Source organism: Drosophila miranda, chromosome XR, assembly GCF_003369915.1.
Source record: "Drosophila miranda strain MSH22 chromosome XR, D.miranda_PacBio2.1, whole genome shotgun sequence".
NCBI lineage: Eukaryota > Metazoa > Arthropoda > Insecta > Diptera > Drosophilidae > Drosophila > Drosophila miranda.
Window position 1 is genome coordinate 26608836 of NC_046674.1, and position 119602 is coordinate 26728437.

At 48.9% G+C, this 119602-nt stretch overlaps 14 protein-coding genes across 39 annotated transcripts; all 14 read left to right on the forward strand.

The window, feature by feature from the left end:
- Positions 1 to 7068: 7068 nt before the first annotated feature.
- LOC117186521 lies at positions 7069 to 8230 on the forward strand. 3 transcript variants are annotated; one of them, XM_033387431.1, is made up of 2 exons: positions 7069 to 7145; positions 7197 to 8230. In XM_033387431.1, the coding sequence occupies exon 2, from the start codon at positions 7223 to 7225 to the stop codon at positions 8039 to 8041; it is 819 nt and encodes a 272-aa protein (XP_033243322.1). In that variant the 5' UTR covers positions 7069 to 7145; positions 7197 to 7222; the 3' UTR covers positions 8042 to 8230. The 3 variants fall into 3 exon arrangements, with proteins under 3 accessions (XP_033243322.1, XP_033243323.1, XP_033243324.1); XM_033387432.1 differs by having other exon boundaries at positions 7084 to 7137; XM_033387433.1 differs by having other exon boundaries at positions 7085 to 7396; positions 7433 to 8230.
- A 4921-nt stretch (positions 8231 to 13151) lies between these two features.
- On the forward strand, positions 13152 to 13907 carry LOC117186527. The gene is made up of 2 exons (XM_033387451.1): positions 13152 to 13361; positions 13398 to 13907. Exons 1-2 carry the CDS (start codon positions 13188 to 13190, stop codon positions 13815 to 13817), a joined length of 594 nt encoding a protein of 197 aa, XP_033243342.1. The 5' UTR covers positions 13152 to 13187; the 3' UTR covers positions 13818 to 13907.
- A 4475-nt stretch (positions 13908 to 18382) lies between these two features.
- On the forward strand, positions 18383 to 19576 carry LOC117186518. Of its 3 annotated transcripts, none has more exons than XM_033387421.1 (2): positions 18383 to 18491; positions 18543 to 19576. In XM_033387421.1, exon 2 carries the CDS (start codon positions 18569 to 18571, stop codon positions 19385 to 19387), a length of 819 nt encoding a protein of 272 aa, XP_033243312.1. In that variant the 5' UTR covers positions 18383 to 18491; positions 18543 to 18568; the 3' UTR covers positions 19388 to 19576. The 3 variants fall into 3 exon arrangements, with proteins under 3 accessions (XP_033243312.1, XP_033243313.1, XP_033243314.1); XM_033387422.1 differs by having other exon boundaries at positions 18388 to 18483; XM_033387423.1 differs by having other exon boundaries at positions 18416 to 18742; positions 18779 to 19576.
- Positions 19577 to 21484: 1908 nt separating this feature from the next.
- LOC117186536 (protein TIS11-like) lies at positions 21485 to 23236 on the forward strand. Its single transcript, XM_033387462.1, has 3 exons — positions 21485 to 21703; positions 22199 to 22539; positions 22639 to 23236. The coding sequence occupies exons 2-3, from the start codon at positions 22289 to 22291 to the stop codon at positions 22919 to 22921; spliced, it is 534 nt and encodes a 177-aa protein (XP_033243353.1). The 5' UTR covers positions 21485 to 21703; positions 22199 to 22288; the 3' UTR covers positions 22922 to 23236.
- A 5125-nt stretch (positions 23237 to 28361) lies between these two features.
- LOC117186516 lies at positions 28362 to 46358 on the forward strand. Of its 11 annotated transcripts, none has more exons than XM_033387408.1 (3): positions 28526 to 28636; positions 28688 to 28923; positions 45525 to 46358. In XM_033387408.1, the coding sequence occupies exons 2-3, from the start codon at positions 28714 to 28716 to the stop codon at positions 46167 to 46169; spliced, it is 855 nt and encodes a 284-aa protein (XP_033243299.1). In that variant the 5' UTR covers positions 28526 to 28636; positions 28688 to 28713; the 3' UTR covers positions 46170 to 46358. The 11 variants fall into 11 exon arrangements, with proteins under 11 accessions (XP_033243307.1, XP_033243299.1, XP_033243300.1 ...); XM_033387409.1 differs by having other exon boundaries at positions 28527 to 28628; XM_033387410.1 differs by having other exon boundaries at positions 28584 to 28598.
- Positions 34391 to 35526, forward strand: LOC117186519. 3 transcript variants are annotated; one of them, XM_033387425.1, is made up of 2 exons: positions 34391 to 34498; positions 34550 to 35525. In XM_033387425.1, the coding sequence occupies exon 2, from the start codon at positions 34576 to 34578 to the stop codon at positions 35392 to 35394; it is 819 nt and encodes a 272-aa protein (XP_033243316.1). In that variant the 5' UTR covers positions 34391 to 34498; positions 34550 to 34575; the 3' UTR covers positions 35395 to 35525. The 3 variants fall into 3 exon arrangements, with proteins under 3 accessions (XP_033243316.1, XP_033243317.1, XP_033243318.1); XM_033387426.1 differs by having other exon boundaries at positions 34399 to 34490; positions 34550 to 35526; XM_033387427.1 differs by having other exon boundaries at positions 34429 to 34749; positions 34786 to 35526.
- A 2000-nt stretch (positions 46359 to 48358) lies between the features above and the next one.
- LOC117186528 (protein TIS11-like) lies at positions 48359 to 50048 on the forward strand. The gene is made up of 3 exons (XM_033387452.1): positions 48359 to 48485; positions 48982 to 49337; positions 49437 to 50048. The coding sequence occupies exons 2-3, from the start codon at positions 49072 to 49074 to the stop codon at positions 49717 to 49719; spliced, it is 549 nt and encodes a 182-aa protein (XP_033243343.1). The 5' UTR covers positions 48359 to 48485; positions 48982 to 49071; the 3' UTR covers positions 49720 to 50048.
- A 2971-nt stretch (positions 50049 to 53019) lies between these two features.
- On the forward strand, positions 53020 to 55133 carry LOC117186535 (protein TIS11-like). The gene is made up of 3 exons (XM_033387461.1): positions 53020 to 53152; positions 53648 to 53988; positions 54085 to 55133. The coding sequence occupies exons 2-3, from the start codon at positions 53738 to 53740 to the stop codon at positions 54365 to 54367; spliced, it is 534 nt and encodes a 177-aa protein (XP_033243352.1). The 5' UTR covers positions 53020 to 53152; positions 53648 to 53737; the 3' UTR covers positions 54368 to 55133.
- A 2549-nt stretch (positions 55134 to 57682) lies between these two features.
- LOC117186540 (protein TIS11-like) lies at positions 57683 to 59841 on the forward strand. Its single transcript, XM_033387467.1, has 3 exons — positions 57683 to 57809; positions 58305 to 58645; positions 58753 to 59841. The coding sequence occupies exons 2-3, from the start codon at positions 58395 to 58397 to the stop codon at positions 59021 to 59023; spliced, it is 522 nt and encodes a 173-aa protein (XP_033243358.1). The 5' UTR covers positions 57683 to 57809; positions 58305 to 58394; the 3' UTR covers positions 59024 to 59841.
- Positions 59842 to 65162: 5321 nt separating this feature from the next.
- LOC117186517 lies at positions 65163 to 66321 on the forward strand. 3 transcript variants are annotated; one of them, XM_033387418.1, is made up of 2 exons: positions 65163 to 65236; positions 65288 to 66321. In XM_033387418.1, exon 2 carries the CDS (start codon positions 65314 to 65316, stop codon positions 66130 to 66132), a length of 819 nt encoding a protein of 272 aa, XP_033243309.1. In that variant the 5' UTR covers positions 65163 to 65236; positions 65288 to 65313; the 3' UTR covers positions 66133 to 66321. The 3 variants fall into 3 exon arrangements, with proteins under 3 accessions (XP_033243309.1, XP_033243310.1, XP_033243311.1); XM_033387419.1 differs by having other exon boundaries at positions 65184 to 65198; XM_033387420.1 differs by lacking the exon at positions 65163 to 65236 and having other exon boundaries at positions 65294 to 65487; positions 65524 to 66321.
- Positions 65219 to 84648, forward strand: LOC117186523. 7 transcript variants are annotated; one of them, XM_033387442.1, is made up of 4 exons: positions 77809 to 77882; positions 77927 to 78120; positions 78157 to 78482; positions 84490 to 84648. In XM_033387442.1, the coding sequence occupies exons 2-4, from the start codon at positions 77953 to 77955 to the stop codon at positions 84623 to 84625; spliced, it is 630 nt and encodes a 209-aa protein (XP_033243333.1). In that variant the 5' UTR covers positions 77809 to 77882; positions 77927 to 77952; the 3' UTR covers positions 84626 to 84648. The 7 variants fall into 7 exon arrangements, with proteins under 7 accessions (XP_033243331.1, XP_033243329.1, XP_033243327.1 ...); XM_033387440.1 differs by lacking the exon at positions 77809 to 77882 and adding an exon at positions 65219 to 65313 and having other exon boundaries at positions 77953 to 78482; positions 84490 to 84640; XM_033387438.1 differs by lacking the exons at positions 77809 to 77882; positions 77927 to 78120; positions 84490 to 84648 and adding exons at positions 71840 to 71951; positions 72003 to 72238 and having other exon boundaries at positions 78157 to 78633.
- On the forward strand, positions 83258 to 84435 carry LOC117186522. 2 transcript variants are annotated; one of them, XM_033387434.1, is made up of 2 exons: positions 83258 to 83342; positions 83402 to 84435. In XM_033387434.1, exon 2 carries the CDS (start codon positions 83428 to 83430, stop codon positions 84244 to 84246), a length of 819 nt encoding a protein of 272 aa, XP_033243325.1. In that variant the 5' UTR covers positions 83258 to 83342; positions 83402 to 83427; the 3' UTR covers positions 84247 to 84435. The 2 variants fall into 2 exon arrangements, with proteins under 2 accessions (XP_033243325.1, XP_033243326.1); XM_033387435.1 differs by lacking the exon at positions 83258 to 83342 and having other exon boundaries at positions 83357 to 83601; positions 83638 to 84435.
- A 1888-nt stretch (positions 84649 to 86536) lies between the features above and the next one.
- On the forward strand, positions 86537 to 88560 carry LOC117186531 (protein TIS11-like). Its single transcript, XM_033387455.1, has 3 exons — positions 86537 to 86559; positions 87052 to 87398; positions 87496 to 88560. The coding sequence occupies exons 2-3, from the start codon at positions 87142 to 87144 to the stop codon at positions 87776 to 87778; spliced, it is 540 nt and encodes a 179-aa protein (XP_033243346.1). The 5' UTR covers positions 86537 to 86559; positions 87052 to 87141; the 3' UTR covers positions 87779 to 88560.
- A 2493-nt stretch (positions 88561 to 91053) lies between these two features.
- LOC117186542 (protein TIS11-like) lies at positions 91054 to 92625 on the forward strand. The gene is made up of 3 exons (XM_033387470.1): positions 91054 to 91156; positions 91679 to 92019; positions 92118 to 92625. Exons 2-3 carry the CDS (start codon positions 91769 to 91771, stop codon positions 92389 to 92391), a joined length of 525 nt encoding a protein of 174 aa, XP_033243361.1. The 5' UTR covers positions 91054 to 91156; positions 91679 to 91768; the 3' UTR covers positions 92392 to 92625.
- The last annotated feature ends 26977 nt before the right edge of the window (positions 92626 to 119602 follow it).

The following is a 119602-nucleotide window of genomic DNA, read 5'->3' on the forward strand; positions in this document are numbered from 1 at the left end:
TGAAGGGGACGGACAGACGGACAGACAGACAGACGGACAGACGGACGGACGGACAGACAGACAGGGCTCAATCGACTCGGCTACTGATGCTGATCAAGAATATATATACCTTATGGGGTCGGAAACGATTCCTTCTGGACTTTACACACATCCACTTTTACCACAAATCTAATATACCCCAATACTCATTTTGAGTATCGGGTATAAGGTTAGGTTAGGTTAACCCGGACGGCCCTCAGCGGGGCCACGCATAGGCCAATATGGCCCTTAGTTATCCGGATGGGGGTGTGTATGAACCGTCGCGGGAGTGTTAATGTGGTTTTAAAAAGTCCCCGAGAATCGAGGTGTTTTTAGCATAGGCCAGCAGTTCCTGTGGCGTCCTTTTGGAGGCATCTTCCAGTGATGCCAACACTGGGGCGCCCAGGTATCTCCTCCTTGCCCTTGAGAGAGCCGGACAGTTGCAGATGAGATGTTCCAGGGTTTCGATAGCCCCAGGTTCCTCACATTTCCTACAACTGTCTCTGTTGGTGATGCCTAGCTTTGCTGCATGTGCAGCAGCCAGACAGTGACCTGTTAGTATCCCCACTAGCAATCTACAGTCCTTTCGTGGTAGGTGCAGTAGGTAGTGGCTAAGTTTCTCGTTGCGCTCCTTGCACATTATCCTCGAGGTTCTGCAGGTGGTGGTACTCCTCCACCTGCTATCAGTCTGTGCTCTAGCCTGCTTCTCTAGATCGCCTTGCAGCGTTCTGAGGGAGACAGGCACGTTCTCGGTTCTCCTATTCTCCAGCCCGACGCCTTCCTTAGCTAGTACGTCCGCCGCTTCGTTTCCTTCGATGCCCTGGTGGCTGGGAACCCAATAGATCCGCACTGTCTTTGTCGTGCTTAGGATGTCTAATGCCTCCCTGCTCGCCAAGACACTTCTGGAACTGACCGCGGACGACTGCATGGATCTTATCGCCGCTTGGCTGTCGACGAATAGGTTGACCGCATCGTGTGCTCGTTCTGTTAGGAGAGCGACCTCCGCTGCCTTCCCGATGGCAAAAACTTCTGCCTGGAATATGCTGCATTGGTCCGGTAGCTTATACGACAGCCTTATCTCAGGGTCTGTACAGTATAGGCCCGCTCCTACTCCTCCTTCCATCTTGGAGCCGTCTGTGTATATATTGAGGTGCTCAGTTTGGTCCCTTCCAATTTTCCAGTCTTCAGGTCCCAAAGATGTGGTTGTTTTGACGTCAAGGCAAGTTTGGGGGGTCATGTAATCAGTTGATCTGGTCATGTCCCTGCCAATTGAACTGTGCCCGTATCCTTGTATGGATAGGTTTCCTGATGTTATAAGGCGTTGTGCTGCCTTTCCCGCAATCAGGCGAGCGTGAATGTCCAGGGGGTCGATTCCGAGTATGGTTTCGAGTGCTTTTGTTGGGGTTGACCTCAGCGCCCCTGTAATACAGAGCAGAGCCTGTCGCTGAGTCTTTTCCTTAAGCTTATGGTATGTCTTCTTTTCAATAGCCTGCCACCACACTAAGGCTCCATACAGCAGAGTTGGTCGCACCACCGAGATGTAGATCCAGTGCATTAGAGCAGGTGACAGGCCCCATGTGCTGCTGAGCATCTTCTTGGATGCATAAAGCGCAATGGTAGCCTTCTTCACCCTTTCCACTACATTGGGCCTCCATGCCAGCTTGCTGTCCAGTACTGTGCCTAGGTATTTCACCTGTGATTTTGGAGTCAGCCTAGTTTGGTCAATTTTCGGGGGGGTCCATATCGGTACCTTGTACCTCTTGGTAAAGAGGATGAGGTCCGTCTTGTCCGCGTTGATACTGAGTCCTAACTCTTCCGCCCACTCACGTATCTCCCTGAGTGTACGTTCCATTATGGAGCTGAGGGTCGATGGACATACACCCGTAATAAGTATGCTTATGTCATCTGCATAGGCTGTTATTTTTGGGGCCTTCCTTTCAAATCTCTTAATGAGGTCGTCGACCACCAAATTCCACAGTAGTGGCGATAGGACTCCACCTTGAGGTGTGCCTCTGTGTGCCCCCTTTACCATGGAAGCGGTGCCCCACTCCGATTGCACCCGTCTACAACTTAGGAGGTTTTTGATCCAGACGTTGATTGCAGGGTGTATGTTATTCGCTTCTAGGCGACTTGTTATTGCGGTTGTTGCCACGTTGTTAAATGCTCCTGAGATGTCCACAAATGCTCCCAAAGCATACTTTTTGTTGTGAAGGGCGCTCTCGATGGTGGCTACTAGCGAGTGTAGTGCCGTCTCCACCGATTTCCCCTTGGTGTAGGCGTGTTGGTTTATTGACATCAGTCCCCCTACCTCATTCCTGATGTGTAAATCCAACAGCTTTTCTAGTGTTTTTAGTAGAAAGGAGGTAAGGCTTATCGGTCTGTAATCCTTGGGACTCACGTGGCTGCACTTTCCTGCCTTAGGGAGGAAGACAACCCTCGAGGTTCTCCATTGGATGGGGATATAGCCTGTACTTAGGCATGCTGAGTATATTGAGAAGAGCCATGGGGTAATAACCTCTTTGGTCAACTGCATCATGGCTGGGAATATCCCGTCCAGTCCTGGTGCTTTTATGGCCGCGAAGGAGTCTATGGCCCAGTGGATTCTCTTAGTGGTTAACAGACCTATTAGGAGGTGCTGTTCCTCAGTTGCTAGGTCCTGATGCTCCTTGGCGTCAGTGACCTCGGTGCATCCAGGGAAGTGCGCCTCCATTAGTGCTGTTAGGGCTTCTTTACTGCCCTCTGTCCACTGTCCGTTGTCTAGTTTTAGTTGGCTCTGTACTGTGGGCTGCTTTGAGAGCAGCTTCCGGAGCCTAGCGGTTTCGGGCACTTTCTCAATGTTGGAGCAGAAGTTTCTCCACGAGTTCCTTTGTGCCTTACGTATTTCCTTCTTGTAGATCCTAAGTAGGATTTTATATTCCTCATTGACAATCTCTTCGTTCGCTTGTTTGGCGATCTTGAAGAATTCCTTGAGGTTGTTCCTCTGGAGAGAGAGATCTCGGTTCCACCAGAGTGGCTTGGACCTCCTCTTCGTTCTCGAGGGTTTGCACGATGCATGGTAGGCGTTCAGTAACTCGTTGGATAGGGTCTTTAGGGAGGAGGTCTTTTGGGGAGAGTGAAACTTGCTCCAAAACTTTTGAAGGCAAAGAAAGTGAATTTCAACCGTAAATCGGGGTCGCATCTCCCCACCCCCTCACCCCCTCGCCACACCCCTTTTAGCCGCTGCCTCGTTGCTGTAACAAATTGATAGGCGCTTAGAGCCGCCTGCCGCTTGCCGGTTGCTGGAAAGTGAAATTATTTCTATTTACGCTTCAATTATTGAATGATTTTCGTTCATTTATTGGCCGGCCATTTACTGCGATGGTGGATGGGGGACATCGCAAGCATCGCAGGAAGTCCAAAGGATCTTTATTAAATAAAGTTCGTTAATATTGTTCGGAGCAGAACCCAGCCGATTAGCTGCTTGCCAAATAGCACCTAATTCTTGGCCCTCAGCCGCTTATTTTGTTTGTTACTTATGTCTATGTCACTCATTTGTTTGTTAAAGCTCTGCGCTTGCTTGCCCTGCTAAACGCTCTCTGCCAGCTCGCTCTTCGCTATCTCCGCTTTGCGTCTGCCTACCGACGTCGGCCGAGCGAAGCTGCGCTTAGCGATCGGAGCGGCAATGTAAAGGGCAGGCAAGCCACACTTGCAATTTGGATGTCACGCATTAAAGAACATATCGTAATTTTATTTCTGCGCCGAGTTTTATTTAATTCGAAATAATTAGTCGTCCGATTGGGGATAAAAAACATTATCTCCACATAAAATTTGGTGACCCCGACGTGATCTCTGAGTTGCAGTGTCAATTAATAATCATTCGCGATCGACAATCGTTAGCCCTAGCAAATTTTCGGCGGTTAAGCACAATTCGGTGCTAAAACACACTTACATACACCTACATACACGCATTGCTGGCTATTAATTTCTCTGTCGCGACAATTCGGTCAGTGCAGTGCGGTAGGCAGTGCAGCGAACTCACTAATACACACAAGCGGAGTACAAAGCGGAATCGGACAGCTCGCACAGCCGCACAGCTAAAGGCATTAGCTGTAATCCCTTTGCTTTCGGTCCCACGTTTATACGTATACAGGGTGTCTTTTTCGGTCGTGCTGAGTGACTCTTTTAAAACCTCAACATGGCAGCACCTGAGCCTACCAATGTCGCGAACGCAGCAATGCCGAGTGATGTAGATTTCTACAAGCACAAGGCCGAGTCATGGCCACAAGGCCCATGACGCCCGACTGGACTTTTCGAATGTTTATGTGAAGGTTAGGTCCAGGCTGTCGCGGGAGTTGATGGCTGCTCGCACGGTAAATGTTGCCAATTCAACGGCTCGGCATACTCTCGAGGGGAATTCGTCGTTGTTCGCCTATAATAGTATAGGCCGTTCTCGAATGCCCGAGTTGCAGCTTCCGCGATTCGGGGGGAACTACATGGATTGGCCAGAATTCCACTCGATGTTCTCGACAATGGTGCACAAAGACCATCGTATACCAATCATCGAAAAATTCCAATATCTTCGTGGATGTCTAGATGGTGCTGCGCTGGATACGATTCGTTCCTTGGAACTTTCTAAGGAGAATTACGACAAGGCGTTGAATTTGCTAATGTTGCGATTCGATAATAAACTGTTACATTTTCAGGCACACGTCAAGGCTATTTTCGGGCTGCAAGGGGTGGAGAAGGGCTCAGCTATCGGCTTGCGCGCGCACAGCGACAAAATCAATTCGCACTTGCGTGCGCTTCAGACCTTGGCGACCCCGCAGGAAATTTCGGATGGGTTGCTGATTTTCATCATAGGCACGAAACTGGACCACAAAACAAAGGAGAAATGGGAAGAGAACTTGCCGACGTCAGGATTGCCTCGGTGGTCAAGCATGGCCTCATTTTTGGAAGCGAGATGTCGGATGCTGGAGAATTTGGGATCAGCCATGGCAACAAGTCCTAGTCAACAGGTGGGAGAAGACAAACCTGTCACCCTTATCACCTCCAGTAACGACCATCCTAACCCCATATGTAACCATTGCAATTCCTCCGAGCATTACATATCTAGATGTCAGGCATTCCTGAATCTCTCTGCGTTTGAACGATACAAAGAAGCAAAGAAGAGCCGCTTGTGTTTGAACTGCCTCAACAAAGGCCATGAATTGCAGAGGTGCAGGTCAGGACTTTGCAGGCATTGCCAGGCCAAACATCACACGCTACTCCACATTCCATCGGGAACTGGTGCTTCATCTTCCTCTTCACCGGCCGAGGAATCGATCCTCCCCCCTCGATCCAGAAATCTCAGCCTAGCCAGAACGTGTTGCTACCTACTGCCCTCGTCCATGTAACAGATCGTTATGGAGCACTTATCCCATGTCGTGCCATTTTGGATTCTGCATCACAGGCAAACTTTGTAACATCTAGACTTGCTGATCAGTTGCAGTTGGATCATCGCTCGTCTTATGTTCACATCTCTGGAATCGGAGATTCCATTCTACCTTCGAGCAAGTCTGTACATATAGTTGTACAATCCCAGGACGCAAGCTATCGAGCTTCCTTCGCTGCAATTGTCACCAACTCAATTACGGAAATGCAGCCTAACTTCGGCGTAGACGCAAAGGATTGGCCAATGCCGAATAATCTAAAACTAGCTGATCCTAATTTCTCCAAGCCCCAACGTATCGATCTGTTGATAGGTTCTGGTTTGTTCTTCGATTTAATGTGCGTCGGACAGATTCGACTATCAGCCCAATTGCCAACATTGCAGGAGACAAAACTTGGTTGGATAGTATCAGGAAGCATTGATAGCTCGGAGAATAAGCGTGCAGCTTTAACCGCTTTTGAAAATTCCTCGTGCATCTCTATTGACGATTTTCGACCCACAACGCTGGAGTACCAAAACTTAGAGCAGCAATGCAGGAAGCAGCTGCTCGAGTGCCAGGTGCAAGTGGAAAAACTGCGATCGGAGAATCAGGAACTGCAGCGCGAACTTTTCCATATATTAAAAACCTACATATCCACGCCAAATGAAATTCAACTTTCAACAGTTTCTACATTGCCAAATTTCCTGCCATTCTATGCAATTACAGAGGTTCCCGATGATCAAGACGTAGTCACGACAAGCCGCCTTCGTAAAGAAGCGCCGATTGCTGCGTTCGACGATCATCCCAGCGTAGCCGCCAGCTGCGCCCAAGCAAGCATCTTCAAGAGGGCCGTTGGAAAAATAGCGGTTCTGCCCCTTCAGGATGGATCTGTTGAAAGCCTTTGCCTTCCAACGGGGGGTGAATGTTCGGAGCAGAACCCAGCCGATTAGCTGCTTGCCAAATAGCACCTAATTCTTGGCCCTCAGCCGCTTATTTTGTTTGTTACTTATGTCTATGTCACTCATTTGTTTGTTAAAGCTCTGCGCTTGCTTGCCCTGCTAAACGCTCTCTGCCAGCTCGCTCTTCGCTATCTCCGCTTTGCGTCTGCCTACCGACGTCGGCCGAGCGAAGCTGCGCTTAGCGATCGGAGCGGCAATGTAAAGGGCAGGCAAGCCACACTTGCAATTTGGATGTCACGCATTAAAGAACATATCGTAATTTTATTTCTGCGCCGAGTTTTATTTAATTCGAAATAATTAGTCGGCCGATTGGGGATAAAAAACATTATCTCCACAAATATGAATAATAATATTTAATAATAAAATATAATAAATCAAATATTTATATATTTAAGTAAAATATTTTTATATTTCAAATAATTATAATAAATAATAAATATGTATGTATATATTACATTTATTTTTGTTTCAATACTGAAGAGATTGTGCCACACATTGCAACAACAGAGCACGGGTCGCAGGAACAGCCCCGGATCGGTCGGCCCTCAGGCCCATTGTATCGTCCATCGCAATCCCATCGGGTCCATCCTGGCGCAGGGACCTCCACAAAGTGAATGGAATCGTATTCGTATTCGTATTCGTAGTAGGCGTGCCCTCCTCGACAGAGTACTCAGATTTGTGCCCACAAATTGTCAGGAATCGTGCCAGTAAGTCCAGTCGGAGTTTAATTCAGAATCGAAAAGGTTTTCGTCGGCTTGAGAGCTTTGTGAATTGTGAAATTGTTGTTTGGAGTTTTGTTTGTGTTTCTCGATTTTCATTTTTCATTTTTCAGTTTTCGATTTTTGTTATTTGTTCGAAATGGACCTGGACCTCCTTTCCAGTAAGGAGTCGTTGGACAAGTGCGTGGAGTTTGACCTGCCCCCGGTCGCGGTGGGCGACAGCACCCGCGGATGCATCATCCGTAACCTGCGCGTTGCCATTTCGGGCACGTTCCAGAGCAAACCGAAGGCTGCTGCTTCGGCCAAGAAGAACGCGACTCCTGGGCGTGGCACCACACGCGGCGGCAAGGCGACTCCTGGGCGTGGCACCACACGCGGCGGCAACGCGACGCCCGCAGCGGAGACCGGGGGACGTCCGAGTCGCAACAGCAGCAAGCAGAGCGCTCCTCCTGGTCGTCGCGCGATTTCCCAAGGCCTGGACAACCCACCCGTCCGGGGGCGCTCTGTGGGAGGGTACTCGCTGCGCAGTCGCAGCGCTGTGTCGATGGCCAGGGCCAGAGTGCTGATCACATCCTTGCCAGGCGAACGGCGGGAGGAGGACGCACCCCAAGGCCGCTGCTACGGACCGCAGAGACGCCGCTCGTACCTGGATCTGGACCAGGATCTGGCCCAGCTGAACTGGACCGGCCATCAGGAGGATGCTGGCCCACGCCACCCATTCAGCGGCTCGGCTCGTCGCCAGGGCGGGCGGGTGGCGCCTCTCCACCCGGGCACCCGCATGGAGCCCGCCGGGCAGAGCCACTCACAGGTGTCCGTGCCCCCCATGGCAAACTTCCGTCGGCTATGCCGCGCTCTGGATCGTCACTACAGTCCCCTGTCGCACTTCCTCGTGTTCCTGGCTGGGATGCTGGCCACTCTGCTGTGCGTGGCCCTGACGCCCGCCAACCAATATCTCTAAAAAGACTTGCACTCGAACACTGAAAGGGGCAGCGGTTTCCACAACAGGCTGCAGATACACCATACACTACGCAAGATACACGACACACGATACCGATACGTGCTTGAGTTCCATCGCCGATCGAAGACTGTTCTGCCCCACAAATATTTGCATTGAATAAACGAGGAGGAATCTCCTCAAAGAATTCCACACCAGACTACAGATACAGATACAGATACAGATACAGATACAGGATACTGGTGGAGCTCCTCTTGGATCGTCCTGTGGGGCAGGTCGCCTGGGCGACTGACTTTTGTCGGAATTAATCCGATTGAGGCATTTCTGAGGATGTTGTGTGGCAAGTGCTGCATGCCTGATAAATCGGACCCGGATCGGCCTCAATTCACGCATAAAATCCGCAATCAAATGTAAATGGAACGAGGGGGAACGTTGTGAGTTGCTGCGGACACCGCAACTCTACGGTTATACCCGATACTAAGTCAGTATGGCTCTCCTCCGGCAGACGCCGCTAATATTAAACGACACGACAAAGAGTGCGTGCGAGAGAGACAGAAAATCAGTCTGAGCGTGACGTCGGGCGCTGCGAAGCCAGTGCAAATTGATTTGTTCCTATTGGCTATAAAAATGATCTGATCTGATCCAGATTCAGCAATCTGATAGATATGGTCATTATCTATGATTCTGCGTTTTTAGTTTTCTCGAATATGCAATATTGTGGATGCAACAGATTTTCGTCTTTTGTGTGGGCGGAAGGGGGTGGGGCGAAATTTTGAAACAAACTCGTCTCGGTCCGATATATTAGGAGTGTGGATACCAAATTTGGTTGCTCTAGCTTTTGTAGTCTCTGAGATCTAGGCGCTAATGTTTTACTCTAAGCAAAGCCGCCTATGCTACGTGTGTGTTAGAGAGAGACAGGGCGAGAAAAAATGAAATTGTTTTCTTGATGCTGGCTATAATAATGATTCCGCAGTCTTAAAGATATGGTCATTCTCTACAATTCTACGTTTTTGGTTTTCTCATATCTTTAAAATTGTGGATGCCACAGATTTTCGTCCTTTGTGGGGGCGGAAGTGGGCGGGGCGAAGTTTTGAAATATTTTTGTAGCAGTGACATATCACAGAAGTCTGGATCCAAAACATCGTTGCTCTAGCTCTTATAGTCTTTGAGCACTAGGCGCTGAAGGGGACGGACAGACGGACAGACGGACAGACGGACGGACGGACGGACGGACAGACAGACAGGGCTCAATCGACTCGGCTATTGATGCTGATCAAGAATATATATACCTTATGGGGTCGGAAACGATTCCTTCTGGACGTTACACACATCCACTTTTACCACAAATCTAATATACCCCAATACTCATTTTGAGTATCGGGTATAAGGTTAGGTTAGGTTAACCCGGACGGCCCTCAGCGGGGCCACGCATAGGCCAATATGGCCCTTAGTTATCCGGATGGGGGTGTGTATGAACCGTCGCGGGAGTGTTAATGTGGTTTTAAAAAGTCCCCGAGAATCGAGGTGTTTTTAGCATAGGCCAGCAGTTCCTGTGCCGTCCTTTTGGAGGCATCTTCCAGTGATGCCAACACTGGGGCGCCCAGGTATCTCCTCCTTGCCCTTGAGAGAGCCGGACAGTTGCAGATGAGATGTTCCAGGGTTTCGATAGCCCCAGGTTCCTCACATTTCCTACAACTGTCTCTGTTGGTGATGCCTAGCTTTGCTGCATGTGCAGCAGCCAGACAGTGACCTGTTAGTATCCCCACTAGCAATCTACAGTCCTTTCGTGGTAGGTGCAGTAGGTAGTGGCTAAGTTTCTCGTTGCGCTCCTTGCACATTATCTTCGAGGTTCTGCAGGTGGTGGTACTCCTCCACCTGCTATCAGTCTGTGCTCTAGCCTGCTTCTCTAGATCGCCTTGCAGCGTTCTGAGGGAGACAGGCACGTTCTCGGTTCTCCTATTCTCCAGCCCGACGCCTTCCTTAGCTAGTACGTCCGCCGCTTCGTTTCCTTCGATGCCCTGGTGGCTGGCAACCCAATAGATCCGCACTGTCTTTGTCGTGCTTAGGATGTCTAATGCCTTCCTGCTCGCCAAGACACTTCTGGAACTGACCGCGGACGACTGCATGGATCTTATCGCCGCTTGGCTGTCGACGAATAGGTTGACCGCATCGTGTGCTCGTTCTGTTAGGAGAGCGACCTCCGCTGCCTTCCCGATGGCAAAAACTTCTGCTTGGAATATGCTGCATTGGTCCGGTAGCTTATACGACAGCCTTATCTCAGGGTCTGTACAGTATAGGCCCGCTCCTACTCCTCCTTCCATCTTGGAGCCGTCTGTGTATATATTGAGGTGCTCAGTTTGGTCCCTTCCAATTTTCCAGTCTTCAGGTCCCAAAGATGTGGTTGTTTTGACGTCAAGGCAAGTTTGGGGGGTCATGTAATCAGTTGATCTGGTCATGTCCCTGCCAATTGAACTGTGCCCGTATTCTTGTATGGATAGGTTTCCTGATGCTATAAGGCGTTGTGCTGCCTTTCCCGCAATCAGGCGAGCGTGAATGTCCAGGGGGTCGATTCCGAGTATAGTTTCGAGTGCTTTTGTTGGGGTTGACCTCAGCGCCCCTGTAATACAGAGCAGAGCCTGTCGCTGAGTCTTTTCCTTAAGCTTATGGTATGTCTTCTTTTCAATAGCCTGCCACCACACTAAGGCTCCATACAGCAGAGTTGGTCGCACCACCGAGATGTAGATCCAGTGCATTAGAGCAGGTGACAGGCCCCATGTGCTGCTGAGCATCTTCTTGGATGCATAAAGCGCAATGGTAGCCTTCTTCACCCTTTCCACTACATTGGGCCTCCATGCCAGCTTGCTGTCCAGTACTGTGCCTAGGTATTTCACCTGTGATTTTGGAGTCAGCCTAGTTTGATCAATTTTCGGGGGGGTCCATATCGGTACCTTGTACCTCTTGGTAAAGAGGATGAGGTCCGTCTTGTCCGCGTTGATACTGAGTCCTACCTCTTCCGCCCACTCACGTATCTCCCTGAGTGTACGTTCCATTATGGAGCTGAGGGTCGATGGACATACACCCGTAATAAGTATGCTTATGTCATCTGCATAGGCTGTTATTTTTGGGGCCTTCCTTTCAAATCTCTTAATGAGGTCGTCGACCACCAAATTCCACAGTAGTGGCGATAGGACTCCACCTTGAGGTGTGCCTCTGTGTGCCCCCTTTACCATGGAAGCGGTGCCCCACTCCGATTGCACCCGTCTACAACTTAGGAGGTTTTTGATCCAGACGTTGATTGCAGGGTGTATGTTATTCGCTTCTAGGCGACTTGTCATTGCGGTTGTTGCCACGTTGTTGAATGCTCCTGAGATGTCCACAAATGCTCCCAAAGCATACTTTTTGTTGTGAAGGGCGCTCTCGATGGTGGCTACTAGCGAGTGTAGTGCCGTCTCCACCGATTTCCCCTTGGTGTAGGCGTGTTGGTTTATTGACATCAGTCCCCCTACCTCATTCCTGATGTGTAAATCCAACAGCTTTTCTAGTGTTTTTAGTAGAAAGGAGGTAAGGCTTATCGGTCTGTAATCCTTGGGACTCACGTGGCTGCACTTTCCTGCCTTAGGGAGGAAGACAACACTCGAGGTTCTCCATTGGATGGGGATATAGCCTGTACTTAGGCATGCTGAGTATATTGAGAAGAGCCATGGGGTAATAACCTCTTTGGTCAACTGCATCATGGCTGGGAATATCCCGTCCAGTCCTGGTGCTTTTATGGCCGCGAAGGAGTCTATGGCCCAGTGGATTCTCTTAGTGGTTAACAGACCTATTGGGGGGTGCTGTTCCTCAGTTGCTAGGTCCTGATGCTCCTTGGCGTCAGTGACCTCGGTGCATCCAGGGAAGTGCGCCTCCATTAGTGCTGTTAGGGCTTCTTTACTGCCCTCTGTCCACTGTCCGTTGTCTAGTTTTAGTTGGCTCTGTACTGTGGGCTGCTTTGAGAGCAGCTTCCGGAACCTAGCGGTTTCGGGCACTTTCTCAATGTTGGAGCAGAAGTTTCTCCACGAGTTCCTTTGTGCCTTACGTATTTCCTTCTTGTAGCTCCTAAGTAGGATTTTATATTCCTCATTGACAATCTCTTCGTTCGCTTGTTTGGCGATCTTGAAGAATTCCTTGAGGTTGTTCCTCTGGAGAGAGAGATCTCGGTTCCACCAGAGTGGCTTGGACCTCCTCTTCGTTCTCGAGGGTTTGCACGATGCATGGTAGGCGTTCAGTAACTCGTTGGATAGGGTCTTTAGGGAGGAGGTCTTTTGGGGAGAGTGAAACTTGCTCCAAAACTTTTGAAGGCAAAGAAAGTGAATTTCAACCGTAAATCGGGGTCGCATCTCCCCACCCCCTCACCCCCTCGCCCCACCCCTTTTAGCCGCTGCCTCGTTGCTGTAACAAATTGATAGGCGCTTAGAGCCGCCTGCCGCTTGCCGGTTGCTGGAAAGTGAAATTATTTCTATTTACGCTTCAATTATTGAATGATTTTCGTTCATTTATTGGCCGGCCATTTACTGCGATGGTGGATGGGGGACATCGCAAGCATCGCAGGAAGTCCAAAGGATCTTTATTAAATAAAGTTCGTTAATATGAATAATAATATTTAATAATAAAATATAATAAATCAAATATTTATATATTTAAGTAAAATATTTTTATATTTCAAATAATTATAATAAATAATAAATATGTATGTATATATTAAATTTATTTTTGTTTCAATACTGAAGAGATTGTGCCACACATTGCAACAACAGAGCACGGGTCGCAGGAACAGCCCCGGATCGGTCGGCCCTCAGGCCCATTGTATCGTCCATCGCAATCCCATCGGGTCCATCCTAGCGCAGGGACCTCCACAAAGTGAATGGAATCGTATTCGTATTCGTATTCGTATTCGTAGTAGGCGTGCCCTCCTCGACAGAGTACTCAGATTTGTGCCCACAAATTGTCAGGAATCGTGCCAGTCAGTCCAGTCGGAGTTTAATTCAGAATCGAAAAGGTTTTCGTCGGCTTGAGAGCTTTGTGAATTGTGAAATTGTTGTTTTGAGTTTTGTTTGTGTTTCTCGATTTTCATTTTTCATTTTTCAGTTTTCGTTTTTGTTATTTGTTCGAAATGGACCTGGACCTCCTTTCCAGTAAGGAGTCGTTGGACAAGTGCGTGGAGTTTGACCTGCCCCCGGTCGCGGTGGGCGACAGCACCCGCGGATGCATCATCCGTAACCAGCGCGTTGCCATTTCGGGCACGTTCCAGAGCAAACCGAAGGCTGCTGCTTCGGCCAAGAAGAACGCGACTCCTGGGCGTGGCACCACACGCGGCGGCAAGGCGACTCCTGGGCGTGGCACCACACGCGGCGGCAACGCGACGCCCGCAGCGGAGACCGGGGGACGTCCGAGTCGCAACAGCAGCAAGCAGAGCGCTCCTCCTGGTCGTCGCGCGATTTCCCAAGGCCTGGACAACCCACCCGTCCGGGGGCGCTCTGTGGGAGGGTACGAGGAGGAATCTCCTCAAAGAATTCCACACCAGACTACAGATACAGATACAGATACAGATACAGATACAGATGCAGGATACTGGTGGAGCTCCTCTTGGATCGTCCTGTGGGGCAGGTCGCCTAGGTCGGTGGAGTATTTTTGTGTGACTTTTGTCGGAATTAATCCGATTGAGGCATTTCTGAGGATGTTGTGTGGCAAGTGCTGCATGCCTGATAAATCGTGGGCTTTTGGGCCATTGGTTGAGCAATAACTCGCATTTTCCCGGACCCGGACCCAGACCCGGACCCGGACCCGGACCCGGATCGGCCTCAATTCACGCATAAAATCCGCAATCAAATGTAAATGGAACGAGGGGGAACGTTGTGAGTTGCTGCGGACACCGCAACTCTACGGTTATACCCGATACTAAGTCAGTATGGCTCTCCTCCGGCAGACGCCGCTAATATTAAACGACACGACAAAGAGTGCGTGCGAGAGAGACAGAAAATCAGTCTGAGCGTGACGTCGGGCGCTGCGAAGCCAGTGCAAATTGATTTGTTCCTATTGGCTATAAAAATGATCTGATCTGATCCAGATTCAGATTCAGCAATCTGATAGATATGGTCATTATCTATGATTCTGCGTTTTTAGTTTTCTCGAATGTGCAATATTGTGGATGCAACAGATTTTCGTCCTTTGTGTGGGCGGAAGGGGGTGGGGCGAAATTTTGAAACAAACTCGTCTCGGTCCGATATATTAGGAGTGTGGATACCAAATTTGGTTGCTCTAGCTTTTGTAGTCTCTGAGATCTAGGCGCTAATGTTTTACTCTAAGCAAAGCCGCCTATGCTACGTGTGTGTTAGAGAGAGAAAGGGCGAGAAAAAATGAAATTGCTTTTTCTTGATGCTGGCTATAATAATGATTCCGCAGTCTTAAAGATATGGTCATTCTCTACAATTCTACGTTTTTGGTTTTCTCATATCTTTAAAATTGTGGATGCCACAGATTTTCGTCCTTTGTGGGGGCGGAAGTGGGCGGGGCGAAGTTTTGAAATATTTTTGTAGCAGTGACATATCACAGAAGTCTGGATCCAAAACATCGTTGCTCTAGCTCTTATAGTCTTTGAGCACTAGGCGCTGAAGGGGACGGACAGACGGACAGACGGACGGACGGACGGACGGACAGACAGACAGGGCTCAATCGACTCGGCTATTGATGCTGATCAAGAATATATATACCTTATGGGGTCGGAAACGATTCCTTCTGGACGTTACACACATCCACTTTTACCACAAATCTAATATACCCCAATACTCATTTTGAGTATCGGGTATAAGGTTAGGTTAGGTTAACCCGGACGGCCCTCAGCGGGGCCACGCATAGGCCAATATGGCCCTTAGTTATCCGGATGGGGGTGTGTATGAACCGTCGCGGGAGTGTTAATGTGGTTTTAAAAAGTCCCCGAGAATCGAGGTGTTTTTAGCATAGGCCAGCAGTTCCTGTGGCGTCCTTTTGGAGGCATCTTCCAGTGATGCCAACACTGGGGCGCCCAGGTATCTCCTCCTTGCCCTTGAGAGAGCCGGACAGTTGCAGATGAGATGTTCCAGGGTTTCGATAGCCCCAGGTTCCTCACATTTCCTACAACTGTCTCTGTTGGTGATGCCTAGCTTTGCTGCATGTGCAGCAGCCAGACAGTGACCTGTTAGTATCCCCACTAGCAATCTACAGTCCTTTCGTGGTAGGTGCAGTAGGTAGTGGCTAAGTTTCTCGTTGCGCTCCTTGCACATTATCTTCGAGGTTCTGCAGGTGGTGGTACTCCTCCACCTGCTATCAGTCTGTGCTCTAGCCTGCTTCTCTAGATCGCCTTGCAGCGTTCTGAGGGAGACAGGCACGTTCTCGGTTCTCCTATTCTCCAGCCCGACGCCTTCCTTAGCTAGTACGTCCGCCGCTTCGTTTCCTTCGATGCCCTGGTGGCTGGCAACCCAATAGATCCGCACTGTCTTTGTCGTGCTTAGGATGTCTAATGCCTCCCTGCTCGCCAAGACACTTCTGGAACTGACCGCGGACGACTGCATGGATCTTATCGCCGCTTGGCTGTCGACGAATAGGTTGACCGCATCGTGTGCTCGTTCTGTTAGGAGAGCGACCTCCGCTGCCTTCCCGATGGCAAAAACTTCTGCCTGGAATATGCTGCATTGGTCCGGTAGCTTATACGACAGCCTTATCTCAGGGTCTGTACAGTATAGGCCCGCTCCTACTCCTCCTTCCATCTTGGAGCCGTCTGTGTATATATTGAGGTGCTCAGTTTGGTCCCTTCCAATTTTCCAGTCTTCAGGTCCCAAAGATGTGGTTGTTTTGACGTCAAGGCAAGGTCATGTCCCTGCCAATTGAACTGTGCCCGTATCCTTGTATGGATAGGTTTCCTGATGCTATAAGGCGTTGTGCTGCCTTTCCCGCAATCAGGCGAGCGTGAATGTCCAGGGGGTCGATTCCGAGTATGGTTTCGAGTGCTTTTGTTGGGGTTTTCCTTAAGCTTATGGTATGTCTTCTTTTCAATAGCCTGCCACCACACTAAGGCTCCATACAGCAGAGTTGGTCGCACCACCGAGATGTAGATCCAGTGCATTAGAGCAGGTGACAGGCCCCATGTGCTGCTGAGCATCTTCTTGGATGCATAAAGCGCAATGGTAGCCTTCTTCACCCTTTCCACTACATTGGGCCTCCATGCCAGCTTGCTGTCCAGTACTGTGCCTAGGTATTTCACCTGTGATTTTGGAGTCAGCCTAGTTTGGTCAATTTTCGGGGGGGTCCATATCGGTACCTTGTACCTCTTGGTAAAGAGGATGAGGTCCGTCTTGTCCGCGTTGATACTGAGTCCTACCTCTTCCGCCCACTCACGTATCTCCCTGAGTGTACGTTCCATTATGGAGCTGAGGGTCGATGGACATACACCCGTAATAAGTATGCTTATGTCATCTGCATAGGCTGTTATTTTTGGGGCCTTCCTTTCAAATCTCTTAATGAGGTCGTCGACCACCAAATTCCACAGTAGTGGCGATAGGACTCCACCTTGAGGTGTGCCTCTGTGTGCCCCCTTTACCATGGAAGCGGTGCCCCACTCCGATTGCACCCGTCTACAACTTAGGAGGTTTTTGATCCAGACGTTGATTGCAGGGTGTATGTTATTCGCTTCTAGGCGACTTGTCATTGCGGTTGTTGCCACGTTGTTGAATGCTCCTGAGATGTCCACAAATGCTCCCAAAGCATACTTTTTGTTGTGAAGGGCGCTCTCGATGGTGGCTACTAGCGAGTGTAGTGCCGTCTCCACCGATTTCCCCTTGGTGTAGGCGTGTTGGTTTATTGACATCAGTCCCCCTACCTCATTCCTGATGTGTAAATCCAACAGCTTTTCTAGTGTTTTTAGTAGAAAAGAGGTAAGGCTTATCGGTCTGTAATCCTTGGGACTCACGTGGCTGCACTTTCCTGCCTTAGGGAGGAAGACAACCCTCGAGGTTCTCCATTGGATGGGGATATAGCCTGTACTTAGGCATGCTGAGTATATTGAGAAGAGCCATGGGGTAATAACCTCTTTGGTCAACTGCATCATGGCTGGGAATATCCCGTCCAGTCCTGGTGCTTTTATGGCCGCGAAGGAGTCTATGGCCCAGTGGATTCTCTTAGTGGTTAACAGACCTATTGGGGGTGCTGTTCCTCAGTTGCTAGGTCCTGATGCTCCTTGGCGTCAGTGACCTCGGTGCATCCAGGGAAGTGCGCCTCCATTAGTGCTGTTAGGGCTTCTTTACTGCCCTCTGTCCACTGTCCGTTGTCTAGTTTTAGTTGGCTCTGTACTGTGGGCTGCTTTGAGAGCAGCTTCCGGAACCTAGCGGTTTCGGGCACTTTCTCAATGTTGGAGCAGAAGTTTCTCCACGAGTTCCTTTGTGCCTTACGTATTTCCTTCTTGTAGCTCCTAAGTAGGATTTTATATTCCTCATTGACAATCTCTTCGTTCGCTTGTTTGGCGATCTTGAAGAATTCCTTGAGGTTGTTCCTCTGGAGAGAGAGATCTCGGTTCCACCAGAGTGGCTTGGACCTCCTCTTCGTTCTCGAGGGTTTGCACGATGCATGGTAGGCGTTCAGTAACTCGTTGGATAGGGTCTTTAGGGAGGAGGTCTTTTGGGGAGAGTGAAACTTGCTCCAAAACTTTTGAAGGCAAAGAAAGTGAATTTCAACCGTAAATCGGGGTCGCTTCTCCCCACCCCCTCACCCCCTCGCCCCACCCCTTTTTGCCGCTGCCTCGTTGCTGTAACAAATTGATAGGCGCTTAGAGCCGCCTGCCGCTTGCCGGTTGCTGGAAAGTGAAATTATTTCTATTTACGCTTCAATTATTGAATGATTTTCGTTCATTTATTGGCCGGCCATTTACTGCGATGGTGGATGGGGGACATCGCAGGCATCGCAGGAAGTCCAAAGGATCTTTATTAAATAAAGTTCGTTAATATGAATAATAATATTTAATAATAAAATATAATAAATCAAATATTTATATATTTAAGTAAAATATTTTTATATTTCAAATAATTATAATAAATAATAAATATGTATGTATATATTAAATTTATTTTTGTTTCAATACTGAAGAGATTGTGCCACACATTGCAACAACAGAGCACGGGTCGCAGGAACAGCCCCGGATCGGTCGGCCCTCAGGCCCATTGTATCGTCCATCGCAATCCCATCGGGTCCATCCTGGCGCAGGGACCTCCACAAAGTGAATGGAATCGTATTCGTATTCGTATTCGTATTCGTAGTAGGCGTGCCCTCCTCGACAGAGTACTCAGATTTGTGCCCACAAATTGTCAGGAATCGTGCCAGTCAGTCCAGTCGGAGTTTAATTCAGAATCGAAAAGGTTTTCGTCGGCTTGAGAGCTTTGTGAATTGTGAAATTGTTGTTTGGAGTTTTGTTTGTGTTTCTCGATTTTCATTTTTCATTTTTCAGTTTTCGATTTTTGTTATTTGTTCGAAATGGACCTGGACCTCCTTTCCAGTAAGGAGTCGTTGGACAAGTGCGTGGAGTTTGACCTGCCCCCGGTCGCGGTGGGCGACAGCACCCGCGGATGCATCATCCGTAACCTGCGCGTTGCCATTTCGGGCACGTTCCAGAGCAAACCGAAGGCTGCTGCTTCGGCCAAGAAGAACGCGACTCCTGGGCGTGGCACCACACGCGGCGGCAAGGCGACTCCTGGGCGTGGCACCACACGCGGCGGCAACGCGACGCCCGCAGCGGAGACCGGGGGACGTCCGAGTCGCAACAGCAGCAAGCAGAGCGCTCCTCCTGGTCGTCGCGCGATTTCCCAAGGCCTGGACAACCCACCCGTCCGGGGGCGCTCTGTGGGAGGGTACTCGCTGCGCAGTCGCAGCGCTGTGTCGATGGCCAGGGCCAGAGTGCTGATCACATCCTTGCCAGGCGAACGGCGGGAGGAGGACGCACCCCAAGGCCGCTGCTACGGACCGCAGAGACGCCGCTCGTACCTGGATCTGGACCAGGATCTGGCCCAGCTGAACTGGACCGGCCATCAGGAGGATGCTGGCCCACGCCACCCATTCAGCGGCTCGGCTCGTCGCCAGGGCGGGCGGGTGGCGCCTCTCCACCCGGGCACCCGCATGGAGCCCGCCGGGCAGAGCCACTCACAGGTGTCCGTGCCCCCCATGGCACACTTCCGTCGGCTATGCCGCGCTCTGGATCGTCACTACAGTCCGCTGTCGCACTTCCTCGTGTTCCTGGCTGGGATGCTGGCCACTCTGCTGTGCGTGGCCCTGACGCCCGCCAACCAATATCTCTAAAAAGACTTGCACTCGAACACTGAAAGGGGCAGCGGTTTCCACAACGGGCTGCAGATACACCATACACTACGCAAGATACACGACACACGATACAGATACGTGCTTGAGTTCCATCGCCGATCGAAGACTGTTCTGCCCCACAAATATTTGCATTGAATAAACGAGGAGGAATCTCCTTAAAGAATTCCACACCAGACTACAGATACAGATACAGATACAGGATACAGGTGGAGCTCCTCTTGGATCGTCCTGTGGGGCAGGTCGCCTAGGTCGGTGGAGTATTTTTGTGTGACTTTTGTCGGAATTAATCCGATTGAGGCATTTCTGAGGATGTTGTGTGGCAAGTGCTGCATGCCTGATAAATCGTGGGCTTTTGGGCCATTGGTTGAGCAATAACTCGCATTTTCCCGGACCCGGACCCAGACCCGGACCCGGACCCGGACCCGGATCGGCCTCAATTCACGCATAAAATCCGCAATCAAATGTAAATGGAACGAGGGGGAACGTTGTGAGTTGCTGCGTACACCGCAACTCTACGGTTATACCCGATACTAAGTCAGTATGGCTCTCCTCCGGCAGACGCCTCTAATATTAAACGACACGACAAAGAGTGCGTGCGAGAGAGACAGAAAATCAGTCTGAGCGTGACGTCGGGCGCAGCGAAGCCAGTGCAAATTGATTTGTTCCTATTGGCTATAAAAATAATCTGATCTGATCCAAATTTAGCAATCTGATATATATGGTCATTATCTATGATTCTGCGTTTTTAGTTTTCTCGAATGTGAAATATTGTGGATGCAACAGATTTTCGTTCTTTGTGTGGGCGGAAGGGGGTGGGGCGAAATTTTGAGATACACGTTTTGTAGTAAGATCTAACAGGAGTGCGGATACCAAATTTGGTTACTCTAGCTTTAATAGTCTCTGAGATTTTTGAATATCCCCAGATTTTCGTCCTTTGCGTGGGCGGAAGGGGGTGTGGCAAAATTTTGAAACAAACTCGTCTCGGTCCGATATATTAGGAGTGTGGATACCAAATTTGGTTGCTCTAGCTTTTGTAGTCTCTGAGATCTAGGCGCTAATGTTTTACTCTAAGCAAAGCCGCCTATGCTACGTGTGTGTTAGAGAGAGACAGGGCGAGAAAAAATGAAATTGTTTTCTTGATGCTGGCTATAATAATGATTCCGCAGTCTTAAAGATATGGTCATTCTCTACAATTCTACGTTTTTGGTTTTCTCATATCTTTAAAATTGTGGATGCCACAGATTTTCGTCCTTTGTGGGCGCGGAAGTGGGCGGGGCGAAGTTTTGAAATATTTTTGTAGCAGTGACATATCACAGAAGTCTGGATCCAAAACATCGTTGCTCTAGCTCTTATAGTCTTTGAGCACTAGGCGCTGAAGGGGACGGACAGACGGACAGACGGACGGACGGACAGACAGACAGGGCTCAATCGACTCGGCTATTGATGCTGATCAAGAATATATATACTTTATGGGGTCGGAAACGATTCCTTCTGGACGTTACACACATCCACTTTTACCACAAATCTAATATACCCCAATACTCATTTTGAGTATCGGGTATAAAAAGTACATTAAAGTTTTCGCTGGCGCATCAACGAATTTTGGTGCCAATTTGCAGCCGATGCAAAAAAAATGTATAATTTATACAAAAAAATTGAAACTGTTGAAATTAATTGCTTTTTCAGAGTTACATAAATGAAAAATGTTGTGTTTTTTTTAAAGGTTTTTCTCCGACATAATAATTTTGAAGATAACCTTGAATATTTGTTATGTTTACGGTTTTAGCATTCTTCCGTGGAGCTTACCAAAAAATTCTGGACCTGTCTAGTTGGTAACTTGGTTCGTCCTGATTATAAAACAGTAAATATCATTGTTCTTTGATTGCGTCTATTTTTTTTTTAGTAGTTTCATTGTTTGCCGACCAGAATATGACTAGTGTTTCAGTGTGAAGTCTGACCAGGCGTTGTAGACAATTGGATGCGTGTAGATGTATAACAGCACCCACCCACATTAGGAACATGCAGAACATTAGGATCGGGTCTGCACTGGAAAACACCAGTCTAAAATATTCGATTTGATGTCGGAATCAAAGGGTCCTGCTCCACGTACAAATTCACATACTATATTGTATCTATATTTATCTATCACAGTGACCTGTGACATTCAGTGATCACAACTCTAAAATATGTAGATATTCCACATTCAAATTCGATTCCGCTAACAAAAATAAAGTCAAGTCCAACAGAAAATAGTTCAGGATAAAGGATAAGCAAAACGGAACAACAAAGGAACAAGTAGGTAACCCCCACCCTCCCATTGGTGGCCAATGGTGGCCCCCCACAGCCCTTTGTCCAGCAGCGGTATGGGAGTGTATTCGTGTGTTCCTGTGTCCGTGTGTCGTTGGTTAATGTGTGGAAAATTATAAGCATTGGTGACTCTTGCAATATCCCCACGCTGCAAGTGGTGCGCTGTCGCTGCCTCTGCCTCAGTCGCTGCTTACCGAAATAGCGCTGTTGCTGCAGTCGCTGCCGCTAGACCAATGTGTCTCTGTGTGTGTGTGTGTGTGGGGGGTTTTTTTTTGCTTATAGGTCAAGTTAAAAGTAAAAGTATCCAACACCATTTGAGCCGTGTCTTTGCTACTCGTCGCCCTCTTTCGCCCTTGTTCGTTCGCCCTCTCTCTCTTTATCATCCGATCCCTTTTGAGTCTTTTGAGTTTTTGCGAAACATTCGCGTTACGTGTCCCCAAGCAGCAATGGAAATTGATTTCAACGTATCTCTCCCATTCGCAGGTGGCCAGCGATCATCACCAGCCGCAGCAGCAACAGCAGCACCAGCACCATCAGCAGCAGACAGCGGATCAACTCGTCCTGGATATCAGCATGGAGCAGTCACAGTCGCAGCAGCACCGCCTCTATGGCGCCCTCACACGCACCATCTCACAGCCGGCTCAACAGCGCCACCCTCTGCACCAGCAGCAGATCCAACAACAGCAGCAACAGCAACAGCAGCAGCAGCAGGGTGTTGCCTCCTTGGTGACCATCATTGAGAATCTGGGGAATATGAATCTGCACCGTAAGCTCGAGCGCACACAGTTGGAGCCGCTGCTCCAACAGCCCATGAACATATCTCGGTGAGTGCCCCCCCCCCCCCCAGATCTGTCAGATCTTTCATTATGCGCCAGACGTGCCTTACATGTGACTTACTCTTTCCCTTCGTTTGTGTGTTGCAGCTACAAGACGGAGCTGTGCCGCCCGTTCGAGGAGGCCGGCGAGTGCAAGTACGGAGAGAAGTGCCAGTTCGCGCACGGCTTCCACGAGCTGCGCAACCTGCAGCGCCATCCCAAGTACAAGACAGAGTACTGCCGCACCTTCCATAGCGTCGGCTTCTGCCCCTACGGGCCGCGCTGCCATTTTGTGCACAACGCGGACGAGGCCCGCGCTCAGCAGCAGGCCGCAGCCCAGGCGGAAGCGGATTGGGAGGACAGGCCAAGCAGATGCTGCAGAAGAGCATGAGCACGCCGATGCAGCAGGAGAAGATGCCGCGCTTGCCCGTCTTCAACCGCCTGAGCTCTGCCGTGGAGGACTACCAGCAGAAGCTTCAGTCCAGCCTACTGCCCTAAGCAGCTCCAGCATCAGGATCGAACACAACTGTACATGAATTTTGTTACATGCTGAAACATGCCTATTTATGCTTCCATTGCAACACAACTGTGTATTTTTATATAGTAAATTACATTTTTATGAAGTGAAAACCATTTAGTTTACGGCGAATTTTAGGTTATTTAGCCATTAAATGAAAGCGTTACAAAATAAATGAAACAAAAAAAACCAAAGTCGATTCCATTTACCCAACAGCAACGGGGCCGCTGACTATGGCGGGGGTTATCGCCAATCTCTCTTCCAGGGCGTCTGTCGACGGGGTGACGGTGACGGCGACGGTACGCTATCGGTCCGGCGGAGACACCGTCCGGCACACCGATTGCAAAATCTGCAAACCTTTTTTTTTATGTTATTTCCAAACCATTCGGTTCCCGCCACAAGGCATTTGCACCTGAACGATCAGAGAGGATCTTGAGGTATCAAAACGCCACAATTGACCGACTGGGAAAGTAGCATAGCATAGCATCAGAGCCAAGGTCCAAGTAGCAGCAGGTTCAAGAAGCTTCAGTTGCGTCATTGCAGCCATTTTCATAGTTTCATAGGCGCCGGCTTCCAGAGTTTCATAGCACCCAAAGAGCATAGTTGCATAGCCAGCACCTTAAATAGTTTCGTAGCAGGCAAATTTCATGGTTTCGTAGCAGCCACTTCAAGAGTGGAATTATTTATAAATTATGGCATATTTTCAGGCTGTTTTGCAAATACAAATTCTGGTTCCAATCGGTTGGCACAACTGTCCCTATCACGAAAGATATAGCCAAGGAAAAACAAAAAGTTGAAGCAGACTTAAAATTGGTACAAAACGAGAAAAACTAAAAAAAAAGTCAAACGGCCAACCTAGCTTACAAAAGCACAATTTTCGACATACGAAAAAATCTATTTTTTTTTTATCTATTCGAATTATAATGCATCATGAACCTTATCAATACTTTTTCTATATTTTTAACATCGATATTAATAGAAACGAGGGGGAACGTTGTGAGTTGCTGCGGACACCGCAACTCTACAGTTATACCCGATACTAAGTCAGTATGGCTCTCCTCCGGCAGACGCCGCTAATATTAAACGACACGACAAAGAGTGCGTGCGAGAGAGACAGAAAATCAGTCTGAGCGTGACGTCGGGTGCTGCGTAGCCAGTGCAAATTGATTTGTTCCTATTGGCTATAAAAATGATCTGATCTGATCCAGCTTCAGCAATCTGATAGATATGGTCATTATGTATGATTCTGCGTTTTTAGTTTTCTCGAATGTGCAATATTGTGGATGCAACAGATTTTCGTCCTTTGTGTGGGCGGAAGGGGGTGTGGCGAAATTTGGAAACAAACTCGTCTCGGTCCGATATATTAGGAGTGTGGGTACTAAATTTGGTTGCTCTAGCTTTTGTAGTCTCTGAGATCTAGGCGCTAATGTTTTACTCTAAGCAAAGCCGCCTATGCTACGTGTGTGTTAGAGAGAGACAGGGCGAGGAAAAATGAAATTGTTTTCTTGATGCTGGCTATAATAATGATTCCGCAGTCTTAAAGATATGGTCATTCTCTACAATTCTACGTTTTTGGGTTTCTCATATCTTTAAAATTGTGGATGCCACAGATTTTCGTCCTTTGTGGGGGCGGAAGTGGGCGGGGCGAAGTTTTGAAATATTTTTGTAGCAGTGACATATCACAGAAGTCTGAGCACTAGGCGCTGAAGGGGACGGACAGACGGACAGACGGACGGACGGACGGACGGACAGACAGACAGGGCTCAATCGACTCGGCTATTGATGCTGATCAAGAATATATATACCTTATGGGGTCGGAAACGATTCCTTCTGGACGTTACACACATCCACTTTTACCACAAATCTAATATACCCCAATACTCATTTTGAGTATCGGGTATAAGGTTAGGTTAGGTTAACCCGGACGGCCCTCAGCGGGGCCACGCATAGGCCAATATGGCCCTTAGTTATCCGGATGGGGGTGTGTATGAACCGTCGCGGGAGTGTTAATGTGGTTTTAAAAAGTCCCCGAGAATCGAGGTGTTTTTAGCATAGGCCAGCAGTTCCTGTGGCGTCCTTTTGGAGGCATCTTCCAGTGATGCCAACACTGGGGCGCCCAGGTATCTCCTCCTTGCCCTTGAGAGAGCCGGATAGTTGCAGATGAGATGTTCCAGGGTTTCGATAGCCCCAGGTTCCTCACATTTCCTACAACTGTCTCTGTTGGTGATGCCTAGCTTTGCTGCATGTGCAGCAGCCAGACAGTGACCTGTTAGTATCCCCACTAGCAATCTACAGTCCTTTCGTGATAGGTGCAGTAGGTAGTGGCTAAGTTTCTCGTTGCGCTCCTTGCACATTATCTTCGAGGTTCTGCAGGTGGTGGTACTCCTCCACCTGCTATCAGTCTGTGCTCTAGCCTGCTTCTCTAGATCGCCTTGCAGCGTTCTGAGGGAGACAGGCACGTTCTCGGTTCTCCTATTCTCCAGCCCGACGCCTTCCTTAGCTAGTACGTCCGCCGCTTCGTTTCCTTCGATGCCCTGGTGGCTGGGAACCCAATAGATCCGCACTGTCTTTGTCGTGCTTAGGATGTCTAATGCCTCCCTGCTCGCCAAGACACTTCTGGAACTGACCGAGGACGACTGCATGGATCTTATCGCCGCTTGGCTGTCGACGAATAGGTTGACCGCATCGTGTGCTCGTTCTGTTAGGAGAGCGACCTCCGCTGCCTTCCCGATGGCAAAAACTTCTGCCTGGAATATGCTGCATTGGTCCGGTAGCTTATACGACAGCCTTATCTCAGGGTCTGTACAGTATAGGCCCGCTCCTACTCCTCCTTCCATCTTGGAGCCGTCTGTGTATATATTGAGGTGCTCAGTTTGGTCCCTTCCAATTTTCCAGTCTTCAGGTCCCAAAGATGTGGTTGTTTTGACGTCAAGGCAAGTTTGGGGGGTCATGTAATCAGTTGATCTGGTCATGTCCCTGCCAATTGAACTGTGCCCGTATCCTTGTATGGATAGGTTTCCTGATGCTATAAGGCGTTGTGCTGCCTTTCCCGCAATCAGGCGAGCGTGAATGTCCAGGGGGTCGATTCCGAGTATGGTTTCGAGTGCTTTTGTTGGGGTTGACCTCAGCGCCCCTGTAATACAGAGCAGAGCCTGTCGCTGAGTCTTTTCTTTAAGCTTATGGTATGTCTTCTTTTCAATAGCCTGCCACCACACTAAGGCTCCATACAGCAGAGTTGGTCGCACCACCGAGATGTAGATCCAGTGCATTAGAGCAGGTGACAGGCCCCATGTGCTGCTGAGCATCTTCTTGGATGCATAAAGCGCAATGGTAGCCTTCTTCACCCTTTCCACTACATTGGGCCTCCATGCCAGCTTGCTGTCCAGTACTGTGCCTAGGTATTTCACCTGTGATTTTGGAGTCAGCCTAGTTTGTTCCATTTTCGGGGGGGTCCATATCGGTACCTTGTACCTCTTGGTAAAGAGGATGAGGTCCGTCTTGTCCGCGTTGATACTGAGTCCTACCTCTTCCGCCCACTCACGTATCTCCCTGAGTGTACGTTCCATTATGGAGCTGAGGGTCGATGGACATACACCCGTAATAAGTATGCTTATGTCATCTGCATAGGCTGTTATTTTTGGGGCCTTCCTTTCAAATCTCTTAATGAGGTCGTCGACCACCAAATTCCACAGTAGTGGCGATAGGACTCCACCTTGAGGTGTGCCTCTGTGTGCCCCCTTTACCATGGAAGCGGTGCCCCACTCCGATTGCACCCGTCTACAACTTAGGAGGTTTTTGATCCAGACGTTGATTGCAGGGTGTATGTTATTCGCTTCTAGGCGACTTGTTATTGCGGTTGTTGCCACGTTGTTGAATGCTCCTGAGATGTCCACAAATGCTCCCAAAGCATACTTTTTGTTGTGAAGGGCGCTCTCGATGGTGGCTACTAGCGAGTGTAGTGCCGTCTCCACCGATTTCCCCTTGGTGTAGGCGTGTTGGTTTATTGACATCAGTCCCCCTACCTCATTCCTGATGTGTAAATCCAACAGCTTTTCTAGTGTTTTTAGTAGAAAGGAGGTAAGGCTTATCGGTCTGTAATCCTTGGGACTCACGTGGCTGCACTTTCCTGCCTTAGGGAGGAAGACAACCCTCGAGGTTCTCCATTGGATGGGGATATAGCCTGTACTTAGGCATGCTGAGTATATTGAGAAGAGCCATGGGGTAATAACCTCTTTGGTCAACTGCATCATGGCTGGGAATATCCCGTCCAGTCCTGGTGCTTTTATGGCCGCGAAGGAGTCTATGGCCCAGTGAATCCACTCTCTTAGTGGTTAACAGACCTATTGGGGGGTGCTGTTCCTCAGTTGCTAGGTCCTGATGCTCCTTGGCGTCAGTGACCTCGGTGCATCCAGGGAAGTGCGCCTCCATTAGTGCTGTTAGGGCTTCTTTACTGCCCTCTGTCCACTGTCCGTTGTCTAGTTTTAGTTGGCTCTGTACTGTGGGCTGCTTTGAGAGCAGCTTCCGAAGCCTAGCGGTTTCGGGCACTTTCTCAATGTTGGAGCAGAAGTTTCTCCACGAGTTCCTTTGTGCCTTACGTATTTCCTTCTTGTAGCTCCTAAGTGGGATTTTATATTCCTCATTGACAATCTCTTCGTTCGCTTGTTTGGCGATCTTGAAGAATTTCTTGAGGTTGTTCCTCTGGAGAGAGAGATCTCGGTTCCACCAGAGTGGCTTGGACCTCCTCTTCGTTCTCGAGGGTTTGCACGATGCATGGCGTTCAGTAACTCGTTGGATAGGGTCTTTAGGGAGGAGGTCTTTTGGGGAGAGTGAAACTTGCTCCAAAACTTTTGAAGGCAAAGAAAGTGAATTTCAACCGTAACTCGGGGTCGCATCTCCCCACCCCCTCACCCCCTCGCCCCACCCCTTTTAGCCGCTGCCTCGTTGCTGTAACAAATTGATAGGCGCTTAGAGCCGCCTGCCGCTTGCCGGTTGCTGGAAAGTGAAATTATTTCTATTTACGCTTCAATTATTGAATGATTTTCGTTCATTTATTGGCCGGCCATTTACTGCGATGGTGGATGGGGGACATCGCAGGCATCGCAGGAAGTCCAAAGGATCTTTATTAAATAAAGTTCGTTAATATGAATAATAATATTTAATAATAAAATATAATAAATCAAATATTTATATATTTAAGTAAAATATTTTTATATTTCAAATAATTATAATAAATAATAAATATGTATGTATATATTAAATTTATTTTTGTTTCAATACTGAAGAGATTGTGCCACACATTGCAACAACAGAGCACGGGTCGCAGGAACAGCCCCGGATCGGTCGGCCCTCAGGCCCATTGTATCGTCCATCGCAATCCCATCGGGTCCATCCTGGCGCAGGGACCTCCACAAAGTGAATGGAATCGTATTCGTATTCGTATTCGTATTCGTAGTAGGCGTGCCCTCCTCGACAGAGTACTCAGATTTGTGCCCACAAATTGTCAGGAATCGTGCCAGTCAGTCCAGTCGGAGTTTAATTCAGAATCGAAAAGGTTTTCGTCGGCTTGAGAGCTTTGTGAATTGTGAAATTGTTGTTTGGAGTTTTGTTTGTGTTTCTCGATTTTCATTTTTCATTTTTCAGTTTTCGATTTTTGTTATTTGTTCGAAATGGACCTGGACCTCCTTTCCAGTAAGGAGTCGTTGGACAAGTGCGTGGAGTTTGACCTGCCCCCGGTCGCGGTGGGCGACAGCACCCGCGGATGCATCATCCGTAACCTGCGCGTTGCCATTTCGGGCACGTTCCAGAGCAAACCGAAGGCTGCTGCTTCGGCCAAGAAGAACGCGACTCCTGGGCGTGGCACCACACGCGGCGGCAAGGCGACGCCCGCAGCGGAGACCGGGGGACGTCCGAGTCGCAACAGCAGCAAGCAGAGCGCTCCTCCTGGTCGTCGCGCGATTTCCCAAGGCCTGGACAACCCACCCGTCCGGGGGCGCTCTGTGGGAGGGTACTCGCTGCGCAGTCGCAGCGCTGTGTCGATGGCCAGGGCCAGAGTGCTGATCACATCCTTGCCAGGCGAACGGCGGGAGGAGGACGCACCCCAAGGCCGCTGCTACGGACCGCAGAGACGCCGCTCGTACCTGGATCTGGACCAGGATCTGGCCCAGCTGAACTGGACCGGCCATCAGGAGGATGCTGTCCCACGCCACCCATTCAGCGGCTCGGCTCGTCGCCAGGGCGGGCGGGTGGCGCCTCTCCACCCGGGCACCCGCATGGAGCCCGCCGGGCAGAGCCACTCACAGGTGTCCGTGCCCCCCATGGCACACTTCCGTCGGCTATGCCGCGCTCTGGATCGTCATTACAGTCCCCTGTCGCACTTCCTCGTGTTCCTGGCTGGGATGCTGGCCACTCTGCTGTGCGTGGCCCTGACGCCCGCCAACCAATATCTCTAAAAAGACTTGCACTCGAACACTGAAAGGGGCAGCGGTTTCCACAACGGGCTGCAGATACACCATACACTACGCAAGATACACGACACACGATACCGATACGTGCTTGAGTTCCATCGCCGATCGAAGACTGTTCTGCCCCACAAATATTTGCATTGAATAAACGAGGAGGAATCTCCTCAAAGAATTCCACACCAGACTACAGATACAGATACAGATACAGATACAGGATACTGGTGGAGCTCCTCTTGGATCGTCCTGTGGGGCAGGTCGCCTAGGTCGGTGGAGTATTTTTGTGTGACTTTTGTCGGAATTAATCCGATTGAGGCATTTCTGAGGATGTTGTGTGGCAAGTGCTGCATGCCTGATAAATCGTGGGCTTTTGGGCCATTGGTTGAGCAATAACTCGCATTTTCCCGGACCCGGACCCAGACCCGGACCCGGACCCGGACCCGGATCGGCCTCAATTCACGCATAAAATCCGCAATCAAATGTAAATGGAACGAGGGGGAACGTTGTGAGTTGCTGCGGACACCGCAACTCTACGGTTATACCCGATACTAAGTCAGTATGGCTCTCCTCCGGCGCTAATATTAAACGACACGACAAAGAGTGCGTGCGAGAGAGATAGAAAATCAGTCTGAGCGTGACGTCGGGCGCTGCGAAGCCAGTGCAAATTGATTTGTTCCTATTGGCTATAAAAATGATCTGATCTGATCCAGATTCAGCAATCTGATAGATATGGTCATTATCTATGATTCTGCGTTTTTAGTTTTCTCGAATGTGCAATATTGTGGATGCAACAGATTTTCGTTCTTTGTGTGAGCGGAAGGGGGTGGGGCGAAATTTTGAAACAAACTCGTCTCGGTCCGATATATTAGGAGTGTGGATACCAAATTTGGTTGCTCTAGCTTTTGTAGTCTCTGAGATCTAGGCGCTAATGTTTTACTCTAAGCAAAGCCGCCTATGCTACGTGTGTGTTAGAGAGAGACAGGGCGAGAAAAAATGAAATTGTTTTCTTGATGCTGGCTATAATAATGATTCCGCAGTCTTAAAGATATGGTCATTCTCTACAATTCTACGTTTTTGGTTTTCTCATATCTTTAAAATTGTGGATGCCACAGATTTTCGTCCTTTGTGGGGGCGGAAGTGGGCGGGGCGAAGTTTTGAAATATTTTTGTAGCAGTGACATATCACAGAAGTCTGGATCCAAAACATCGTTGCTCTAGCTCTTATAGTCTTTGAGCACTAGGCGCTGAAGGGGACGGACAGACGGACAGACGGACAGACGGACGGACGGACAGACAGACAGGGCTCTATCGACTCGGCTATTGATGCTGATCAAGAATATATATACCTTATGGGGTCGGAAACGATTCCTTCTGGACGTTACACACATCCACTTTTACCACAAATCTAATATACCCCAATACTCATTTTGAGTATCGGGTATAAGGTTAGGTTAGGTTAACCCGGACGGCCCTCAGCGGGGCCACGCATAGGCCAATATGGCCCTTAGTTATCCGGATGGGGGTGTGTATGAACCGTCGCGGGAGTGTTAATGTGGTTTTAAAAAGTCCCCGAGAATCGAGGTGTTTTTAGCATAGGCCAGCAGTTCCTGTGGCGTCCTTTTGGAGGCATCTTCCAGTGATGCCAACACTGGGGCGCCCAGGTATCTCCTCCTTGCCCTTGAGAGAGCCGGACAGTTGCAGATGAGATGTTCCAGGGTTTCGATAGCCCCAGGTTCCTCACATTTCCTACAACTGTCTCTGTTGGTGATGCCTAGCTTTGCTGCATGTGCAGCAGCCAGACAGTGACCTGTTAGTATCCCCACTAGCAATCTACAGTCCTTTCGTGGTAGGTGCAGTAGGTAGTGGCTAAGTTTCTCGTTGCGCTCCTTGCACATTATCTTCGAGGTTCTGCAGGTGGTGGTACTCCTCCACCTGCTATCAGTCTGTGCTCTAGCCTGCTTCTCTAGATCGCCTTGTCTGTCTGCTTAGGATGTCTAATGCCTCCCTGCTCGCCAAGACACTTCTGGAACTGACCGCGGACGACTGCATGGATCTTATCGCCGCTTGGCTGTCGACGAATAGGTTGACCGCATCGTGTGCTCGTTCTGTTAGGAGAGCGACCTCCGCTGCCTTCCCGATGGCAAAAACTTCTGCCTGGAATATGCTGCATTGGTCCGGTAGCTTATACGACAGCCTTATCTCAGGGTCTGTACAGTATAGGCCCGCTCCTACTCCTCCTTCCATCTTGGAGCCGTCTGTGTATATATTGAGGTGCTCAGTTTGGTCCCTTCCAATTTTCCAGTCTTCAGGTCCCAAAGATGTGGTTGTTTTGACGTCAAGGCAAGTTTGGGGGGTCATGTAATCAGTTGATCTGGTCATGTCCCTGCCAATTGAACTGTGCCCGTATCCTTGTATGGATAGGTTTCCTGATGCTATAAGGCGTTGTGCTGCCTTTCCCGCAATCAGGCGAGCGTGAATGTCCAGGGGGTCGATTCCGAGTATGGTTTCGAGTGCTTTTGTTGGGGTTGACCTCAGCGCCCCTGTAATACAGAGCAGAGCCTGTCGCTGAGTCTTTTCCTTAAGCTTATGGTATGTCTTCTTTTCAATAGCCTGCCACCACACTAAGGCTCCATACAGCAGAGTTGGTCGCACCACCGAGATGTAGATCCAGTGCATTAGAGCAGGTGACAGGCCCCATGTGCTGCTGAGCATCTTCTTGGATGCATAAAGCGCAATGGTAGCCTTCTTCACCCTTTCCACTACATTGGGCCTCCATGCCAGCTTGCTGTCCAGTACTGTGCCTAGGTATTTCACCTGTGATTTTGGAGTCAGCCTAGTTTGGTCAATTTTCGGGGGGGTCCATATCGGTACCTTGTACCTCTTGGTAAAGAGGATGAGGTCCGTCTTGTCCGCGTTGATACTGAGTCCTACCTCTTCCGCCCACTCACGTATCTCCCTGAGTGTACGTTCCATTATGGAGCTGAGGGTCGATGGACATACACCCGTAATAAGTATGCTTATGTCATCTGCATAGGCTGTTATTTTTGGGGCCTTCCTTTCAAATCTCTTAATGAGGTCGTCGACCACCAAATTCCACAGTAGTGGCGATAGGACTCCACCTTGATGTGTGCCTCTGTGTGCCCCTTTACCATGGAAGCGGTGCCCCACTCCGATTGCACCCGTCTACAACTTAGGAGGTTTTTGATCCAGACGTTGATTGCAGGGTGTATGTTATTCGCTTCTAGGCGACTTGTTATTGCGGTTGTTGCCACGTTGTTGAATGCTCCTGAGATGTCCACAAATGCTCCCAAAGCATACTTTTTGTTGTGAAGGGCGCTCTCGATGGTGGCTACTAGCGAGTGTAGTGCCGTCTCCACCGATTTCCCCTTGGTGTAGGTGTGTTGGTTTATTGACATCAGTCCCCCTACCTCATTCCTGATGTGTAAATCCAACAGCTTTTCTAGTGTTTTTAGTAGAAAGGAGGTAAGGCTTATCGGTCTGTAATCCTTGGGACTCACGTGGCTGCACTTTCCTGCCTTAGGGAGGAAGACAACCCTCGAGGTTCTCCATTGGATGGGGATATAGCCTGTACTTAGGCATGCTGAGTATATTGAGAAGAGCCATGGGGTAATAACCTCTTTGGTCAACTGCATCATGGCTGGGAATATCCCGTCCAGTCCTGGTGCTTTTATGGCCGCGAAGGAGTCTATGGCCCAGTGGATTCTCTTAGTGGTTAACAGACCTATTGGGGGGTGCTGTTCCTCAGTTGCTAGGTCCTGATGCTCCTTGGCGTCAGTGACCTCGGTGCATCCAGGGAAGTGCGCCTCCATTAGTGCTGTTAGGGCTTCTTTACTGCCCTCTGTCCACTGTCCGTTGTCTAGTTTTAGTTGGCTCTGTACTGTGGGCTGCTTTGAGAGCAGCTTCCGGAGCCTAGCGGTTTCGGGCACTTTCTCAATGTTGGAGCAGAAGTTTCTCCACGAGTTCCTTTGTGCCTTACGTATTTCCTTCTTGTAGCTCCTAAGTAGGATTTTATATTCCTCATTGACAATCTCTTCGTTCGCTTGTTTGGCGATCTTGAAGAATTCCTTGAGGTTGTTCCTCTGGAGAGAGAGATCTCGGTTCCACCAGAGTGGCTTGGACCTCCTCTTCGTTCTCGAGGGTTTGCACGATGCATGGTAGGCGTTCAGTAACTCGTTGGATAGGGTCTTTAGGGAGGAGGTCTTTTGGGGAGAGTGAAACTTGCTCCAAAACTTTTGAAGGCAAAGAAAGTGAATTTCAACCGTAAATCGGGGTCGCATCTCCCCACCCCTCACCCCCTCGCCCCACCCCTTTTAGCCGCTGCCTCGTTGCTGTAACAAATTGATAGGCGCTTAGAGCCGCCTGCCGCTTGCCGGTTGCTGGAAAGTGAAATTATTTCTATTTACGCTTCAATTATTGAATGATTTTCGTTCATTTATTGGCCGGCCATTTACTGCGATGGTGGATGGGGGACATCGCAGGCATCGCAGGAAGTCCAAAGGATCTTTATTAAATAAAGTTCGTTAATATGAATAATAATATTTAATAATAAAATATAATAAATCAAATATTTATATATTTAAGTAAAATATTTTTATATTTCAAATAATTATAATAAATAATAAATATGTATGTATATATTAAATTTATTTTTGTTTCAATACTGAAGAGATTGTGCCACACATTGCAACAACAGAGCACGGGTCGCAGGAACAGCCCCGGATCGGTCGGCCCACAGGCCCATTGCATCGTCCATCGCAATCCCATCGGGTCCATCCTGGCGCAGGGACCTCCACAAAGTGAATGGAATCGTATTCGTATTCGTATTCGTATTCGTAGTAGGCGTGCCCTCCTCGACAGAGTACTCAGATTTGTGCCCACAAATTGTCAGGAATCGTGCCAGTCAGTCCAGTCGGAGTTTAATTCAGAATCGAAAAGGTTTTCGTCGGCTTGAGAGCTTTGTGAATTGTGAAATTGTTGTTTGGAGTTTTGTTTGTGTTTCTCGATTTTCATTTTTCATTTTTCAGTTTTCGATTTTTGTTATTTGTTCGAAATGGACCTGGACCTCCTTTCCAGTAAGGAGTCGTTGGACAAGTGCGTGGAGTTTGACCTGCCCCCGGTCGCGGTGGGCGACAGCACCCGCGGATGCATCATCCGTAACCTGCGCGTTGCCATTTCGGGCACGTTCCAGAGCAAACCGAAGGCTGCTGCTTCGGCCAAGAAGAACGCGACTCCTGGGCGTGGCACCACACGCGGCGGCAAGGCGACTCCTGGGCGTGGCACCACACGCGGCGGCAAGGCGACGCCCGCAGCGGAGACCGGGGGACGTCCGAGTCGCAACAGCAGCAAGCAGAGCGCTCCTCCTGGTCGTCGCGCGATTTCCCAAGGCCTGGACAACCCACCCGTCCGGGGGCGCTCTGTGGGAGGGTACTCGCTGCGCAGTCGCAGCGCTGTGTCGATGGCCAGGGCCAGAGTGCTGATCACATCCTTGCCAGGCGAACGGCGGGAGGAGGACGCACCCCAAGGCCGCTGCTACGGACCGCAGAGACGCCGCTCGTACCTGGATCTGGACCAGGATCTGGCCCAGCTGAACTGGACCGGCCATCAGGAGGATGCTGGCCCACGCCACCCATTCAGCGGCTCGGCTCGTCGCCAGGGCGGGCGGGTGGCGCCTCTCCACCCGGGCACCCGCATGGAGCCCGCCGGGCAGAGCCACTCACAGGTGTCCGTGCCCCCCATGGCACACTTCCGTCGGCTATGCCGCGCTCTGGATCGTCACTACAGTCCCCTGTCGCACTTCCTCGTGTTCCTGGCTGGGATGCTGGCCACTCTGCTGTGCGTGGCCCTGACGCCCGCCAACCAATATCTCTAAAAAGACTTGCACTCGAACACTGAAAGGGGCAGCGGTTTCCACAACGGGCTGCAGATACACCATACACTACGCAAGATACACGACACACGATACCGATACGTGCTTGAGTTCCATCGCCGATTGAAGACTGTTCTGCCCCACAAATATTTGCATTGAATAAACGAGGAGGAATCTCCTCAAAGAATTCCACACCAGACTACAGATACAGATACAGATACAGATACAGATACAGATACAGAGACAGATACAGGATACTGGTGGAGCTCCTCTTGGATCGTCCTGTGGGGCAGGTCGCCTAGGTCGGTGGAGTATTTTTGTGTGACTTTTGTCGGAATTAATCCGATTGAGGCATTTCTGAGGATGTTGTGTGGCAAGTGCTGCATGCCTGATAAATCGTGGGCTTTTGGGCCATTGGTTGAGCAATAACTCGCATTTTCCCGGACCCGGACCCAGACCCGGACCCGGACCCGGACCCGGATTGGCCTCAATTCACGCATAAAATCCGCAATCAAATGTAAATGGAACGAGGGGGAACGTTGTGAGTTGCTGCGGACACCGCAACTCTACGGTTATACCCGATACTAAGTCAGTATGGCTCTCCTCCGGCAGACGCCGCTAATATTAAACGACACGACAAAGAGTGCGTGCGAGAGAGACAGAAAATCAGTCTGAGCGTGACGTCGGGCGCTGCGAAGCCAGTGCAAATTGATTTGTTCCTATTGGCTATAAAAATGATCTGATCTGATCCAGATTCAGCAATCTGATAGATATGGTCATTATCTATGATTCTGCGTTTTTAGTTTTCTCGAATGTGCAATATTGTGGATGCAACAGATTTTCGTCCTTGGATACCAAATTTGGTTGCTCTAGCTTTTGTAGTCTCTGAGATCTAGGCGCTAATGTTTTACTCTAAGCAAAGCCGCCTATGCTACGTGTGTGTTAGAGAGAGACAGGGCGAGAAAAAATGAAATTGTTTTCTTGATGCTGGCTATAATAATGATTCCGCAGTCTTAAAGATATGGTCATTCTCTACAATTCTACGTTTTTGGTTTTCTCATATCTTTAAAATTGTGGATGCCACAGATTTTCGTCCTTTGTGGGGGCGGAAGTGGGCGGGGCGAAGTTTTGAAATATTTTTGTAGCAGTGACATATCACAGAAGTCTGGATCCAAAACATCGTTGCTCTAGCTCTTATAGTCTTTGAGCACTAGGCGCTGAAGGGGACGGACAGACGGACAGACGGACGGACGGACGGACGGACAGACAGACAGGGCTCAATCGACTCGGCTATTGATGCTGATCAAGAATATATATACCTTATGGGGTCGGAAACTATTCCTTCTGGACGTTACACACATCCACTTTTACCACAAATCTAATATACCCCAATACTCATTTTGAGTATCGGGTATAAGGTTAGGTTAGGTTAACCCGGACGGCCCTCAGCGGGGCCACGCATAGGCCAATATGGCCCTTAGTTATCCGGATGGGGGTGTGTATGAACCGTCGCGGGAGTGTTAATGTGGTTTTAAAAAGTCCCCGAGAATCGAGGTGTTTTTAGCATAGGCCAGCAGTTCCTGTGGCGTCCTTTTGGAGGCATCTTCCAGTGATGCCAACACTGGGGCGCCCAGGTATCTCCTCCTTGCCCTTGAGAGAGCCGGATAGTTGCAGATGAGATGTTCCAGGGTTTCGATAGCCCCAGGTTCCTCACATTTCCTACAACTGTCTCTGTTGGTGATGCCTAGCTTTGCTGCATGTGCAGCAGCCAGACAGTGACCTGTTAGTATCCCCACTAGCAATCTACAGTCCTTTCGTGGTAGGTGCAGTAGGTAGTGGCTAAGTTTCTCGTTGCGCTCCTTGCACATTATCTTCGAGGTTCTGCAGGTGGTGGTACTCCTCCACCTGCTATCAGTCTGTGCTCTAGCCTGCTTCTCTAGATCGCCTTGCAGCGTTCTGAGGGAGACAGGCACGTTCTCGGTTCTCCTATTCTCCAGCCCGACGCCTTCCTTAGCTAGTACGTCCGCCGCTTCGTTTCCTTCGATGCCCTGGTGGCTGGGAACCCAATAGATCCGCACTGTCTTTGTCGTGCTTAGGATGTCTAATGCCTCCCTGCTCGCCAAGACACTTCTGGAACTGACCGCGGACGACTGCATGGATCTTATCGCCGCTTGGCTGCCGACGAATAGGTTGACCGCATCGTGTGCTCGTTCTGTTAGGAGAGCGACCTCCGCTGCCTTCCCGATGGCAAAAACTTCTGCCTGGAATATGCTGCATTGGTCCGGTAGCTTATACGACAGCCTTATCTCAGGGTCTGTACAGTATAGGCCCGCTCCTACTCCTCCTTCCATCTTGGAGCCGTCTGTGTATATATTGAGGTGCTCAGTTTGGTCCCTTCCAATTTTCCAGTCTTCAGGTCCCAAAGATGTGGTTGTTTTGACGTCAAGGCAAGTTTGGGGGGTCATGTAATCAGTTGATCTGGTCATGTCCCTGCCAATTGAACTGTGCCCGTATCCTTGTATGGATAGGTTTCCTGATGCTATAAGGCGTTGTGCTGCCTTTCCCGCAATCAGGCGAGCGTGAATGTCCAGGGGGTCGATTCCGAGTATGGTTTCGAGTGCTTTTGTTGGGGTTGACCTCAGCGCCCCTGTAATACAGAGCAGAGCCTGTCGCTGAGTCTTTTCCTTAAGCTTATGGTATGTCTTCTTTTCAATAGCCTGCCACCACACTAAGGCTCCATACAGCAGAGTTGGTCGCACCACCGAGATGTAGATCCAGTGCATTAGAGCAGGTGACAGGCCCCATGTGCTGCTGAGCATCTTCTTGGATGCATAAAGCGCAATGGTAGCCTTCTTCACCCTTTCCACTACATTGGGCCTCCATGCCAGCTTGCTGTCCAGTACTGTGCCTAGGTATTTCACCTGTGATTTTGGAGTCAGCCTAGTTTGGTCAATTTTCGGGGGGTCCATATCGGTACCTTGTACCTCTTGGTAAAGAGGATGAGGTCCGTCTTGTCCGCGTTGATACTGAGTCCTACCTCTTCCGCCCACTCACGTATCTCCCTGAGTGTACGTTCCATTATGGAGCTGAGGGTCGATGGACATACACCCGTAATAAGTATGCTTATGTCATCTGCATAGGCTGTTATTTTTGGGGCCTTCCTTTCAAATCTCTTAATGAGGTCGTCGACCACCAAATTCCACAGTAGTGGCGATAGGACTCCACCTTGATGTGTGCCTCTGTGTGCCCCCTTTACCATGGAAGCGGTGCCCCACTCCGATTGCACCCGTCTACAACTTAGGAGGTTTTTGATCCAGACGTTGATTGCAGGGTGTATGTTATTCGCTTCTAGGCGACTTGTTATTGCGGTTGTTGCCACGTTGTTGAATGCTCCTGAGATGTCCACAAATGCTCCCAAAGCATACTTTTTGTTGTGAAGGGCGCTCTCGATGGTGGCTACTAGCGAGTGTAGTGCCGTCTCCACCGATTTCCCCTTGGTGTAGGCGTGTTGGTTTATTGACATCAGTCCCCCTACCTCATTCCTGATGTGTAAATCCAACAGCTTTTCTAGTGTTTTTAGTAGAAAGGAGGTAAGGCTTATCGGTCTGTAATCCTTGGGACTCACGTGGCTGCACTTTCCTGCCTTAGGGAGGAAGACAACCCTCGAGGTTCTCCATTGGATGGGGATATAGCCTGTACTTAGGCATGCTGAGTATATTGAGAAGAGCCATGGGGTAATAACCTCTTTGGTCAACTGCATCATGGCTGGGAATATCCCGTCCAGTCCTGGTGCTTTTATGGCCGCGAAGGAGTCTATGGCCCAGTGGATTCTCTTAGTGGTTAACAGACCTATTGGGGGGTGCTGTTCCTCAGTTGCTAGGTCCTGATGCTCCTTGGCGTCAGTGACCTCGGTGCATCCAGGGAAGTGCGCCTCCATTAGTGCTGTTAGGGCTTCTTTACTGCCCTCTGTCCACTGTCCGTTGTCTAGTTTTAGTTGGCTCTGTACTGTGGGCTGCTTTGAGAGCAGCTTCCGGAGCCTAGCGGTTTCGGGCACTTTCTCAATGTTGGAGCAGAAGTTTCTCCACGAGTTCCTTTGTGCCTTACGTATTTCCTTCTTGTAGCTCCTAAGTAGGATTTTATATTCCTCATTGACAATCTCTTCGTTCGCTTGTTTGGCGATCTTGAAGAATTCCTTGAGGTTGTTCCTCTGGAGAGAGAGATCTCGGTTCCACCAGAGTGGCTTGGACCTCCTCTTCGTTCTCGAGGGTTTGCACGATGCATGGTAGGCGTTCAGTAACTCGTTGGATAGGGTCTTTAGGGAGGAGGTCTTTTGGGGAGAGTGAAACTTGCTCCAAAACTTTTGAAGGCAAAGAAAGTGAATTTCAACCGTAAATCGGGGTCGCATCTCCCCACCCCCTCACCCCCTCGCCCCACCCCTTTTAGCCGCTGCCTCGTTGCTGTAACAAATTGATAGGCGCTTAGAGCCGCCTGCCGCTTGCCGGTTGCTGGAAAGTGAAATTATTTCTATTTACGCTTCAATTATTGAATGATTTTCGTTCATTTATTGGCCGGCCATTTACTGCGATGGTGGATGGGGGACATCGCAGGCATCGCAGGAAGTCCAAAGGATCTTTATTAAATAAAGTTCGTTAATATGAATAATAATATTTAATAATAAAATATAATAAATCAAATATTTATATATTTAAGTAAAATATTTTTATATTTCAAATAATTATAATAAATAATAAATATGTATGTATATATTAAATTTATTTTTGTTTCAATACTGAAGAGATTGTGCCACACATTGCAACAACAGAGCACGGGTCGCAGGAACAGCCCCGGATCGGTCGGCCCTCAGGCCCATTGTATCGTCCATCGCAATCCCATCGGGTCCATCCTGGCGCAGGGACCTCCACAAAGTGAATGGAATCGTATTCGTATTCGTATTCGTATTCGTATTCGTAGTAGGCGTGCCCTCCTCGACAGAGTACTCAGATTTGTGCCCACAAATTGTCAGGAATCGTGCCAGTCAGTCCAGTCGGAGTTTAATTCAGAATCGAAAAGGTTTTCGTCGGCTTGAGAGCTTTGTGAATTGTGAAATTGTTGTTTGGAGTTTTGTTTGTGTTTCTCGATTTTCATTTTTCATTTTTCAGTTTTCGATTTTTGTTATTTGTTCGAAATGGACCTGGACCTCCTTTCCAGTAAGGAGTCGTTGGACAAGTGCGTGGAGTTTGACCTGCCCCCGGTCGCGGTGGGCGACAGCACCCGCGGATGCATCATCCGTAACCTGCGCGTTGCCATTTCGGGCACGTTCCAGAGCAAACCGAAGGCTGCTGCTTCGGCCAAGAAGAACGCGACTCCTGGGCGTGGCACCACACGCGGCGGCAAGGCGACTCCTGGGCGTGGCACCACACGCGGCGGCAACGCGACGCCCGCAGCGGAGACCGGGGGACGTCCGAGTCGCAACAGCAGCAAGCAGAGCGCTCCTCCTGGTCGTCGCGCGATTTCCCAAGGCCTGGACAACCCACCCGTCCGGGGGCGCTCTGTGGGAGGGTATGAGGAGGAATCTCCTCAAAGAATTCCACACCAGACTACAGATACAGATACAGATACAGATACAGATACAGATACAGATACAGATACAGGATACTGGTGGAGCTCCTCTTGGATCGTCCTGTGGGGCAGGTCGCCTAGGTCAGTGGAGTATTTTTGTGTGACTTTTGTCGGAATTAATCCGATTGAGGCATTTCTGAGGATGTTGTGTGGCAAGTGCTGCATGCCTGATAAATCGTGGGCTTTTGGGCCATTGGTTGAGCAATAACTCGCATTTTCCCGGACCCGGACCCAGACCCGGACCCGGACCCGGACCCGGATCGGCCTCAATTCACGCATAAAATCCGCAATCAAATGTAAATGGAACGAGGGGGAACGTTGTGAGTTGCTGCGGACACCGCAACTCTACGGTTATACCCGATACTAAGTCAGTATGGCTCTCCTCCGGCAGACGCCGCTAATATTAAACGACACGACAAAGAGTGCGTGCGAGAGAGACAGAAAATCAGTCTGAGCGTGACGTCGGGCGCTGCGAAGCCAGTGCAAATTGATTTGTTCCTATTGGCTATGAAAATGATCTGATCTGATCCAGATTCAGCAATCTGATAGATATGGTCATTATCTATGATTCTGCGTTTTTAGTTTTCTCGAATGTGCAATATTGTGGATGCAACAGATTTTCGTCCTTGGATACCAAATTTGGTTGCTCTAGCTTTTGTAGTCTCTGAGATCTAGGCGCTAATGTTTTACTCTAAGCAAAGCCGCCTATGCTACGTGTGTGTTAGAGAGAGAAAGGGCGAGAAAAAATGAAATTGTTTTCTTGATGCTGGCTATAATAATGATTCCGCAGTCTTAAAGATATGGTCATTCTCTACAATTCTACGTTTTTGGTTTTCTCATATCTTTAAAATTGTGGATGCCACAGATTTTCGTCCTTTGTGGGGGCGGAAGTGGGCGGGGCGAAGTTTTGAAATATTTTTGTAGCAGTGACATATCATTATAGTCTTTGAGCACTAGGCGCTGAAGGGGACGGACAGACGGACAGACGGACGGACGGACGGACGGACAGACAGACAGGGCTCAATCGACTCGGCTATTGATGCTGATCAAGAATATATATACCTTATGGGGTCGGAAACGATTCCTTCTGGACTTTACACACATCCACTTTTACCACAAATCTAATATACCCCAATACTCATTTTGAGTATCGGGTATAAGGTTAGGTTAGGTTAACCCGGACGGCCCTCAGCGGGGCCACGCATAGGCCAATATGGCCCTTAGTTATCCGGATGGGGGTGTGTATGAACCGTCGCGGGAGTGTTAATGTGGTTTTAAAAAGTCCCCGAGAATCGAGGTGTTTTTAGCATAGGCCAGCAGTTCCTGTGGCGTCCTTTTGGAGGCATCTTCCAGTGATGCCAACACTGGGGCGCCCAGGTATCTCCTCCTTGCCCTTGAGAGAGCCGGACAGTTGCAGATGAGATGTTCCAGGGTTTCGATAGCCCCAGGTTCCTCACATTTCCTACAACTGTCTCTGTTGTTGATGCCTAGCTTTGCTGCATGTGCAGCAGCCAGACAGTGACCTGTTAGTATCCCCACTAGCAATCTACAGTCCTTTCGTGGTAGGTGCAGTAGGTAGTGGCTAAGTTTCTCGTTGCGCTCCTTGCACATTATCTTCGAGGTTCTGCAGGTGGTGGTACTCCTCCACCTGCTATCAGTCTGTGCTCTAGCCTGCTTCTCTAGATCGCCTTGCAGCGTTCTGAGGAAGGCAGGCACGTTCTCGGTTCTCCTATTCTCCAGCCCGACGCCTTCCTTAGCTAGTACGTCCGCCGCTTCGTTTCCTTCGATGCCCTGGTGGCTGGGAACCCAATAGATCCGCACTGTCTTTGTCGTGCTTAGGATGTCTAATGCCTCCCTGCTCGCCAAGACACTTCTGGAACTGACCGCGGACGACTGCATGGATCTTATCGCCGCTTGGCTGTCGACGAATAGGTTGACCGCATCGTGTGCTCGTTCTGTTAGGAGAGCGACCTCCGCTGCCTTCCCGATGGCAAAAACTTCTGCCTGGAATATGCTGCATTGGTCCACTAGCTTATACGACAGCCTTATCTCAGGGTCTGTACAGTATAGGCCCGCTCCTACTCCTCCTTCCATCTTGGAGCCGTCTGTGTATATATTGAGGTGCTCAGTTTGGTCCCTTCCAATTTTCCAGTCTTCAGGTCCCAAAGATGTGGTTGTTTTGACGTCAAGGCAAGGTCATGTCCCTGCCAATTGAACTGTGCCCGTATCCTTGTATGGATAGGTTTCCTGATGCTATAAGGCGTTGTGCTTACATTCCCGCAATCAGGCGAGCGTGAATGTCCAGGGGGTCGATTCCGAGTATAGTTTCGAGTGCTTTTGTTGGGGTTGACCTCAGCGCCCCTGTAATACAGAACAGAGCCTGTCGCTGAGTCTTTTCCATAAGCTTATGGTATGTCTTCTTTTCAATAGCCTGCCACCACACTAAGGCTCCATACAGCAGAGTTGGTCGCACCACCGAGATGTAGATCCAGTGCATTAGAGCAGGTGACAGGCCCCATGTGCTGCTGAGCATCTTCTTGGATGCATAAAGCGCAATGGTAGCCTTCTTCACCCTTTCCACTACATTGGGCCTCCATGCCAGCTTGCTGTCCAGTACTGTGCCTAGGTATTTCACCTGTGATTTTGGAGTCAGCCTAGTTTGGTCAATTTTCGGGGGGGTCCATATCGGTACCTTGTACCTCTTGGTAAAGAGGATGAGGTCCGTCTTGTCCGCGTTGATACTGAGTCCTACCTCTTCCGCCCACTCACGTATCTCCCTGAGTGTACGTTCCATTATGGAGCTGAGGGTCGATGGACATACACCCGTAATAAGTATGCTTATGTCATCTGCATAGGCTGTTATTTTTGGGGCCTTCCTTTCAAATCTCTTAATTAGGTCGTCGACCACCAAATTCCACAGTAGTGGCGATAGGACTCCACCTTGAGGTGTGCCTCTGTGTGCCCCCTTTACCATGGAAGCGGTGCCCCACTCCGATTGCACCCGTCTACAACTTAGGAGGTTTTTGATCCAGACGTTGATTGCAGGGTGTATGTTATTCGCTTCTAGGCGACTTGTTATTGCGGTTGTTGACACGTTGTTGAATGCTCCTGAGATGTCCACAAATGCTCCCAAAGCATACTTTTTGTTGTGAAGGGCGCTCTCGATGGTGGCTACTAGCGAGTGTAGTGCCGTCTCCACCGATTTCCCCTTGGTGTAGGCGTGTTGGTTTATTGACATCAGTCCCCCTACCTCATTCCTGATGTGTAAATCCAACAGCTTTTCTAGTGTTTTTAGTAGAAAGGAGGTAAGGCTTATCGGTCTGTAATCCTTGGGACTCACGTGGCTGCACTTTCCTGCCTTAGGGAGGAAGACAACCCTCGAGGTTCTCCATTGGATGGGGATATAGCCTGTACTTAGGCATGCTGAGTATATTGAGAAGAGCCATGGGGTAATAACCTCTTTGGTCAACTGCATCATGGCTGGGAATATCCCGTCCAGTCCTGGTGCTTTTATGGCCGCGAAGGAGTCTATGGCCCAGTGGATTCTCTTAGTGGTTAACAGACCTATTGGGGGGTGCTGTTCCTCAGTTGCTAGGTCCTGATGCTCCTTGGCGTCAGTGACCTCGGTGCATCCAGGGAAGTGCGCCTCCATTAGTGCTGTTAGGGCTTCTTTACTGCCCTCTGTCCACTGTCCGTTGTCTAGTTTTAGTTGGCTCTGTACTGTGGGCTGCTTTGAGAGCAGCTTCCGGAGCCTAGCGGTTTCGGGCACTTTCTCAATGTTGGAGCAGAAGTTTCTCCACGAGTTCCTTTGTGCCTTACGTATTTCCTTCTTGTAGCTCCTAAGTAGGATTTTATATTCCTCATTGACAATCTCTTCGTTCGCTTGTTTGGCGATCTTGAAGAATTCCTTGAGGTTGTTCCTCTGGAGAGAGAGATCTCGGTTCCACCAGAGTGGCTTGGACCTCCTCTTCGTTCTCGAGGGTTTGCACGATGCATGGTAGGCGTTCAGTAACTCGTTGGATAGGGTCTTTAGGGAGGAGGTCTTTTGGGGAGAGTGAAACTTGCTCCAAAACTTTTGAAGGCAAAGAAAGTGAATTTCAACCGTAAATCGGGATCGCATCTCCCCACCCCCTCACCCCCTCGCCCCACCCCTTTTAGCCGCTGCCTCGTTGCTGTAACAAATTGATAGGCGCTTAGAGCCGCCTGCCGCTTGCCGGTTGCTGGAGAGTGAAATTATTTCTATTTACGCTTCAATTATTGAATGATTTTCGTTCATTTATTGGCCGGCCATTTACTGCGATGGTGGATGGGGGACATCGCAGGCATCGCAGGAAGTCCAAAGGATCTTTATTAAATAAAGTTCGTTAATATGAATAATAATATTTAATAATAAAATATAATAAATCAAATATTTATATATTTAAGTAAAATATTTTTATATTTCAAATAATTATAATAAATAATAAATATGTATGTATATATTAAATTTATTTGGCACCACACGCGGCGGCAAGGCGACTCCTGGGCGTGGCACCACACGCGGCGGCAAGGCGACTCCTGGGCGTGGCACCACACGCGGCGGCAACGCGACGCCCGCAGCGGAGACCGGGGGACGTCCGAGTCGCAACAGCAGCAAGCAGAGCGCCCCTCCTGGTCGTCGCGCGATTTCCCAAGGCCTGGACAACCCACCCGTCCGGGGGCGCTCTGTGGGAGGGTACTCGCTGCGCAGTCGCAGCGCTGTGTCGATGGCCAGGGCCAGAGTGCTGATCACATCCTTGCCAGGCGAACGGCGGGAGGAGGACGCACCCCAAGGCCGCTGCTACGAACCGCAGAGACGCCGCTCGTACCTGGATCTGGACCAGGATCTGGCCCAGCTGAACTGGACCGGCCATCAGGAGGATGCTGGCCCACGCCACCCATTCAGCGGCTCGGCTCGTCGCCAGGGCGGGCGGGTGGCGCCTCTCCACCCGGGCACCCGCATGGAGCCCGCCGGGCAGAGCCACTCACAGGTGTCCGTGCCCCCCATGGCACACTTCCGTCGGCTATGCCGCGCTCTGGATCGTCACTACAGTCCCCTGTCGCACTTCCTCGTGTTCCTGGCTGGGATGCTGGCCACTCTGCTGTGCGTGGCCCTGACGCCCGCCAACCAATATCTCTAAAAAGACTTGCACTCGAACACTGAAAGGGGCAGCGGTTTCCACAACGGGCTGCAGATACACCATACACTACGCAAGATACACGACACACGATACCGATACGTGCTTGAGTTCCATCGCCGATCGAAGACTGTTCTGCCCCACAAATATTTGCATTGAATAAACGAGGAGGAATCTCCTTAAAGAATTCCACACCAGACTACAGATACAGATACAGATACAGGATACAGGTGGAGCTCCTCTTGGATCGTCCTGTGGGGCAGGTCGCCTAGGTCGGTGGAGTATTTTTGTGTGACTTTTGTCGGAATTAATCCGATTGAGGCATTTCTGAGGATGTTGTGTGGCAAGTGCTGCATGCCTAATAAATCGTGGGCTTTTGGGCCATTGGTTGAGCAATAACTCGCATTTTCCCGGACCCGGACCCAGACCCGGACCCGGACCCGGACCTGGATCGGCCTCAATTCACGCATAAAATCCGCAATCAAATGTAAATGGAACGAGAGGGAACGTTGTGAGTTGCTGCGGACACCGCAACTCTACGGTTATACCCGATACTAAGTCAGTATGGCTCTCCTCCGGCAGACGCCTCTAATATTAAACGACACGACAAAGAGTGCGTGCGAGAGAGACAGAAAATCAGTCTGAGCGTGACGTCGGACGCTGCGAAGCCAGTGCAAATTGATTTGTTCCTATTGGCTATAAAAATGATCTGATCTGATCCAAATTCAGCAATCTGATATATATGGTCATTATCTATGATTCTGCGTTTTTAGTTTTCTCGAATGTGAAATATTGTGGATGCAACAGATTTTCGTTCTTTGTGTGGGCGGAAGGGGGTGGGGCGAAATTTTGAGATACACGTTTTGTAGTAAGATCTAACAGGAAAGCGGATACCAAATTTGGTTACTCTAGCCTTAATAGTCTCTGAGATTTTTGAATATCCCCAGATTTTCGTCCTTTGCGGGGGCGGAAGGGGGTGTGGCGAAATTTTGAAACAAACTCGTCTCGGTCCGATATATTAGGAGTGTGGATACCAAATTTGGTTGCTCTAGCTTTTGTAGTCTCTGAGATCTAGGCGCTAATGTTTTACTCTAAGCAAAGCCGCCTATGCTACGTGTGTGTTAGAGAGAGACAGGGCGAGAAAAAATGAAATTGTTTTCTTGATGCTGGCTATAATAATGATTCCGCAGTCTTAAAGATATGGTCATTCTCTACAATTCTACGTTTTTGGTTTTCTCATACCTTTAAAATTGTGGATGCCACAGATTTTCGTCCTTTGTGGGCGCGGAAGTGGGCGGGGCGAAGTTTTGAAATATTTTTGTAGCAGTGACATATCACAGAAGTCTGGATCCAAAACATCGTTGCTCTAGCTCTTATAGTCTTTGAGCACTAGGCGCTGAAGGGGACGGACAGACGGACAGACGGACGGACGGACAGACAGACAGGGCTCAATCGACTCGGCTATTGATGCTGATCAAGAATATATATACTTTATGGGGTCGAAAACGATTCCTTCTGGACGTTACACACATCCACTTTTACCACAAATCTAATATACCCCAATACTCATTTTGAGTATCGGGTATAAAAAGTACATTAAAGTTTTTGCTGGCGCATCAACGAATTTTGGTGCCAATTTGCAGCCGATGCAAAAAAAATGTATAATTTATACAAAAAAATTTAAACTGTTGAAATTAATTGCTTTTTCAAAGTTACATAAATGAAAAATGTTGTGTTTTTTTTAAAGGTTTTTCTCCGACATAATAATTTTGAAGATAACCTTGAATATTTGTTATGTTTACGGTTTTAGCATTCTTCCGTGGAGCTTACCAAAAAATTCTGGACCTGTCTAGTTGGTAACTTGGTTCGTCCTGATTATAAAACAGTAAATATCATTGTTCTTTGATTGCGTCTATTTTTTTTTTAGTAGTTTCATTGTTTGCCGACCAGAATATGACTAGTGTTTCAGAGTGAAGTCTGACCAGGCGTTGTAGACAATTGGATGCGTGTAGATGTATAACAGCACCCACCCACATTGGGAACATGCAGAACATTAGGATCGGGTCTGCACTGGAAAACACCAGTCTAAAATATTCGATTTGATGTCGGAATCAAAGGGTCCTGCTCCACGTACAAATTCACATACTATATTGTATCTATATTTATCTATCACAGTGACCTGTGACATTCAGTGATCACAACTCTAAAATATGTAGATATTCCACATTCAAATTCGATTCCGATAACAAAAATAAAGTCAAGTCCAACAGAAAATAGTTCAGGATAAAGGATAAGCAAAACGGAACAACAAAGGAACAAGTAGGTAACCCCCACCCTCCCATTGGTGGCCAATGGTGGCCCCCCACAGCCCTTTGTCCAGCAGCGGTATGGGAGTGTATTCGTGTGTTCCTGTGTCCGTGTGTCGTTGGTTAATGTGTGGAAAATTATAAGCATTGGTGACTCTTGCAATATCCCCACGCTGCAAGTGGTGCGCTGTCGCTGCCTCTGCCTCAGTCGCTGCTTACCGAAATAGCGCTGTTGCTGCAGTCGCTGCCGCTAGACCAATGTGTCTCTGTGTGTGTGTGTGTGTGGGGGGTTTTTTTTTTGCTTATAGGTCAAGTTAAAAGTAAAAGTATCCAACACCATTTGAGCCGTGTCTTTGCTACTCGTCGCCCTCTTTCGCCCTTGTTCGTTCGCCCTCTCTCTCTTTATCATCCGATCCCTTTTGAGTCTTTTGAGTTTTTGCGAAACATTCGCGTTACGTATCCCCAAGCAGCAATGGAAATTGATTTCAACGTATCTCTCCCATTCGCAGGTGGCCAGCGATCATCACCAGCCGCAGCAGCAACAGCAGCACCAGCACCATCAGCAGCAGACAGCGGATCAACTCGTCCTGGATATCAGCATGGAGCAGTCACAGTCGCAGCAGCACCGCCTCCATGGCGCCCTCACACGCACCATCTCACAGCCGGCTCAACAGCGCCACCCTCTGCACCAGCAGCAGATCCAACAACAGCAGCAACAGCAGCAGCAGCAACAGCAGCAACAGCAGCAGCAGGGTGTTGCCTCCTTGGTGACCATCATTGAGAATCTGGGGAACATGAATCTGCACCGTAAGCTCGAGCGCACACAGTTGGAGCCGCTGCTCCAACAGCCCATGAACATATCTCGGTGAGTGCCCCCCCCCCCCCCAGATCTGTCAGATCTTTCATTATGCGCCAGACGTGCCTTACATGTGACTTACTCTTTCCCTTCGTTTGTGTGTTGCAGCTACAAGACGGAGCTGTGCCGCCCGTTCGAGGAGGCCGGCGAGTGCAAGTACGGAGAGAAGTGCCAGTTCGCGCACGGCTTCCACGAGCTGCGCAACCTGCAGCGCCATCCCAAGTACAAGACAGAGTACTGCCGCACCTTCCATAGCGTCGGCTTCTGCCCCTACGGGCCGCGCTGCCACTTTGTGCACAACGCGGACGAGGCCCGCGCTCAGCAGCAGGCCGCAGCCCAGGCGGAAGCGGATTGGGAGGACAGGCCAAGCAGATGCTGCAGAACAGCATGAGCACGCCGATGCAGCAGGAGGAGATGCCGCGCTTGCCCGTCTTCAACCGCCTGAGCTCTGCCGTGGAGGACTACCAGCAGAAGCTTCAGTCCAGCCTACTGCCCTAAGCAGCTCCAGCATCAGCATCAACACGAACATCAACACAGTCAAGCCACACCTCACCTTCGCCTTCGCCTTCGCCCTCGCCCATTCACCCAGCATCCCCCAAACCTTTGTACAACAAACAAGCACAGAAACACAAAACAAAATCGTACGACCGTCAATATGTGGCCTTATCAAATGGAACCCTTTACTCTACGCCTTACGCCCCACATCGTCTTCCCTTTAAAGTAATAATGAATACTATGCTAATCGGAAGCGAGAAAGAGAGAGAACTCTGGAATAAGAGAGAACTCTGGAATGACCCACATAATCAATATCAGAGAGGAACATGAAAGAGTTTTTGAATGCCAGTTGAATTATTCATTATTTATACAATATACTTATTATATACTACAATGCCTTGTTCGTTATTTATGTAATCATACAATCTATATGCCAAGATAGTTCATAGATTTCTTCCGCACAAAAGACAGCAACGAGAAAAGACAACAACCGATCAGGATCGAACACAACTGTACATGAATTTTGTTACATGCTGAAACATGCCTATTTATGCTTCCATTGCAACACAACTGTGTATTTTTATATAGTAAATTACATTTTTATGAAGTGAAAACCATTTAGTTTACGGCGAATTACGGCGTTACAAAATAAATGAAACAAAAAAAACCAAAGTCGATTCCATTTACCCAACAGCAACGGGGCCGCTGCCTATGGCGGGGGTTATCGCCAATCTCTCTTCCAGGGCGTCTGTCGACGGGGTGACGGTGACGGCGACGGTACGCTATCGGTCCGGTGGAGACACCGTCCGGCACACCGATTGCAAGCTCTGCAAACCTTTTTTTTTATGTTATTTCCAAACCATTCGGTTCCCGCCACAAGGCATTTGCACCTGAACGATCAGAGAGGATCTAGAGGTATCAAAACGCCACAATTGACCGACTGGGAAAGTAGCATAGCATAGCATCAGAGCCAAGGTCCAAGTAGCAGCAGGTTCAAGAAGCTTCAGTTGCGTCATTGCAGCCATTTTCATAGTTTCATAGGCGCCGGCTTCCAGAGTTTCATAGCACCCAAAGAGCATAGTTGCATAGCCAGCACCTTAAATAGTTTCGTAGCAGGCAAATTTCATGGTTTCGTAGCAGCCACTTCAAGAGTGGAATTATTTATAAATTATGGCATATTTTCAGGCTGTTTTGCAAATACAAATTCTGGTTCCAATCGGTTGGCACAACTGTCCCTATCACGAAAGATATAGCCAAGGAAAAACAAAAAGTTGAAGCAGACTTAAAATTGGTACAAAACGAGAAAAACTAAAAAAAAAGTCAAACGGCCAACCTAGCTTACAAAAGCACAATTTTCGACATACGAAAAAATCTATTTTTTTTTTATCTATTCGAATTATAATGCATCATGAACCTTATCAATACTTTTTCTATATTTTTAACATCGATATTAATAGAAACGAGGGGGAACGTTGTGAGTTGCTGCGGACACCGCAACTCTACAGTTATACCCGATACTAAGTCAGTATGGCTCTCCTCCGGCAGACGCCGCTAATATTAAACGACACGACAAAGAGTGCGTGCGAGAGAGACAGAAAATCAGTCTGAGCGTGACGTCGGGTGCTGCGTAGCCAGTGCAAATTGATTTGTTCCTATTGGCTATAAAAATGATCTGATCTGATCCAGCTTCAGCAATCTGATAGATATGGTCATTATGTATGATTCTGCGTTTTTAGTTTTCTCGAATCTGCAATATTGTGGATGCAACAGATTTTCGTCCTTTGTGGGGGCGGAAGGGGGTGGGGCGAAATTCTGAGATATACGTTTTATAGGGAGATCTAACAGAAATGCGGATACCAAATTTGGTTACTCTAGCCTTAATAGTCTCTGAGATTTGTGGATGCCCCAGATTTTTGTCCTTTGCGGGGGCGGAAGGGGGTGTGGCGAAATTTGGACACGAAACGGTCAAGGTCCGATATCACAGGAGTGTGGATACCAAATTTGGTTGCTCTGGCTTTTATAGGTTCTGAGATCCTTGAACTCATATTTTGCAATTGACAAAACCGACCATGAAACCTGTGTGTTAGAGAGAGACAGGGCGAGAAAGAATGAAATTGTTTTCTTGATTCTGGCTATAATCATTATACGATCTGTTTCAGATTTTGCACTGTAGAAGATATGGTCATCCTCACCGATTCTGCGTTTTTTGTTTTATCGTATCTTTAAAAATGTGGATGCCACAGATTTTCGTTCTTTGTGGGCGCGGAAGTGGGCGGGGCGAAGTTTTGAAATATTTTTGTAGCAGTGACATATCACAGAAGTCTGGATCCAAAACATCGTTGCTCTAGCTCTTATAGTCTTTGAGCACTAGGCGCTGAAGGGGACGGACGGACGGACGGACGGACGGACGGACGGACGGACGGACGGACGGACGGACGGACAGACGGACAGACAGACAGGGCTTAATCGACTCGGCTATTGATGCTGATCAAGAATATATATACTTTATGGGGTCGAAAACGATTCCTTCTGGACGTTACACACATCCACTTTTACCACAAATCTAATATACCCCAATACTCATTTTGAGTATCGGGTATAAAAAGTACATTAAAGTTTTCGCTGGCGCATCAACGAATTTTGGTGCCAATTTGCAGCCGATGCAAAAAAAATGTATAATTTATACAAAAAAATTGAAACTGTTGAAATTAATTGCTTTTTCAGAGTTACATAAATGAAAAATGTTGTGTTTTTTTTAAAGGTTTTTCTCCGACATAATAATTTTGAAGATAACCTTGAATATTTGTTATGTTTACGGTTTTAGCATTCTTCCGTGGAGCTTACCAAAAAATTCTGGACCTGTCTAGTTGGTAACTTGGTTCGTCCTGATTATAAAACAGTAAATATCATTGTTCTTTGATTGCGTCTATTTTTTTTTTAGTAGTTTCATTGTTTGCCGACCAGAATATGACTAGTGTTTCAGAGTGAAATCTGACCAGGCGTTTTAGACAATTGGATGCGTGTAGATGTATATCAGCACCCACATTAGGAACATGCAGAACATTAGGATCGGGTCTGCACTGGAAAACACCAGTCTAAAATATTCGATTTGATGTCGGAATCAAAGGGTCCTGCTCCACGTACAAATTCACATACTATATTGTATCTATATTTATCTATCACAGTGACCTGTGACATTCAGTGATCACAACTCTAAAATATGTAGATATTCCACATTCAAATTCGATTCCGATAACAAAAATAAAGTCAAGTCCAACAGAAAATAGTTCAGGATAAAGGATAAGCAAAACGGAACAACAAAGGAACAAGTAGGTCCCCCCCACCCTCCCATTGGTGGCCAATGGTGGCCCCCCACAGCCCTTTGTCCAGCAGCGGTATGGGAGTGTATTCGTGTGTTCCTGTGTCCGTGTGTCGTTGGTTAATGTGTGGAAAATTATAAGCATTGGTGACTCTTGCAATATCCCCACGCTGCAAGTGGTGCGCTGTCGCTGCCTCTGCCTCAGTCGCTGCTTACCGAAATAGCGCTGTTGCTGCAGTCGCTGCCGCTAGACCAATGTGTCTCTGTGTGTGTGTGTGTGTGGGGGGTTTTTTTTTGCTTATAGGTCAAGTTAAAAGTAAAAGTATCCAACACCATTTGAGCCATGTCTTTGCTACTCGTCGCCCTCTTTCGCCCTTGTTCGTTCGCCCTCTCTCTCTTTATCATCCGATCCCTTTTGAGTCTTTTGAGTTTTTGCGAAACATTCGCGTTACGTGTCCCCAAGCAGCAATGGAAATTGATTTCAACGTATCTCTCCCATTCGCAGGTGGCCAGCGATCATCACCAGCCGCAGCAGCAACAGCAGCACCAGCACCATCAGCAGCAGACAGCGGATCAACTCGTCCTGGATATCAGCATGGAGCAGTCACAGTCGCAGCAGCACCGCCTCTATGGCGCCCTCACACGCACCATCTCACAGCCGGCTCAACAGCGCCACCCTCTGCACCAGCAGCAGATCCAACAACAGCAGCAACAGCAACAGCAGCAGCAGCAGGGTGTTGCCTCCTTGGTGACCATCATTGAGAATCTGGGGAACATGAATCTGCACCGTAAGCTCCAGCGCACACAGTTGGAGCCGCTGCTCCAACAGCCCATGAACATATCTCGGTGAGTGCCCCCCCTCCCAGATCTGTCAGATCTTTCATTATGCGCCAGACGTGCCTTACATGTGACTTACTCTTTCCCTTCGTTTGTGTGTTGCAGCTACAAGACGGAGCTGTGCCGCCCGTTCGAGGAGGCCGGCGAGTGCAAGTACGGAGAGAAGTGCCAGTTCGCGCACGGCTTCCACGAGCTGCGCAACCTGCAGCGCCATCCCAAGTACAAGACAGAGTACTGCCGCACCTTCCATAGCGTCGGCTTCTGCCCCTACGGGCCGCGCTGCCACTTTGTGCACAACGCGGACGAGGCCCGCGCTCAGCAGCAGGCCGCAGCCCAGGCGGAAGCGGATTGGGAGGACAGGCCAAGCAGATGCTGCAGAACAGCATGAGCACGCCGATGCAGCAGGAGGAGATGCCGCGCTTGCCCGTCTTCAACCGCCTGAGCTCTGCCGTGGAGGACTACCAGCAGAAGCTTCAGTCCAGCCTACTGCCCTAAGCAGCTCCAGCATCAGCATCAACACGAACATCAACACAGTCAAGCCACACCTCACCTTCGCCTTCGCCTTCGCCCTCGCCCATTCACCCAGCATCCCCCAAACCTTTGTACAACAAACAAGCACAGAAACACAAAACAAAATCGTACGACCGTCAATATGTGGCCTTATCAAATGGAACCCTTTACTCTACGCCTTACGCCCCACATCGTCTTCCCTTTAAAGTAATAATGAATACTATGCTAATCGGAAGCGAGAAAGAGAGAGAACTCTGGAATGACCCACATAATCAATATCAGAGAGGAACATGAAAGAGTTTTTGAATGCCAGTTGAATTATTCATTATTTATACAATATACTTATTATATACTACAATGCCTTGTTCGTTATTTATGTAATCATACAATCTATATGCCAAGATAGTTCATAGATTTCTTCCGCACAAAAGACAGCAACGAGAAAAGACAACAACCGATCAGGATCGAACACAACTGTACATGAATTTTGTTACATGCTGAAACATGCCTATTTATGCTTCCATTGCAACACAACTGTGTATTTTTATATAGTAAATTACATTTTTATGAAGTGAAAACCATTTAGTTTACGGCGAATTTTAGGTTATTTAGCCATTAAATGAAAGCGTTACAAAATAAATGAAACAAAAAAAACCAAAGTCGATTCCATTTACCCAACAGCAACGGGGCCGCTGACTATGGCGGGGGTTATCGCCAATCTCTCTTCCAGGGCGTCTGTCGACGGGGTGACGGTGACGGCGACGGTACGCTATCGGTCCGGCGGAGACACCGTCCGGCACACCGATTGCAAGCTCTGCAAACCTTTTTTTTTATGTTATTTCCAAACCATTCGGTTCCCGCCACAAGGCATTTGCACCTGAACGATCAGAGAGGATCTTGAGGTATCAAAACGCCACAATTGACCGACTGGGAAAGTAGCATAGCATAGCATCAGAGCCAAGGTCCAAGTAGCAGCAGGTTCAAGAAGCTTCAGTTGCGTCATTGCAGCCATTTTCATAGTTTCATAGGCGCCGGCTTCCAGAGTTTCATAGCACCCAAAGAGCATAGTTGCATAGCCAGCACCTTAAATAGTTTCGTAGCAGGCAAATTTCATGGTTTCGTAGCAGCCACTTCAAGAGTGGAATTATTTTTAAATTATGGCATATTTTCAGGCTGTTTTGCAAATACAAATTCTGGTTCCAATCGGTTGGCACAACTGTCCCTATCACGAAAGATATAGCCAAGGAAAAACAAAAAGTTGAAGCAGACTTAAAATTGGTACAAAACGAGAAAAACTAAAAAAAAAGTCAAACGGCCAACCTAGCTTACAAAAGCACAATTTTCGACATACGAAAAAATCTATTTTTTTTTTATCTATTCGAATTATAATGCATCATGAACCTTATCAATACTTTTTCTATATTTTTAACATCGATATTAATAGAAACGAGGGGGAACGTTGTGAGTTGCTGCGGACACCGCAACTCTACGGTTATACTCGATACTAAGTCAGTATGGCTCTCCTCCGGCAGACGCCGCTAATATAAAACGACACGACAAAGAGTGCGTGCGAGAGAGACAGAAAATCAGTCTGAGCGTGACGTCGGGCGCTGCGTAGCCACTGCAAATTGATTTGTTCCTATTGGCTATAAAAATGATCTGATCTGATCCAGATTCAGCAATCTGATAGATATGGTCATTATCTATGATTCTGCGTTTTTAGTTTTCTCGAATCTGCAATATTGTGGATGCAACAGATTTTCGTCCTTTGTGGGGGCGGAAGGGGGTGGGGCGAAATTCTGAGATATACGTTTTATAGTGAGATCTAACAGAAATGCGGATACCAAATTTGGTTACTCTAGCCTTAATAGTCTCTGAGATTTGTGGATGCCCCAGATTTTTGTCCTTTGCGGGGGCGGAAGGGGGTGTGGCGAAATTTGGACACGAAACGGTCAAGGTCCGATATCACAGGAGTGTGGATACCAAATTTGGTTGCTCTGGCTTTTATAGGTTCTGAGATCCTTGAACTCATATTTTGCAATTGACAAAACCGACCATGAAACCTGTGTGTTAGAGAGAGACAGAGCGAGAAAGAATGAAATTGTTTTCTTGATTCTGGCTATAATCATTATACGATCATGTTCAGATTTTGCACTGTAGAAGATATGGTCATCCTCGCCGATTCTGCGTTTTTGGTTTTATCGTATCTTTAAAAATGTGGATGCCACAGATTTTCGTCCTTTGTGGGGGCGGAAGTGGGCGGGGCGAAGTTTTGAAATATTTTTGTAGCAGTGACATATCACAGAAGTCTGGATCCAAAACATCGTTGCTCTAGCTCTTATAGTCTTTGAGCACTAGGCGCTGAAGGGGACGGACGGACGGACGGACGGACGGACGGACGGACGGACGGACGGACGGACGGACGGACGGACAGACGGACAGACAGACAGGGCTCAATCGACTCGGCTATTGATGCTGATCAAGAATATATATACTTTATGGGGTCGAAAACGATTCCTTCTGGACGTTACACACATCCACTTTTACCACAAATCTAATATACCCCAATACTCATTTTGAGAATCGGGTATAAAAAGTACATTAAAGTTTTCGCTGGCGCATCAACGAATTTTGGTGCCAATTTGCAGCCGATGCAAAAAAAATGTATAATTTATACAAAAAAATTGAAACTGTTGAAATTAATTGCTTTTTCAGAGTTACATAAATGAAAAATGTTGTGTTTTTTTTAAAGGTTTTTCTCCGACATAATAATTTTGAAGATAACCTTGAATATTTGTTATGTTTACGGTTTTAGCATTCTTCCGTGGAGCTTACCAAAAAATTCTGGACCTGTCTAGTTGGTAACTTGGTTCGTCCTGATTATAAAACAGTAAATATCATTGTTCTTTGATTGCGTCTATTTTTTTTTTAGGAGTTTCATTGTTTGCCGACCAGAATATGACTAGTGTTTCAGAGTGAAGTCTGACCAGGCGTTGTAGACAATTGGATGCGTGTAGATGTATAACAGCACCCACATTAGGAACATGCAGAACATTAGGATCGGGTCTGCACTGGAAAACACCAGTCTAAAATATTCGATTTGATGTCGGAATCAAAGGGTCCTGCTCCACGTACAAATTCACATACTATATTGTATCTATATTTATCTATCACAGTGACCTGTGACATTCAGTGATCACAACTCTAAAATATGTAGATATTCCACATTCAAATTCGATTCCGATAAAAAAAATAAAGTCAAGTCCAACAGAAAATAGTTCAGGATAAAGGATAAGCAAAACGGAACAACAAAGGAGCAAGTAGGTACCCCCCACCCTCCCATTGGTGGCCAATGGTGGCCCCCCACAGCCCTTTGTCCAGCAGCGGTATGGGAGTGTATTCGTGTGTTCCTGTGTCCGTGTGTCGTTGGTTAATGTGTGGAAAATTATAAGCATTGGTGACTCTTGCAATATCCCCACGCTGCAAGTGGTGCGCTGTCGCTGCCTCTGCCTCAGTCGCTGCTTACCGAAATAGCGCTGTTGCTGCAGTCGCTGCCGCTAGACCAATGTGTCTCTGTGTGTGTGTGTGTGTGGGGGGTTTTTTTTTGCTTATAGGTCAAGTTAAAAGTAAAAGTATCCAACACCATTTGAGCCGTGTCTTTGCTACTCGTCGCCCTCTTTCGCCCTTGTTCGTTCGCCCTCTCTCTCTTTATCATCCGATCCCTTTTGAGTCTTTTGAGTTTTTGCGAAACATTCGCGTTACGTATCCCCAAGCAGCAATGGAAATTGATTTCAACGTATCTCTCCCATTCGCAGGTGGCCAGCGATCATCACCAGCCGCAGCAGCAACAGCAGCACCAGCACCATCAGCAGCAGACAGCGGATCAACTCGTCCTGGATATCAGCATGGAGCAGTCACAGTCGCAGCAGCACCGCTTCTATGGCGCCCTCACACGCACCATCTCACAGCCGGCTCAACAGCGCCACCCTCTGCACCAGCAGCAGATCCAACAACAGCAGCAACAGCAACAGCAGCAGCAGCAGGGTGCTGCCTCCTTGGTGACCATCATTGAGAATCTGGGGAACATGAATCTGCACCGTAAGCTCGAGCGCACACAGTTGGAGCCGCTGCTCCAACAGCCCATTAACATATCTCGGTGAGTGCCCCCCCCCCCACCCCACCACCAGATCTGTCAGATCTTTCATTATGCGCCAGACGTGCCTCACATGTGACTTACTCTTTCCCTTCGCTTGTGTGTTGCAGCTACAAGACGGAGCTGTGCCACCCGTTCGAGGAGGCCGGCGAGTGCAAGTACGGAGAGAAGTGCCAGTTCGCGCACGGCTTCCACGAGCTGCGCAACCTGCAGCGCCATCCCAAGTACAAGACAGAGTACTGCCGCACCTTCCATAGCGTCGGCTTCTGCCCCTACGGGCCGCGCTGCCATTTTGTGCACAACGCGGACGAGGCCCGCGCTCAGCAGCAGGCCGCAGCCCAGGCGGAAGCGGATTGGGAGGACAGGCCAAGCAGATGCTGAAGAAGACCATGAGCACGCCGATGCAGCAGGAGGAGATGCCGCGCTTGCCCGTCTTCAACCGCCTGAGCTCTGCCGTGGAGGACTACCAGCAGAAGCTTCAGTACAGCCTACTGCCCTAAGCAGCTCCAGCATCAGCATCAACACGAACATCAACACAGTCAAGCCACACCTCACCTTCGCCTTCGCCTTCGCCCTCGCCCTCGCCCTCGCCCATTCATCCAGCATCCCCCAATCCTTTGTACAACAAACAAGCACAGAAACACAAAACAAAATCGTACGACCGTCAATATGTGGCCTTATCAAATGGAACCCTTTACTCTACGCCTTACGCCCCACATCGTCTTCCCTTTAAAGTAATAATGAATACTATGCTAATCGGAAGCGAGAAAGAGAGAGAACTCTGGAATGAGAGAGAACTCTGGAATGACCCACATAATCAATATCAGAGAGGAACATGAAAGAGTTTTTGAATGCCAGTTGAATTATTCATTATTTATACAATATACTTATTATATACTACAATGCCTTGTTCGTTATTTATGTAATCATACAATCTATATACCAAGATAGTTCATAGATTTCTTCCGCACAAAAGACAGCAACGAGAAAAGACAACAACCGATCAGGATCGAACACAACTGTACATGAATTTTGTTACATGCTGAAACATGCCTATTTATGCTTCCATTGCAACACAACTGTGTATTTTTATATAGTAAATTACATTTTTATGAAGTGAAAACCATTTAGTTTACGGCGAATTTTAGGTTATTTAGCCATTAAATGAAAGCGTTACAAAATAAATGAAACAAAAAAAACCAAAGTCGATTCCATTTACCCAACAGCAACGGGGCCGCTGCCTATGGCGGGGGTTATCGCCAATCTCTCTTCCAGGGCGTCTGTCGGCGGGGTGACGGTGACGGCGACGGTACGCTATCGGTCCGGCGGAGACACCGTCCGGCACACCGATTGCAAAATCTGCAAACCTTTTTTTTTATGTTATTTCCAAACCATTCGGTTCCCGCCACAAGGCATTTGCACCTGAACGATCAGAGAGGATCTTGAGGTATCAAAACGCCACAATTGACCGACTGGGAAAGTAGCATAGCATAGCATCAGAGCCAAGGTCCAAGTAGCAGCAGGTTCAAGAAGCTTCAGTTGCGTCATTGCAGCCATTTTCATAGTTTCATAGGCGCCGGCTTCCAGAGTTTCATAGCACCCAAAGAGCATAGTTGCATAGCCAGCACCTTAAATAGTTTCGTATCAGGCAAATTTCATGGTTTCGTAGCAGCCACTTCAAGAGTGGATTTATTTATAAATTATGGCATACTTTCAGGCTGTTTTGCAAGTACAAATTCTGGTTCCAATCGGTTGGCACAACTGTCCCTATCACGAAAGATATAGCCAAAGAAAAACAAAAAGTTGAAGCAGACTTAAAATTGGTACAAAACGAGAAAAATTAAAAAAAAAGTCAAACGGCCAACCTAGCTTACAAAAGCACAATTTTCGACATACGAAAAAATCTATTTTTTTTTATCTATTCGAATTATAATGCATCATGAACCTTATCAATACTTTTTCTATATTTTTAACATCGATATTAATAGAAACGAGGGGGAACGTTGTGAGTTGCTGCGGACACCGCAACTCTACGGTTATACCCGATACTAAGTCAGTATGGCTCTCCTCCGGCAGACGCCGCTAATATTAAACGACACGACAAAGAGTGCGTGCGAGAGAGACAGAAAATCAGTCTGAGCGTGACGTCGGGTGCTGCGTAGCCAGTGCAAATTGATTTGTTCCTTTTGGCTATAAAAATGATCTGATCTGATCCAGATTCAGCAATCTGATAGATATGATCATTATCTATGATTCTGCGTTTTTAGTTTTCTCGAATGTGCAATATTGTGGATGCAACAGATTTTCGTCCTTTGTGTGGGCGGAAGGGGGTGGGGCGAAATTTTGAAACAAACTCGTCTCGGTCCGATATATTAGGAGTGTGGATACCAAATTTGGTTGCTCTAGCTTTTGTAGTCTCTGAGATCTAGGCGCTAATGTTTTACTCTAAGCAAAGCCGCCTATGCTACGTGTGTGTTAGAGAGAGACAGGGCGAGAAAAAATGAAATTGTTTTCTTGATGCTGGCTATAATAATGATTCCGCAGTCTTAAAGATATGGTCATTCTCTACAATTCTACGTTTTTGGTTTTCTCATATCTTTAAAATTGTGGATGCCACAGATTTTCGTCCTTTGTGGGGGCGGAAGTGGGCGGGGCGAAGTTTTGAAATATTTTTGTAGCAGTTACATATCACAGAAGTCTGGATCCAAAACATCGTTTCTCTAGCTCTTATAGTCTTTGAGCACTAGGCGCTGAAGGGGACGGACAGACGGACAGACGGACGGACGGACAGACAGACAGGGCTCAATCGACTCGGCTATTGATGCTGATCAAGAATATATATACCTTATGGGGTCGGAAACGATTCCTTCTGGACTTTACACACATCCACTTTTACCACAAATCTAATATACCCCAATACTCATTTTGAGTTTCGGGTATAAGGTTAGGTTAGGTTAACCCGGACGGCCCTCAGCGGGGCCACGCATAGGCCAATATGGCCCTTAGTTATCCGGATGGGGGTGTGTATGAACCGTCGCGGGAGTGTTAATGTGGTTTTAAAAAGTCCCCGAGAATCGAGGTGTTTTTAGCATAGGCCAGCAGTTCCTGTGGCGTCCTTTTGGAGGCATCTTCCAGTGATGCCAACACTGGGGCGCCCAGGTATCTCCTCCTTGCCCTTGAGAGAGCCGGACAGTTGCAGATGAGATGTTCCAGGGTTTCGATAGCCCCAGGCTCCTCACATTTCCTACAACTGTCTCTGTTGGTGATGCCTAGCTTTGCTGCATGTGCAGCAGCCAGACAGTGACCTGTTAGTATCCCCACTAGCAATCTACAGTCCTTTCGTGGTAGGTGCAGTAGGTAGTGGCTAAGTTTCTCGTTGCGCTCCTTGCACATTATCTTCGAGGTTCTGCAGGTGGTGGTACTCCTCCACCTGCTATCAGTCTGTGCTCTAGCCTGCTTCTCTAGATCGCCTTGCAGCGTTCTGAGGGAGACAGGCACGTTCTCGGTTCTCCTATTCTCCAGCCCGACGCCTTCCTTAGCTAGTACGTCCGCCGCTTCGTTTCCTTCGATGCCCTGGTGGCTGGGAACCCAATAGATCCGCACTGTCTTTGTCGTGCTTAGGATGTCTAATGCCTCCCTGCTCGCCAAGACACTTCTGGAACTGACCGCGGACGACTGCATGGATCTTATCGCCGCTTGGCTGTCGACGAATAGGTTGACCGCATCGTGTGCTCGTTCTGTTAGGAGAGCGACCTCCGATGCCTTCCCGATGGCAAAAACTTCTGCCTGGAATATGCTGCATTGGTCCACTAGCTTATACGACAGCCTTATCTCAGGGTCTGTACAGTATAGGCCCGCTCCTACTCCTCCTTCCATCTTGGAGCCGTCTGTGTATATATTGAGGTGCTCAGTTTGGTCCCTTCCAATTTTCCAGTCTTCAGGTCCCAAAGATGTGGTTGTTTTGACGTCAAGGCAAGGTCATGTCCCTGCCAATTGAACTGTGCCCGTATCCTTGTATGGATAGGTTTCCTGATGCTATAAGGCGTTGTGCTGCCTTTCCCGCAATCAGGCGAGCGTGAATGTCCAGGGGTCGATTCCGAGTATGGTTTCGAGTGCTTTTGTTGGGGTTGACCTCAGCGCCCCTGTAATACAGAGACGAGCCTGTCGCTGAGTCTTTTCCTTAAGCTTATGGTATGTCTTCTTTTCAATAGCCTGCCACCACACTAAGGCTCCATACAGCAGAGTTGGTCGCACCACCGAGATGTAGATCCAGTGCATTAGAGCAGGTGACAGGCCCCATGTGCTGCTGAGCATCTTCTTGGATGCATAAAGCGCAATGGTAGCCTTCTTCACCCTTTCCACTACATTGGGCCTCCATGCCAGCTTGCTGTCCAGTACTGTGCCTAGGTATTTCACCTGTGATTTTGGAGTCAGCCTAGTTTGTTCAATTTTCGGGGGGGTCCATATCGGTACCTTGTACCTCTTGGTAAAGAGGATGAGGTCCGTCTTGTCCGCGTTGATACTGACTCCTACCTCTTCCGCCCACTCACGTATCTCCCTGAGTGTACGTTCCATTATGGAGCTGAGGGTCGATGGACATACACCCGTAATAAGTATGCTTATGTCATCTGCATAGGCTGTTATTTTTGGGGCCTTCCTTTCAAATCTCTTAATGAGGTCGTCGACCACCAAATTCCACAGTAGTGGCGATAGGACTCCACCTTGAGGTGTGCCTCTGTGTGCCCCCTTTACCATGGAAGCGGTGCCCCACTCCGATTGCACCCGTCTACAACTTAGGAGGTTTTTGATCCAGACGTTGATTGCAGGGTGTATGTTATTCGCTTCTAGGCGACTTGTTATTGCGGTTGTTGCCACGTTGTTGAATGCTCCTGAGATGTCCACAAATGCTCCCAAAGCATACTTTTTGTTGTGAAGGGCGCTCTCGATGGTGGCTACTAGCGAGTGAAGTGCCGTCTCCACCGATTTCCCCTTGGTGTAGGCGTGTTGGTTTATTGACATCAGTCCCCCTACCTCATTCCTGATGTGTAAATCCAACAGCTTTTCTAGTGTTTTTAGTAGAAAGGAGGTAAGGCTTATCGGTCTGTAATCCTTGGGACTCACGTGGCTGCACTTTCCTGCCTTAGGGAGGAAGACAACCCTCGAGGTTCTCCATTGGATGGGGATATAGCCTGTACTTAGGCATGCTGAGTATATTGAGAAGAGCCATGGGGTAATAACCTCTTTGGTCAACTGCATCATGGCTGGGAATATCCCGTCCAGTCCTGGTGCTTTTATGGCCGCGAAGGAGTCTATGGCCCAGTGGATTCTCTTAGTGGTTAACAGACCTATTGGGGGGTGCTGTTCCTCAGTTGCTAGGTCCTGATGCTCCTTGGCGTCAGTGACCTCGGTGCATCCAGGGAAGTGCGCCTCCATTAGTGCTGTTAGGGCTTCTTTACTGCCCTCTGTCCACTGTCCGTTGTCTAGTTTTAGTTGGCTCTGTACTGTGGGCTGCTTTGAGAGCAGCTTCCGAAGCCTAGCGGTTTCGGGCACTTTCTCAATGTTGGAGCAGAAGTTTCTCCACGAGTTCCTTTGTGCCTTACGTATTTCCTTCTTGTAGCTCCTAAGTGGGATTTTATATTCCTCATTGACAATCTCTTCGTTCGCTTGTTTGGCGATCTTGAAGAATTCCTTGAGGTTGTTCCTCTGGAGAGAGAGATCTCGGTTCCACCAGAGTGGCTTGGACCTCCTCTTCGTTCTCGAGGGTTTGCACGATGCATGGCGTTCAGTAACTCGTTGGATAGGGTCTTTAGGGAGGAGGTCTTTTGGGGAGAGTGAAACTTGCTCCAAAACTTTTGAAGGCAAAGAAAGTGAATTTCAACCGTAACTCGGGGTCGCATCTCCCCACCCCCTCACCCCCTCGCCCCACCCCTTTTAGCCGCTGCCTCGTTGCTGTAACAAATTGATAGGCGCTTAGAGCCGCCTGCCGCTTGCCGGTTGCTGGAAAGTGAAATTATTTCTATTTACGCTTCAATTATTGAATGATTTTCGTTCATTTATTGGCCGGCCATTTACTGCGATGGTGGATGGGGGACATCGCAGGCATCGCAGGAAGTCCAAAGGATCTTTATTAAATAAAGTTCGTTAATATGAATAATAATATTTAATAATAAAATATAATAAATCAAATATTTATATATTTAAGTAAAATATTTTTATATTTCAAATAATTATAATAAATAATAAATATGTATGTATATATTAAATTTATTTTTGTTTCAATACTGAAGAGATTGTGCCACACATTGCAACAACAGAGCACGGGTCGCAGGAACAGCCCCGGATCGGTCGGCCCTCAGGCCCATTGTATCGTCCATCGCAATCCCATCGGGTCCATCCTGGCGCAGGGACCTCCACAAAGTGAATGGAATCGTATTCGTATTCGTATTCGTATTCGTAGTAGGCGTGCCCTCCTCGACAGAGTACTCAGATTTGTGCCCACAAATTGTCAGGAATCGTGCCAGTCAGTCCAGTCGGAGTTTAATTCAGAATCGAAAAGGTTTTCGTCGGCTTGAGAGCTTTGTGAATTGTGAAATTGTTGTTTGGAGTTTTGTTTGTGTTTCTCGATTTTCATTTTTCATTTTTCAGTTTTCGATTTTTGTTATTTGTTCGAAATGGACCTGGACCTCCTTTCCAGTAAGGAGTCGTTGGACAAGTGCGTGGAGTTTGACCTGCCCCCGGTCGCGGTGGGCGACAGCACCCGCGGATGCATCATCCGTAACCTGCGCGTTGCCATTTCGGGCACGTTCCAGAGCAAACCGAAGGCTGCTGCTTCGGCCAAGAAGAACGCGACTCCTGGGCGTGGCACCACACGCGGCGGCAAGGCGACTCCTGGGCGTGGCACCACACGCGGCGGCAACGCGACGCCCGCAGCGGAGACCGGGGGACGTCCGAGTCGCAACAGCAGCAAGCAGAGCGCTCCTCCTGGTCGTCGCGCGATTTCCCAAGGCCTGGACAACCCACCCGTCCGGGGGCGCTCTGTGGGAGGGTACTCGCTGCGCAGTCGCAGCGCTGTGTCGATGGCCAGGGCCAGAGTGCTGATCACATCCTTGCCAGGCGAACGGCGGGAGGAGGACGCACCCCAAGGCCGCTGCTACGGACCGCAGAGACGCCGCTCGTACCTGGATCTGGACCAGGATCTGGCCCAGCTGAACTGGACCGGCCATCAGGAGGATGCTGGCTCACGCCACCCATTCAGCGGCTCGGCTCGTCGCCAGGGCGGGCGGGTGGCGCCTCTCCACCCGGGCACCCGCATGGAGCCCACCGGGCAGAGCCACTCACAGGTGTCCGTGCCCCCCATGGCACACTTTCGTCGGCTATGCCGCGCTCTGGATCGTCACTACAGTCCCCTGTCGCACTTCCTCGTGTTCCTGGCTGGGATGCTGGCCACTCTGCTGTGCGTGGCCCTGACGCCCGCCAACCAATATCTCTAAAAGGACTTGCACTCGAACACTGAAAGGGGCAGCGGTTTCCACAACGGGCTGCAGATACACCATACACTACGCAAGATACACGACACACGATACCGATACGTGCTTGAGTTCCATCGCCGATCGAAGACTGTTCTGCCCCACAAATATTTGCATTGAATAAACGAGGAGGAATCTCCTCAAAGAATTCCACACCAGACTACAGATACAGATACAGATACAGATACAGATACAGATACAGATACAGGATACTGGTGGAGCTCCTCTTGGATCGTCCTGTGGGGCAGGTCGCCTAGGTCGGTGGAGTATTTTTGTGTGACTTTTGTCGGAATTAATCCGATTGAGGCATTTCTGAGGATGTTGTGTGGCAAGTGCTGCATGCCTGATAAATCGTGGGCTTTTGGGCCATTGGTTGAGCAATAACTCGCATTTTCCCGGACCCGGACCCAGACCCGGACCCGGACCCGGACCCGGATCGGCCTCAATTCACGCATAAAATCCGCAATCAAATGTAAATGGAACGAGGGGGAACGTTGTGAGTTGCTGCGGACACCGCAACTCTACGGTTATACCCGATACTAAGTCAGTATGGCTCTCCTCCGGCAGACGCCGCTAATATTAAACGACACGACAAAGAGTGCGTGCGAGAGAGACAGAAAATCAGTCTGAGCGTGACGTCGGGCGCTGCGAAGCCAGTGCAAATTGATTTGTTCCTATTGGCTATAAAAATGATCTGATCTGATCCAGATTCAGCAGTCTGATAGATATGGTCATTATCTATGATTCTGCGTTTTTAGTTTTCTCGAATGTGCAATATTGTGGATGCAACAGATTTTCGTCCTTTGTGTGGGCGGAAGGGGGTGGGGCGAAATTTTGAAACAAACTCGTCTCGGTCCGATATATTAGGAGTGTGGATACCAAATTTGGTTGCTCTAGCTTTTGTAGTCTCTGAGATCTAGGCGCTAATGTTTTACTCTAAGCAAAGCCGCCTATGCTACGTGTGTGTTAGAGAGAGACAGGGCGAGAAAAAATGAAATTGTTTTCTTGATGCTGGCTATAATAATGATTCCGCAGTCTTAAAGATATGGTCATTCTCTACAATTCTACGTTTTTGGTTTTCTCATATCTTTAAAATTGTGGATGCCACAGATTTTCGTCCTTTGTGGGGCGGAAGTGGGCGGGGCGAAGTTTTGAAATATTTTTGTAGCAGTGACATATCACAGAAGTCTGGATCCAAAACATCGTTGCTCTAGCTCTTATAGTCTTTGAGCACTAGGCGCTGAAGGGGACGGACAGACGGACAGACGGACAGACGGACGGACGGACAGACAGACAGGGCTCAATCGACTCGGCTATTGATGCTGATCAAGAATATATATACCTTATGGGGTCGGAAACGATTCCTTCTGGACTTTACACACATCCACTTTTACCACAAATCTAATATACCCCAATACTCATTTTGAGTATCGGGTATAAGGTTAGGTTAGGTTAACCCGGACGGCCCTCAGCGGGGCCACGCATAGGCCAATATGGCCCTTAGTTATCCGGATGGGGGTGTGTATGAACCGTCGCGGGAGTGTTAATGTGGTTTTAAAAAGTCCCCGAGAATCGAGGTGTTTTTAGCATAGGCCAGCAGTTCCTGTGGCGTCCTTTTGGAGGCATCTTCCAGTGATGCCAACACTGGGGCGCCCAGGTATCTCCTCCTTGCCCTTGAGAGAGCCGGACAGTTGCAGATGAGATGTTCCAGGGTTTCGATAGCCCCAGGTTCCTCACATTTCCTACAACTGTCTCTGTTGGTGATGCCTAGCTTTGCTGCATGTGCAGCAGCCAGACAGTGACCTGTTAGTATCCCCACTAGCAATCTACAGTCCTTTCGTGATAGGTGCAGTAGGTAGTGGCTAAGTTTCTCGTTGCGCTCCTTGCACATTATCTTCGAGGTTCTGCAGGTGGTGGTACACTTCCACCTGCTATCAGTCTGTGCTCTAGCCTGCTTCTCTAGATCGCCTTGCAGCGTTCTGAGGGAGACAGGCACGTTCTCGGTTCTCCTATTCTCCAGCCCGACGCCTTCCTTAGCTAGTACGTCCGCCGCTTCGTTTCCTTCGATGCCCTGGTGGCTGGGAACCCAATAGATCCGCACTGTCTTTGTCGTGCTTAGGATGTCTAATGCCTCCCTGCTCGCCAAGACACTTCTGGAACTGACCGCGGACGACTGCATGGATCTTATCGCCGCTTGGCTGTCGACGAATAGGTTGACCGCATCGTGTGCTCGTTCTGTTAGGAGAGCGACCTCCGCTGCCTTCCCGATGGCAAAAACTTCTGCCTGGAATATGCTGCATTGGTCCGGTAGCTTATACGACAGCCTTATCTCAGGGTCTGTACAGTATAGGCCCGCTCCTACTCCTCCTTCCATCTTGGAGCCGTCTGTGTATATATTGAGGTGCTCAGTTTGGTCCCTTCCAATTTTCCAGTCTTCAGGTCCCAAAGATGTGGTTGTTTTGACGTCAAGGCAAGTTTGGGGGGTCATGTAATCAGTTGATCTGGTCATGTCCCTGCCAATTGAACTGTGCCCGTATCCTTGTATGGATAGGTTTCCTGATGCTATAAGGCGTTGTGCTGCCTTTCCCGCAATCAGGCGAGCGTGAATGTCCAGGGGGTCGATTCCGAGTATGGTTTCGAGTGCTTTTGTTGGGGTTGACCTCAGCGCCCCTGTAATACAGAGCAGAGCCTGTCGCTGAGTCTTTTCCTTAAGCTTATTTTTTTATTTATTTATTTATTTATTTATTTATTAAATTAACAAATTATCTGTTAATAATGGTACTTAGTTACTGAAGGCAGAAAAAGATAAATTAAAAGTTAGCTAAATTTAAATGATTATAAATATTGCATGCAATTAGTTTAAGAGACAGTTCAGGGGATAGGGTTAGACAGAGGGAGTTATAATTATGGCATAAAACCCTAAAAGGTTCATGATCAGCATAATTAGACCTACATATGGGTAGACGGATAGGCCTAAAAGTACGGGTAGGTCTGGATGGAACGGCCAAGTCAATCTGACCCAAGAGAGTTTGGGAGTCAACAGTCCCAAGAAGGAGCTTGTGCACGAACATTACGCCATTGCATATTCTGCGATGGTGCAACGACGGCAGGTCAATAAGATTTAGCCTAGACCGGTAGGGTGGCAAGATTCTACCCGAGTCCCAGTTAAAGTTCCGAAGGGCAAAAATTAAAAATTGCTTTTGCACGGATTCAATAACAGCCTGCTGCTCTTTATACTGCGGGCTCCACACACAAGAACAATACTCCAATATAGGACGTACTATCGAGATGTACAGTTGTTTCGTAACGTACGGGTCGTCAAACTCCTTGGACCAACGCTTGATGAACGCTAAAACACCCTTAGCTTTATTTACAGTTGCAGCTTATGGTATGTCTTCTTTTCAATAGCCTGCCACCACACTAAGGCTCCATACAGCAGAGTTGGTCGCACCACCGAGATGTAGATCCAGTGCATTAGAGCAGGTGACAGGCCCCATGTGCTGCTGAGCATCTTCTTGGATGCATAAAGCGCAATGGTAGCCTTCTTCACCCTTTCCACTACATTGGGCCTCCATGCCAGCTTGCTGTCCAGTACTGTGCCTAGGTATTTCACCTGTGATTTTGGAGTCAGCCTAGTTTGGTCAATTTTCGGGGGGGTCCATATCGGTACCTTGTACCTCTTGGTAAAGAGGATGAGGTCCGTCTTGTCCGCGTTGATACTGAGTCCTACCTCTTCCGCCCACTCACGTATCTCCCTGAGTGTACGTTCCATTATGGAGCTGAGGGTCGATGGACATACACCCGTTATAAGTATGCTTATGTCATCTGCATAGGCTGTTATTTTTGGGGCCTTCCTTTCAAATCTCTTAATGAGGTCGTCGACCACCAAATTCCACAGTAGTGGCGATAGGACTCCACCTTGAGGTGTGCCTCTGTGTGCCCCCTTTACCATGGAAGCGGTGCCCCACTCCGATTGCACCCGTCTACAACTTAGGAGGTTTTTGATCCAGACGTTGATTGCAGGGTGTATGTTATTCGCTTCTAGGCGATTTGTTATTGCGGTTGTTGCCACGTTGTTGAATGCTCCTGAGATGTCCACAAATGCTCCCAAAGCATACTTTTTGTTGTGAAGGGCGCTCTCGATGGTGGCTACTAGCGAGTGTAGTGCCGTCTCCACCGATTTCCCCTTGGTGTAGGCGTGTTGGTTTATTGACATCAGTCCCCCTACCTCATTCCTGATGTGTAAATCCAACAGCTTTTCTAGTGTTTTTAGTAGAAAGGAGGTAAGGCTTATCGGTCTGTAATCCTTGGGACTCACGTGGCTGCACTTTCCTGCCTTAGGGAGGAAGACAACCCTCGAGGTTCTCCATTGGATGGGGATATAGCCTGTACTTAGGCATGCTGAGTATATTGAGAAGAGCCATGGGGTAATAACCTCTTTGTTCAACTGCATCATGGCTGGGAATATCCCGTCCAGTCCTGGTGCTTTTATGGCCGCGAAGGATTCTATGGCCCAGTGGATTCTCTTAGTGGTTAACAGACCTATTAGGGGGTGCTGTTCCTCAGTTGCTAGGTCCTGATGCTCCTTGGCGTCAGTGACCTCGGTGCATCCAGGGAAGTACGCCTCCATTAGTGCTGTTAGGGCTTCTTTACTGCCCTCTGTCCACTGTCCGTTGTCTAGTTTTAGTTGGCTCTGTACTGTGGGCTGCTTTGAGAGCAGCTTCCGGAGCCTAGCGGTTTCGGGCACTTTCTCAATGTTGGAGCAGAAGTTTCTCCACGAGTTCCTTTGTGCCTTACGTATTTCCTTCTTGTAGCTCCTAAGTAGGATTTTATATTCCTCATTGACAATCTCTTCGTTCGCTTGTTTGGCGATCTTGAAGAATTCCTTGAGGTTGTTCCTCTGGAGAGAGAGATCTCGGTTCCACCAGAGTGGCTTGGACCTCCTCTTCGTTCTCGAGGGTTTGCACGATGCATGGTAGGCGTTCAGTAACTCGTTGGATAGGGTCTTTAGGGAGGAGGTCTTTTGGGGAGAGTGAAACTTGCTCCAAAACTTTTGAAGGCAAAGAAAGTGAATTTCAACCGTAAATCGGGGTCGCATCTCCCCACCCCCTCACCCCCTCGCCCCACCCCTTTTAGCCGCTGCCTCGTTGCTGTAACAAATTGATAGGCGCTTAGAGCCGCCTGCCGCTTGCCGGTTGCTGGAAAGTGAAATTATTTCTATTTACGCTTCAATTATTGAATGATTTTCGTTCATTTATTGGCCGGCCATTTACTGCGATGGTGGATGGGGGACATCGCAGGCATCGCAGGAAGTCCAAAGGATCTTTATTAAATAAAGTTCGTTAATATGAATAATAATATTTAATAATAAAATATAATAAATCAAATATTTATATATTTAAGTAAAATATTTTTATATTTCAAATAATTATAATAAATAATAAATATGTATGTATATATTAAATTTATTTTTGTTTCAATACTGAAGAGATTGTGCCACACATTGCAACAACAGAGCACGGGTCGCAGGAACAGCCCCGGATCGGTCGGCCCTCAGGCCCATTGTATCGTCCATCGCAATCCCATCGGGTCCATCCTGGCGCAGGGACCTCCACAAAGTGAATGGAATCGTATTCGTATTCGTAGTAGGCGTGCCCTCCTCGACAGAGTACTCAGATTTGTGCCCACAAATTGTCAGGAATCGTGCCAGTCAGTCCAGTCGGAGTTTAATTCAGAATCGAAAAGGTTTTCGTCGGCTTGAGAGCTTTGTGAATTGTGAAATTGTTGTTTGGAGTTTTTTTTGTGTTTCTCGATTTTCATTTTTCATTTTTCAGTTTTCGATTTTTGTTATTTGTTCGAAATGGACCTGGACCTCCTTTCCAGTAAGGAGTCGTTGGACAAGTGCGTGGAGTTTGACCTGCCCCCGGTCGCGGTGGGCGACAGCACCCGCGGATGCATCATCCGTAACCTGCGCGTTGCCATTTCGGGCACGTTCCAGAGCAAACCGAAGGCTGCTGCTTCGGCCAAGAAGAACGCGACTCCTGGGCGTGGCACCACACGCGGCGGCAAGGCGACGCCCGCAGCGGAGACCGGGGGACGTCCGAGTCGCAACAGCAGCAAGCAGAGCGCTCCTCCTGGTCGTCGCGCGATTTCCCAAGGCCTGGACAACCCACCCGTCCGGGGGCGCTCTGTGGGAGGGTACTCGCTGCGCAGTCGCAGCGCTGTGTCGATGGCCAGGGCCAGAGTGCTGATCACATCCTTGCCAGGCGAACGGCGGGAGGAGGACGCACCCCAAGGCCGCTGCTACGGACCGCAGAGACGCCGCTCGTACCTGGATCTGGACCAGGATCTGGCCCAGCTGAACTGGACCGGCCATCAGGAGGATGCTGGCCCACGCCACCCATTCAGCGGCTCGGCTCGTCGCCAGGGCGGGCGGGTGGCGCCTCTCCACCCGGGCACCCGCATGGAGCCCGCCGGGCAGAGCCACTCACAGGTGTCCGTGCCCCCCATGGCACACTTCCGTCGGCTATGCCGCGCTCTGGATCGTCACTACAGTCCCCTGTCGCACTTCCTCGTGTTCCTGGCTGGGATGCTGGCCACTCTGCTGTGCGTGGCCCTGACGCCCGCCAACCAATATCTCTAAAAAGACTTGCACTCGAACACTGAAAGGGGCAGCGGTTTCCACAACGGGCTGCAGATACACCATACACTACGCAAGATACACGACACACGATACCGATACGTGCTTGAGTTCCATCGCCGATCGAAGACTGTTCTGCCCCACAAATATTTGCATTGAATAAACGAGGAGGAATCTCCTCAAAGAATTCCACACCAGACTACAGATACAGATACAGATACAGATACAGATACAGATACAGATACAGGATACTGGTGGAGCTCCTCTTGGATCGTCCTGTGGGGCAGGTCGCCTAGGTCGGTGGAGTATTTTTGTGTGACTTTTGTCGGAATTAATCCGATTGAGGCATTTCTGAGGATGTTGTGTGGCAAGTGCTGCATGCCTGATAAATCGTGGGCTTTTGGGCCATTGGTTGAGCAATAACTCGCATTTTCCCGGACCCGGACCCAGACCCGGACCCGGACCCGGACCCGGATCGGCCTCAATTCACGCATAAAATCCGCAATCAAATGTAAATGGAACGAGGGGGAACGTTGTGAGTTGCTGCGGACACCGCAACTCTACGGTTATACCCGATACTAAGTCAGTATGGCTCTCCTCCGGCAGACGCCGCTAATATTAAACGACACGACAAAGAGTGCGTGCGAGAGAGACAGAAAATCAGTCTGAGCGTGACGTCGGGCGCTGCGAAGCCAGTGCAAATTGATTTGTTCCTATTGGCTATAAAAATGATCTGATCTGATCCAGATTCAGATTCTGCAATCTGATAGATATGGTCATTATCTATGATTCTACGTTTTTAGTTTTCTCGAATGTGCAATATTGTGGATGCAACAGATATTCGTCCTTTGTGTGGGCGGAAGGGGGTGGGGCGAAATTTTGAAACAAACTCGTGTCGGTCCGATATATTAGGAGTGTGGATACCAAATTTGGTTGCTCTAGCTTTTGTAGTCTCTGAGATCTAGGCGCTAATGTTTTACTCTAAGCAAAGACGCCTATGCTACGTGTGTGTTAGAGAGAGACAGGGCGAGAAAACATGAAATTGTTTTCTTGATGCTGGCTATAATAATGATTCCGCAGTCTTAAAGATATGGTCATTCTCTACAATTCTACGTTTTTGGTTTTCTCATATCTTTAAAATTGTGGATGCCACAGATTTTCGTCCTTTGTGGGGGCGGAAGTGGGCGGGGCGAAGTTTTGAAATATTTTTTTAGCAGTGACATATTACAGAAGTCTGGATCCAAAACATCGTTGCTCTAGCTCTTATAGTCTTTGAGCAATAGGCGCTGAGGGGGACGGACAGACGGACAGACGGACGGACGGACGGACGGACAGACAGACAGGGCTCAATCGACTCGGCTATTGATGCTGATCAAGAATATATATACCTTATGGGGTCGGAAACGATTCCTTCTGGACTTTACACACATCCACTTTTACCACAAATCTAATATACCCCAATACTCATTTTGAGTATCGGGTATAAGGTTAGGTTAGGTTAACCCGGACGGCCCTCAGCGGGGCCACGCATAGGCCAATATGGCCCTTAGTTATCCGGATGGGGGTGTGTATGAACCGTCGCGGGAGTGTTAATGTGGTTTTAAAAAGTCCCCGAGAATCGAGGTGTTTTTAGCATAGGCCAGCAGTTCCTGTGGCGTCCTTTTGGAGGCATCTTCCAGTGATGCCAACACTGGGGCGCCCAGGTATCTCCTCCTTGCCCTTGAGAGAGCCGGACAGTTGCAGATGAGATGTTCCAGGGTTTCGATAGCCCCAGGTTCCTCACATTTCCTACAACTGTCTCTGTTGGTGATGCCTAGCTTTGCTGCATGTGCAGCAGCCAGACAGTGACCTGTTAGTATCCCCACTAGCAATCTACAGTCCTTTCGTGGTAGGTGCAGTAGGTAGTGGCTAAGTTTCTCGTTGCGCTCCTTGCACATTATCTTCGAGGTTCTGCAGGTGGTGGTACGCCTCCACCTGCTATCAGTCTGTGCTCTAGCCTGCTTCTCTAGATCGCCTTGCAGCGTTCTGAGGGAGACAGGCACGTTCTCGGTTCTCCTATTCTCCAGCCCGACGCCTTCCTTAGCTAGTACGTCCGCCGCTTCGTTTCCTTCGATGCCCTGGTGGCTGGGAACCCAATAGATCCGCACTGTCTTTGTCGTGCTTAGGATGTCTAATGCCTCCCTGCTCGCCAAGACACTTCTGGAACTGACCGCGGACGACTGCATGGATCTTATCGCCGCTTGGCTGTCGACGAATAGGTTGACCGCATCGTGTGCTCGTTCTGTTAGGAGAGCGACCTCCGCTGCCTTCCCGATGGCAAAAACTTCTGCCTGGAATATGCTGCATTGGTCCGGTAGCTTATACGACAGCCTTATCTCAGGGTCTGTACAGTATAGGCCCGCTCCTACTCCTCCTTCCATCTTGGAGCCGTCTGTGTATATATTGAGGTGCTCAGTTTGGTCCCTTCCAATTTTCCAGTCTTCAGGTCCCAAAGATGTGGTTGTTTTGACGTCAAGGCAAGTTTGGGGGGTCATGTAATCAGTTGATCTGGTCATGTCCCTGCCAATTGAACTGTGCCCGTATCCTTGTATGGATAGGTTTCCTGATGCTATAAGGCGTTGTGCTGCCTTTCCCGCAATCAGGCGAGCGTGAATGTCCAGGGGGTCGATTCCGAGTATAGTTTCGAGTGCTTTTGTTGGGGTTGACCTCAGCGCCCCTGTAATACAGAGCAGAGCCTGTCGCTGAGTGTTTTCCTTAAGCTTATGGTATGTCTTCTTTTCAATAGCCTGCCACCACACTAAGGCTCCATACAGCAGAGTTGGTCGCACCACCGAGATGTAGATCCAGTGCATTAGAGCAGGTGACAGGCCCCATGTGCTGCTGAGCATCTTCTTGGATGCATAAAGCGCAATGGTAGCCTTCTTCACCCTTTCCACTACATTGGGCCTCCATGCCAGCTTGCTGTCCAGTACTGTGCCTAGGTATTTCACCTGTGATTTTGGAGTCAGCCTAATTTGGTCAATTTTCGGGGGGGTCCATATCGGTACCTTGTACCTCTTGGTAAAGAGGATGAGGTCCGTCTTGTCCGCGTTGATACTGAGTCCTACCTCTTCCGCCCACTCACGTATCTCTCCATTATGGAGCTGAGGTTCGATGGACATACACCCGTAATAAGTATGCTTATGTCATCTGCATAGGCTGTTATTTTTGGGGCCTTCCGTTCAAATCTCTTAATGAGGTCGTCGACCACCAAATTCCACAGTAGTGGCGATAGGACTCCACCTTGAGGTGTGCCTCTGTGTGCCCCCTTTACCATGGAAGCGGTGCCCCACTCCGATTGCACCCGTCTACAACTTAGGAGGTTTTTGATCCAGACGTTGATTGCAGGGTGTATGTTATTCGCTTCTAGGCGACTTGTTATTGCGGTTGTTGCCACGTTGTTGAATGCTCCTGAGATGTCCACAAATGCTCCCAAAGCATACTTTTTGTTGTAAAGGGCGCTCTCGATGGTGGCTACTAGCGAGTGTAGTGCCGTCTCCACCGATTTCCCCTTGGTGTAGGCGTGTTGGTTTATTGACATCAGTCCCCCTACCTCATTCCTGATGTGTAAATCCAACAGCTTTTCTAGTGTTTTTAGTAGAAAGGAGGTAAGGCTTATCGGTCTGTAATCCTTGGGACTCACGTGGCTGCACTTTCCTGCCTTAGGGAGGAAGACAACCCTCGAGGTTCTCCATTGGATGGGGATATAGCCTGTACTTAGGCATGCTGAGTATATTGAGAAGAGCCATGGGGTAATAACCTCTTTGGTCAACTGCATCATGGCTGGGAATATCCCGTCCAGTCCTGGTGCTTTTATGGCCGCGAAGGAGTCTATGGCCCAGTGGATTCTCTTAGTGGTTAACAGACCTATTGGGGGGTGCTGTTCCTCAGTTGCTAGGTCCTGATGCTCCTTGGCGTCAGTGACCTCGGTGCATCCAGGGAAGTGCGCCTCCATTAGAGCTGTTAGGGCTTCTTTACTGCCCTCTGTCCACTGTCCGTTGTCTAGTTTTAGTTGGCTCTGTACTGTGGGCTGCTTTGAGAGCAGCTTCCGGAGCCTAGCGGTTTCGGGCACTTTCTCAATGTTGGAGCAGAAGTTTCTCCACGAGTTCCTTTGTGCCTTACGTATTTCCTTCTTGTAGCTCCTAAGTAGGATTTTATATTCCTCATTGACAATCTCTTCGTTCGCTTGTTTGGCGATCTTGAAGAATTCCTTGAGGTTGTTCCTCTGGAGAGAGAGATCTCGGTTCCACCAGAGTGGCTTGGACCTCCTCTTCGTTCTCGAGGGTTTGCACGATGCATGGTAGGCGTTCAGTAACTCGTTGGATAGGGTCTTTAGGGAGGAGGTCTTTTGGGGAGAGTGAAACTTGCTCCAAAACTTTTGAAGGCAAAGAAAGTGAATTTCAACCGTAAATCGGGGTCGCATCTCCCCACCCCCTCACCCCCTCGCCCCACCCCTTTTAGCCGCTGCCTCGTTGCTGTAACAAATTGATAGGCGCTTAGAGCCGCCTGCCGCTTGCCGGTTGCTGGAAAGTGAAATTATTTCTATTTACGCTTCAATTATTGAATGATTTTCGTTCATTTATTGGCCGGCCATTTACTGCGATGGTGGATGGGGGACATCGCAGGCATCGCAGGAAGTCCAAAGGATCTTTATTAAATAAAGTTCGTTAATATGAATAATAATATTTAATAATAAAATATAATAAATCAAATATTTATATATTTAAGTAAAATATTTTTATATTTCAAATAATTATAATAAATAATAAATATGTATGTATATATTAAATTTATTTTTGTTTCAATACTGAAGAGATTGTGCCACACATTGCAACAACAGAGCACGGGTCGCAGGAACAGCCCCGGATCGGTCAGCCCTCAGGCCCATTGTATCGTCCATCGCAATCCCATCGGGTCCATCCTGGCGCAGGGACCTCCACAAAGTGAATGGAATCGTGCCAGTCAGTCCAGTCGGAGTTTAATTCAGAATCGAAAAGGTTTTCGTCGGCTTGAGAGCTTTGTGAATTGTGAAATTGTTGTTTGGAGTTTTGTTTGTGTTTCTCGATTTTCATTTTTCAGTTTTCGATTTTTGTTATTTGTTCGAAATGGACCTGGACCTCCTTTCCAGTAAGGAGTCGTTGGACAAGTGCGTGGACCTGCCCCCGGTCGCGGTGGGCGACAGCACCCGCGGATGCATCATCCGTAACCTGCGCGTTGCCATTTCGGGCACGTTCCAGAGCAAACCGAAGGCTGCTGCTTCGGCCAAGAAGAACGCGACTCCTGGGCGTGGCACCACACGCGGCGGCAAGGCGACTCCTGGGCGTGGCACCACACGCGGCGGCAAGGCGACTCCTGGGCGTGGCACCACACGCGGCGGCAACGCGACGCCCGCAGCGGAGACCGGGGGACGTCCGAGTCGCAACAGCAGCAAGCAGAGCGCTCCTCCTGGTCGTCGCGCGATTTCCCAAGGCCTGGACAACCCACCCGTCCGGGGGCGCTCTGTGGGAGGGTACGAGGAGGAATCTCCTCAAAGAATTCCACACCAGACTACAGATACAGATACAGATACAGATACAGATACAGATACAGATACAGGATACTGGTGGAGCTCCTCTTGGATCGTCCTGTGGGGCAGGTCGCCTAGGTCGGTGGAGTATTTTTGTGTGACTTTTGTCGGAATTAATCCGATTGAGGCATTTCTGAGGATGTTGTGTGGCAAGTGCTGCATGCCTGATAAATCGTGGGCTTTTGGGCCATTGGTTGAGCAATAACTCGCATTTTCCCGGACCCGGACCCAGACCCGGACCCGGACCCGGATCGGCCTCAATTCACGCATAAAATCCGCAATCAAATGTAAATGGAACGAGGGGGAACGTTGTGAGTTGCTGCGGACACCGCAACTCTACGGTTATACCCGATACTAAGTCAGTATGGCTCTCCTCCGGCAGACGCCGCTAATATTAAACGACACGACAAAGAGTGCGTGCGAGAGAGACAGAAAATCAGTCTGAGCGTGACGTCGGGCGCTGCGAAGCCAGTGCAAATTGATTTGTTCCTATTGGCTATAAAAATGATCTGATCTGATCCAGATTCAGATTCTGCAATCTGATAGATATGGTCATTATCTATGATTCTGCGTTTTTAGTTTTCTCGAATGTGCAATATTGTGGATGCAACAGATATTCGTCCTTTGTGTGGGCGGAAGGGGGTGGGGCGAAATTTTGAAACAAACTCGTGTCGGTCCGATATATTAGGAGTGTGGATACCAAATTTGGTTGCTCTAGCTTTTGTAGTCTCTGAGATCTAGGCGCTAATGTTTTACTCTAAGCAAAGCCGCCTATGCTACGTGTGTGTTAGAGAGAGACAGGGCGAGAAAACATGAAATTGTTTTCTTGATGCTGGCTATAATAATGATTCCGCAGTCTTAAAGATATGGTCATTCTCTACAATTCTACGTTTTTGGTTTTCTCATATCTTTAAAATTGTGGATGCCACAGATTTTCGTCCTTTGTGGGGGCGGAAGTGGGCGGGGCGAAGTTTTGAAATATTTTTTTAGCAGTGACATATTACAGAAGTCTGGATCCAAAACATCGTTGCTCTAGCTCTTATAGTCTTTGAGCAATAGGCGCTGAGGGGGACGGACAGACGGACAGACGGACGGACGGACGGACGGACAGACAGACAGGGCTCAATCGACTCGGCTATTGATGCTGATCAAGAATATATATACCTTATGGGGTCGGAAACGATTCCTTCTGGACGTTACACACATCCACTTTTACCACAAATCTAATATACCCCAATACTCATTTTGAGTATCGGGTATAAGGTTAGGTTAGGTTAACCCGGACGGCCCTCAGCGGGGCCACGCATAGGCCAATATGGCCCTTAGTTATCCGGATGGGGGTGTGTATGAACCGTCGCGGGAGTGTTAATGTGGTTTTAAAAAGTCCCCGAGAATCGAGGTGTTTTTAGCATAGGCCAGCAGTTCCTGTGGCGTCCTTTTGGAGGCATCTTCCAGTGATGCCAACACTGGGGCGCCCAGGTATCTCCTCCTTGCCCTTGAGAGAGCCGGACAGTTGCAGATGAGATGTTCCAGGGTTTCGATAGCCCCAGGTTCCTCACATTTCCTACAACTGTCTCTGTTGGTGATGCCTAGCTTTGCTGCATGTGCAGCAGCCAGACAGTGACCTGTTAGTATCCCCACTAGCAATCTACAGTCCTTTCGTGGTAGGTGCAGTAGGTAGTGGCTAAGTTTCTCGTTGCGCTCCTTGCACATTATCTTCGAGGTTCTGCAGGTGGTGGTACGCCTCCACCTGCTATCAGTCTGTGCTCTAGCCTGCTTCTCTAGATCGCCTTGCAGCGTTCTGAGGGAGACAGGCACGTTCTCGGTTCTCCTATTCTCCAGCCCGACGCCTTCCTTAGCTAGTACGTCCGCCGCTTCGTTTCCTTCGATGCCCTGGTGGCTGGGAACCCAATAGATCCGCACTGTCTTTGTCGTGCTTAGGATGTCTAATGCCTCCCTGCTCGCCAAGACACTTCTGGAACTGACCGCGGACGACTGCATGGATCTTATCGCCGCTTGGCTGTCGACGAATAGGTTGACCGCATCGTGTGCTCGTTCTGTTAGGAGAGCGACCTCCGCTGCCTTCCCGATGGCAAAAACTTCTGCCTGGAATATGCTGCATTGGTCCGGTAGCTTATACGCCTTATCTCAGGGTCTGTACAGTATAGGCCCGCTCCTACTCCTCCTTCCATCTTGGAGCCGTCTGTGTATATATTGAGGTGCTCAGTTTGGTCCCTTCCAATTTTCCAGTCTTCAGGTCCCAAAGATGTGGTTGTTTTGACGTCAAGGCAAGTTTGGGGGTCATGTAATCAGTTGATCTGGTCATGTCCCTGCCAATTGAACTGTGCCCGTATCCTTATATGGATAGGTTTCCTGATGCTATAAGGCGTTGTGCTGCCTTTCCCGCAATCAGGCGAGCGTGAATGTCCAGGGGGTCGATTCCGAGTATAGTTTCGAGTGCTTTTGTTGGGGTTGACCTCAGCGCCCCTGTAATACAGAGCAGAGCCTGTCGCTGAGTCTTTTCCTTAAGCTTATGGTATGTCTTCTTTTCAATAGCCTGCCACCACACTAAGGCTCCATACAGCAGAGTTGGTCGCACCACCGAGATGTAGATCCAGTGCATTAGAGCAGGTGACAGGCCCCATGTGCTGCTGAGCATCTTCTTGGATGCATAAAGCGCAATGGTAGCCTTCTTCACCCTTTCCACTACATTGGGCCTCCATGCCAGCTTGCTGTCCAGTACTGTGCATAGGTATTTCACCTGTGATTTTGGAGTCAGCCTAGTTTGGTCAATTTTCGGGGGGGTCCATATCGGTACCTTGTACCTCTTGGTAAAGAGGATGAGGTCCGTCTTGTCCGCGTTGATACTGAGTCCTACCTCTTCCGCCCACTCACGTATCTCCCTGAGTGTACGTTCCATTATGGAGCTGAGGGTCGATGGACATACACCCGTAATAAGTATGCTTATGTCATCTGCATAGGCTGTTATTTTTGGGGCCTTCCTTTCAAATCTCTTAATGAGGTCGTCGACCACCAAATTCCACAGTAGTGGCGATAGGACTCCACCTTGAGGTGTGCCTCTGTGTGCCCCCTTTACCATGGAAGCGGTGCCCCACTCCGATTGCACCCGTCTACAACTTAGGAGGTTTTTGATCCAGACGTTGATTGCAGGGTGTATGTTATTCGCTTCTAGGCGATTTGTTATTGCGGTTGTTGCCACGTTGTTGAATGCTCCTGAGATGTCCACAAATGCTCCCAAAGCATACTTTTTGTTGTGAAGGGCGCTCTCGATGGTGGCTACTAGCGAGTGTAGTGCCGTCTCCACCGATTTCCCCTTGGTGTAGGCGTGTTGGTTTATTGACATCAGTCCCCCTACCTCATTCCTGATGTGTAAATCCAACAGCTTTTCTAGTGTTTTTAGTAGAAAGGAGGTAAAGCTTATCGGTCTGTAATCCTTGGGACTCACGTGGCTGCACTTTCCTGCCTTAGGGAGGAAGACAACCCTCGAGGTTCTCCATTGGATGGGGATATAGCCTGTACTTAGGCATGCTGAGTATATTGAAAAGAGCCATGGGGTAATAACCTCTTTGGTCAACTGCATCATGGCTGGGAATATCCCGTCCAGTCCTGGTGCTTTTATGGCCGCGAAGGAGTCTATGGCCCAGTGGATTCTCTTAGTGGTTAACAGACCTATTGGGGGGTGCTGTTCCTCAGTTGCTAGGTCCTGATGCTCCTTGGCGTCAGTGACCTCGGTGCATCCAGGGAAGTGCGCCTCCATTAGTGCTGTTAGGGCTTCTTTACTGCCCTCTGTCCACTGTCCGTTGTCTAGTTTTAGTTGGCTCTGTACTGTGGGCTGCTTTGAGAGCAGCTTCCGGAGCCTAGCGGTTTCGGGCACTTTCTCAATGTTGGAGCAGAAGTTTCTCCACGAGTTCCTTTGTGCCTTACGTATTTCCTTCTTGTAGCTCCTAAGTAGGATTTTATATTCCTCATTGACAATCTCTTCGTTCGCTTGTTTGGCGATCTTGAAGAATTCCTTGAGGTTGTTCCTCTGGAGAGAGAGATCTCGGTTCCACCAGAGTGGCTTGGACCTCCTCTTCGTTCTCGAGGGTTTGCACGATGCATGGTAGGCGTTCAGTAACTCGTTGGATAGGGTCTTTAGGGAGGAGGTCTTTTGAGGAGAGTGAAACTTGCTCCAAAACTTTTGAAGGCAAAGAAAGTGAATTTCAACCGTAAATCGGGGTCGCATCTCCCCACCCCCTCACCCCCTCGCCCCACCCCTTTTAGCCGCTGCCTCGTTGCTGTAACAAATTGATAGGCGCTTAGAGCCGCCTGCCGCTTGCCGGTTGCTGGAAAGTGAAATTATTTATATTTACGCTTCAATTATTGAATGATTTTCGTTCATTTATTGGCCGGCCATTTACTGCGATGGTGGATGGGGGACATCGCAGGCATCGCAGGAAGTCCAAAGGATCTTTATTAAATAAAGTTCGTTAATATGAATAATAATATTTAATAATAAAATATAATAAATCAAATATTTATATATTTAAGTAAAATATTTTTATATTTCAAATAATTATAATAAATAATAAATATGTATGTATATATTAAATTTATTTTTGTTTCAATACTGAAGAGATTGTGCCACACATTGCAACAACAGAGCACGGGTCGCAGGAACAGCCCCGGATCGGTCGGCCCTCAGGCCCATTGTATCGTCCATCGCAATCCCATCGGGTCCATCCTGGCGCAGGGACCTCCACAAAGTGAATGGAATCGTATTCGTATTCGTATTCGTAGTAGGCGTGCCCTCCTCGACAGAGTACTCAGATTTGTGCCCACAAATTGTCAGGAATCGTGCCAGTCAGTCCAGTCGGAGTTTAATTCAGAATCGAAAAGGTTTTCGTCGGCTTGAGAGCTTTGTGAATTGTGAATTTGTTGTTTGGAGTTTTGTTTGTGTTTCTCGATTTTCATTTTTCATTTTTCAGTTTTCGATTTTTGTTATTTGTTCGAAATGGACCTGGACCTCCTTTCCAGTAAGGAGTCGTTGGACAAGTGCGTGGAGTTTGACCTGCCCCCGGTCGCGGTGGGCGACAGCACCCGCGGATGCATCATCCGTAACCTGCGCGTTGCCATTTCGGGCACGTTCCAGAGCAAACCGAAGGCTGCTGCTTCGGCCAAGAAGAACGCGACTCCTGGGCGTGGCACCACACGCGGCGGCAAGGCGACTCCTGGGCGTGGCACCACACGCGGCGGCAACGCGACGCCCGCAGCGGAGACCGGGGGACGTCCGAGTCGCAACAGCAGCAAGCAGAGCGCTCCTCCTGGTCGTCGCGCGATTTCCCAAGGCCTGGACAACCCACCCGTCCGGGGGCGCTCTGTGGGAGGGTACTCGCTGCGCAGTCGCAGCGCTGTGTCGATGGCCAGGGCCAGAGTGCTGATCACATCCTTGCCAGGCGAACGGCGGGAGGAGGACGCACCCCAAGGCCGCTGCTACGGACCGCAGAGACGCCGCTCGTACCTGGATCTGGACCAGGATCTGGCCCAGCTGAACTGGACCGGCCATCAGGAGGATGCTGGCCCACGCCACCCATTCAGCGGCTCGGCTCGTCGCCAGGGCGGGCGGGTGGCGCCTCTCCACCCGGGCACCCGCATGGAGCCCGCCGGGCAGAGCCACTCACAGGTGTCCGTGCCCCCCATGGCACACTTCCGTCGGCTATGCCGCGCTCTGGATCGTCACTACAGTCCGCTGTCGCACTTCCTCGTGTTCCTGGCTGGGATGCTGGCCACTCTGCTGTGCGTGGCCCTGACGCCCGCCAACCAATATCTCTAAAAAGACTTGCACTCGAACACTGAAAGGGGCAGCGGTTTCCACAACGGGCTGCAGATACACCATACACTACGCAAGATACACGACACACGATACCGATACGTGCTTGAGTTCCATCGCCGATCGAAGACTGTTCTGCCCCACAAATATTTGCATTGAATAAACGAGGAGGAATCTCCTTAAAGAATTCCACACCAGACTACAGATACAGATACAGATACAGGATACAGGTGTCCTGTGGGGCAGGTCGCCTAGGTCGGTGGAGTATTTTTGTGTGACTTTTGTCGGAATTAATCCGATTGAGGCATTTCTGAGGATGTTGTGTGGCAAGTGCTGCATGCCTGATAAATCGTGGGCTTTTGGGCCATTGGTTGAGCAATAACTCGCATTTTCCCGGACCCGGACCCAGACCCGGACCCGGACCCGGATCGGCCTCAATTCACGCATAAAATCCGCAATCAAATGTAAATGGAACGAGGGGGAACGTTGTGAGTTGCTGCGGACACCGCAACTCTACGGTTATACCCGATACTAAGTCAGTATGGCTCTCCTCCGGCAGACGCCGCTAATATTAAACGACACGACAAAGAGTGCGTGCGAGAGAGACAGAAAATCAGTCTGAGCGTGACGTCGGGCGCTGCGAAGCCAGTGCAAATTGATTTGTTCCTATTGGCTATAAAAATGATCTGATCTGATCCAAATTCAGCAATCTGATATATATGGTCATTATCTATGATTCTGCGTTTTTAGTTTTCTCGAATCTGCAATATTGTGGATGCAACAGATTTTCGTTCTTTGTGTGGGCGGAAGGGGGTGGGGCGAAATTTTGAGATACACGTTTTGTAGTAAGATCTAACAGGAGTGCGGATACCAAATTTGGTTACTCTAGCCTTAATAGTCTCTGAGATTTTTGAATATCCCCAGATTTTCGTCCTTTGCGGGGGCGGAAGGGGGTGTGGCGAAATTTTGAAACAAACTCGTCTCGGTCCGATATATTAGGAGTGTGGATACCAAATTTGGTTGCTCTAGCTTTTGTAGTCTCTGAGATCTAGGCGCTAATGTTTTACTCTAAGCAAAGCCGCCTATGCTACGTGTGTGTTAGAGAGAGACAGGGCGAGAAAAAATGAAATTGTTTTCTTGATGCTGGCTATAATAATAATACGATCCAATTCAGATTCCGCAGTCTTAAAGATATGGTCATTCTCTACAATTCTACGTTTTTGGTTTTCTCATATCTTTAAAGTTGTGGATGCCACAGATTTTCGTCCTTTGTGGGGGCGGAAGTGGGCGGGGCGAAGTTTTGAAATATTTTTGTAGCAGTGACATATTACAGAAGTCTGGATCCAAAACATCGTTGCTCTAGCTCTTATAGTCTTTGAGCACTAGGCGCTGAAGGGGACGGACAGACGGACAGACGGACGAACGGACAGACGGACAGACAGACAGGGCTCAATCGACTCGGCTATTGATGCTGATCAAGAATATATATACCTTATGGGGTCGGAAACGATTCCTTCTGGACGTTACACACATCCACTTTTACCACAAATTTAATATACCCCAATACTCATTTTGAGTATCGGGTATAAAAAGTACATTAAAGTTTTCGCTGGCGCATCAACGAATTTTGGTGCCAATTTGCAGCCGATGCAAAAAAAATGTATAATTTATACAAAAAAATTGAAACTGTTGAAATTAATTGCTTTTTCAGAGTTACATAAATGAAAAATGTTGTGTTTTTTTTAAAGGTTTTTCTCCGACATAATAATTTTGAAGATAACCTTGAATATTTGTTATGTTTACGGTTTTAGCATTCTTCCGTGGAGCTTACCAAAAAATTCTGGACCTGTCTAGTTGGTAACTTGGTTCGTCCTGATTATAAAACAGTAAATATCATTGTTCTTTGATTGCGTCTATTTTTTTTTTAGTAGTTTCATTGTTTGCCGACCAGAATATGACTAGTGTTTCAGAGTGAAGTCTGACCAGGCGTTGTAGACAATTGGATGCGTGTAGATGTATAACAGCACCCACATTAGGAACATGCAGAACATTAGGATCGGGTCTGCACTGGAAAACACCAATCTAAAATATTCGATTTGATGTCGGAATCAAAGGGTCCTGCTCCACGTACAAATTCACATACTATATTGTATCTATATTTATCTATCACAGTGACCTGTGACATTCAGTGATCACAACTCTAAAATATGTAGATATTCCACATTCAAATTCGATTCCGATAACAAAAATAAAGTCAAGTCCAACAGAAAATAGTTCAGGAAAAAGGGTAAGCAAAACGGAACAACAAAGGAGCAAGTAGGTACCCCCCACCCTCCCATTGGTGGCCAATGGTGGCCCCCCACAGCCCTTTGTCCAGCAGCGGTATGGGTGTGTATTCGTGTGTTCCTGTGTCCGTGTGTCGTTGGTTAATGTGTGGAAAATTATAAGCATTGGTGACTCTTGCAATATCCCCACGCTGCAAGTGGTGCGCTGTCGCTGCCTCTGCCTCAGTCGCTGCTTACCGAAATAGCGCTGTTTCTGCAGTCGCTGCCGCTAGACCAATGTGTCTCTGTGTGTGTGTGTGGGGGGGTTTTTTTTTGCTTATAGGTCAAGTTAAAAGTAAAAGTATCCAACACCATTTGAGCCGTGTCTATGCTACTCGTCGCCCTCTTTCGCCCTTGTTCGTTCGCCCTCTCTCTCTTTATCATCCGATCCCTTTTGAGTCTTTTGAGTTTTTGCGAAACATTCGCGTTACGTATCCCCAAGCAGCAATGGAAATTGATTTCAACGTATCTCTCCCATTCGCAGGTGGCCAGCGATCATCACCAGCCGCAGCAGCAACAGCAGCACCAGCACCATCAGCAGCAGACAGCGGATCAACTCGTCCTGGATATCAGCATGGAGCAGTCACAGTCGCAGCAGCACCGCCTCCATGGCGCCCTCACACGCACCATCTCACAGCCGGCTCAACAGCGCCACCCTCTGCACCAGCAGCAGATCCAACAACAGCAGCAACAGCAGCAGCAGCAACAGCAGCAGCAGGGTGTTGCCTCCTTGGTGACCATCATTGAGAATCTGAGGAACATGAATCTGCACCGTAAGCTCGAGCGCACACAGTTGGAGCCGCTGCTCCAACAGCCCATGAACATATCTCGGTGAGTGCCCCCCCCCCCCAGATCTGTCAGATCTTTCATTATGCGCCAGACGTGCCTTACATGTGACTTACTCTTTCCCTTCGTTTGTGTGTTGCAGCTACAAGACGGAGCTGTGCCGCCCGTTCGAGGAGGCCGGCGAGTGCAAGTACGGAGAGAAGTGCCAGTTCGCGCACGGCTTCCACGAGCTGCGCAACCTGCAGCGCCATCCCAAGTACAAGACAGAGTACTGCCGCACCTTCCACAGCGTCGGCTTCTGCCCCTACGGGCCGCGCTGCCATTTTGTGCACAACGCGGACGAGGCCCGCGCTCAGCAGCAGGCCGCAGCCCAGGCGGAAGAGGATTGGGAGGACAGGCCAAGCAGATGCTGCAGAACAGCATGAGCACGCCGATGCAGCAGCAGGAGATGCCGCGCTTGCCCGTCTTCAACCGCCTGAGCTCTGCCGTGGAGGACTACCAGCAGAAGCTTCAGTCCAGCCTACTGCCCTAAGCAGCTCCAGCATCAGCATCAACACGAACATCAACACAGTCAAGCCACACCTCACCTTCGCCTTCGCCTTCGCCTTCGCCCTCGCCCAATCACCCAGCATCCCCCAATCCTTTGTACAACAAACAAGCACAGAAACACAAAACAAAATCGTACGACCGTCAATATGTGGCCTTATCAAATGGAACCCTTTACTCTACGCCTTACGCCCCACATCGTCTTCCCTTTAAAGTAATAATGAATACTATGCTAATCGGAAGCGAGAAAGAGAGAGAACTCTGGAATGACCCACATAATCAATATCAGAGAGGAACATGAAAGAGTTTTTGAATGCCAGTTGAATTATTCATTATTTATACAATATACTTATTATATACTACAATGCCTTGTTCGTTATTTATGTAATCATACAATCTATATGCCAAGATAGTTCATAGATTTCTTCCGCACAAAAGACAGCAACGAGAAAAGACAACAACCGATCAGGATCGAACACAACTGTACATGAATTTTGTTACATGCTGAAACATGCCTATTTATGCTTCCATTGCAACACAACTGTGTATTTTTATATAGTAAATTACATTTTTATGAAGTGAAAACCATTTAGTTTACGGCGAATTTTAGGTTATTTAGCCATTAAATGAAAGCGTTACAAAATAAATGAAACAAAAAAAACCAAAGTCGATTCCATTTACCCAACAGCAACGGGGCCGCTGACTATGGCGGGGGTTATCGCCAATCTCTCTTCCAGGGCGTCTGTCGACGGGGTGACGGTGACGGCGACGGTACGCTATCGGTCCGGCGGAGACACCGTCCGGCACACCGATTGCAAGCTCTGCAAACCTTTTTTTTTATGTTATTTCCAAACCATTCGGTTCCCGCCACAAGGCATTTGCACCTGAACGATCAGAGAGGATCTTGAGGTATCAAAACGCCACAATTGACCGACTGGGAAAGTAGCATAGCATAGCATCAGAGCCAAGGTCCAAGTAGCAGCAGGTTCAAGAAGCTTCAGTTGCGTCATTGCAGCCATTTTCATAGTTTCATAGGCGCCGGCTTCCAGAGTTTCATAGCACCCAAAGAGCATAGTTGCATAGCCAGCACCTTAAATAGTTTCGTAGCAGGCAAATTTCATGGTTTCGTAGCAGCCACTTCAAGAGTGGAATTATTTATAAATTATGGCATATTTTCAGGCTGTTTTGCAAATACAAATTCTGGTTCCAATCGGTTGGCACAACTGTCCCTATCACGAAAGATATAGCCAAGGAAAAACAAAAAGTTGAAGCAGACTTAAAATTGGTACAAAACGAGAAAAATTAAAAAAAAAGTCAAACGGCCAACCTAGCTTACAAAAGCACAATTTTCGACATACAAAAAAACTATTTTTTTTTTATCTGTTCGAATTATAATGCATCATGAACCTTATCAATACTTTTTCTATATTTTTAACATCGATATTAATAGAAACGAGGGGGAACGTTGTGAGTTGCTGCGGACACCGCAACTCTACGGTTATACCCGATACTAAGTCAGTATGGCTCTCCTCCGGCAGACGCCGCTAATATTAAACGACACGACAAAGAGTGCGTGCGAGAGAGACAGAAAATCAGTCTGAGCGTGACGTCGGGCGCTGCGTAGCCACTGCAAATTGATTTGTTCCTATTGGCTATAAAAATGATCTGATCTGATCCAGATTCAGCAATCTGATAGATATGGTCATTATCTATGATTCTGCGTTTTTAGTTTTCTCGAATCTGCAATGTTGTGGATGCAACAGATTTTCGTCCTTTGTGGGGGCGGAAGGGGGTGGGGCGAAATTCTGAGATATACGTTTTATAGTGAGATCTAACAGAAATGCGGATACCAAATTTGGTTACTCTAGCCTTAATAGTCTCTGAGATTTGTGGATGCCCCAGATTTTTGTCCTTTGCGGGGGCGGAAGGGGGTGTGGCGAAATTTGGACACGAAACGGTCAAGGTCCGATATCACAGGAGTGTGGATACCAAATTTGGTTGCTCTGGCTTTTATAGGTTCTGAGATCCTTGAACTCATATTTTGCAATTGACAAAACCGACCATGAAACCTGTGTGTTAGAGAGAGACAGAGCGAGAAAGAATGAAATTGTTTTCTTGATTCTGGCTATAATCATTATACGATCATGTTCAGATTTTGCACTGTAGAAGATATGGTCATCCTCGCCGATTCTGCGTTTTTGGTTTTATCGTATCTTTAAAAATGTGGATGCCACAGATTTTCGTTCTTTGTGGGGGCGGAAGTGGGCGGGGCGAAGTTTTGAAATATTTTTGTAGCAGTGACATATCACAGAAGTCTGGATCCAAAACATTGTTGCTCTAGCTCTTATAGTCTTTGAGCACTAGGCGCTGAAGGGGACGGACGGACGGACGGACGGACAGACGGACAGACAGACAGGGCTCAATCGACTCGGCTATTGATGCTGATCAAGAATATATATACTTTATGGGGTCGAAAACGATTCCTTCTGGACGTTACACACATCCACTTTTACCACAAATCTAATATACCCCAATACTCATTTTGAGTATCGGGTATAAAAAGTACATTAAAGTTTTCGCTGGCGCATCAACGAATTTTGGTGCCAATTTGCAGCCGATGCAAAAAAAATGTATAATTTATACAAAAAAATTGAAACTGTTGAAATTAATTGCTTTTTCAGAGTTACATAAATGAAAAATGTTGTGTTTTTTTTAAAGGTTTTTCTCCGACATAATAATTTTGAAGATAACCTTGAATATTTGTTATGTTTACGGTTTTAGCATTCTTCCGTGGAGCTTACCAAAAAATTCTGGACCTGTCTAGTTGGTAACTTGGTTCGTCCTGATTATAAAACAGTAAATATCATTGTTCTTTGATTGCGTCTATTTTTTTTTTAGTAGTTTCATTGTTTGCCGACCAGAATATGACTAGTGTTTCAGAGTGAAGTCTGACCAGGCGTTGTAGACAATTGGATGCGTGTAGATGTATAACAGCACCCACATTAGGAACATGCAGAACATTAGGATCGGGTCTGCACTGGAAAACACCAATCTAAAATATTCGATTTGATGTCGGAATCAAAGGGTCCTGCTCCACGTACAAATTCACATACTATATTGTATCTATATTTATCTATCACAGTGACCTGTGACATTCAGTGATCACAACTCTAAAATATGTAGATATTCCACATTCAAATTCGATTCCGATAACAAAAATAAAGTCAAGTCCAACAGAAAATAGTTCAGGAAAAAGGGTAAGCAAAACGGAACAACAAAGGAGCAAGTAGGTACCCCCCACCCTCCCATTGGTGGCCAATGGTGGCCCCCCACAGCCCTTTGTCCAGCAGCGGTATGGGAGTGTATTCGTGTGTTCCTGTGTCCGTGTGTCGTTGGTTAATGTGTGGAAAATTATAAGCATTGGTGACTCTTGCAATATCGCCACGCTGCAAGTGGTGCGCTGTCGCTGCCTCTGCCTCAGTCGCTGCTTACCGAAATAGCGCTGTTGCTGCAGTCGCTGCCGCTAGACCAATGTGTCTCTGTGTGTGTGTGTGTGTGGGTGGTTTTTTTTTGCTTATAGGTCAAGTTAAAAGTAAAAGTATCCAACACCATTTGAGCCGTGTCTTTGCTACTCGTCGCCATCTTTCGCCCTTGTTCGTTCGCCCTCTCTCTTTATCATCCGATCCCTTTTGAGTCTTTTGAGTTTTTGCGAAACATTCGCGTTACGTATCCCCAAGCAGCAATGGAAATTGATTTCAACGTATCTCTCCCATTCGTAGGTGGCCAGCGATCATCACCAGCCGCAGCAGCAACAGCAGCACCAGCACCATCAGCAGCAGACAGCGGATCAACTCGTCCTGGATATCAGCATGGAGCAGTCACAGTCGCAGCAGCACCGCCTCTATGGCGCCCTCACACGCACCATCTCACAGCCGGCTCAACAGCGCCACCCTCTGCACCAGCAGCAGATCCAACAACAGCAGCAACAGCAACAGCAGCAGCAGCAGGGTGTTGCCTCCTTGGTGACCATCATTGAGAATCTGGGGAACATGAATCTGCACCGTAAGCTCCAGCGCACACAGTTGGAGCCGCTGCTCCAACAGCCCATGAACATATCTCGGTGAGTGCCCCCCCCCCCCCAGATCTGTCAGATCTTTTATTATGCGCCAGACGTGCCTTACATGTGACTTACTCTTTCCCTTCGTTTGTGTGTTACAGCTACAAGACGGAGCTGTGCCGCCCGTTCGAGGAGGCCGGCGAGTGCAAGTACGGAGAGAAGTGCCAGTTCGCGCACGGCTTCCACGAGCTGCGCAACCTGCAGCGCCATCCAAAGTACAAGACGGAGTACTGCCGCACCTTCCACAGCGTCGGCTTCTGCCCCTACGGGCCGCGCTGCCACTTTGTGCACAACGCGGACGAGGCCCGCGCTCAGCAGCAGGCCGCAGCCCAGGCGGAAGCGGATTGGGAGGACAGGCCAAGCAGAAGAGCATGAGCACGCCGATGCAGCAGGAGGAGATGCCGCGCTTGCCCGTCTTCAACCGCCTGAGCTCTGCCGTGGAGGACTACCAGCAGAAGCTTCAGTCCAGCCTACTGCCCTAAGCAGCTCCAGCATCAGCATCAACACGAACATCAACACAGTCAAGCCACACCTCACCTTCGCCTTCGCCTTCGCCTTCGCCCGAAATCTGATCTTGAAAACAAATCAAATAATACTTGTATACACGCACGCGACTGTATACAGATCTTCGGTCTTGCATATATAGGACCTATTCGCGGACCCGCACACCCATTAGAACCCAGGCACTTTTGCTCTTGTTTAATATTTATGCAAAAATTGTACTAGTTATTACATGCGATCGGTCGTATTGAGAATCGATTATCAATCGATCCGATCAATGTATCAAAATCCAATCCAAAACATATAGGTTAGGTTAGGTTAGGTTAACCCGGACGGCCCTCAGCGGGGCCACGCATAGGCCAATATGGCCCTTAGTTATCCGGATGGGGGGGTGTATGAACCATCGCGGGAGTGTTAATGTGGTTTTAAAAGTCCCCGAGAATCGAGGTGTTTTTAGCATAGGCCAGCAGTTCCTGTGGCGTCCTTTTGGAGGCATCTTCCAGTGATGCCAACACTGGGGCGCCCAGGTATCTCCTCCTTGCCCTTGAGAGAGCCGGACAGTTGCAGATGAGATGTTCCAGGGTTTCGATAGCCCCAGGTTCCTCACATTTCCTACAACTGTCTCTGTTGGTGATGCCTAGCTTTGCTGCATGTGCAGCAGCCAGACAGTGACCTGTTAGTATCCCCACTAGCAATCTACAGTCCTTTCGTGGTAGGTGCAGTAGGTAGTGGCTAAGTTTCTCGTTGCGCTCCTTGCACATTATCTTCGAGGTTCTGCAGGTGGTGGTACTCCTCCACCTGCTATCAGTCTGTGCTCTAGCCTGCTTCTCTAGATCGCCTTGTCTGTCTGCTTAGGATGTCTAATGCCTCCCTGCTCGCCAAGACACTTCTGGAACTGACCGCGGACGACTGCATGGATCTTATCGCCGCTTGGCTGTCGACGAATAGGTTGACCGCATCGTGTGCTCGTTCTGGTAGGAGAGCGACCTCCGCTGCCTTCCCGATGGCAAAAACTTCTGCCTGGAATATGCTGCATTGGTCCACTAGCTTATACGACAGCCTTATCTCAGGGTCTGTACAGTATAGGCCCGCTCCTACTCCTCCTTCCATCTTGGAGCCGTCTGTGTATATATTGAGGTGCTCAGTTTGGTCCCTTCCAATTTTCCAGTCTTCAGGTCCCAAAGATGTGGTTGTTTTGACGTCAAGGCAAGGTCATGTCCCTGCCAATTGAACTGTGCCCGTATCCTTGTATGGATAGGTTTCCTGATGCTATAAGGCGTTGTGCTGCCTTTCCCGCAATCAGGCGAGCGTGAATGTCCAGGGGGTCGATTCCGAGTATGGTTTCGAGTGCTTTTGTTGGGGTTGACCTCAGCGCCCCTGTAATACAGAGACGAGCCTGTCGCTGAGTCTTTTCCTTAAGCTTATGGTATGTCTTCTTTTCAATAGCCTGCCACCACACTCCATACAGCAGAGTTGGTCGCACCACCGAGATGTAGATCCAGTGCATTAGAGCAGGTGACAGGCCCCATGTGCTGCTGAGCATCTTCTTGGATGCATAAAGCGCAATGGTAGCCTTCTTCACCTTTTCCACTACATTGGGCCTCCATGCCAGCTTGCTGTCCAGTACTGTGCCTAGGTATTTCACCTGTGATTTTGGAGTCAGCCTAGTTTGTAAAATTTTCGGGGGGGTCCATATCGGTACCTTGTACCTCTTGGTAAAGAGGATGAGGTCCGTCTTGTCCGCGTTGATACTGAGTCCTACCTCTTCCGCCCACTCACGTATCTCCCTGAGTGTACGTTCCATTATGGAGCTGAGGGTCGATGGACATACACCCGTAATAAGTATGCTTATGTCATCTGCATAGGCTGTTATTTTTGGGGCCTTCCTTTCAAATCTCTTAATGAGGTCATCGACCACCAAATTCCACAGTAGTGGCGATAGGACTCCACATTGAGGTGTGCCTCTGTGTGCCCCTTTTACCATGGAAGCGGTGCCCCACTCCGATTGCACCCGTCTACAACTTAGGAGGTTTTTGATCCAGACGTTGATTGCAGGGTGTATGTTATTCGCTTCTAGGCGACTTGTCATTGCGGTTGTTGCCACGTTGTTGAATGCTCCTGAGATGTCCACAAATGCTCCCAAAGCATACTTTTTGTTGTGAAGGGCGCTCTCGATGGTGGCTACTAGCGAGTGTAGTGCCGTCTCCACTGATTTCCCCTTGGCGTAGGCGTGTTGGTTTATTGACATCAGTCCCCCTACCTCATTCCTGATGTGTAAATCCAACAGCTTTTCTAGTGTTTTTAGTAGAAAGGAGGTAAGGCTTATCGGTCTGTAATCCTTGGGACTCACGTGGCTGCACTTTCCTGCCTTAGGGAGGAAGACAACTCTCGAGGTTCTCCATTGGATGGGGATATAGCCTGTACTTAGGCATGCTGAGTATATTGCGAAGAGCCATGGGGTAATAACCTCTTTGGTCAACTGCATCATGGCTGGGAATATCCCGTCCAGTCCTGGTGCTTTTATGGCCGCGAAGGAGTCTATGGCCCAGTGGATTCTCTTAGTGGTTAACAGACCTATTGGGGGGTGCTGTTCCTCAGTTGCTAGGTCCTGATGCTCCTTGGCGTCAGTGACCTCGGTGCATCCAGGGAAGTGCGCCTCCATTAGTGCTGTTAGGGCTTCTTTACTGCCCTCTGTCCACTGTTCGTTGTCTAGTTTTAGTTGGCTCTGTACTGTGGGCTGCTTTGAGAGCAGCTTCCGGAGCCTAGCGGTTTCGGGCACTTTCTCAATGTTGGAGCAGAAGTTTCTCCACGAGTTCCTTTGTGCCTTACGTATTTCCTTCTTGTAGCTCCTAAGTAGGATTTTATATTCCTCATTGACAATCTCTTCGTTCGCTTGTTTGGCGATCTTGAAGAATTCCTTGAGGTTGTTCCTTTGGAGAGAGAGATCTCGGTTCCACCAGAGTGGCTTGGACCTCCTCTTCGTTCTCGAGGGTTTGCACGATGCATGGTAGGCGTTCAGTAACTCGTTGGATAGGGTCTTTAGGGACTTCTCTATATCCTCCGCGGATTTCACTGAGCCCGGATTCGCGAGCTTCGAAGTAACAGTCTTTTTAAACTTTACCCAGTTTGTGTTTCGGGGGTTTCTATAGACTGTTATCTTCGAAGAGTGTTTGAATTCGCACTTGAACTGAATGTACTTATGGTCTGAGAAGAATGGTCTTTCGAGGACTCTCCAGTCAGATACCAAGGTACTCTTTCCCGTGACAAGAGTTAGGTCTAGCACGTTTGACGAGGTGGGACCCACGAAGGTGTGTTCCTCCCCCACGTTTGCTACATCTAAGTTAGTGGATAAGATAAAGTCTAGGAGTGACTCACCTCTATCGTTGGTGTCAGGGCTCCCCACACATTGTGATGGGCGTTGGCGTCTGCACCGATGAGGAGTTGGAGATTTTTGGAGCCGGCTTCTGTCACCAGACTCCTAAGTTCTTCCGGCGGGGCGGGCCTGTCGTGTGCCATGTAGCAGGAAGCTGCCATTAGGCGCTTTTCCTCGCTCTCCAGCATCACCACCGTCAGGTCATCCGTGCTGTAATGAGACATAAGATGAGCATGGATTCCCTTCCGTACGAGGACGGCGGTTCTGTTCCTGCTTACCGATGTTGAGTAGAGAAGGCTGTAATTTGAGGACTTTAGTCCGGCCACAGAGTTGCCTGACGCAATCCACGGCTCCTGGACTAAAGCTATGTCGGCGGGCCCTTGCTCCATGGCAATGAGGAGCTCCGCCGACGCTACCTTGCTTTTATGGAGATTGAGTTGCAGCACCCTTAGTGTCATGGGTGGCTAACTCAACCTCGCACGACGGGTTGACTATGATTGTCAGGTCACCGTCACCGTCTTCCTCCTCCTCCGAGTCGTCCAGCGCAAGACCCTGGGCGGCCTCCACTATGGTCTCCAGACCTAGGTCCTTCTCGACCTCGCCTGCCTGGAGGGTGTGCGCATCTTTATCCTCGGGGTGGCGCTTTTTCAGCCGTAGGTATACGCTACCTACGCCCCACGCCATCTTCCCGAACTTGGGATACAGGATGTCCTCCGCCATCTTGCTGATCTGGAGGATCACGTGCTGGCCCCCCTCGTTGGGTAGTGGGCATGCAGAACCTTCCAATCAGCCGTTGGCACGTCCGGATTTTGCCTCTGCAGCAGCTTCAGTGCTCGCTCCCCCTGGACAGCAATGGGGAAGAGCACCTTCGCCTTTGGTATGGCCTCCAGCTTGGCCCCCTCCCACAGAGCTTCCAGTAGGGGCACCTTCTGCACCAGCCACTGCCGCGTTGGGTCGTCATTGCACTTGAGGATTTTGACCCCGTTCAGCCATCCCGCTCCATCGAACGTGGGCATGGGAGCGCTAGGGTCCTCCTCCATTCGCGAGAACAGTGCCTCGACGAGCTGCGCGTGGACTAACTTCCACTGCGCCGCCGTCATCTTCCCGTTCTCATCGCTGCGATCGATCAAGGCCACAATGAGATGTCTCTTGGACACCTCGCTCATGGCCTTCTGCCTCGGCTTCCTTGTCTTCAGCTGGGGGGTGGCCACCTTGGGCCCGCGTTGCCGCTTGCTCGCCGGAGTGTCTTTGGCAGCACTCTCGATCGAGCGTTGCCTCTTGGTGGCCAACATCTCCTCCACCTTGTTGGCGAATCCACCGTTTGTTGCCTTCATCTGCGGCAGCTGCGCGTAGTATTCGCGGCCCTCCTGTACCCGTTGCTCAGCCCAGGCTAGCTTGGACTTCTCCTCTTGGGAGATATCCGCCTTGCCCTGGAGCCGGCTCAGTAACTTGAGGGCCGCCTTATACTGAGCTTTTGCCTTCATCCCCTCCCTGGAACGCTTCGGCCCTTCCCTACGCAGGGAGCTGGTACCTGGTTCCGGCGAGCGGAGAAGGCTTTCCTCTTCGGTCTTGCTAAGGTTTAGCACGCTCTCCAGGTCCGAGTCTGCATCGACAACGGCACCCGCGCGGCTCAACCTGCAACGCGTCGTTTTTGTGGCAGTAGTATTACAACTGACATGACCTGCTCCCGCCATGCCCGAGGTGTGACCGCTGGCGACACGCAGAGAGGATTGCTCCTCCCCGTGCCCGCCGGTGGTAGCAGTCACGCTTTCCACCGACGTTTGGGTTGACATCCCAACCCGTGTTTGCTCCTTATCTACCTCCATATTTGGCCCGAAGGTCCATACCGGTTAATGTTTTTCGGGGGGACCACCCCCTAGCGTTTTATGCCTGGCCGCCAGGCACCTCTAGCCATGGCCTTGGTTCAGTTCCCCCGACTTTAGATCGGGAAGACGATGGACCATAGCCTTAGCTAGACACTGCATTACCCCGGGCAAGGCAAGCGACAGTGCATTATCCTCGCCCGGGATAATGCAGTGTCCATTGCCCAGCCGGCACCCTCGCGGAGGGTTCAGCTAGAGGGTTTTTGCCAGCTCCAAAACATAAACATATATATACAAAATATATGTACATGAATACATATATATATGTATACATATATATTTTATATATAACGTTGGACCGTAACGTTGTCTTCCAATCCAATCCAAAACGGATCGCCGAGAGCCGAGAGCCGAGTAGGTTCTTTAATTTATTATCCTGCTAAATTATGTAGTAGCAACGTTGTGTACATACTGCGATATGAGTTGATATTTTTTGATAAACTTTTATATAAATTATACATACTTATGATTACGAGACTACGATAATGATAATGATAACGATAACGATAACAGTAACAGTAACAGTAGCGCCAATGCCAATCCACTGGCGAACGCTATTAACGATGATATACCTCTTGCAGTCCTCTGCAATGCAACAAAACAAAACAAAAACGAAACAAAAAGAAAAGAAAAAGACCCAATCACAATTGAAACAAAAGACATAGAAGAACAAAACAGATTTTTGTCAATTGTTCATCAAAAGACTATCGATATCGAACGAGCACTACTCGATATTCGACTCGATTCGATTTGATTCGGTGGAAAATACAGAAGCTAGTGCTTATTCCCAAGCCAGGCAAGCCGCCGGGTACAGCGTCGTCGTATAGGCCTATCTGCCTGATCGACACCGCGGGTAAACTGCTTGAGAAGGTGGTTTGCGCGCGACTGGAACGCTCCATCGCGGAGGCTGGCGACCTCTCACCGCACCAATACGGCTTTCGCAAGGCCCGATCCACGATAGACGCCGTTCGTAAGGTGGTGGACATTGCCTCCGGTGCAATTGCTGGCACTCGGTGGAAAGGCGGCGGGAAAGAGTATTGCCTAGTAGTCACTCTAGACATTAAGAACGCGTTCAACACGGCGAGGTGGAGCTGCATCCTAAGGGCGCTGGAGAGTTTCGACACACCCAGGTACCTGCAGCGGATGGTACAAAGCTACTTTGAGAGAAGGCTGCTTTTGTACGACACGCAGGCTGGCACGGAGGAATACGAGGTATCGGCAGGCGTCCCGCAGGGTTCAGTGCTTGGCCCCACTCTGTGGAACGCAATGTATGACGGCATCAGAAGGTGGCAACAGCGCTGGGACACGACCACTAAGGGGCGTTGGACCCACCAGCTTATCCCGTCCATCGACGCGTGGGTAAGCAGGAAGCACGGGCAGGTCAACTTTTACCTGACTCAGCTCCTCAGTGGTCACGGCTGCTTCCGAAGCTACCTTCATCGCTTCGGGCACGCGGACTCCGCAGAATGCTCTTGGTGGCTCTTCCCTTCGCTTGTGTGTTGCAGCTACAAGACGGAGCTGTGCCGCCCGTTCGAGGAGGCCGGCGAGTGCAAGTACGGAGAGAAGTGCCAGTTCGCGCACGGCTTCCACGAGCTGCGCAACCTGCAGCGCCATCCCAAGTACAAGACGGAGTACTGCCGCACCTTCCACAGCGTCGGCTTCTGCCCCTACGGGCCGCGCTGCCACTTTGTGCACATCGCGGACGAGGCCCGCGCTCAGCAGCAGGCCGCAGCCCAGGCGGAAGCGGATTGGGAGGACAGGCCAAGCAGAAGAGCATGAGCACGCCGATGCAGCAGGAGGAGATGCCGCGCTTGCCCGTCTTCAACCGCCTGAGCTCTGCCGTGGAGGACTACCAGCAGAAGCTTCAGTCCAGCCTACTGCCCTAAGCAGCTCCAGCATCAGCATCAACACGAACATCAACACAGTCAAGCCACACCTCACCTTCGCCTTCGCCTTCGCCCGAAATCTGATCTTGAAAACAAAACAAATAATACTTGTATACACGCACGCGACTGTATACAGATCTTCGGTCTTGCATTTATAGGACCTATTCGCGGACCCATTAGAACCCAGGCACTTTTGCTCTTGTTTAATATTTATGCAAAAATTGTACTAGTTATTACATGCGATCGGTCGTATTGAGAATCGATTATCAATCGATCCGATCAATGTATCAAAATCCAATCCAAAACATATAGGTTAGGTTAGGCTAGGTTAACCCGGACGGCCCTCAGCGGGGCCACGCATAGGCCAATATGGCCCTTAGTTATCCGGATGGGGGGGTGTATGAACCATCGCGGGAGTGTTAATGTGGTTTTAAAAGTCCCCGAGAATCGAGGTGTTTTTAGCATAGGCCAGCAGTTCCTGTGGCGTCCTTTTGGAGGCATCTTCCAGTGATGCCAACACTGGGGCGCCCAGGTATCTCCTCCTTGCCCTTGAGAGAGCCGGACAGTTGCAGATGAGATGTTCCAGGGTTTCGATAGCCCCAGGTTCCTCACATTTCCTACAACTGTCTCTGTTGGTGATGCCTAGCTTTGCTGCATGTGCAGCAGCCAGACAGTGACCTGTTAGTATCCCCACTAGCAATCTACAGTCCTTTCGTGGTAGGTGCAGTAGGTAGTGGCTAAGTTTCTCGTTGCGCTCCTTGCACATTATCTTCGAGGTTCTGCAGGTGGTGGTACTCCTCCACCTGCTATCAGTCTGTGCTCTAGCCTGCTTCTCTAGATCGCCTTGTCTGTCTGCTTAGGATGTCTAATGCCTCCCTGCTCGCCAAGACACTTCTGGAACTGACCGCGGACGACTGCATGGATCTTATCGCCGCTTGGCTGTCGACGAATAGGTTGACCGCATCGTGTGCTCGTTCTGTTAGGAGAGCGACCTCCGATGCCTTCCCGATGGCAAAAACTTCTGCCTGGAATATGCTGCATTGGTCCGGTAGCTTATACGACAGCCTTATCTCAGGGTCTGTACAGTATAGGCCCGCTCCTACTCCTCCTTCCATCTTGGAGCCGTCTGTGTATATATATATTTTCCAGTCTTCAGGTCCCAAAGATGTGGTTGTTTTGACGTCAAGGCAAGTTTGGGGGGTCATGTAATCAGTTGATCTGGTCATGTCCCTGCCAATTGAACTGTGCCCGTATCCTTATATGGATAGGTTTCCTGATGCTATAAGGCGTTGTGCTGCCTTTCCCGCAATCAGGCGAGCGTGAATGTCCAGGGGGTCGATTCCGAGTATAGTTTCGAGTGCTTTTGTTGGGGTTGACCTCAGCGCCCCTGTAATACAGAGCAGAGCCTGTCGCTGAGTCTTTTCCTTAAGCTTATGGTATGTCTTCTTTTCAATAGCCTGCCACCACACTAAGGCTCCATACAGCAGAGTTGGTCGCACCACCGAGATGTAGATCCAGTGCATTAGAGCAGGTGACAGGCCCCATGTGCTGCTGAGCATCTTCTTGGATGCATAAAGCGCAATGGTAGCCTTCTTCACCCTTTCCACTACATTGGGCCTCCATGCCAGCTTGCTGTCCAGTACTGTGCCTAGGTATTTCACCTGTGATTTTGGAGTCAGCCTAGTTTGGTCAATTTTCGGGGGGGTCCATATCGGTACCTTGTACCTCTTGGTAAAGAGGATGAGGTCCGCTTGTCCGCGTTGATACTGAGTCCTACCTCTTCCGCCCACTCACGTATCTCCCTGAGTGTACGTTCCATTATGGAGCTGAGGGTCGATGGACATACACCCGTAATAAGTATGCTTATGTCATCTGCATAGGCTGTTATTTTTGGGGCCTTCCTTTCAAATCTCTTAATGAGGTCATCGACCACCAAATTCCACATTAGTGGCGATAGGACTCCACCTTGAGGTGTGCCTCTGTGTGCCCCTTTTACCATGGAAGCGGTGCCCCACTCCGATTGCACCCGTCTACAACTTAGGAGGTTTTTGATCCAGACGTTGATTGCAGGGTGTATGTTATTCGCTTCTAGGCGACTTGTTATTGCGGTTGTTGCCACGTTGTTGAATGCTCCTGAGATGTCCACAAATGCTCCCAAAGCATACTTTTTGTTGTGAAGGGCGCTCTCGATGGTGGCTACTAGCGAGTGTAGTGCCGTCTCCACTGATTTCCCCTTGGTGTAGGCGTGTTGGTTTATTGACATCAGTCCCCCTACCTCATTCCTGATGTGTAAATCCAACAGCTTTTCTAGTGTTTTTAGTAGAAAGGAGGTAAGGCTTATCGGTCTGTAATCCTTGGGACTCACGTGGCTGCACTTTCCTGCCTTAGGGAGGAAGACAACTCTCGAGGTTCTCCATTGGATGGGGATATAGCCTGTACTTAGGCATGCTGAGTATATTGCGAAGAGCCATGGGGTAATAACCTCTTTGGTCAACTGCATCATGGCTGGGAATATCCCGTCCAGTCCTGGTGCTTTTATGGCCGCGAAGGAGTCTATGGCCCAGTGGATTCTCTTAGTGGTTAACAGACCTATTGGGGGGTGCTGTTCCTCAGTTGCTAGGTCCTGATGCTCCTTGGCGTCAGTGACCTCGGTGCATCCAGGGAAGTGCGCCTCCATTAGTGCTGTTAGGGCTTCTTTACTGCCCTCTGTCCACTGTCCGTTGTCTAGTTTTAGTTGGCTCTGTACTGTGGGCTGCTTTGAGAGCAGCTTCCGGAGCCTAGCGGTTTCGGGCACTTTCTCAATGTTGGAGCAGAAGTTTCTCCACGAGTTCCTTTGTGCCTTACGTATTTCCTTCTTGTAGCTCCTAAGTAGGATTTTATATTCCTCATTGACAATCTCTTCGTTCGCTTGTTTGGCGATCTTGAAGAATTCCTTGAGGTTGTTCCTTTGGAGAGAGAGATCTCGGTTCCACCAGCGTGGCTTGGACCTCCTCTTCGTTCTCGAGGGTTTGCACGATGCATGGTAGGCGTTCAGTAACTCGTTGGATAGGGTCTTTAGGGACTTCTCTATATCCTCCGCGGATTTCACTGAGCCCGGATTCGCGAGCTTCGAAGTAACAGTCTTTTTAAACTTTACCCAGTTTGTGTTTCGGGGGTTTCTATAGACTGTTATCTTCGAAGAGTGTTTGAATTCGCACTTGAACTGAATGTACTTATGGTCTGAGAAGAATGGTCTTTCGAGGACTCTCCAGTCAGATACCAAGGTACTCTTTCCCGTGACAAGAGTTAGGTCTAGCACGTTTGACGAGGTGGGACCCACGAAGGTGTGTTCCTCCCCCACGTTTGCTACATCTAAGTTAGTGGATAAGATAAAGTCTAGGAGTGACTCACCTCTATCGTTGGTGTCAGGGCTTCCCCACACATTGTGATGGGCGTTGGCGTCTGCACCGATGAGGAGTTGGAGATTTTTGGAGCCGGCTTCTGTCACCAGACTCCTAAGTTCTTCCGGCGGGGCGGGCCTGTCGTGTGCCATGTAGCAGGAAGCTTCCATTAGGCGCTTTTCCTCGCTCTCCAGCATCACCACCGTCAGGTCATCCGTGCTGTAATGAGACATAAGATGAGCATGGATTCCCTTCCGTACGAGTACGGCGGTTCTGTTCCTGCTTACCGATGTTGAGTAGAGAAGGCTGTAATTTGAGGACTTTAGTCCGGCCACAGATTTGCCTGACGCAATCCACGGCTCCTGGACTAAAGCTATGTCGGCGGGCCCTTGCTCCATGGCAATGAGGAGCTCCGCCGACGCTACCTTGCTTTTATGGAGATTGAATTGCAGCACCCTTAGTGTCATGGGTGGCTAACTCAACCTCACACGACGGGTTGACTATGATTGTCAGGTCACCGTCACCGTCTTCCTCCTCCTCCGAGTCGTCCAGCGCAAGACCCTGGGCGGCCTCCACTATGGTCTCCAGACCTAGGTCCTTCTCGACCTCGCCTGCCTGGAGGGTGTGCGCATCTTTATCCTCGGGGTGGCGCTTTTTCAGCCGTAGGTATACGCTACCTACGCCCCACGCCATCTTCCCGAACTTGGGATACAGGATGTCCTCCGCCACCTTGCTGATCTGGAGGATCACGTGCTGGCCCCCCTCGTTGGGTAGTGGGCTACCGGCATGCAGAACCTTCCAATCAGCCGTTGGCACGTCCGGATTTTGCCTCTGCAGCAGCTTCAGTGCTCGCTCCCCTGGACAGCAATGGGGAAGAGCACCTTCGCCTTTGGTATGGACGGGATCAGCTCCCTGTCTACCACCTCCAGCTTGGCCCCCTCCCACAGAGCTTCCAGTGGGGGCACCTTCTGCACCAGCCACTGCCGCGTTGGGTCGTCATTGCACTTGAGGATTTTGACCCCGTTCAGCCATCCCGCTCCATCGAACGTGGGCATGGGAGCGCTAGGGTCCTCCTCCATTCGCGAGAACAGTGCCTCGACGAGCTGCGCGTGGACTAACTTCCACTGCGCCGCCGTCATCTTCCCGTTCTCATCGCTGCGATCGATCAAGGCCACAATGAGATGTCTCTTGGACACCTCGCTCATGGCCTTCTGCCTCGGCTTCCTCGTCTTCAGCTGGGGGGTGGCCACCTTGGGCCCGCGTTGCCGCTTGCTCGCCGGAGTGTCTTTGGCAGCACTCTCGATCGAGCGTTGCCTCTTGGTGGCCAACATCTCCTCCACCTTGTTGGCGAATCCACCGTTTGTTGCCTTCATCTGCGGCAGCTGCGCGTAGTATTCGCGGCCCTCCTGTACCCGTTGCTCAGCCCAGGCTAGCTTGGACTTCTCCTCTTGGGAGATATCCGCCTTGCCCTGGAGCCGGCTCAGTAACTTGAGGGCCGCCTTATACTGAGCTTTTGCCTTCATCCCCTCCCTGGAACACTTCGGCCCTTCCCTACGCAGGGAGCTGGTACCTGGTTCCGGCGAGCGGAGAAGGCTTTCCTCTTCGGTCTTGCTAAGGTTTAGCACGCTCTCCAGGTCCGAGTCTGCATCGACAACGGCACCCGCGCGGCTCAACCTGCAACGCGTCGTTTTTGTGGCAGTAGTATTACAACTGACATGACCTGCTCCCGCCATGCCCGAGGTGTGACCGCTGGCGACACGCAGAGAGGATTGCTCCTCCCCGTGCCCGCCGGTGGTAGCAGTCACGCTTTCCACCGACGTTTGGGTTGACATCCCAACCCGTGTTTGCTCCTTATCTACCTCCATATTTGGCCCGAAGGTCCATACCGGTTAATGTTTTTTTTGGGGGGGACCACCCCCTAGCGTTTTATGCCTGGCCGCCAGGCACCTCTAGCCATGGCCTTGGTTCAGTTCCCCCGACTTTAGATCGGGAAGACGATGGACCATAGCCTTAGCTAGACACTGCATTACCCCGGGCAAGGCAAGCGACAGTGCATTATCCTCGCCCGGGATAATGCAGTGTCCATTGCCCAGCCGGCACCCTCGCGGAGGGTTCAGCTAGAGGGTTTTTGCCAGCTCCAAAACATATACATATATATACAAAATATATGTACATGAATACATATATATATGTATACATATATATTTTATATATAACGTTGGACCGTAACGTTGTCTTCCAATCCAATCCAAAACGGATCGCCGAGAGCCGAGAGCCGAGTAGGTTCTTTAATTTATTATCCTGCTAAATTATGTAGTTGCAACGTTGTGTACATACTGCGATATGAGTTGATATTTTTTGATAAACTTTTATATAAATTATACATACTTATGATTACGAGACTACGATAATGATAATGATAACGATAACGATAACAGTAACAGTAACAGTAGCGCCAATGCCAATCCACTGGCGAACGCTATTAACGATGATATACCTCTTGCAGTCCTCTGCAATGCAACAAAACAAAACAAAAACGAAACAAAAAGAAAAGAAAAAGACCCAATCACAATTGAAACAAAAGACATAGAAGAACAAAACAGATTTTTGTCAATTGTTCATCAAAAGACTATCGATATCGAACGAGCACTACTCGATATTCGACTCGATTCGATTTGATTCGGTGGAAAATACAGAAGCTAGTGCTTATTCCCAAGCCAGGCAAGCCGCCGGGTACAGCGTCGTCGTATAGGCCTATCTGCCTGATCGACACCGCGGGTAAACTGCTTGAGAAGGTGGTTTGCGCGCGACTGGAACGCTCCATCGCGGAGGCTGGCGACCTCTCACCGCACCAATACGGCTTTCGCAAGGCCCGATCCACGATAGACGCCGTTCGTAAGGTGGTGGACATTGCCTCCGGTGCAATTGCTGGCACTCGGTGGAAAGGCGGCGGGAAAGAGTATTGCCTAGTAGTCACTCTAGACATTAAGAACGCGTTCAACACGGCGAGGTGGAGCTGCATCCTAAGGGCGCTGGAGAGTTTCGACACACCCAGGTACCTGCAGCGGATGGTACAAAGCTACTTTGAGAGAAGGCTGCTTTTGTACGACACGCAGGCTGGCACGGAGGAATACGAGGTATCGGCAGGCGTCCCGCAGGGTTCAGTGCTTGGCCCCACTCTGTGGAACGCAATGTATGACGGCATCAGAAGGTGGCAACAGCGCTGGGACACGACCACTAAGGGGCGTTGGACCCACCAGCTTATCCCGTCCATCGACGCGTGGGTAAGCAGGAAGCACGGGCAGGTCAACTTTTACCTGACTCAGCTCCTCAGTGGTCACGGCTGCTTCCGAAGCTACCTTCATCGCTTCGGGCACGCGGACTCCGCAGAATGCTCTTGGTGGCTCTTCCCTTCGCTTGTGTGTTGCAGCTACAAGACGGAGCTGTGCCGCCCGTTCGAGGAGGCCGGCGAGTGCAAGTACGGAGAGAAGTGCCAGTTCGCGCACGGCTTCCACGAGCTGCGCAACCTGCAGCGCCATCCCAAGTACAAGACGGAGTACTGCCGCACCTTCCACAGCGTCGGCTTCTGCCCCTACGGGCCGCGCTGCCACTTTGTGCACATCGCGGACGAGGCCCGCGCTCAGCAGCAGGCCGCAGCCCAGGCGGAAGCGGATTGGGAGGACAGGCCAAGCAGAAGAGCATGAGCACGCCGATGCAGCAGGAGGAGATGCCGCGCTTGCCCGTCTTCAACCGCCTGAGCTCTGCCGTGGAGGACTACCAGCAGAAGCTTCAGTCCAGCCTACTGCCCTAAGCAGCTCCAGCATCAGCATCAACACGAACATCAACACAGTCAAGCCACACCTCACCTTCGCCTTCGCCTTCGCCCGAAATCTGATCTTGAAAACAAAACAAATAATACTTGTATACACGCACGCGACTGTATACAGATCTTCGGTCTTGCATTTATAGGACCTATTCGCGGACCCGCACACCCATTAGAACCCAGGCACTTTTGCTCTTGTTTAATATTTATGCAAAAATTGTACTAGTTATTACATGCGATCGGTCGTATTGAGAATCGATTATCAATCGATCCGATCAATGTATCAAAATCCAATCCAAAACATATAGGTTAGGTTAGGCTAGGTTAACCCGGACGGCCCTCAGCGGGGCCACGCATAGGCCAATATGGCCCTTAGTTATCCGGATGGGGGGGTGTATGAACCATCGCGGGAGTGTTAATGTGGTTTTAAAAGTCCCCGAGAATCGAGGTGTTTTTAGCATAGGCCAGCAGTTCCTGTGGCGTCCTTTTGGAGGCATCTTCCAGTGATGCCAACACTGGGGCGCCCAGGTATCTCCTCCTCTCCCTTGAGAGAGCCGGACAGTTGCAGATGAGATGTTCCAGGGTTTCGATAGCCCCAGGTTCCTCACATTTCCTACAACTGTCTCTGTTGGTGATGCCTAGCTTTGCTGCATGTGCAGCAGCCAGACAGTGACCTGTTAGTATCCCCACTAGCAATCTACAGTCCTTTCGTGGTAGGTGCAGTAGGTAGTGGCTAAGTTTCTCGGTGCGCTCCTTGCACATTATCTTCGAGGTTCTGCAGGTGGTGGTACTCCTCCACCTGCTATCAGTCTGTGCTCTAGCCTGCTTCTCTAGATCGCCTTGTCTGTCTGCTTAGGATGTCTTATGCCTCCCTGCTCGCCAAGACACTTCTGGAACTGACCGCGGACGACTGCATGGATCTTATCGCCGCTTGGCTGTCGACGAATAGGTTGACCGCTGCCTTCCCGATGGCAAAAACTTCTGCCTGGAATATGCTGCATTGGTCCGGTAGCTTATACGACAGCCTTATCTCAGGGTCTGTACAGTATAGGCCCGCTCCTACTCCTCCTTCCATCTTGGAGCCGTCTGTGTATATATATATTTTCCAGTCTTCAGGTCCCAAAGATGTGGTTGTTTTGACGTCAAGGCAAGTTTGGGGGGTCATGTAATCAGTTGATCTGGTCATGTCCCTGCCAATTGAACTGTGCCCGTATCCTTATATGGATAGGTTTCCTGATGCTATAAGGCGTTGTGCTGCCTTTCCCGCAATCAGGCGAGCGTGAATGTCCAGGGGGTCGATTCCGAGTATAGTTTCGAGTGCTTTTGTTGGGGTTGACCTCAGCGCCCCTGTAATACAGAGCAGAGCCTGTCGCTGAGTCTTTTCCATAAGCTTATGGTATGTCTTCTTTTCAATAGCCTGCCACCACACTAAGGCTCCATACAGCAGAGTTGGTCGCACCACCGAGATGTAGACCCAGTGCATTAGAGCAGGTGACAGGCCCCATGTGCTGCTGAGCATCTTCTTGGATGCATAAAGCGCAATGGTAGCCTTCTTCACCCTTTCCACTACATTGGGCCTCCATGCCAGCTTGCTGTCCAGTACTGTGCCTAGGTATTTCACCTGTGATTTTGGAGTCAGCCTAGTTTGGTCAATTTTCGGGGGGTCCATATCGGTACCTTGTACCTCTTGGTAAAGAGGATGAGGTCCGTCTTGTCCGCGTTGATACTGAGTCCTACCTCTTCCGCCCACTCACGTATCTCCCTGAGTGTACGTTCCATTATGGAGCTGAGGGTCGATGGACATACACCCGTAATAAGTATGCTTATGTCATCTGCATAGGCTGTTATTTTTGGGGCCTTCCTTTCAAATCTCTTAATGAGGTCATCGACCACCAAATTCCACAGTAGTGGCGATAGGACTCCACCTTGAGGTGTGCCTCTGTGTGCCCCTTTTACCATGGAAGCGGTGCCCCACTCCGATTGCACCCGTCTACAACTTAGGAGGTTTTTGATCCAGACGTTGACTGCAGTACACCCTGCACCCTGTTATTCACTTCTAGGCGACTTGTTATTGCGGTTGTTGCCACGTTGTTAAATGCTCCTGAGATGTCCACAAATGCTCCCAAAGCATACTTTTTGTTGTGAAGGGCGCTCTCGATGGTGGCTACTAGCGAGTGTAGTGCCGTCTCCACTGATTTCCCCTTGGCGTAGGCGTGTTGGTTTATTGACATCAGTCCCCCTACCTCATTCCTGATGTGTAAATCCAACAGCTTTTCTAGTGTTTTTAGTAGAAAGGAGGTAAGGCTTATCGGTCTGTAATCCTTGGGACTCACGTGGCTGCACTTTCCTGCCTTAGGGAGGAAGACAACCCTCGAGGTTCTCCATTGGATGGGGATATAGCCTGTACTTAGGCATGCTGAGTATATTGAGAAGAGCCATGGGGTAATAACCTCTTTGGTCAACTGCATCATGGCTGGGAATATCCCGTCCAGTCCTGGTGCTTTTATGGCCGCGAAGGAGTCTATGGCCCAGTGGATTCTCTTAGTGGTTAACAGACCTATTGGGGGGTGCTGTTCCTCAGTTGCTAGGTCCTGATGCTCCTTGGCGTCAGTGACCTCGGTGCATCCAGGGAAGTGCGCCTCCATTAGTGCTGTTAGGGCTTCTTTACTGCCCTCTGTCCACTGTCCGTTGTCTAGTTTTAGTTGGCTCTGTACTGTGGGCTGCTTTGAGAGCAGCTTCCGGAGCCTAGCGGTTTCGGGCACTTTCTCAATGTTGGAGCAGAAGTTTCTCCACGAGTTCCTTTGTGCCTTACGTATTTCCTTCTTGTAGCTCCTAAGTAGGATTTTATATTCCTCATTGACAATCTCTTCGTTCGCTTGTTTGGCGATCTTGAAGAATTCCTTGAGGTTGTTCCTTTGGAGAGAGAGATCTCGGTTCCACCAGAGTGGCTTGGACCTCCTCTTCGTTCTCGAGGGTTTGCACGATGCATGGTAGGCGTTCAGTAACTCGTTGGATAGGGTCTTTAGGGACTTCTCTATATCCTCCGCGGATTTCACTGAGCCCGGATTCGCGAGCTTCGAAGTAACAGTTTTTTTAAACTTTACCCAGTTTGTGTTTTGGGGGTTTCTATAGACTGTTATCTTCGAAGAGTGTTTGAATTCGCACTTGAACTGAATGTACTTATGGTCTGAGAAGGATGGTCTTTCGAGGACTCCCCAGTCAGATACCAAGGTACTCTTTCCCGTGACAAGAGTTAGGTCTAGCACGTTTGACGAGGTGGGACCCACGAAGGTGTGTTCCTCCCCCACGTTTTCTACATCTAAGTTAGTGGATAAGATAAAGTCTAGGAGTGACTCACCTCTATCGTTGGTGTCAGGGCTTCCCCACACATTGTGATGGGCGTTGGCGTCTGCACCGATGAGGAGTTGGAGATTTTTGGAGCCGGCTTCTGTCACCAGACTCCTAAGTTCTTCCGGCGGGGCGGGCCTGTCGTGTGCCATGTAGCAGGAAGCTGCCATTAGGCGCTTTTCCTCGCTCTCCAGCATCACCACCATCAGGTCATCCGTGCTGTAATGAGACATAAGATGAGCATGGATTCCCTTCCGTACGAGATCGGCGGTTCTGTTCCTGCTTACCGATGTTGAGTAGAGAAGGCTGTAATTTGAGGACTTTAGTCCGGCCACAGAGTTGCCTGACGCAATCCACGGCTCCTGGACTAAAGCTATGTCGGCGGGCCCTTGCTCCATGGCAATGAGGAGCTCCGCCGACGCTACCTTGCTTTTATGGAGATTGAGTTGCAGCACCCTTAGTGTCATGGGTGGCTAACTCAACCTCACACGACGGGTTGACTATGATTGTCAGGTCACCGTCACCGTCTTCCTCCTCCTCCGAGTCGTCCAGCGCAAGACCCTGGGCGGCCTCCACTATGGTCTCCAGACCTAGGTCCTTCTCGACCTCGCCTGCCTGGAGGGTGTGCGCATCTTTATCCTCGGGGTGGCGCTTTTTCAGCCGTAGGTATACGCTACCTACGCCCCACGCCATCTTCCCGAACTTGGGATACAGGATGTCCTCCGCCATCTTGCTGATCTGGAGGATCACGTGCTGGCCCCCCTCGTTGGGTAGTGGGCTACCGGCATGCAGAACCTTCCAATCAGCCGTTGGCACGTCCGGATTTTGCCTCTGCAGCAGCTTCAGTGCTCGCTCCCCCTGGACAGCAATGGGGAAGAGCACCTTCGCCTTTGGTATGGACGGGATCAGCTCCCTGTCTACCACCTCCAGCTTGGCCCCCTCCCACAGAGCTTCCAGTAGGGGCACCTTCTGCACCAGCCACTGCCGCGTTGGGTCGTCATTGCACTTGAGGATTTTGACCCCGTTCAGCCATCCCGCTCCATCGAACGTGGGCATGGGAGCGCTAGGGTCCTCCTCCATTCGCGAGAACAGTGCCTCGACGAGCTGCGCGTGGACTAACTTCCACTGCGCCGCCGTCATCTTCCCGTTCTCATCGCTGCGATCGATCAAGGCCACAATGAGATGTCTCTTGGACACCTCGCTCATGGCCTTCTGCCTCGGCTTCCTCGTCTTCAGCTGGGGGGTGGCCACCTTGGGCCCGCGTTGCCGCTTGCTCGCCGGAGTGTCTTTGGCAGCACTCTCGATCGAGCGTTGCCTCTTGGTGGCCAACATCTCCTCCACCTTGTTGGCGAATCCACCGTTTGTTGCCTTCATCTGCGGCAGCTGCGCGTAGTATTCGCGGCCCTCCTGTACCCGTTGCTCAGCCCAGGCTAGCTTGGACTTCTCCTCTTGGGAGATATCCGCCTTGCCCTGGAGCCGGCTCAGTAACTTGAGGGCCGCCTTATACTGAGCTTTTGCCTTCATCCCCTCCCTGGAACACTTCGGCCCTTCCCTACGCAGGGAGCTGGTACCTGGTTCCGGCGAGCGGAGAAGGCTTTCCTCTTCGGTCTTGCTAAGGTTTAGCACGCTCTCCAGGTCCGAGTCTGCATCGACAACGGCACCCGCGCGGCTCAACCTGCAACGCGTCGTTTTTGTGGCAGTAGTATTACAACTGACATGACCTGCTCCCGCCATGCCCGAGGTGTGACCGCTGGCGACACGCAGAGAGGATTGCTCCTCCCCGTGCCCGCCGGTGGTAGCAGTCACGCTTTCCACCGACGTTTGGGTTGACATCCCAACCCGTGTTTGCTCCTTATCTACCTCCATATTTGGCCCGAAGGCCCATACCGGTTAATGTTTTTCGGGGGACCACCCCTAGCGTTTTATGCCTGGCCGCCAGGCACCTCTAGCCATGGCCTTGGTTCAGTTCCCCCGACTTTAGATCGGGAAGACGATGGACCATAGCCTTAGCTAGACACTGCATTACCCCGGGCAAGGCAAGCGACAGTGCATTATCCTCGCCCGGGATAATGCAGTGTCCATTGCCCAGCCGGCACCCTCGCGGAGGGTTCAGCTAGAGGGTTTTTGCCAGCTCCAAAACATATACATATATATACAAAATATATGTACATGAATACATATATATATGTATACATATATATTTTATATATAACGTTGGACCGTAAAGTTGTCTTCCAATCCAATCCAAAACGGATCGCCGAGAGCCGAGAGCCGAGTAGGTTCTTTAATTTATTATCCTGCTAAATTATGTAGTAGCAACGTTGTGTACATACTGCGATATGAGTTGATATTTTTTGATAAACTTTTATATAAATTATACATACTTATGATTACGAGACTACGATAATGATAATGATAACGATAACGATAACAGTAACAGTAACAGTAGCGCCAATGCCAATCCACTGGCGAACGCTATTAACGAGGATATACCTCTTGCAGTCCTCTGCAATGCAACAAAACAAAACAAAAACGAAACAAAAAGAAAAGAAAAAGACCCAATCACAATTGAAACAAAAGACATAGAAGAACAAAACAGATTTTTGTCAATTGTTCATCAAAAGACTATCGATATCGAACGAGCACTACTCGATATTCGACTCGATTCGATTTGATTCGGTGGAAAATACAGAAGCTAGTGCTTATTCCCAAGCCAGGCAAGCCGCCGGGTACAGCGTCGTCGTATAGGCCTATCTGCCTGATCGACACCGCGGGTAAACTGCTTGAGAAGGTGGTTTGCGCGCGACTGGAACGCTCCATCGCGGAGGCTGGCGACCTCTCACCGCACCAATACGGCTTTCGCAAGGCCCGATCCACGATAGACGCCGTTCGTAAGGTGGTGGACATTGCCTCCGGTGCAATTGCTGGCACTCGGTGGAAAGGCGGCGGGAAAGAGTATTGCCTAGTAGTCACTCTAGACATTAAGAACGCGTTCAACACGGCGAGGTGGAGCTGCACAGCCAGGTACCTACAGCGGATGGTACAAAGCTACTTTGAGAGAAGGCTGCTTTTGTACGACACGCAGGCTGGCACGGAGGAATACGAGGTATCGGCAGGCGTCCCGCAGGGTTCAGTGCTTGGCCCCACTCTGTGGAACGCAATGTATGACGGCATCTTGCGACTCAGCCTCCCCCACGGAGTACACATGGTGGGTTTTGCAGACGATGTGGCTGTCCTAGTGGTGGCAAAAGACCTGTCCGTCGTGGAAACGACCTGCAGCCAAACGATAGCGCGCATTGAACAGTGGCTGGACCTGGTCGGGCTCGAACTCGCACCCCACAAAACAGAGGCAGTGCTGGTATCCAGCCGGAAGAAAGTCGAGACGGCCAACATCTCAGTGGCAGGTACTCTGGTTTCGTCTAAGCGCGCTATCAAATACCTTGGTGTCCTGGTGGACACACGTCTCTGCTTTCGGGAGCACTTGGCCTACATGGGCACGAAGGCGGCGACCACCAACGGTGCGCTCTCGAGGCTAATGCTGAACACCCGAGGACCAAAGCAATGGCGGCGACAACTGCTAACGAGTGTCACGAGATCGGTGATGCTATATGCGGCGCCAATCTGGGCAAAGGCCCTTCGAACAGCGAGCTACGCACGGGGTCTGGCAGCCACGCACCGCCTCTCTTCGATTCGGATCACCAGTGCCTTCCGAACGGTCTCGGACGAGGCAGCACACGTGATCGCGGGCATAGCACCCCTGGAATTCCTGGCGGAGGAACGGTCCACATACTACCAGGAAACACATGGCAGAGGAATGGACGCGGCGGCGAAAAGGCAGGTACGCATGGCGTGCAAACAGGAGAGTCTCAGAAGGTGGCAACAGCGCTGGGACACGACCACTAAGGGGCGTTGGACCCACCAGCTTATCCCGTCCATCGACGCGTGGGTAAGCAGGAAGCACGGGCAGGTCAACTTTTACCTGACTCAGCTCCTCAGTGGTCACGGCTGCTTCCGAAGCTACCTTCATCGCTTCGGGCACGCGGACTCCGCAGAATGCTCTTGGTGCGGGCACTACGTGGAGGAGGATGCCGAGCATGCGATATTTTCGTGTGGCAGGTTCGCAGCGCAGCGCCAGCGGCTAGAAGAAGCGCTGGGTGGAGCCGTAGTCAAGCAGAGCTTGGTGCCGTGCATGCTCCTGTCCCCTGAAAACTGGGAAGCGACGAGCTGCTTCGCGGCGACCATTATGAGGGAACTGCGCGCTGTTGAGCACCAGACAAGAGTCCAGTTAGTCTAAACGAAGCCTGCACATGTGTGAAGCATTGCTTCACGGCCGTACCACACATGTTGGGCTTGCATAGCCTAGCCTTTAATATAGTTTGCTTTAAGTATAAAATAAGTTGTAAATACGAGCAATTAAATGGAATTAAAAAAAAAAAAAAACCACACTGACACTCACACACAAGCACACACATACACACACAAACGTATATATTTTGACCATTGATAATTTTATGTTTTTTTTATATGGTATATTCAGAAAGAATCATTTTGTTTATTATATATTTTTATTTAAATTAATTTATTTTATATATTTTTCTTGATTTCTTATTTTGGGTGCAGTTATATAATTATAATTGTTAGTGTTACGCGAGAAGAGAAGAGCAGCCCCTATATTATTTATACGAGACCGCAAGCCCCAGCCAGCCCAAAAACCACAAAACCTTACGCTCCTGCGAAGGAAAGGATAGATAATTTTGGAATCCTTATTTTTACTTTTTGTCATTGTCCCATTCAAAACCAATCACAAAAATCCAATATTTAACTATTTATATTAATTCGATTGATTTCACAGTGGCAGTGGTATTATATTTTTGTACAATTTGAAACAATAGCAGCGGAATAATTCGAAAAAAATTCAAAACAGAGAGAGGAATAGAGAGAGATGGAGAGATAGAGAAAGAGAGAGCGCGCTCGTTGATCAATCAAATGTGGGGGGTATATAATTCTCAAAGTGCCTTATTATTAATATATTATATATGAATATGAAACAAATACAGAAAACACACAAATTATGTATAGTCTTGAGAAAGAGTGAAAAAACAAAACAACAAAAAAAGGCATTAATTATTTATTTGTATTTAATTACTATCTACCCAATCAATCCCCACTTGTTACGGCAGAGTGCAAAGGTCTACCACATAATGATACTATGTAAAAAAACCAATACAAATTACTGTTTTGTTTTTTTTTTCTGTATTTATACTTAAACTTAGACGTAACTGAAACCCTCAGCTTTTGGTTATTACTATACGATAATTCTTTTTATAAAAACATGCTCTTCCCTTTGTACAACAAACAAGCACAGAAACACAAAACAAAATCGTACGACCGTCAATATGTGGCCTTATCAAATGGAACCCTTTACTCTACGCCTTACGCCCCACATCGTCTTCCCTTTAAAGTAATAATGAATACTATGCTAATCAGAAGCGAGAAAGAGAGAGAACTCTGGAATGACCCACATAATCAATATCAGAGAGGAACATGAAAGAGTTTTTGAATGCCAGTTGAATTATTCATTATTTATACAATATACTTATTATATACTACAATGCCTTGTTCGTTATTTATGTAATCATACAATCTATATACCAAGATAGTTCATAGATTTCTTCCGCACAAAAGACAGCAACGAGAAAAGACAACAACCGATCAGGATCGAACACAACTGTACATGAATTTTGTTACATGCTGAAACATGCCTATCTATGCTTCCATTGCAACACAACTGTGTATTTTTATATAGTAAATTACATTTTTATGTAGTGAAAACCATTTAGTTTACGGCGAATTTTAGGTTATTTAGCAATTAAATAAAAGCGTTACAAAATAAATGAAACAAAAACGAGGGGGAACGTTGTGAGTTGCTGCGGACACCGCAACTCTACGGTTATACCCGATACTAAGTCAGTATGGCTCTCCTCCGGCAGACGCCGCTAATATTAAACGACACGACAAAGAGTGCGTGCGAGAGAGACAGAAAATCAGTCTGAGCGTGACGTCGGGCGCTGCGTAGCCACTGCAAATTGATTTGTTCCTTTTGGCTATAAAAATGATCTGATCTGATCCAGATTCAGCAATCTGATAGATATGGTCATTATCTATGATTCTGCGAATTTTCTCGAATGTGCAATATTGTGGATGCAACAGATTTTCGTCCTTTGTGTGGGCGGAAGGGGGTGGGGTGAAATTTTGAGATACACGTTTTATAGTAAGATCTAACAGGAGTGCGGATACCAAATTTGGTTACTCTAGCCTTAATAGTCTCTGAGATTTTTGAATATCCCCAGATTTTCGTCCTTTGCGGGGGCGGAAGGGGGTGGGGCGGAATTTTGAAACAAACTCGTCTCGGTCCGATATATTAGGAGTGTGGATACCAAATTTGGTTGCTCTAGCTTTTGTAGTCTCTGAGATCTAGGCGCTAATGTTTTACTCTAAGCAAAGCCGCCTATGCTACGTGTGTGTTAGAGAGAGACAGGGCGAGAAAAAATGAAATTGTTTTCTTGATGCTGGCTATAATAATGATACGATCCAATTCAGATTCCGCAGTCTTAAAGATATGGTCATTCTCTACAACTCTACGTTTCTGGTTTTCTCATATTTTTAAAATTGTGGATGCCACAGATTTTCGTCCTTTGTGGGGGCGGAAGTGGGCGGGGCGAAGTTTTGAAATATTTTTGTAGCAGTGACATCACAGAAGTCTGGATCCAAAACATCGTTGCTCTCGCTCTTATAGTCTTTGAGCACTAGGCGCTGAAGGGGACGGACAGACGGACAGACAGACAGGGCTCAATCAACTCGGCTATTGATGCTGATCAAGAATATATATACTTTATGGGGTCGGAAACGATTCCTTCTGGACGTTACACACATCCACTTTTACCACAAATCTAATATACCCCAATACTCATTTTGAGTATCGGGTATAAAAAGTACATTAAAGTTTTCGCTGGCGCATCAACGAATTTTGGTGCCAATTTGCAGCCGATGCAAAAAAAATGTATAATTTATACAAAAAAATTGAAACTGTTGAAATTAATTGCTTTTTCAGAGTTACATAAATGAAAAATGTTGTGTTTTTTTTAAAGGGTTTCTCCGACATAATAATTTTGAAGATAACCTTGAATATTTGTTATGTTTACGGTTTTAGCATTCTTCCGTGGAGCTTACCAAAAAATTCTGGACCTGTCTAGTTGGTAACTTGGTTCGTCCTGATTATAAAACAGTAAATATCATTGTTCTTTGATTGCGTCTATTTTTTTTTTAGTAGTTTCATTGTTTGCCGACCAGAATATGACTAGTGTTTCAGAGTGAAGTCTGACCAGGCGTTGTAGACAATTGGATGCGTGTAGATGTATAACAGCACCCACATTAGGAAATTGCAGAACATTAGGATCGGGTCTGCACTGGTAAACACCAGTCTAAAATATTCGATTTGATGTCGGAATCAAAGGGTCCTGCTCCACGTACTAATTCACATACTATATTGTATCTATATTTATCTATCACAGTGACCTGTGACCTACAGTGATCACAACTCTAAAATATGTAGATATTCCACATTCAAATTCGATTCCGATAACAAAAATAAAGTCAAGTCCAACAGAAAATAGTTCAGGATAAAGGATAAGCAAAACGGAACAACAAAGGAACAAGTAGGTACCCCCCACCCTTCCATTGGTGGCCAATGGTGGCCCCCCACAGCCCTTTGTCCAGCAGCGGTATGGGAGTGTATTCGTGTGTTCCTGTGTCCGTGTGTCGTTGGTTAATGTGTGGAAAATTATAAGCATTGGTGACTCTTGCAATATCCCCACGCTGCAAGTGGTGCGCTGTCGCTGCCTCTGCCTCAGTCGCTGCTTACCGTAATAGCGCTGTTGCTGCAGTCGCTGCCGCTAGACCAATGTGTCTCTGTGTGTGTGTGTGTGTGTGGGGTTTTTTTTTGCTTATAGGTCAAGTTAAAAGTAAAAGTATCCAACACCATTTGAGCCGTGTCTTTGCTACTCGTCGCCCTCTTTCGCCCTTGTTCGTTCGCCCTCTCTCTCTTTATCATCCGATCCCTTTTGAGTCTTTTGAGTTTTTGCGAAACATTCGCGTTACGTATCCCCAAGCAGCAATGGAAATTGATTTCAACGTATCTCTTCCATTCGCAGGTGGCCAGCGATCATCACCAGCCGCAGCAGCAACAGCAGCAACAGCACCATCAGCAGCAGACAGCGGATCAACTCGTCCTGGATATCAGCATGGAGCAGTCACAGTCGCAGCAGCACCGCCTCTATGGCGCCCTCACACGCACCATCTCACAGCCGGCTCAACAGCGCGACCCTCTGCACCTGCAGCAGATCCAACAACAGCAGCAACAGCAACAGCAGCAGCAGCAGGGTGTTGCCTCCTTGGTGACCATCATTGAGAATCTGGGGAACATGAATCTGCACCGTAAGCTCCAGCGCACACAGTTGGAGCCGCTGCTCCAACAGCCCATGAACATATCTCGGTGAGTGAGGAACAGAGAGGAGAGAGGAACATGAAAGAGTTTTTGAATGCCAGTTGAATTATTCATTATTTATACAATATACTTATTATATACTACAATGCCTTGTTCGTTATTTATGTAATCATACAATCTATATGCCAAGATAGTTCATAGATTTCTTCCGCACAAAAGACAGCAACGAGAAAAGACAACAACCGATCAGGATCGAACACAACTGTACATGAATTTTGTTACATGCTGAAACATGCCTATTTATGCTTCCATTGCAACACAACTGTGTATTTTTATATATATTCCTAAAATGTTTGAGAGGGTTTTAACTCCGCACTTGCAACATCTCTGCAAGTCACTTATATCTCCAACTCAGCATGGATTTATAAGGCGGCGATCAACCACCACGAACTTGTTAGAGTTTACCTCTTTCATTATTAAAGGCTTTCAATGTAACTTACAGACGGATGTTATTTACACCGACTTTAGTAAAGCATTCGACTCTGTAAACCATTCCCTTTTAGCGCATAACCTTGACCTTTTAGGGTTTCCGCCCAACCTCCTGAGATGGATTTCTAGCTATCTTTGTTCTAGGTCTCAAAGAGTCCTCTTCAAAAACTCCCTCTCTTTACCAGTAAAGGTTTCTTCGGGAGTACCACAAGGCAGCCATCTAGGCCCCTTACTCTTCACACTCTTTATTAATGACTTACCTTCAGTATTAACATATTCTCGAGTACTTATGTATGCGGATGATGTTAAACTCTGTGTCCAGTACAAGGACATTTCATTTCATTCTCGCTTGCAATCCGATCTCAATAACTTTCAGTCATGGTGTTGTGCAAACTTGTTA

Coding starts and splice junctions, on each gene's coding strand:
- LOC117186521 (XM_033387431.1), top strand. CDS start 7,223: ATGGACCTGGACCTCCTTTCCAGTAAGGAGTCGTTGGACAAGTGCGTG.
- LOC117186527 (XM_033387451.1), top strand. CDS start 13,188: ATGGACCTGGACCTCCTTTCCAGTAAGGAGTCGTTGGACAAGTGCGTG. Junction 13,362..13,397: donor CTGCTTCGGCCAAGAAGAAC/GCGACTCCTGGG, acceptor CGCGGCGGCAAG/GCGACTCCTGGGCGTGGCAC.
- LOC117186518 (XM_033387421.1), top strand. CDS start 18,569: ATGGACCTGGACCTCCTTTCCAGTAAGGAGTCGTTGGACAAGTGCGTG.
- LOC117186536 (XM_033387462.1), top strand. CDS start 22,289: ATGGAGCAGTCACAGTCGCAGCAGCACCGCCTCTATGGCGCCCTCACA. Junction 22,540..22,638: donor CAGCCCATGAACATATCTCG/GTGAGTGCCCCC, acceptor TGTGTGTTGCAG/CTACAAGACGGAGCTGTGCC.
- LOC117186516 (XM_033387408.1), top strand. CDS start 28,714: ATGGACCTGGACCTCCTTTCCAGTAAGGAGTCGTTGGACAAGTGCGTG. Junction 28,924..45,524: donor GCACCACACGCGGCGGCAAG/GCGACGCCCGCA, acceptor CGCGGCGGCAAG/GCGACTCCTGGGCGTGGCAC.
- LOC117186519 (XM_033387425.1), top strand. CDS start 34,576: ATGGACCTGGACCTCCTTTCCAGTAAGGAGTCGTTGGACAAGTGCGTG.
- LOC117186528 (XM_033387452.1), top strand. CDS start 49,072: ATGGAGCAGTCACAGTCGCAGCAGCACCGCCTCCATGGCGCCCTCACA. Junction 49,338..49,436: donor CAGCCCATGAACATATCTCG/GTGAGTGCCCCC, acceptor TGTGTGTTGCAG/CTACAAGACGGAGCTGTGCC.
- LOC117186535 (XM_033387461.1), top strand. CDS start 53,738: ATGGAGCAGTCACAGTCGCAGCAGCACCGCCTCTATGGCGCCCTCACA. Junction 53,989..54,084: donor CAGCCCATGAACATATCTCG/GTGAGTGCCCCC, acceptor TGTGTGTTGCAG/CTACAAGACGGAGCTGTGCC.
- LOC117186540 (XM_033387467.1), top strand. CDS start 58,395: ATGGAGCAGTCACAGTCGCAGCAGCACCGCTTCTATGGCGCCCTCACA. Junction 58,646..58,752: donor CAGCCCATTAACATATCTCG/GTGAGTGCCCCC, acceptor TGTGTGTTGCAG/CTACAAGACGGAGCTGTGCC.
- LOC117186517 (XM_033387418.1), top strand. CDS start 65,314: ATGGACCTGGACCTCCTTTCCAGTAAGGAGTCGTTGGACAAGTGCGTG.
- LOC117186523 (XM_033387436.1), top strand. CDS start 72,029: ATGGACCTGGACCTCCTTTCCAGTAAGGAGTCGTTGGACAAGTGCGTG.
- LOC117186522 (XM_033387434.1), top strand. CDS start 83,428: ATGGACCTGGACCTCCTTTCCAGTAAGGAGTCGTTGGACAAGTGCGTG.
- LOC117186531 (XM_033387455.1), top strand. CDS start 87,142: ATGGAGCAGTCACAGTCGCAGCAGCACCGCCTCCATGGCGCCCTCACA. Junction 87,399..87,495: donor CAGCCCATGAACATATCTCG/GTGAGTGCCCCC, acceptor TGTGTGTTGCAG/CTACAAGACGGAGCTGTGCC.
- LOC117186542 (XM_033387470.1), top strand. CDS start 91,769: ATGGAGCAGTCACAGTCGCAGCAGCACCGCCTCTATGGCGCCCTCACA. Junction 92,020..92,117: donor CAGCCCATGAACATATCTCG/GTGAGTGCCCCC, acceptor TGTGTGTTACAG/CTACAAGACGGAGCTGTGCC.